The sequence below is a fragment of the Sylvia atricapilla genome, chromosome 6 (genome assembly GCF_009819655.1).
Source record: "Sylvia atricapilla isolate bSylAtr1 chromosome 6, bSylAtr1.pri, whole genome shotgun sequence".
NCBI classification, from domain to species: Eukaryota; Metazoa; Chordata; class Aves; order Passeriformes; family Sylviidae; genus Sylvia; species Sylvia atricapilla.
This window is the reverse complement of record NC_089145.1, coordinates 36,171,690-36,311,316: the sequence shown is the minus strand read 5'-3', so window position 1 is coordinate 36,311,316 and position 139,627 is coordinate 36,171,690. Positions and strand designations below refer to the sequence as shown.

At 51.6% G+C, this 139,627-nt stretch overlaps 4 protein-coding genes across 10 annotated transcripts; 2 read left to right on the top strand and 2 right to left on the bottom strand.

Moving 5' to 3' along the window:
- Nucleotides 1-19,948: 19,948 nt before the first annotated feature.
- Nucleotides 19,949-25,862, bottom strand: TMX1 (thioredoxin related transmembrane protein 1). The gene is made up of 8 exons (XM_066321507.1): nt 25,655-25,862; nt 25,450-25,565; nt 24,383-24,428; nt 23,666-23,794; nt 22,674-22,719; nt 22,493-22,594; nt 22,172-22,244; nt 19,949-21,780 (listed from the first exon to the last, which is right to left on the bottom strand). Exons 1-8 carry the CDS (start codon nt 25,831-25,833, stop codon nt 21,602-21,604), a joined length of 870 nt encoding a protein of 289 aa, XP_066177604.1. The 5' UTR covers nt 25,834-25,862; the 3' UTR covers nt 19,949-21,601.
- A 29,960-nt stretch (nt 25,863-55,822) lies between these two features.
- TRIM9 (tripartite motif containing 9) lies at nt 55,823-116,823 on the top strand. Of its 7 annotated transcripts, none has more exons than XM_066321501.1 (13): nt 55,823-56,711; nt 88,055-88,150; nt 88,503-88,625; nt 97,204-97,314; nt 98,258-98,411; nt 101,165-101,310; nt 102,634-102,772; nt 106,988-107,176; nt 109,765-109,806; nt 110,837-110,860; nt 111,900-112,203; nt 112,725-112,887; nt 115,672-116,823. In XM_066321501.1, exons 1-13 carry the CDS (start codon nt 55,896-55,898, stop codon nt 115,732-115,734), a joined length of 2,370 nt encoding a protein of 789 aa, XP_066177598.1. In that variant the 5' UTR covers nt 55,823-55,895; the 3' UTR covers nt 115,735-116,823. The 7 variants fall into 7 exon arrangements, with proteins under 7 accessions (XP_066177598.1, XP_066177597.1, XP_066177599.1 ...); XM_066321500.1 differs by having other exon boundaries at nt 101,153-101,310; XM_066321502.1 differs by lacking the exon at nt 106,988-107,176 and having other exon boundaries at nt 101,153-101,310.
- A 1,903-nt stretch (nt 116,824-118,726) lies between these two features.
- PYGL (glycogen phosphorylase L) lies at nt 118,727-131,750 on the top strand. The gene is made up of 21 exons (XM_066321498.1): nt 118,727-118,822; nt 119,709-119,961; nt 121,443-121,544; nt 122,856-122,934; nt 123,162-123,265; nt 123,803-123,934; nt 124,577-124,688; nt 124,763-124,845; nt 125,767-125,910; nt 126,046-126,138; nt 126,342-126,488; nt 127,075-127,238; nt 127,346-127,460; nt 128,115-128,216; nt 128,311-128,458; nt 128,553-128,611; nt 129,306-129,447; nt 129,580-129,787; nt 129,865-129,999; nt 131,140-131,206; nt 131,357-131,750. The coding sequence occupies exons 2-21, from the start codon at nt 119,719-119,721 to the stop codon at nt 131,543-131,545; spliced, it is 2,568 nt and encodes an 855-aa protein (XP_066177595.1). The 5' UTR covers nt 118,727-118,822; nt 119,709-119,718; the 3' UTR covers nt 131,546-131,750.
- Nucleotides 131,751-132,062: 312 nt separating this feature from the next.
- On the bottom strand, nt 132,063-137,428 carry ABHD12B (abhydrolase domain containing 12B). The gene is made up of 13 exons (XM_066321499.1): nt 137,297-137,428; nt 135,517-135,647; nt 134,995-135,097; nt 134,793-134,912; nt 134,456-134,486; nt 134,252-134,297; nt 134,032-134,161; nt 133,800-133,840; nt 133,568-133,647; nt 133,365-133,447; nt 132,787-132,865; nt 132,531-132,655; nt 132,063-132,178 (listed from the first exon to the last, which is right to left on the bottom strand). The coding sequence occupies exons 1-13, from the start codon at nt 137,386-137,388 to the stop codon at nt 132,157-132,159; spliced, it is 1,083 nt and encodes a 360-aa protein (XP_066177596.1). The 5' UTR covers nt 137,389-137,428; the 3' UTR covers nt 132,063-132,156.
- Between the last annotated feature and the right edge of the window lie 2,199 nt (nt 137,429-139,627).

Sequence of the window (139,627 nt, the reverse complement as noted above, 5' to 3'; positions counted from 1 at the left end):
ATCATGACAATTCCTGATGAAGAGTCCCTCTCCAGCTCTCCTGGAGCCCCTTTAGGCCCTGGAAGGGGCTCTGAGGCCTCCCTGGAGACTTTGCCAGGTTAACACCTCCAGCTCTCCACTGGAAATGGTGCTTCAGCCCTTGGAGCATCTCCATGGAGATCTCCTGCAGCCAAGGCTGCTCCAGCCCCTCTGTTGTGAGCCATTAAGGCTGGAGAGAGGATGTCTGTGAGAGAAAAAATATCTAAACTAGCAGAGGGTCCCCTCCTGTCCCTGATCCATCGAATCTTCTTTTCCAAGCAGTGGAAACCTGTCCTTTAAAAGCCCAGCAGGGCTGTTATTACAGTAAATGAGTTTGCAAACAAGGATGAGAAAAACAAACAAACCCAAGCACCAGCCCTCCCACTTGTCATGGAAAGAAGGAAAACAGCAGCTCACTGTGGCCTGTGGCCTCCATCCCAGCCCCCCTGGAGCCCACACCTAGCATTCCAGTAACTCCAGCTCTCCCAGACGCCTCCCTGCCATGACCCCATCCCAAAATCCTTGCTCCATGCCTGGTGTCCTGCAGGGCTGGCACAGGGTGAGCTCCAGTTCAGCAGTGAGATGGGGAAAATCCTCCATGGAAGCAGAAGAAAGATGAGGGACTTTCTCAACAGAGGAAGTTTCCAAAAACATCAACACAATCAAACCGCCACTGCCATCCAGCACAGCCAAAACATCTCACAGCCGAAATTTTGGGATAAAATGGGAAAGTTCATCCATTGAATAACGGGATTCTCCTCTAGGGAGAGACAGTCTGAGGTCTCCTCTGGCCATGGGACAGATTTGTTGTCCTCAGCACTTGGCTTTTCCCTAGTCCTAGCAGTGGACACAGCACAAGGCTGGGATGTACCCCAGGAATCCAGGAGCTGGGAAGCTACAGAGGAATCTTGTGGCCCCAGCAGGAGGGAGTGAGGGCTGGTACATTCTGAGCACACAGGAGCATCCGCCTGACCCCTCATTATCCATGTCTGAGGAGCTGGTGCATATTAAAATAATCCCTTCAAAGAGACGGGAGGAGACGAGCACTGAAGTATTGATGAGCCAAGCTGGCACAGGGATTGATCTTGATGGGTTTGTGAATTTTATTAAGAACTTTAGACAGGACACCCAGCACACAAACACATCCCCCTAGCTGGGCTCTGAGGGCTCCCCATCGCTTTGGATGAGCCAAAAGTCCCCTGGTCTGACCCCAGGCTGGTCCTGCCTCATCTGGCGCTCTCAGAGCCTTGGAAACAGAGGAACAAACAAGAGATAAGGGCAGAATTTGATGCTGCAGATAAACAGCAACTAAAATCAGAGGGGAAAAAAGAAAGCAAAGCCTCAAATGAAATTCCAGCTCTGCCTCCTCTGGGCTTTCTCATGCAACACTGTGGAAATCCCCCACATTCCCGTCTTTATGTCTCTCCTCCTCCTAAAGCCAGGACAACCTTTGCTCCAGCAGAGCATCTCAGCACCCAGGAGAGGCTCTCATACTCCAGTGGAAAAGATTCTTCCCCCAGAGGGTGCTGGGCACTGCTCAGGCTGCCCAGGGAATGGGCTTAGCTCCGAGGCTGCCAGAGTTCCAGGAGTATTTGGATCTCCCCCTCAGGGATGGCCAGGGTGGGATTGTTGGGGTGTCTGTGCAGGGCCATGAGCTGCACTGGATGATTCCTGTGGGTCCCTTCCAGGTGAGGATATTCCACATTCTATAATTCTATGATTCTATGACCCTGACCCAGTACAGCTCTGCTCTGCTCTCCTCCAGAATTCCCGTCCTGATACAGATCAGAGCATTTTCAGGACTCTGCTGTGAGGCTTGCTCTGTCTTGTTTCCAGGCTGGCATGTGTCTGCTACCCTGGCTGGGCTTCACAGAAAGATCAGATGGATAGTAGCAAGGGTTTAAAGTGACCCCCAGTCCTTCCTGCAGATAAGCCAGGGTTTGGTGGGAGGAGTGTTGCGAGTCCCTCAAATCCTGGGCACTGACATATCACTGAAGTCACTGAAAACTTCAGCACAAGCCCAAATCATCTTCATTTTAGGGGCAGAGAGGGAGCAGCTGCAGGAATCCCTCAGGAACCTGGAGTAGGATCTCCCCTCCTTGTGCTCCTGCCCTCACCATCCACTCCTCTTTCTCCAAGCAAACCCTGTCCAGGCCCATGCAACCTCATTTGGGAGAACAAGGGAGGCAAAGAAATAAAAGTCCGTTATTTTCATGATCACTTCAGTGCCTGGATTGTCCTTTTCTCACCCTGATTTTTTACAAAGTGACATATCCAACTCACTTGGTTCCTTGGGAGCAAAGCTCTTCCAGCAAAGCCATGCCTGGTTTCCATGTGGAAGCACCATAGGACACCCCACATCCCCCAGTTAATAGGTGACTCCTTCCAGCTCCTTCCCCAACCTCTGATCCCTGCCCTTCTAATCCTGGAAATACACACAGGGAGCAACTGGAATGAGGCCATCTGGGGCTGCTCTGACTCACCATGGACAGACCCAAAATATGGGAACAGCCCAAAACCACAGTGAGCAGTGATTTACAGCCTGGCTGCTTCTCACCGCCTGCTCCAAGGTGACTCTGTCTGCGGAGGGAAAAGATTTATAGGGGCAGAGCTCTTTCCTCACACATCTGAGCTGTCCTGGGGGTGACACAGAGATGTGCTCCTGGGAAGGCCAGGGCTGGAAGGGAACTTAAACACCCCCCAGTGCCACCCCTGCCATGGCAGGGACACCTCCCACTGTCTCAGGCTGCTCCAAGCCCCGTCCAGCCTGGCCTTGGGCACTGCCAGGGATCCAGGGGCAGCCACAGCTGCTCTGGGCACCCTGTGCCAGGGCCTCACCACCCTCCCAGCCAGGAATTCCTAGTTCCCAATATCCCATCGATCCCTGCCCTCTGGCAGTGGGAAGCCATTCCCTGTGTCCTGTCCCTCCATCCCTTGTCCCCAGTCCCTCTCCAGCTCTCCTGGAGCCCCTTTAGGCCCTGCAAGGGGCTCTGAGCTCTCTCTGGAGCCTTTTCTTCTCCAGGTGAACACTCACAGCTCTCCCAGCCTGGCTCCAGAGCAGAGGGGCTCCAACTCTTGGAGCAGCTCCATGGCCCTTCCTGGACTCATCCCAACAATTCCCTGCCCTTTGTAGGAAACCAGAGAGCCTGTGATGCATCACACACAGCTCATGGCCATGGTCTATCAGCTCAAAGCAGGGTGTTACATTCCCAGACGTTGTTTCCTCTCTCCATTCCATGACTCCACTACTCTTCTCCTGGGCTGCATTTGAAGCCCTCAGCCCTGGGGCCGTGGATTATGCAGTGACTTAGATCCCAGGATCAGGACTCAGAGGGAAATTTACAATTCAGAGCAGCTCCAAGACTCTGACAGTCTCAAATGGGCAACTGGGAGAGGGCAAAACGTGAGACACGGCATCGCAACTCTGAGTGTTCAGCCAGTTGGATGCAAAGCACTGACACCATCAGAGCTACAGCCCCCAGCATTCCCAACCGGAATTCACCTCCATGGGTCATGCAGGTGCCCCATGGGATGCTGCAGAGCTGGAGAGGATGTGCAAGGATGGAAAGCCTTTCCTTAGATCAACCTCCAACCCCACTGAGAATCCCATGGGGTGCTGGAGCTTTTGGGTCAGAGTCAACAGGACTTGCAGGAAAACCTTCTGGATAAAGCCAAGCTCCAGGAAGTCCATCTGGCAGCACTTCTTAGATTTACTGATGGAAGTCTGCAGGCATCCAGTGGGAAAAGATCCCCATCAAGTGCTGCTTCCTCAGCCTTGAAGAAAATAATTGCAAGAACGAGCGAGCAGCTCATTCACACAGGACAAATTAATTTGGGAGATAAAGTACAAGGGGTGAGCTCTAATGAGGTGAGGAGGAGGGTGGAAGTGTCAACTCCCTCAAGGGTAAGGGATGTGACAAATCCTGGGAGCTGAGGTGGAGTTTCCTCCAAAAAGGGGCGGTGACAAGGTGGTCATGAAGAAGAAAGGAGAAAGAAGATGGGAGGCTCCACACCCCAGAATTTCTCATGAGTTTGGGTGGTGATGTTTGTAAGGCAGATGAAGAAAAGAAAAAAAAAATCACAGAAGAAAAATCTACCCCTATCAACACATTGTTTTGTTTTGTTTCACTTTTCCAGACAGCACCACATGGGAGAGCCCTGGGATGCAGAGCAGCTCTGGGAGGTGTCAGTGTCACCCTCCAGGTGGGCAGCACAAATCTCAGCACAGTCCCAGCCCTGGAGCTCCACAGGAAACCTTGGAAAAGCAGCTGAGCCCTGGTCCTGGGGAGCATCAGAGGAGACAACAGATGGTGAACCTTCCTGTGTGATAAATATTGCAGGAGAGCCTGGATCTGCCTGTGCCTCTCCACATGCTGGGAGCAGGGATGAGGGAAGCAGTGCACATGTGGTTTGGGAATGGCCACAGCACAGAAGTGGAGAGGCTGGTGATGTCTTGGGAAAGCTCTCAAGTGATGCCTCACTGTCCCATCTGGGTCACCAGAAACTGATGCCTTGGGAAAGCTGACCTAGAACAGAGAGTGGACAGAGCTAAGAGAATAAAGCAGGTATTTATTAAAAGGCCTTTAGGATAGACTTTGGGCAGGACAAGAGCCTGGTCAGGGCTACACCCAAGGTGGACCCAAAATGGACACAAAATGGACAAATGGTCACGAGGTCTCATACTTTTATAAGTTTTGGTCCATTTGCATATTGGGGTTTAATTGTCCGGTTACAGCTTCAGGTTGTGAGGTCTCATCCTTCTTGTTCCTGCCTTCAGTCCACTGTTGTTTGTGCTTTTGGGCCTGAAAGCTGTCCTTGGTTTTCAGCAGGAAAAGGATTTGTTTTGTCTCCATGCTCTATGAAGAGACCTGATTGACACTTAATATGAGGCTCAGAACTGCACCCCTGGGCAGCACAGAATCTGAAAATATGAAAGCTAAAGCTTAAGGTATCACTGGGAACACCAGGATGAGCTCCTGGCAGAGCCCAGCCTTGAGCAGCTGGTTCTGTTGGTGATGGTGCTCCAAGGAACACAAAAAGAAATAGGGAATGAGGTTGGGGTGGGCTGATTTGTAGCTGTCCCAAGAAGAAAGGGAGAGCAGCAGCCATTAGCTCCCAATAGCTGGCACAACACAGACTCTCATGGAATTATGGAATTGTTTAAGCTGGGAAAGCACTTGAAGATTGTTGAGTTCCACCGTCTCCCAGCACTGCCAAAGCCACCACTGTCCCATGTCCCCCAATGCCACATTCACATGGCTTTCAAATCCCTCCAGGGATGGGGACTCCACCACTGCCCTGAGCAGCTGGGCCAGGGCTGGACAACTCTTTACATGATGGAATTTTTCTCAATATCCATTCTCAACCTTCCCTGGTGTAGCTTAAGACTTTTTCCTCTTGTCCTGTCCCTGTTGCCTGAGAGCAGAGCCTGACCTTGCTCCACCCTCCTGTCAAGGAGCTGCAGAGAGTGGACAGGTCCCCCCTGAGCCTCCTTTTCTCCAGACTAAACAACTCCAATGGCTTTGACCAGCCCAAGGTGACCTTGAGTAGCATTACCTGGAGGAAAATTCCTGGATGTTGTTCCAGCAGCACTTTCCTTCCCGGCAAGGTCTGCTGTCATCTGCTTTCCCAAATGCTCCCAGCACCTGCTCAGAGAGGCTGGGAAACATTTTGGGTTCCTGAGGAGCAGGGTCATGGGATCCAGGTCTGCACTGGGAACGCTCATCCCGGAACAAATACAGAAGAGACACCCGAGAGGTTTCAGCAGGAGCCACGGTTGTGCCAGTGCCTGGGAAAAGCCCTGGAAATCAGGGAACACGGATGTTTTGGCTCCAGCACCATCTGGACAAGAGCTTCCCAGTGAAGGAGGGGCTGCAGTGAAGCCAAGCCGTGGGAGGAGGGCTGGAAGCTGCCCACTCTGCCAACCTGCTGCCAAGGATTCCGGGCCAGGAGGGATTTCCTCCCCGCTGGAGCCAAGTGATCCTGATCTTCTGTTGATAAACAGCACTGGATCCAAGAGACAAAGATAATGAGCTGTCAAGAGCCAGGCTCTGTGACTCTGCAGTGCTCATTCCAACAGTGCCAAAACAGGTGTGGGATTTGGGGGGAATCAAGGCCCACCAGCAGGGACAATCCCTGCTCTGACATCCACGAGGTCTGATAATGCCACACCTACAAGTAAGGCTCTTGTGGGAAAAGGTGATGAGGAGATAAGAGACAGAGGCTGTCAGCCTCTGCTGGTTCATCATGCTGCTCAATGCTCTTAAAGGTCTTTTCCAGCTTTAATGATTCCATGATTCTCCACTTTCTTTCCGAAACAAGCAAATTTCCAAAGAGCGTGATGGCTTTGGTCCAATAAATAAAATAAATTTTAAAATAAAGCAATTCAGCACAAGTCTGGTTTAATGTATTAGCTGTACTGACAGGACTAATGACAAATGTGATTATTCCAAAGCTCCTACATATATCAGGGAAGTGAAACTGCAGAAATTGGCAACCCTTGGGCATTCTTCTTTTCCACCTGCCATTAAATCAATTTAAAGTTCCCATCTCAATCTATCAGAATTAATTATGTGTTTTCAGGCAGCAATTACTGGAAGAAGTCCTTCATTATGGGATTGTTCCATCTCCAGTGCCCACAGCAGGAGGGGGATGCAGGATCCAGGGTATTGGGGGGTGGATTTTTCATCACTGGAGAAATCTTTTGCTCTGGAGGGTCTGGAGGTGCTCCTGGACTCTGCCCAAAACCAAGGCTCTGAGCACCTCTCATCCACAGCAGAAATGGACTGGAATATTTCATTTGGAAGGCACCTATCACAGTTAACAAGTCCAACAGCTTGATCACCTCAGGGCTGACCAAAAGTTAATTATTGAGGGAATTGTGCCTCTTAAACATCTCCTGGAATTGTTCCAGGCGACACTGAATGGGGCTTGGAGATACCTGGTCTCATGGAAGGTGGAATGAGATGGTTTTTAAGGTCCCTTCCAATCCACACCATTCTGTGATTCCATGGAACACTGACAGGCTCATTAAGGACTCTTCTCCCTGCACACACTGCTCCAGCAGAAGTGGAGCCATTCCTGCCCAGAAAAAGTCCATTCCTGGTGAACTTCCAACCCATGTCATGTGCTTTGGGGTTTTTGTTGTTTGGGGTTTTTTTTTCCTCCTGCCTATTTTTTTTTTTTTAAACAACCAAGTTTGGAAAGTCGCAGGAAATAAAAACAAGAAATTGCTGACAAGTGTCCCACTGTAATTGAGTGAGAACACAGAGCTCAGCTGTATAGATTCCCAGAAATACAGTCCAGATGTGGCTCTCCACAGTGGCTCAGCCAAACCACAACCCCTGAAATGACATCCCTGGGACTAGGAAACTTCCTCAGTGCCCCTTCCAGCCACGCACCACTAAGGCTGATGCCCAGAACTCACCCAGCAATAGATTTGGGAAAACAAAGAGCTGGCAGAAAGCCTGGATGGGCCCTGTCAGTCCCCAGTGCTGAAGGTCTGCCACAGGAATCATGGAATAGTTTGGGTTGGAAAGGACCTTAAAAATCATCTCATTCCACTCCCTGCCATGGGAAGGGACACCTTCTACTATCTCAGGTTGCTCCAAGCCCTGTCCAGCCTGGCCTTGGATGCTTCCAGGGATCCAGGGGCAGCCACAGCTTCTCAGGGTACCCTGTGCCAGGGCCTCAGCTTCCTCCCAGGGAAGAATTCCTTGCAGTGCTCCTCCATGGCAGAGGGATATGTTTGGTGGCTCAGGCAGTGTCCCAGCACTAGTGCTTTGCCTCCAGCCCCACAAAAAATGTGGAGGGGGAATTGTCCCATGTCCTCTGCACCCTTCCATGGGATATCACAGCCCTTTGGTCTGTGCTGCTGCTGCTGGGGCTCATCTCACCAGGATTTAACTGAAATGTGAACTCTGCTCTTTCCAGAAGGATGAGAGATGTGTTCACTGACCATTTGAGTGGCTTTTTAAAGCAGTTAGAAATCCAGGTTTGTGGTGTTGGGGCAGCCAGAGCAGAGCTGTCCTGCTGGGGGACATTGCTGCAGTGCAGGGTGATGGTTTTGCTTCCAAGTCAAATAATGGAAGGACATCCACTGGTTTTGATAGGGTTTTTTTTTTCCTAAAGTGGTTCACTGAGCACGGCAGGTGTCTTAGTTTGCAAAGACAGGTGTCTGCCAGGGAAAGCCAGCGCTTTGTTTTGGAATGGAGAATGTAAAACCCCTCCCTCCCAATTATTATAATTTTGAAATTAAGGGGCTTTCAGGCAAAGATATGAAAATAGGAATAACAGTTCTTTACTAGGAATATTAAAAATGTAGTAGTACAAAAAGGCGAACAAAAAAGAAAGCACAGAGACAGAGTCAGAGCACGAGCTGACCCCCTGTTGGTCAGGGTGTTGGTGTCAGCCCAATCCAGTCCTCCTGCAGTGACAGATGTGGTTCTGTTGGAGCAGAGATGATCCTGGAGAAGGGTCCCGTGGTGCTGAGATGGGTCCAGTCTCCCTCTGGGAATCCAGCGCAAACAGGCTGTGCTGAATTCCAGGTTTGATCCAGGTAGGAATGCTGGGCTCCTCCCCCTGAGTGGAGCCTCTCCCAGTGGGATGCTGGAATTGTATCAGCCATGGAGTGAGCCTGGATGGCCCATGAACAGCAGATATCCCCAGGAGGGAGGATGGGTCCTGGAAGAGATAAAGAACACGGCCCCACCTGGTTTGCATAGCTGCCCATGATCATGCCCATGAATATCCTCCAGAGCTATAAGATAAACACCTTTTCAACAGATGGGAATAGAATACATTTTGCATTGCAACCCAAGACAGCAAGGAGAGGGGAAAATCCCACTACATCCCATAAGGGATGAGAGTAACGCCTTGAGGCTCTGTCACTGGAGCTCCAGATCTGCTGTGGACTGGCGTGGGGATCCTGGATGAGCAGAGGAATCTGTTGGCAGAAAACACATAGGTCAGGCAAGGCTGGGCAGATCCTGTTGGTGCAAGGACCATCTGTCCCCAAGATGTGATCTGTACCAAGCTGATGATGTTTGCAGAGCCAGCCCAGCTGTGCTGCTGGGCCATCTGCTCTGCAGCAGAGGGAACAGAGGGAATTTATCCTTCCAACCTCAGGGTTGTGTTCCTCATTTTCAGCGTCGGAGAAGAAAACAAAGGCCGTGATTTGAGGAGGCTGCATCTACCTCCCCATCTCCATATGGAGCTCCAGGGCAGAGCACAGCCTGGCTGCTGAGATTTCAGCCCCACGATGCCACTGCAACTCTCCTGAAGCGGGTCAGACACTTCTGGGTTCCACTGAAGACTTTAATTTGGAGTATTTGGCTGTAAATGACCCAACAGTGTCCAGGTGTCCCTGCTGTGCATCCTGTGCCACCCTCAGTGCCCCCAGCACAGGTGATGGATGGAGAGCTCAGCCTGGTGTAGAAGGATAACCAGGAGGTGCTGTTGGGACAAAACTTTCTGGTATGGAAAAGCTGGAAACAGACTCACTGGAGCAGGTATGGAGCTTGCTGTGCTTCTTCCCCATCCACATCCCAGTGCACCCATCCTCCCTCATGCCCATGGTTGGTGCCTGCTCCCATCCCAGATTGGAGCTGTGTCATCCCTTCCCCAGCTGTCTCCTCCTGGCGGAGGGACATGCTCCTGCCATGGAGCAGATAACATCAAAAATGATCCTCTGCAACTGATGTGATCCACTCCTCTCCACCTCCCCTGGCAGGTATTGGGATGCCTGTTTGATTCCCAGTTTCCATGACCTGTTTCTCCTGGAAGACCCACAGCTCTCAGCTAAGTAGAAGTTCCCAAATCAAGAGTGGGGTCTGTGGGTGAAATCCCCCCTCTCAGAGCCAAACCCCTTCCCTGCAGTGCTGCACACAGTTCCCAGGGGCTCCTTCCACGCTCTCCACTCAAGAAAAACCTCCTGCCACCATTATTCCCATTCTTCTCACTGAAAGACTTAACTCCCAGTACAGCAGAGAAGATTTATTCCCTATATTCCGTGGGAGAGATTATCTCCAGCTGCTATTATTCCCTTATCAATAATTCACCATGCAGTCACACTCTGGCTCATTCCTGACTGCACGAGCAGCCGGGAGCGATCCTGGCTCCTCAGATATTTGCTGATGCTCTCAGCAAAGCAGAGCACCACAAATGAGTCACATCCTCTGGAATCTTCTCCTTCCAGCCTCCCGTGGAGGGGAGCAGCTCCGCAGAAGGGCTGTGAGCCCGTGGCATTGAAATAAATAAATTAAAGGGGAGATAATGAAACTCCGTATTTCAATCTTGGAGGAGGAGCTCATTAAAAAGGGACTCTTCATCTGGAAAATCCAATACAATGAGGTGATTAAAGGAGAAAAGCAGACATGGAACTGCCTGTGAATACAGAGCACATGCTTTAGCCTTGATCAAGGCTCCCCCGCTAGAAGGACAAGCTCGTTGCCGTTCCCATTTATCTCCCACGGGATAACAACTGTGGTGCACAGAGCTGGGGACTGAAACAGCACCATTTCATTGGATTCATTTATCCCACACCATGCACAGCACAAATGGCTCCTTTCCCACCGGAGGGATGAGCATTGGGATCATCAGGACACACGATACGACCTCAGCCTCGCCAGCCTTGCACTGCTGTCAAAGCTCCACCATCAGGGAGATTTACGGCTCTGAGGACGCACAAGTGTCACCCCTGACTAAATCAGGCACCAGCTGGGAGAGGAAAGATGATCTCCCCCTTTCCAATTGCCACTGGGAAGTTCCAAAGCCACAGTTTGGCTGAGCCATCTCGGATGTCCAAGACATCTGTGCTACCATTGACTGAACCTTTCATCTTCCAGGCTGGCTTTGCTCTGGAGCATCCTGTCAGGGAGCCAAACCAAGCAGCACTGGAGTGCTCTTTGATCCAGCCAGGTGGATCTGTCTCCCAGGGATTTGTTGGTACATGGAAGAAATGCCTCCCATTTCTCTCCTTACTTGCACATTTCAGTGTATTGCATCACAAATCACAGGATCTCAGGAGTGGTTTGGGTTGGAAGGGACCTCAAAGCTCATCCCATTCCACCCTCTGCCATGGCCAGGGACAACTTCCACTAGCCTAGGTTGTGCCAAGCCCTGTCCAACCTGGTCTTGCACACTACCAGGGATCCAGGGGCAGCCACAGCCTCTCTGGGCACCCTGTGCCAGGGCCTCAGCTCCCTCCCAGCCACGAATTCCTTCCCAATATCCCATCTAACCCTGCCCTCTGACAGTGGGAAGCCATTCCCTGTGTCCCATCACTCTCTGGGACAGCAGGATGCTCTCCAGAATGGTTTGAGCAAGGCAAAGGACAAATGGCAGGAATACAGAAATTTGGAGAAGGCTAGTGCCACCGGCACACATGGGTAAAGCTGAAGAAACAAAACCCGAAATGATGGATTTCAACTCTCCTAGAAGGGGCTGTAAGAGACCTGGAGAGAGACTTTGAGCAGGGGCCTGAAGTGACAGGACAAGGGGGAAGGTCCTTAAGCCAAAGGAAGATGGATTTAACTGGATGTTAGGAAGAAACTCATAAGAAATTAAAATGCCCAGCAGGGAGTTGGCTCCAGCAGCTTATCTCAAGCCTCCATTTATTGCTGGGCTCGGCTGCGGTCGGACAGGCTAATCCAGAAGGAGATGCTGCAGTTCCCAAAGCACCGCAGGAGCTGACAGTAGTTCCAAGCTAATGGATAAGGCTAAACCCAGTGTGACCAATGGGATGAATCAATCAGAGCTGTGCAGCTTCAGGAGAAGAGAGAAAAGGAGAATAAAAATCAAGTCTTAGAGCATTTAGCCCCTGGACTGAGAGGAAAGGCAGGTCGGGGTGTCCCAACATAAAAATTAGTCCAGGAGAGGCCCTAGAGCTGCTCCAAGGGCTGGAGCCCATCTGCTCTGGAGCCAGGCTGGAAGAGCTGGGAACGTTCACTTGGAGAGGAGAAGGCTCCAGGGAGAGCTCAGAGCCCCTTGCAGGGCCCAAAGGGGCTCCAGGAGAGCTGGAGAGGGACTGGGGACAAGGGATGGAGGGACAGGACACAGTGAATGGCTTCCCACTGCCAGAGGGCAGGGATGGATGGGATATTGGGAAGGAATTCCTGGCTGGGAGGGTGGTGAGGGCACCAACCGCATGATGCTTTCAGCATTTGGGGATAGTTGAGCTTTCCTGGACGGTCACACTGTGGGGTGTGAGGGGGGACAGCAACTCTGCCACACACCAGAATGGGGGAAACCTGGAGGAAGATTCTCTGGGACTTATTTGCCCTGTGGGGAGGCAGTGAGGGAAAGACAGAGCTGGGGCAGCCCCTGGGGCTGTGCCAGGGGCTTCTCCCCGTGTGGAACTGTGCCAGGTTTTTCTGCAGGCTCTTGGCAGAGTATGGAGCCAGCACGTAGTGAGTGCTGAAGCACTCAATGCCCAATGCTGCTGTGTGCTGATTCCAGCCCAAAGCTTGGGAAATGTTTTACCTCTGGGCTTCTCCCACCTCCTCCTGCCCCTCCTGCACCCAAGGGATGCAGCTCTGTGGATGCTGGATACAGGTATGGAGTTCACCACTGACACGTGGGGATGGCAGCACCTCCAAAATCTCCAAAATGTGCCTTCAAAAATCAATATAAAAATTTTAAAAATTAGAATCGCTCATTTAAATCAACTAAGCACATACAAACCCCCGAACTGATACCACTTCAAAACAGCAACCACCTCTCCTAAGCACAGCTCTCACCCCAGGGAGGGAGAAGTGCCAGAAATCACCTCGAAATCACAGTCAATTCTCAGTGGAAGGAATTCAGCTGCTCTGCTGATAAGCAGCCACATACATCTCTAAGCTGGAGAGGTAGATCATTAGGGGGAAATGTTTAGAGAAATCAAATCTTTTTTTGCTGCTTCTTATGCTAATGGGGAAAAGCAAGCTGATTTGCAGGAGGACAACATTTAGCAAAATCAAATTCATCAACGTTCCCATCTGTTCCCCTTCTTGTGCTGACTTTGTCAAAAATCAGCTTTCCTTCAACCAACACTCACGTCACTTGGAGCCAATTCTGGGCAGATTTGTAAATAAACCACTTCTGCAAAACCAGCCAGGCAAAAAAAATCCAGGGGAAAGGCCTGATAAATAGAAATACATGTTGGGATTGAAGGGATTGAGGAGATGGCCAAGAGGGACAGGGAATGATTAATCAGCCCAGCTGGGAAAATAACCCAGAGGCCAGTGGAGGGTTAATGATACCAGAAATGGGAAATCTCCAAAACAGGATTCTGCATCTCTGCCTCAGCTGCTGTTGTTGCTCCTGGATGAAGCAGGATCTGGAAGCAGCTCCATGCTGGAGCTGCTCTGTGTGCAGGGACCAGCAAGCTCCTACTGCAGCTCATGGGGATCTGCAAAGATGTCCTAAAAATGTCACAATCACAGAAGAGAATCATGGTGTGACCTGAGTATGAAGAGACCCACAAGGATCACTGAGTCCAGCTCCATGTCCTCTTGTTTGTTATGGGAAGCAGCACTAAACTGGTTTGTGGCATTGTTCTGCCTATTCCCAGTTACTGGAGCCAACAGATAATCAATGCAGTTAATTCAGGCCAAAGACTCCATGAAGAAAGTCTTATCTCAAAACTCAGCAATGAGAGATTTCACAGAGTCATAGAACTTTTGGGATCGGAAGGGACCTTAAAGAACATCCAGTCCACCCCCTGCCATGGGCAGGGATACCTTCCACTGTCCCAGGTTGCTCCAAGCCCCATCCAGCCTGGCCTTGGACACTTCCAGGGATTCAGGGGCAGCCACAGCTCTGGGCACCCTGTGTCAGGGCCTCCCCATCCTCCCAGCCAGGAATTCCTACCCAATATCCAACCTACATCTACCCTTTTCCAGCTTAAAATCATTCTCCCTTGTCCTGTCCCTCCACACTTTGTCCCAAGTCCATCTTCAGCTCTCTTGGGGCCCCTTTAGGCACTGGAAGGGTTTTAAGTTCCTTCCCTTCTCCAGGCTGAACACCAAACTGAAGTACCAAGGAAGTACCTTCCCATATTCTCCTTCCAGGGCAGGATTATTCCATGTGCTCCCACATTCCATTTACTTACCAGTCTGACCCATTTTTTCAGCAGTGGCACTTCCAGGACCAAGGTGGGCACATCCCCACGGATCACACCTGTCACGTGGCACAGGCCAGGTGGCATCAGGTTGTTGTGTCCCCCTGCCAGGACATCCAGCAGCAGAGCCCAGCCCTGCTGGCAGCTCCGGCAGGGATCCCGCTGGGACATGCACGCCAGGCGTGGGCACCCGGCAAATTTGGCTCCCGGCGCCACAGCAAACGGAGGGGAAAAATCCCTGATGTGCTGCCCTGAGGAGAAAACTGGTTTTTTATGTTCATTCACAAGGCAGAAAATCCAGAGAGATGCAGCTGCAGCACAGGCAGAGCCCCAGGGCAGGATTGAGCTCTGCTCACCACCTGCCCATTCCTGAGCCTTTCTTCCCCTTGGAGCGCTGCACAGCCACAGAATTCCAGCAGAGCAGCCCATTTCTCCCTGGAGCCGCCAAAATGCTGCTCCTGCCCTGGAATTCTCCCACCTCCTGCCCCACAGAGCCAGCAGCAGCAGCCTGCTGCCTTCCCAAGCTCCCTTCTTTGCTGGCTGCCTCCTCCTGGTCCAACCCAATACTCAGTGGGAAAAGTTGGAAGGAGCAGAGCAGAGCTGGGCAAGGGAAATCCCAATAGGTTTTGAGGATACACCTGTGGATGACCTGCCATGGAAGACAGCATGCTCTGGACAGCATCCATGGAATCATGGAATGGTTGAGGTTGGAAAAGCCCTATAAGATCACCAAGTCACACCGTTCCCCCAGCACTGCCAAGGCCACCACTGACCTCTGTCCCCAGGTGCCACTTCCACACAGCTTTTAAATCCCTCCAGGGATGGGGACTCCACCACTGCCATGGGCAGTTCCAATGCTTGACTATCAGGATTTTAAGAGAGATGAGACCACTGTGAGACACCTTCAAACATGATTTTATTGCTCTTCTTCTACAGTCTCATGAAAGGTGAGAAGGTCTTCACTGCATACACCAGTAGTTCATGGCCAGTGGTCACAAGACCACACATTACAAGGGGTTTTTAAAGGTTTATTAGCCAATGATCTACTATCACACTGATTGTTTTAACTTTCACACCAATAGCTAATTAAACTGTATCACACTTCCTGCCACAATGTGTACTTTTTTATCCAATCATATAGTGACACATAAACTACACCTTAAAACTTCTTATTATCTTTATAATTACTTCTATATCTTAACTCTAAAATCTTAAAACTCTCTACTACTTAGCTTAATATGTTTCTATTGAAACTACAAATCCACATTCTTGCTTATGGTCTCTAAATTTGGAAGCTTTTTCCAAGGTCTCAGGTCAAACCCTGTATTCTCGGCTGTATTTGAGCCTGCATGTATGAGGTTCTGAGAATTTTTGTGCCTTGATTTCCTCCACTTGACCATCCTTTCCATGAAGAAACTCTTCCTGATGTCCAACCTGAACCTCCCCTGGCATGACTTGAGGCTGTTTCTTCTCATCCTGTCCCAGTTCCCTGGGAGCAGAGCCTGAATCCCACCTGACTGCCCCCTCCTGTCAGGGCATTGTGGAGAGCCATAAAGTCTCTCCTTAGCCTGCCAATGTCTCTTTGTTCACTCCCAGGCCTGGAAATCCAAGTGATGATCTCAATCTTCACAAACTAAATCCATCTGTGGAAAGCCCAATGCAGGAGTTGGAGATTTCCCTGTGCTGTTGTTACCTCAGCCAAACCCCATCCCACTGCCAGGTGCCTTCCCACTGCACTTCCTCTGGCTTAGCCTTAATTATTCATTTCCTGACATCCTTTGATTCAGAAGGTCTCACCAGTTCCAAAAGAAACCCTGCTTTTTCCATTTGTTTGGTCCATGGGCATCCACAGGGTCAGGTGACACAGCTGAAAATATTTACATTTCCTGCTTTTACCACCCTCTTTTAAGCCATGAATTAACTTCAGGTGTCTCTGTAGAAGTGAAAATTCCTTCAGGGAAGCACAGCAATCCAAGCAATCCTTCTGTAGCATCTCCACGTTGCCACCACGTGGTCGGATGGTTCATTTCTCTTCCTCTTCTGGCCTCACCTCTTCCATAACTCTCTGGAGTCAAGTTGGAGCAGCCCTTCAGGAAATGTGCTCCAAAACCCTTTAAAAATACTCTTAAAATATAAAAGTCTATTCAAGCACACCCAGGCTGGAGCAGATCTGTTTGGAGCAGCGTGAGGAGCATTAACTATTAGTCCTAATTATCCTAAACTCCTAATTATTCTAAACAAAAGCCAAGAGTGATGTCCCGGAGCTCCTTCCGAGGCAGGAAGAAGGAGCCCCACCTGCACATTCCCCACCCTGACCTGCAGCTAGATCCAGCCCGAATTTCCCCAAGCTCCACCCGGCTTCTCCATTTCCTGGGCGTGCAGGAGTCGAACGAGGCATTTTCAGCGACCACAAGGAGGGATTTCAATCAAGAAATCTTACAAAAACACTGATTTAAAAGGTTTCTTTCTCGTGTTGTTCTGCTGGCAGCCTCTCCCTCGCAGCGACGTCTCACTACACCACCCCACGGTGGTTAGAGTTTTAGTCCTGGCTGCGGAATTCCAGCGGAGCATCCGAACAAACAGCTCTTCCCCCGGGGCCAGCAGCTCCTGGCAGGGTTTGTTGTCGCCTGTCCTGCTTAAGAAAACAGGTGGAAAACTCCAGGGAAAGCTCAGATCCCAGGCGGAGGGGCCTTGGCGCCAGCGATCAGGAAAAGGATGGATGGGGAAAAGGACGGATCACCCTCGCGGAGGGCTCTGACAAGTGATGCATCAACTTGACAGCTCCCTCGGCCAGTTGTCACCACACCCATCAGCCTGACCGAGCTAAAAACACCAGGATCACACCCAGAGTGTCCTCCTTGAACAACAGAAATTCCAGGAATGTTTGGCTTTTATTCCTCCTCACGCAGGGATTTCACTGACCGGCTCTCGAGTTGTGTGCATGGCTGCCCACGACAGATCCTGCAGCACCTCAAAAACTTTGGGTATTCTGGAGACAGGCCCATATGCTGTCCTAAGATGGGCACATGGGGTGTGTCATTCCCGTCCCTGGGAACACACAGAGCCCACAGTAAAACCTGTAGAATACTGAGGAATTTATCTCACTTATTGTGGAAAGGGAAAGGAAAGCTGTAGAAGACCACACTTCAAATACTTCCCAAATATTTGACAAGCCGATGAGAAAATGAGGAAGAGGGAGAAATGGCTGCTTATCCTTGGAGAACCATATCTCCCAGAAACCCAGAGATCTTTACTCCAAACACATCTTTTCCTTGATACTTGATACATCCACGTGCTGAGCAACTGAAATGGAAAATTCAGAGAGAATCTTCCTGAGGAACCAGCAGTCACACAAAGGGGGAAAAAAGGGCATTGAGGTCCAGGCGCAACAAAACAGAAAGACTCTGGAAGGAAAAGCACAGCTGAGAAAAATTATCTTTAATAGTGGCCTCACATGGATGGTTTCTCATTTTGCATTTTTAAAACTCCTTGATGGAAACATAATTTAATTTAAAAAAGAAAAACTTTTTAGAGACACACAGATTCCACTGGTGCTTTTCCCCTCTCTGATGTTCACAGGGATTTCAGAACGTGCACTCACTTCAAGGACATCACTCACACATCAGCCACATCCACCTCAACCCCTCCTGCCCAGAATTCCTCCTGTTTTTTAGGGAATGCACCTGGGGCAGGCAGAATCCCATGGGCGTAAAAGCTGTCCTTTTGGATCAGCCTTGCAGTGAAAGGGAATTTCTGTAAGCAACGCTAAACAAAAGTGAAATTTGTGGCTGGGAAGTTTCAAGCAGCGAAAAGCGAAGGGAAGGGGCAGGTTCAGGCAGAACCTCTTCTAGAAAGTCACTGGGTTAATCAAGGTAGGAAGTTTGGAAGGTAAAAAAAAACATAAAAACTTGTGGGGAATCAGCCATGGAATAAACTCAGAAAAGGGCCAAAGCTGATGTTGTCCAGGTCAAACCAAGAATTCCAAGAACAAGACATCTACAGGAGATACAATTCCCCCTTCTTAAAGCACAGAAACATCAAAATTGATTGTATTTGGTGTTTCTAAACCAGTGCTGAGCACTGAAATTTCTCCTTCCCCATCAATCACTATCACAACTGAAATCACTGATTAATTAAAACCATTTTAATATCTAAAGATACTTCAGTTTGATTTTTCCCTTGGTTTTTTTTTTTTCCCTTCTGCTGTTATTACCTATTGGATGTACCACACTGAGTCGAAGAGGAGGGGAGTAAGGTTTGTATGAGCATCCCCTGAGTGGGATTCTCAATTCCTTACTCCTGTTGGGGGAGGAGCTAAGAGCATTATTGCACTTTTTCCAGAAAATTCCACTCATTCAGAGTTCCCAGCTCCTCCACAGCCATTCCCAAGGGCAGAGATGTAGGAAAGGAGCAGGCACTGGTCTGGCTGTAACACAGCAGCGCTCTGAGCATTCCTTGGTCTGGATTTGTCTCCTCTCCAAGAAGCCTCTTTCACTTCAGAGCTGCCACAAGTTGGAATTAAACTTCCCACTCCAAGATTAATCCCCCAGTGTTGATCCCTGTGGCTGCTGGGGTTGTGGGAGGGCCAGGGGAGGCGCCCATCTGCAGCTCTGATACCCCTCACACAGTTTTTGCAACAGAGAAGTCACACACACCAGAAAAAAAAAATTTAAAAATTTAAACATAATTTGTCAACTCCAGCCTGTGGTTTTTTTTGGGGGGGGATTTTTGTTGTTGTTGTTGTTGCTTTTCTACACAAAACCCCATTTTATTACCATTTCTGGCTAAGCCTGGCATGAGTGAAAGCTCCTTCCCAAACCATTGGAACCATCTACCAAAATGAGGTATTTGAACCAGTCTTGACTAAAAGTCACTCAGTGCAGCTTTACTTTGAATTATTATTCAAACCTGACTTTTCAAAAAAGCCCATTTTTTTAGCTTCAGGGTGACAATTTTTATCCATGGAAGCAGCTGTTTCATCATTAAGCAGCAAGAACCTAACCAAAAAATAAAAAATGACACAAACACAGGAATCCAAAGCTGGTGGTTATTTTTTACTTAAAGACTCTTGGAAAAAACAAAATTAATGTTACAGGTCATTAACTCTTTCTGGAATGAAACAGGCCTGGTCCAGATGATATGGAAAGGGCAGTGTGTTTTTTTTACAAAATTGATACTCAAGCAACATCAAGACACACAAAGGACAGGCTCTTACACTCAGCTTACATCGCTCAACCTCAGTAAACATCTTTGGAATAGAGATTTTTTTCTTTTTTTTTCAACAAAAAATAAATCAAGGAACTTAAATATTCACAGGACAAACCCATAATATTATGCAAAATATGAAGGGTGAGATTAGCAGAGATCAGCACAGGCTGCCTATGGATAATCCAAGCAGGAGTTACATACAGGGGCTAGATTCCAGCTGGGAACAGTCTCCCCTACGAGGCAGGTTTGGGATTTGGTTCTGTGCCTAAGGCAGGGAGAAGTGAGCAGCAGGCAGAGAAAAAAAGTGAATTAATGCTGGAATTCTTAAAGCAGGAGCCCACAAGTCCAGCACGACAAAGAAAGGGTTGGGTGGTTTTTTTTTTTAAATGGAAAGTTAGGCAGAAGTCAGCAGGGTGTCCTCTCTATACTGCACCAAGTTTGGTTGTAACTGAAAAATTAGAAACCTCTGCACTTAGAAAAGCTACATTTAAATATATCCCAAGTGGAGTGAGCAGAGTTCAGCTTTTCAAACAATTCAACAATTCTTCCTACCAGCTACAACATTTCTGTCTTCTCAAGCCCTCTCCAAACTGAAAAAAAATCACTGATCCAAGACAGTGCTACTACTTCTCCTCAGTATTTATTTATTGCTTTATTTACCAGTGACAAGGCTAATAGATGGAAACTTCTAGAGAATTTAAGGCAATTCCACAAAACCAACACCTTAAAGGCAATACTGGCACAGAGTGGTCTTCATTCCAAAACAGGAGAGGCTTTATCTTGAAAAAAAGGACAAGGACACTCAGATTTTAGCCAAAAAGACTCCTTCAAACACCAATTTATCTTTCTAACACACAGTACTGAAGTCAAGTTATTCCAGAGCACCAATAGAGAGGCAAAAAAAAAAAAAAAAAAAAAAAAAAAAAAAAAAAAAAAAAAAAGAGGGAAGAAGTCAGATGAACAATTAAAAAAAATCACTAAATAACTACAAATAAAAAACTAAACACTAAAAAGCCCCTAAATAACTACAAATAAAACCTAAAACTCCATAAAGCTAAACAAACAAACAAAAAAAATCATAAACAGGCTTGTAAAAAAACTCTAACCTTACTCAGTATTAGGCTCATCCTTCAGTTGCAAAAACTTTGGAATTTAATTAAAGGAATATGGAAAACTCTTTACAACACTGGTCCAATGGGCATGTGCATTCTTTTTATTTCACAGAGTGAAAACAAACAGCATACAGACAAGAGTAAACTATTTTTTTTTTTAAGAAAAAGAGTCAGGTTTAATGTTCCAAAATGGTTTTGTGGAGGGAAAAAAAAATGAGTTGTGTAAAAGAAATAGAAAGGAGTTATTTTAACTTCAGGCCAGGTACAGCCTACAGGGATTTGCAGCAAGATTTGACTAAGAAATGATGGATTAAAAACAAGCAGAGTCCTGCTGGCATCCAGGAGGAGGAATGGAGAGGATTTGCACAGAGAACTCTGCATGTAAACTATTCCCACGTGGAGTCACAGAGACAGACAAGACTTCAAGGTGCTGCTTGTCACTTGTTCCTAGAGAAAAAACTACTTTGCCAAGAAGCTCACAGAGTTTTCTACAGCCTTTTTGTGGAAGAAATCGATGCAAGCAGCAGGTTTCTGGTCAGCCAGAGGATCCCACTGCAGAGTGCTTGTGCTAAGTTCCATCAGCTCTTTGTAAGAAAAAAGGGTTGGGAGGGGTTTGTAGCACTCATTGTCATAGCAAAAAGCAGTTTTTGTCGTGTAAAAAGCCTAAACTAAAGGAATTTTAGTTCCATAACTAAAGGAACTTTTTCCCTCAGCATTTCTTCAGGGCACAGCTAGAGAGATTTATACTGAAGAACAGTATAACAACAGGGAAGCCTTTTGGGAGGTTCCACCAACAACCAGGTGAGTGCATTTTCCTTGCTAATGCTCCCTAATGCAAGAATGACTCTGGTTTACATTCTCTTCCAAATAATCCCTAGGGAACAAATCATTCCAGAAGCCACAGCAACTATTCCTTGGCACTTCTCTGCACACAGACAGGAGAAGTTCCAGCCATTTGCAACAGCAAGTTTTCCTTTGGAATACCTGATGCCTTTTTTTTTTTTTCTTTTTAATTTTTTTTTAATAATTATTATTCCCTCCGAATTCATGAAATGCAGCAACATTACCAAGCCAGGAGTCATTCTTCTCTTCAAGCTGAAGGATTTGACATTGATCTCCCTCTGAGTGGCTGAGCCAAGCGCTAATCCTGATGCAAATGCAGCTAAGATTTCTCCAGGGGAGCAGCACTGGGCACAGGGCGCTGCCGGACACCACTCGGTGATGAGTCTCTCTTGCTCCCCTCCTTACCCTCTGCTTCATCATCTGAGATATCTCCCTCATCTGCTTCTTGCTCTTCATACCTGTTCTTCAGCAGATGAGCTGACTCTGGACCTTGTTTCCCTCAAGGAGAAAGGAAAAATACACAAATAAATACCATTCCCAAGTAAAATTCACTTTTTTTTAACCTCACAGGCAAGCACAGCAACACTGAGATCTCCACTCAATTTTCTCTCCCTGCCCATGTGGAATTCCATGTCTTGCAGGTATGAAAATGCTCTCTTTTCTAAGAAAAAAAAAAATTTCTATCCCTAGAACCAGTTTTAAAAACACCCCAGCTTTACTAAATAGAAAATCCCAACCCACTATAAACCCTAAGGGTGAGGCATCAATCCCAAATGCAAAGTTCTACACTCCATCCCACATCCTGCAGACACCAGGATTTCTTTAATATTTTCTATAAATGAGATTTATCAAACAACTTCACTGAATGAGAAGTTTGCTGTGGGCTTACTTGACTGAGGCTGGAGCTGTGGGGGTCTTTGCCTTTTGGAGGGGCAGATGCAGTCTGCCAGGAACACCATCATCTGAAACCAAAGCAACCCAAGATGAAACTCTCAAATATTGGAATCATTTATGCTTGAAAAGATTTTTAAGACCAAGTCTAACCATTCACACCCATCCAGCCCCACACTTGGTGTGACCACTTGCCCCTGGATTATGGGGGTTCCATCCTGCTCCTCCTCCCTGTGTTCCAGCTCACGGTACCCCAAAACCGAGGTGGAGGCAGCACAAGTATAACAAAGTCACAATCAGCCCCAAGGACTTCACTTACAAGCCCCAGGACCATTCCTAAGAACAGAGTTGCCAATCCAAAAACAGCATAGGAGCCCCAGACTGGTATTCCAAGGTTTTCTGTTAAGTAGCCATGGCCATGCTGGAATAAAGGACAAGAAAATCATTTCAGCAAGAGCTGAATTTCATGCTGAGGATAAAACGGAGATGTAAGCAAATACCCTGATCCACATGGACAACTTGAACAACGCCGACATGCTGCTCATCCTGAAAAAAACCAGAGAAGAGGAACTGAGAACACTTCAAAATCACCCTCAAATCTGTGTGAAACAACCTCAGCTCATACACAGACAGCTATAAATTCCCAAATTTCTTTAACTTGCATCTGCTGACATGTGAATTTCAAGTTACTTTTCTGTTCTATATGTTCAATGGTCTGTGAGACACCAGCTGGAACTCCAATCAAGATATTAAGAAAGTAGCATCAGGAGGTTGTATTAAAATGAAAAAAAAAATTAGCTATTAAAACAAAATCAGGTTTTAAGAGCTGAGATATCTTCAGACACTTAAGCTTGGTGTTTGAATTGAGAAAATAATAGAGAACTTGTTAATGCTAATTTAATACCCAGTCTCACACATTCCTTGGTGTGGGGTAATACTTTGTAAGAGAACCACCCTCACAGCCAGGAATTACATCCATATATCAAACCTAAATTCCCTTCTGACAGTTTGAACCCCTTCCCCTTTTTCCTGTCAGTTCCTGATGGAGAATCCCTCTGTGATTTCCTTGTAGACCCCTCCAAACAGTGGAAGAAAATTCCTAGGATTTAGCTGGGCAGAACTACCTCAGTACCACAGAAACCAAACAACTTCAAGGGTCAGCAAAAAACTAAAGAGTTTTGTTTCCTAAACCTACAAGAGTTTAGGAAACAATGCAGTCACCAGCAACCTCTTCAAGCCTTAAAGTAAACCTTGCTGGGGACATCTCTGCTATTATGGTGACAATGCTCAGGTCACCTCTGCTATGGTGACAATGCTCAGGTCACCTCTGCTATGGTGACAACCCTCCCACAGCTGAGGAAGAATTAGGACACCCACCCACCCACCCACCATGTTCACACAGCTCCTGCCCACACAGAGCTGGGAACAGGGAGCAGGACACACCTCAGGACATTTGAGAACAAATTCTTACAAAAACCAACCCAAAACTTACAGGAAAGAGGAAGGACCAAACCAAGAGGACACAGGTTCAATGGATTTCCATTCCTCGTCACTGATGAAATTAATGAAGGCAGCTTTAGTCCTGGCTCCCTGGTATCTCCTGAACTCTCCATCTTTGCAGCTGTAAAACAACAACACCAACAAAATCCTTTATTTTATATGACCCAAGCACCAATCACAGCATTTTTTTCCATCCAACAAAGCCCCTCTCATCACTTGGTCTATTTTTACAAATTCACTTTTCCAGAGGTTTTTTTTTTTTAGCTGATATTGCCTCTAATAAATATTTTCCAAACACCTGGACTAACTCCAAGTTATTTCCAGAACACTGCCTCCATGAATACCTTGGCTAGCTTTAGGCTGTGATTCCATAAAAAAAAAAAAAAAAAAAAAAAAAAAAAAAAAAAAAAAAAAAAGGAAGATAATGATCTTCCTAAAGCCCTTGCCACACACCTGCACTGAAGATCAACCTAGAAACGATTGCAAAACAGAAACACCCATGAAAAGGCAGAATAAATAAGGCCTGAAGGGAAAGGAAAAGAAATCATCCAGCAGCACAAGGTCACAGAGGGTGAGACAGTGGCTGTGTCAGTGAAAAGCAGCTCCTATTCTTAAAGAGCATAATAAATCTCATTTATTTGTCCCAAAAAAAAAGAGGAAAAAATACCCATTCTCACCCCAAAAAACCACTGCTGCCCTGCATACTTACTGATAGATGGTAGGGAGGGCAGTGATGATAAATCGTCCACTCAATCCTGTAAGAAAAGTTATTTTTAGAGTATTTTTATGGAAAAAAAGAGGCAAGAAATGTTTTAACACCCCAAAATACAGCAGCCAGCAGAGGTATCAATCTTTCGATGCAATCCAGAACAACCTTGTGCATGTCAAAGCAGCACACACTAAAAAAAAAAACTAGAAGTGTCTGGACCAAGAGCAAGGAAGTTTATCCATGGGGAAAATGAGATACCCAGGGATAACTGCTCTATTGGACTGTCTTGGCTGGAGCTCTTCAGAGGGAGACGCTCTCCTTTGCACACATGATCTGCAGCCTCCAGAAACCCTGAAGAAAATAATCCAGGTGAGGCAAGTTTCAAAAGTGACTCTGGAGAAGAGATCAGCATGGCAAAGGCCACGTTTACAAATCCCACACAGACAAAAAAGTCTCAGGAGAGGGAGAGCAGACTGCTCGCACTCCCTTCTATCAACCAAAGGTGGGACTGGAATGGCAAGGCTGAATCTTTGGATTTTGCTTAAAAAGTATGGCAAAAAAATCTCCTTGAAATCATGCTCTGGAGAAAATCCTCTAATTCCTTTTATCTCTTATAGTCTATCCATTTTAATTATTCTATTTATACTATTATGTTTATTTTATCTGCTATCTGACAGTCTCCTCCTTGTGAGGAAAGCTGGAGGTTCCAGTGTGAAACCTGGCACAAGTTCCCAGAGAAGCTGTGGCTGCCCCTGGATCCCTGGAAATGTTCAAGGGCAGATTGGACAGGGCTTGGAGAAATCTGTGATAGTGGAAGTTGTCGTAGGGGTTGGAATGGGATGATCTTCAAGGTCCCTCCCAACCAAAACATTCTGGGATTCTATTAAGCAAGATTAGGGCGTTTAGTCACCCAGCAATGTGCGTTTGGTAGAGACGAATAAAACACTTTTATTACTCTCATTAATTTCCGTTTGTCTCCCGCAAGCACACGCCGGAGATGAGCATCCCCAAACCCCTCAGCTCCCCAGATCGCTGGGGGTTCAGGAGCCCTTTCCAGCCCCTCTCACCCGGCTGCTCCGTCACATCCACTTTGGCCACGTTCACCCCCAGGTCCTCTCCCCACTCGGCGAACTTCTCCCACTCGGGCTGCAGGTTCTCGCAGGCGGGACACCAGGGCGCGTAGCTGTGGGAGCAGCACAGCGCTGTCACCACACACACACCCCTCACACACATCCCCCCTCGGGCAGCCCCAACGCGCCTCTCCCCACTCACAACTCCACCATCCACTCGTCCTGCAGCAGCTCCCGCCACATGCCGTCCGACAGCACCTTCACGGGGCTCGGCCTGCCCCGGGCGGCGGCCGCCAGCGCCAGGCACAGCACAGCGCAGAGCGCGGCCCTCGGCGGCGCCGCCATCTTGGCCCGCCCCTTTCCGCCTTCCCGCCGCGTCATGGCCGGGCCCGCCCTCAGGGCAGCGCGGGGCGGCGGCGGCGGGGAGCCCTGGGAGGGATTTTAAATCCCGGCTCTTTCCGCCCCTTGCTATGGGCAAGGCGCGCCTAGAAGAGGGTTGTTCCGAGACGGGTCCAGCCTGGCTTTGGACGATTCAAGGGGTGAGGCGGCCACGGCTGGTTGGGCGAGTTGTGCAAGGGCCTCACCACCCTCACAGGAAAAGGTTTCTTCCCTATATCACAAATTTGCCTTCTTTCGATTTGCACCCATTACTGCTTAGCACAGAATCATCGAGGTTGGACAAGGTCTCTGAGGTCACTGAGTCCAAGCTGTGCCCGCTCCCCACCTTGTCACCCAGCCCAGAGCACTCAGTATCACATTCAGGCATAGGAATTCCACCATTCCCTGATCAACCCCTCCTAATGCTCGACAACCCTCCCTGTGAAGAAATTCTTCCTCATATCCAACCTAAACCCTCTCTGGCCCAGCCTGAGGCCGTTCCCTCTCCTCCTGTCCCTGTTCCCTGGGAGCAGAGCCCGACTCCCCGGCTGTCCCCTCCTGTCAGGGACTTGTGCAGAGTCACAACATCCCCCCTGAGCCTCCTTTTCTCCAGGCTCAGCCCCTTTCCCAGCTCCCTCAGCCTCTCCTGGTGCTCCAGACCCTTCTCCAGCTCTGTTCCCTTCTCTGCACACTCTCCAGCCCCTCAGTGTCCTTCTCAAATTAAGAAGTTTCTGGGCTGGGAGCACACACTGCTGGCTCATGTTGAGTTTTTCATTAACCATCACCCCTGATCTTTCTGCACAGGCTGCTCTCAGTCCTTTCTCCATCCAGCCTGTGTGTCTTGGGATAAGGGCAGCCACAGCTTGCCCTTGCTGCTGCCCAGATTGGCTGTGGCTGCCCCTGGATCCCTGGCAGTGTCCAAGGCCAGGTTGGACACTGGGGCTTGGAGCAGCCTGAGATACTGGGAATTGTCCCTGCCCATGGCAGGGGGTGGAACTGTGTGGGTCTTAGTGCCCCTTCCAACCAAAACCATTCCATGATTCTGTGATCCTTACTTATGGCAGAAAGTAACAGCACCTGAGTGCTTAATTCTCAAGCAGAAGTCAGGGAGAAGGTCAGTGTTAACAAGCAGACAAATCCCACATCAACTCACTCCTGTCTCTCACCACTTGAAGCATTTCCAGGGAAGGAACATCTTTTTCCATATGCACATACTTTCTTTTACACAAAACATTCCCCGGCTCCTGTGATAATGTCACCTTCCCTTTCCTGCCTGGATAAATCTTTGCCTGTCCCTTTGCCATTATTTCATATCCCACAGTTCAGAGCCTTGGCAGCCATTGAGCAGTGCAGGAAAAAAAAAATAAATCAGCATTTGTGTGTTTTTTTTTTTTTTTAATTTTCTCTTATTTTGCCAACTTTTCTATAGTACAATGTGTATGTTCCTCTCTGTAGGAGAACAGGCATTATTAAGGACTTGTTATTCATTGATTCAGCACTCACGAATAAATCACTGCTTGCAGTACTCTGCTGACTGCTGTTTTAGGCATAATTGAATTTTTGAAATTTGTTATTGAAAATCCATGAATATTCCATTCTGCATCAGCAATCAGGTGAAATGCAAAGAGCTGTCTCTGGGTAACAACTGGACTCAATGACCCTGAAGGTCTTTTCCAACCTAAACAGTTCTGTGATTTCTGTGATTATCCCTGATAATTTGAGATACATTGAGGAGTAAGTGCATAAAAGCATGTTGTGTAACCATGTGTAAATAAATTTACCACTGTAAATAAAAAGATTTCTTTAAAGGCACACCGAGCTCCCTATGGGAACAGCTTGAAAGACCCTGAAAATTATGACTTCATACCTCCTCTGCTTGGTTCCAGGAACTATTTCAAGTGTAATAACTACTCTGAATTACTTTTATCTCTATTTTTAGTATTACATTGACATGGTCTTGTTTCTTTGTAAAGTTTTGAGAACAAGAAAGCCTTAACCTTATCTTTGAGGCATCTCCCTCCAGCCTGTTCCCCTCAGTCCTCCCAGGCTGACAGGAGAAATAGCTGCCTCATCTTTCAAGGTTCATGGCAGGATAAAGAGAGTTAATAACCAACTGACCTTAAGAAAGAAATACATCTTTCATTCTTTTTTCCATGTTCTTTTTCAGTGCTGCCACACAGAGGCAGAGTTGAGGCTGCTTCTAAAGGGAAAGAGTGAAGGAAGAAAATCCTTTTTTCTTAGAAATTATCTGTATTTCCTGCTGGGGACACCCCATCACCTTTAAAGGCTTTTTTCCTTATCCCAGAACTCGTGGCTTAGATTGTTTTTCTAAGGTAAAGGGGATTTTCTGATCAGTTTAAACCTTCCCACCAACACACAACCACAAATTCATCAAGGCTGGGGCTACAGAAATACCACCACCAGAGAGTCTTTAAGTTTCATGAAAAGAATTATCCATTTAGAGTGCGCACTAGTGATGCACAAGAAGAAGCACAAGCCGAGATAATTGTTTGACAGAGGGAAAATTATGAAAATCTTAACCTGGTCTAGTGGAAGGTGTCCCTGCCCATGGCAAGTGGTTGGTGTGATTTTGAGATGTTTCCAACTCAAACCATTCTGGGACAAATTCTCCTGTCCACAGAACTGTTGGGTTTTGTTACAGGATGAAGGATGATGAAATAAGAGAAGCCTGTGTCATCAAGAAATCCTCTTTTCTTGATCATGTCTGTGCCTCATAAAATCAGACGCTGCAGGTAGGAGTGGAAATGGAAAGACTCAGCTCCCTTTGGGCTTTGCTTTCTTTTGAGCTGAAAATAAAAATAAAAATGCTCAAACACTCAAATGCCTCAATGTTGTTCCCAAAGCTAAAGCCACAGAGATGAATGAACAAATTCTACAAGCTCACTCTATTCTCTAAGTGCTCAAAACTGCTTTTAAAAATTGCACACAAACTGACATACTGGGTTTCTTTTTCCAGAATGTTGATTCATTTATATTTTAATTGGAACAAATTGAAGCAGTTCTGTTTTCCCTTATTTTATTTATTTATTTTTCTCTATTTTTAAGCACCTTTATACGTCCTGAGGATGAGCTGAACACCAAACCAGATGAAGGAGCTGCAGGAGCCCAGCACTTGCCCACCTGGGGCTGACCTTTTGAAGGACCACTCGAAGAGAGCAGAGGCTTGGCCTGGTGATGATTCCAAGCTCTGCAGTCCCTGGATCAGGTACAGCATCAGAGCCGTGACCTCATTTACAGCTCCTGCATTTCTGAAATGCCAAGAGATTATGCAGAGAGCTTCCCTGAGTGTGATCATGTGAGGCAGGAGACATGAAGTCATTGTCCTAAAGCCCAAGGTGAAACCAGGCTGTCCCAAAAAGTCCCAGCCAAACCTGGAGCTGCATTTTGTAGTGCTGCAGGAAGAAAAACTGATCCTGGGTAATTTTTTTCTAGGTGGTTTTGCTAAGGTGAAGGGGCTTTTGTGGTCACACCAGCACACAACCACAATTTGAGCAAGGTTGGGGTTACAAAATACCGAGTGTCTGTGGATTTCATGAATTGTCCAGGCTAGAGTGAGCTGTTCCCTGGCTTCATCCTTTTGGGAAAGTTGACATCTAGAATTCCACTCAGAGCAGTTTTCTCCGCATCAGCATTAAAAAAATAAAAGTCAAGACATATTTCTCTGTGGCTCAGGATTTCATTCCAGTAACTCTAGCCATACATTAATGCCTTTTTTTCCCCACAGTGAAATCCTGTATTTCACAGGAAATAGTTCATCCTGGACTGAAACTCCCAGAGGTGCCAGTGACTTCTCAAGAGCCACACTGGGCTTGGTGCATGTGAACATTCCCCACTGTCCATATCTGGGAAGGATTAACAGAATCTCCTCCTCCTGCTTGGAAAAATCCCTCTTGGAAAGCACATTCCGATCCAACAGCCCCATTCCTTCTGCTCCACAGCACCTGAGCTGCCTCAGCCAAGTTTCACAGGGCCCACAGTGTTCAAGGGTTCAGGTTTTTGGGAGCAGAGAGTTTCCCATCCTCAGCTCTGCCTTTACACAATCAGTTTGCTGCTTCCCATTTTGGAAAACCACTTGGAAGACCTCAGAATTATTCTCAAAATCCTCTCTGAGCTAAGAAACCTCAGTAACTGCTAATTATTCAGTAATTAAGTGTCTCTCTGAGGTTGTAATTGTGAGTGTGGCCTCTCCCCATCACTGTGTGCTCGTTAGGCAGCAGTTTCCTCAATGCCCAAACAAATTCTCTCTTTCCCATTTGATTGGATTACAAAATTGCTTTAAACTCTATGGAGATGATTAGGAAAAGTGTGGTTCTGCACAGGAGTTACCATGGGAACTAAAGTAGGGAGAGATCTTTGTAAACCAGAAGTCAAGCAGATTGTGCTTCAGACAATTAATATTGTCTCATTCATTAGCTTTAACTCTTCTGTGCTCTGTTCCAAAGTAGATTTAATCTCTTTTTCTGTATCAAATGCTGTGTCAAAGAGGTTCTGCTCCCCTGAGGATTCAACCCTTGTTCTCCTGCAAGCCCTGGTTAGCTTCAGCTTCCCCTTCTGCTTTGCCTTTTGGGGCTGGGGACATCTCTGGGGTCATCCAGGTAGGATTTGGTTTGGGATTGGGACATACATGTGGGGTCAAGACTTCCATCCTGTCACTGTAACCAGGACTGGTGGCTGAGCTGAGCAGCTCTCATTGCTTCTCCTGCATAAACCCCTCTGCTCTCTTCTCTGACACCTTGGACTCCTCAAATCTTTTCTTCTAATTCCATGTTTGGCACTTTAGGGAGGAGCAGCTGAGAACTGACCCAGTGCCAGTAGCTGTCCCTGTGGTCTCCTCTCTTTCCAAACCCTCTTTCCCCAGCCTCCATCCCATCTCCTGACTTCTCTCCCAGCATCCTGCCATCCTCTGGCTCTCCCCTCACAGCACATGCATCACACCTTAAAAATAATTAGCAAAGGGATGTCCTTATTTTCCTTCAGACCTCTGCCTGACTCTGTGAACAGGAGGAATTCCCCTCCCAAGGGAATTCAATATGAATGTATTTAAAAAGCAAGCTCCTCCTCAGCCCCCTCCCCTGTGTGCTGCTGACCTCCTTCCCCGTGCAGGATACAGAATTACTCATTTTCCCAGGGGCTGGTCCATCACTTTGTTCTTTCAACTCTTCACAAACAATTTCTGTCCCACCAGAGGCAAAAGCTGAGTTCAGCTTCATAAAACTACTTCATTTTCCAGCTGCTGTTCAGATCACAGGTCCTTAGTCCCAGTTTTCCCACCAGCCCACCTACACGCACAGTTCATCACCTTGAAAAGGCAACAGCCAAACCACCGAATTTCCAGCTTCCAATCAAAATCAAGGAAGAGTGAGACAACCTCAGAGAACCCCGGGGGAGAATTAGCATTGCATGAGGCAAACCTCCTCCTTTCCCCAGCTCCAGTCTCCAACTGCTGAACTGATTTTGGCAGAAACCTTCCAGAATATTTGTTCTGAGGCAGCCTGGAATACATCAGCAGGCAAGATTTCAGCTCGGGGAGATGAGAAGAGACTGGAAGCAGGGATTGCAGTGGGAAATGTTGGGCAGCCAGAAATTGAGGTGTTGGCATTTCCTCTGCAGATTTTGCTGCAAAATATGAACAAACCAGAGAGTGCAGAGCAAAGAACATGGGCCAGGAACTCTCACAAACCCACGTGCAGAGCCAGATCAAAATGACCATTTCCTGCCCTCCAAATCCTTCTTTGTCCAGATGTCAATGCCTTCTGACCTGCTGGTTTTACACCCGTTTGCACCAGCCTGGAAGTTGCTCTTGGTTCTGGGAGACAGCAAATACTGTGTTGATTGAAACCCATTTTGCTGTGTTTTAGTGACTAGAAACCTGGTGTCCTGAGGCCAGCACAGGAATCTGCCTGAGGGTGACCAAAGTCATGGAGGGGGAAATGATATTTAAGTTGTTTCCTTGTAAAATGTCACTTTTGAAGGAGCAAGGTCTGGGAAGGTATTTTTTGTGCTGATTTAGGAGCTCCAGCAGACCATACAAGCACAGGCCTTATTCAGACAAGGCAAAAAAAAAGCTATATTTAACTCCACAGTCCATAAAACATTCCAATTAGGTCCAGTTTCTGTCCTTAAAAATCACGAGGCAGGGGAGATGTCAGCACACCTTGCATTTCCCTGTCACCATGGAAAAGGAAGCCTGTCCAGCCTGAGAAGCTGGAAAAAGAACCTGAAAGTGTTTATTGTGGCCAGTGCTCCACATGGATGCATTCCCAGGCACCTGCAGACCAGTCCCAGCCTTGTGCAGGCAGCAAAGATCAAACCTGTGTGTTTACTGCAGTCCCTGAGGCTGGAGGGATTTTTCTGAGAAGCTGGGAAGGAAGTGATGTTGCTTTTGAAGGCAAAAATAATTCTTTCAGATGACATAATCTATAGCAGACTCTTTACTTCACCGTCTCAGCTAATGCTGATGAGAGGCAGGTCATGACCTCCTGGAAGATTCTGTTGGATTATTAGATCAGATTAGATTACATTAGTTTATCTTCCTGGATATTGAGGTCACAAGGGGAGAGAGGCATTGGCTGGTTTTCCACATATCCCCAGCCATCCAGGTACTCTTCATGGGGAGTCACTTCACTCCTCCTTTTCTTTCCATCCCTATTCAATTTACTTCTGTTGGGGGATTGATGCCAACCTCTTTCTAGCCATGTCCTCACTGCTGGGATCAAACTCAGTGCCAGGCAGTGCCACAAATAAAACCCTGGAAGCGTTTGTGCCCTCAGAAAGAGCCAGGCTGGCTGGCTGCTGGCAGAAATCCCTCTGCTGCCTCGTTTTAAAAAGGGATTTTAAATCAAATTGGTTGGTTTGTTTTTTGTGGGTTTGTTTTTTTTTTTTTTCTTTAAACAAGACAACTCAAATGGAGAGCTCAGCTTCAAAGAATCCAACAGAGCAGCACAGAAACAGCTCCAGAGCATCTAAGGAGGCAGACAGTGACACTCCTGACCCTGGTGAGGCCAGCAAGGCACACAGAGCTTCCAAAGTCGCCGGCTTTGAGCACAAGGGAACGTTTCTCCTTGTGACTCTTTTCCAGCAAAAAGAGAAGCACAGTGGTAGCATGGCAAGAGAACAAAACTGTTCTTGCAGAAGGAACCAGCATGTCCAGCCAAATATCTCCTCATTGACACTGGTGGGCTCTGAGTCAGGCTCTCAAGAGGATGAACAGCACATCATGATTTTCCATGGAAAATTCCCCCCCAATTTCTCCCTAGAAAGGCCTTCCATGAGTGGCCTCATTTCTGGCTGGTGCTGATGGATGGTTATTTGTTCTCCTGGGCTGGGATTAGGATGGCAGGAACTTGTTTGGACCCCAAAAAAAGCCTTGACATCCAAACTCACTGACACTGGAAGAATTTAGATCTCACTCTGGCCTTTATTGTTTACATTTGTTTTTCCTGGCCACATGATTTTTGCTTTTATACAGTGGGTGTGCATTTGCCACACTTGTTCTACCAGACAGCTTGTGAGGTTTGCTAAAAACTTCTTCTGCTATTTTTATAACTAATATTTCCTTTGACGCTGTGGGGATTGCAGTCCCAGGCCCCAGGGAGCTGCAAGGCACCAGCTGTGATAAGGATGGACGTTCTGGCTCACTCATAGGGGGGCTGTTTTTTGTCACACTGTCCCTTCCTCTGCTGCTGTCACTGAGGGCCCGAGGGGGTTACACTGAGCTACCTGCAGAGAGGAGCTGGCTGAGCTTTATGCTCTCTGTAAATTCAAATGGAAACCTATTTTCACTAACAAAATATGGATTTCTTCACTCCTTTGCATTAAAAACAGAGTCACTTTAATCTGCTTTCAGGGCATAATTGAGTCAGTGACTCTGTAATAAGAGCTCTGTCCCCTGTTCCTCAGAGGGGGTTCTCTCTGGCACATTTATCCACATTCCTGCTGGGAAGAGCCCTGAACAAGCTGCCCACGCTGTGACTGCTGTGTGGGTTTATGCAAAATGTTCCTTCACCCACCAGCCCTACCTGCCTCTGCCTTAAAATGTCATTGAGAAAAACCAACCCAGAATCCAGTGTTAGTGGAGAAGCTTCTCTGCCAGAAGTCTGCTCCAGCCTGGGATTGCTGACCTGGAGATGGAAATCCCAAATCTGCTGCAAAGTTTGAAAAGTGATGGGGCTGGGGGGTGGGTGGGGGGTGGCATTCAAAGGAAACACATGGGGGACATCTGGTTATTTGAAATCATAAAGTCATTGAATGGTTTGGGTGGGAAGAGACTTTACAAGTCATCTTGTCCAGCCACGGCGGGGACAACCTCCATTATCTCAGGTTGCTCCAATCCCCATCCAACCCGGCCTTGGACATTTCCAGGGATCCAGGGGCAGCCACAGCTTCTCTGGGCACCCTGTGCCAAGGCCTCCCCACCCTCACAGCCAAAAATTTCTTCCCAATATCCCATCCATCCCTGCCCTCTGGCAGAGAGAAACCATTCCCTGTGTCCTGTCCCTTCATCCCTTGTCCCCAGTCCCTCTTCAGCTCTCCTGGCCCTGCAAGGAGCTCTCCCTGGAGCCTTGTCCTCTCCAGGTGAGCACTCCCAGCTCTTCCAGCCTGTCAGAGGAGCTCCAGCCCCTGGAGCATCTCCATGGCCTCTTCTGAGCTCACTTCAACAGATCCTTGTCTTCCCTGTGCTGAGGACCCCAGAGCTGGACACGATATTTCAGCATGGTGAGCACAGGGCTCCTGCCCCACAGGAACAGAAGATACAAATGATGAGAGAATCTGAAGGTCAAACATCAAAAGGAAAAGTGGGACCCAGAGGTTTCTATCAAACATCTGAATCAGAAGCTGGACAAATTTTGATAGAATGGGTCCATAAAGGAGCAGTTTTTCCTAGCACTCAGGCTTGCCTCTCATATCCATGTATTTTTGCTTTTCCTCACATCAGCAACAACCTCATGTGCTGTTGGAATCAAACTGAACCTCCAGAGAAGCAAACAAACAGGCAATAAAATCCTCTCCAGGGGAAAGGGGTTCATTTTCTGGGTACGTAACACAAGGCAGCTATGGCAGGGATAGCAGCTGAACTCTGCTTTTTTTTTTTTTTTTTTTTTTTTTTTTTTTTTTTTTTTTTTTTTTTTTTTTTTTTTTTTTTTTAGCAAAATCCATCAGTCCCCTTCCCTCTCTGTGCCTGAGCAGCCCCAGGAATGCAGCTCTAGTGGCTCACGCTGCCTCTTGTGCTGCAGCATCTCCTCCTTGTCTGTCTGCCAGCTGCAGTGAGATAAGTCAGGTTTAATCACTCCCAAGTCTTACTCATCCAGCGTTTGTGGGGTTACAGCAGCAATTTCATGCAGATCAGTAACTCCTGAACACTTTAAAAGTGTTGGTTTCACCATGTTCATAATAGAATTACAGAATCATAAAATCATGGAACGGTTTGGGTTGGAAGGGACCTTAAAAACCCTCTCATTCCACCCCCTGCCATGGGCAGGAACATCTTCCACTGGAGCAGATTGCTCCAAACCCCATCCAGCCTGGTCTTAGACGGGTATGAGATGGCAGAGGGATGGTTTTAAGGTGGACAAGGGTAGATTTAAGTTGGATATTGGGAAGTAATTCTTCTCTGTGAGGGTAGTGAGGCCCTGGCACAGGGTGCCCAGAGAAGCTGTGGCTGCCCCTGGATTGCTGGAAGTGTCCAAGGTCAGACTGGACAGGGGTTGGAGCAGCCTGGTCCAGTGGAAGGTGTCCTCCCTGCCCATGGCAGAGGATTGAAACAAAATTACCTTTAAGGTCCCTTCCTAACCAAACCATTCCGTGATTCTATGATTCTATAATTCTATGGTTCTATGATCCTACGTTTCTATGATTCTTTGATTCTATGATTTTATGACCTTGGAACCCCTTCCAGTGCCTAAATGAACTCCAAGGGAGCTGGAGAGAAACTTGGGACAAGGGTCTGGAGTGCCAGGACAAGGAGGAATGGCTTCCCACTGCCAGAGTTCAGGGTTAGATGGATTAAAGCTGAACTTCTCTGGAATGAGAAGGGGAGAGCAGACAGCTGGGACACGGCTGTGGGAACAGCACAGGTCACAGGAAAGCTGAGAGCCCAGCGCCGTGCCCGAGGTGTGACATCCTGCTTTGTCACCTTGTCACCCTCGTCACCCTCCCATTCCCCGGGGGCTGGTGGTGCCACAGTCCCGATCCCATTGTTCCGCTCCAGGCTCCCCGCGGAGAAAATCCGCCCTAATGAAACGCTTCCCGCAGTAATTGGATTTCCACTGCAAACCAAGTCATTATGCTGATTGTTCTGGCGCTTTTGGAGATGAGACAAGTGGCAGTGAGCGGCAGCTCTGGATCCCTGTGGTGGGAAAGGCAAGTCAGGAGAGGAAGAGCTGGTGCGTGCGAGGTTCAGGAGGCCACTGGCTCCAAATGTTCTGCTTCTGCCCCAAAAAGGGGGCGGGGGAGAGGCTCTAAAGGGACAGGGGACAGCAGCATGTCCCCTGTGTGATGGCATTCCCGGGCACAGCGTGCCCTCCGTGTCCTGGCTGACTGACAGACACTTCCAGTGTGTGGCTGGAGAGCTGCTCAGGGAACACTGGCTGTGTCCAGTGCTGGGAATGCAGAGATCTCCAGCCCACAGGAATGAATGGTGGCAGAAGGAGCAGGGGAAGGATGGGACACACACACAAAGGTGTGTGTCAGCAGTACAGGTGGGATCAGAGCCGAGCTCCTCTAAGCTTCCTGATTTTGGAGATCTCGGCTGAGCTGGTGCCAAAAATCTAGTCCTGGCTGGTGGAAAAGAGGTGAAGGCAATTTTAGGACACTCTTGGAACAACCAGAATTCCAGCTGGGGCTTTGGCAGGGCTTTGTCATCGTGGTTTGATCAACAGCTCATCTCTGCCTGTGCCATCTCCTCCCTCTTTTGTTTTTCAGGTTTTTTAGTCACATAGGGAAATGTCAGGCTTTAAAAAAAAACCTCACAGAACAAAATCCAAAGTCCAAGTGAAAAGGAAAATGCAGCTGCAGTCCCGAGGTTGTCTTTCTGGTTGGTTTGTGACTGAAATCCTTCCAGCAGTGCCAGTTGGCCACACAAAGACAAGATGCCATTGGAAATGAAGGTGCCTAGTTGGATTTGGAACTGGTAAAGAGAAATACATAGCACAAGAAGAAATGGCCTCGAGATGCACCAGGGGAGGTTTTATGTTGGATATTAGGAAAAATTTCTTCATGGAAAAGGTTGTCCAGCCCAGGGGTGGTAGGAGGGATTTAAAAGCTGCATGGATGTGGCACTTGGGGACGTGGTTTAGTGGTGGCCTTGGCAGTGCTGGAATAACAGCTGGCCTCGATGGTCTCAGATCATTTTTCCAACCCAGAGCTGATCCCAGTTCCCAGGGAGGCAGCAGGGAGCTCAGTGCTGGTTCCCATCCCAGCTCTGGGATCACTCTCCCTCTTCGCTTGTGTCCCCATGGCCAGAGGCCAGCAGGAAGAGCTGAAACCCTGGACATGGCCAGCTGGCAGGAGTTTCCCAAACCTGGCGGCACCCAAGCACACAGACATTTTATTCCATGTCCAACCCAGTGCTGTGAAGAGCCATGTCCCTCTGGAGCTGGGGCAGAGCCAGGCTCACTCCTGTGGAAGCAGCACCAGTGGGAAGCAGGGCCAGCCCTGGAAAAGTGCAGCCTGGGAGATTTTAGTGCTTTAGATGAGATGTGGGGCTGTCCAAATGCAGTTTTGACATTGAGCTGTGTTCTTTTTCTGGTGCTGCAGGAGCCTGTGGGTGCCCTGACACAGGGGATACAGCCACTGTCACCCCTGGACAGCTCTCCAGTGCTGTGACAGATCCCAGTGTCCATCTCCATCCCCTCCACCTCTCCACACACCAGGATGGGCAGATGTGCTCATCCCCGTTCCATCCACTTTCCCCACCAGCAGCCAGATGGGATTGGGAAGCAGGGCTGGATTCAAGCTGCCGAGAGGCAATGCAGCAATGCCAGGAAGAGCCTTTGAGGAAATCTGGGATCCCAGCCACTGCTGGAATGCTGAACCCAGGCCACAGTGTGATGTGTGGAGTCTCTGTGTGAGGAGAGGCCATGGCTGAGACAGCTCCTCACTGGTGCACTGAGCATTCTAGAGCCTCTGGGCAATGTGGAGCAAACTGGGGAAATCCCCTCCAAAGACGTTTGGGAAAGCCAAAAGTTGGGGAGACAGGACATGGAAGGGAGAATTCTGGAGATTGTCCCAAGAGATAGACCACATACAGGTGAGAGATAAACACACAGGTGCTGGGAGAACACCCAGGGAATAAATCAAATATACTGTCCTGCTGTGACAGCATCATCTCAATCAGAGGGAAGGAGCCCCTCTCCTCTGAGGAAAGGCTGGGAGAACTGGAATTGTTCAGCCTGCAAAAGAATGGCTGAAGAGTGACCTAAACACAATCTTCAGGTACCTGAAGAGAGCTTACAAGGGAGATGGAGAGAGAATTTTCACAAGGTCTTCGAATGGCAGGACACAGTCAATGGTTTCCCACTGCCAGAGGGCAGGGATGGATGGGATATTGAGAAGGAATTCTTGGCTAGGAGAGTGGGGAGGCTCTGGCACAGGGTCTTCAGAGAAGCTGTGGCTGCTCCTGGACCTCTGGAAGTGTCCAAGGCTCCACTTGGATGGAGTGGAAGGTGTCCCTGCCATGGCAGGGGCTGGAATGAGATTGGCTTTAAAGTCCCTTCCAGCCCAAACCACTCTGGAATTCTGTGATCTGAAGCAGACATCTGGAGACAGGAACCATGTGCACCAGCATGGCCGTTCCTCTGATCTTATCCCAAGTGTGGCTGTTAGTTGAGATCTGCCTGAAAATTCAGGGGAAAAGAGACAGTTTAATATCCATATTATCCAACAATGCAGAGGCAATGCAACCCCGCCGTGCTGTTCCCAGGGGGGAGAGAGAAGTGCTGGAGACCTTTTTGATCTAATGAAAACACTGCATAATCATACCCAATGGCCAGGAGCTCGAGTCAGAGAAAAATTCGGGCTGGAAATGAGATGCACATTTTTAAGGGAAGGTGATGAATCATTGGAGCAGCGGGCCAGGGATGGGATAAATGCTCTGGCACACAGAGCCTCGCAGCCACACCTGGATCTCGGAGGGAGAGTGTGTGTGGAAACACCAGCTGTGGTCAGCCACATCAAAACTGCTGCCCTGAAATCTGGGATGTGTGTTTTCCGTGGAAAACAATCCTACAGAGCATCACAGGTTTGCGTTGGAAGGGATTGTAAAGTTCATCCTTCTACCCCCTGCCGTGGACAGGGACACCTTCCACTATCCCAGGCTGCTCCAAGCCCTGTTCAGCCTGGCCTGGGACACTTCCAGAGATCCAGGGGCAGCCACAGCTTCTCTGGGCACCCTGTGCCAGGCACTCCCCACCCTCACTGAGAGGAGTTCCCAGTTCCCAATCTCCCATCCATCCCCGCCCTCTGGCAGTGGGAAGCCATTCCCTGTGTCCTATCCCTCCATCCTTTGTCCCCAGTCCCTTTCCAGCTCTCCTGGAACCCCTTTAAGCCCTGCCAGGGGCTCTGAGCTCTCCCTGGAGCCTTCTCCTCCCCAGGTGAATGTTCCCAGCTCTCCCATACTGGTTCCAGAGCAGAGGGAGTCCAGCCCTTGGAACATCTGAGGCACAAATCTACACAACCCCTTATTTTTCCATACTCTGTTCCCCTAACACTCCTCCCGGCTCCCCGCACCAGATACCAGGATGTTCCCTCACACTGGACCTATGGATTTGAAAATAAGGGGCTGTGTCCACCCAGCTTTGGTTCAATTGATCACCAAGCCACGTCTCTGTTTGCTCAGTGACCCAAGATACCAAATTATCACATCTTAATCCAGCAGAACATGGGCCCAGGGAATACATTTGTAACACTTTCACTTAATTTATTCACACAATCAGATTAGTAAATGAATATGTGCCGAGCCCTGTCTCTGTTATTGTCCATGGATATTTCTCCCTGCATCTGGATGTCTGACAGTTTGTTTACATGATCACAGACATGAATAACTTAAATTATTTGGCTTAGCATCCTAAGCAGCCTCTATTTTAGCCGCCTGCAGTGGCAGCTCCCAGTGAATTTTAATAAGCCATTAACAATGTGTGCAGGATTTGTTGTTGTCAGTGGAAGGATGGGGGGGACAGACATTTCCTGAGGGGTACAAAACGATTCATAATTTCTTTTCCTGTATAGCTGAGCTGCTTGGCAAGGTAGGTCATCCCCAGGCCAGAGCACAGACCCTTCCCTGACTCCAGAGGGAATGGCTGCACCAGGGGAGGTTTAGGTTGGATTTCAGGGAAAAGTTCCTCCCCCAGAGAGTGCTGGGCACTTCCCAGGCTCCCCAGGGAATGAGCTCACCCTCAAGGCTGACAGAGCTCCAGGAGTGCTTGGACCGCGCTGCCAGGGATGCCCAGGGTGGGATTGTTGGGGTGTCTGTGCAGGGCCAGGAGCTGGACTCCATAATCTTTGTGGGTTCCCCCAGGATATTCCCTCAGAATATCTCAAGATATTCTGTGGTTCTGTGACCTGGCAGGGTGACAAGAACTGTGCTGTCACCTCTCAGCTTATTCTCTTCAAGGAGACTCCATTAAAAAGAAAAGAGATCATGGTCACTGCCCAGTTCTTTTCCATCCTCCTGGCAGGTTCCTCTCCAGCACTGGTTCATGTTGCCCACAGTCAGCTGTCTGGAATTCCCTGGTTTGGAGCTGAAGCATCCAAGCCATTCCATGAGTGTCACTGGGGCTCTGCCAGCAACTGCATTTCCAGGAGCTCTGAGGCTCCTCAGGGCCTTGCTGCAGCCTTGGGAAGCAGCTTTGCTCCAAACCCCTCTGTGAAGGAGGGTTTGTGGCCATGGAGAGCCACATATGGTGGTGGCTGAGTGCCCTGAGGAGTTATCTGCTCAAAAATAGAGAAAAGCAAATCCAGGTGTTCAGCCCTGGGCTGGGACAAGGTTTGTGCTGGTCCCAAATGAGGGACAGGCATCAGGAGCACATCCCTGTGCTCAGGATGGAGCAGAACTCCTCCTTCTCCTCTCTCCCAGTCTCATCCCTGTGCCAATGTCTCCTCCCAAAGGCAAAGTTCATGGAGAGCTCCCACATCCTGCAGATCCTGGGACACCCAGCAGCCCCCAGCTCTGGGGGATGAACTGGAGCCCAGCACCAATTTCAGGGAACTCCAGGTTCTTCCTGATTCCTTCTCTGCTCTGTTCTGTGTGGAGCTAAAATCAGGAGGAAAATGGGCTCAGTTCCAGTGTCCTCCCAGGGGGACACATTCACATGGTCCTGGAGGCTGGCAGGGAATACTGGCAGAGCAGGTTACTGAGGAGTGACAGAGCATGTGTGGGTGGTGGGAAGGTCTGCTTTCGGAATTTGGGTTCTTCATCCCATCTGATGGGCTCCAGGAGAGGCCACAAAAATCATCAGAGGGCCAAAGCTCCTCTGCTCTGGAGCCAGGCTGGGAGAGTTGGGAATGTTCACCTGGGGAGGAGAAGGCTCCAGGGAGAGCTCAGAGCCCCTTGCAGGGCTTAAAGGGGCTCCAGGAGAGCTGGAGAGGGACTGGGGACAAGGGATGGAGGGACAGGACACAGGGAATGGCCTCCCACTGCCAGAGGGCAGGGATGGATGGGAGATTGGGAAGGAATTCTGGCTCTGAGGGTGGGGAGTGCCTGGCACAGGGTGCCCAGAGAAGCTGTGGTTGCCCCTGGATCCCTGGAAGTGTCAGGTTGGATGAGTCTTGGAGCAGCCTGGGACAGTGAAAGATGTCCCTGCCCATGGCAGGGGGGCACTGGATGAGTTTTGAGGTCCCTTCCAACCCAAACCATTTCATGATTCTACAGGCACGAATGGCAGAATTTCTCTCATGGCCAGATCAGAAGCAGCAGACCTGGAGGACAGGATTTCAAAGAGAAAGGCACAATAAAAAAGGGATTTTATTGGAACATTTCACAAGGGAAGTTTTCACCGGAGCCAGGGGATCGTGACCAGCACGAAATGGCCCATACAAGTTTCCCCAAGCCCCGGAGCTCCTAAAAAACCTTTTACAACCAAACCCTGAACTCGAACAAAACCACATCTCAACCTCACTGTTTCCACCACCCCAGTGAGCACAAAACAACATCCCAGCGGGAAAAGCACCCACCTGGCCACAGGTGACACTCAAGGGACCACATCCATGATGACAGAGGGTGTGAGACACAACCCCCTCGTGGCTGTGCCGTGCGGGAGGAGAGGCAGGAGGCTCGGAAGGAGCAGCTAAAACGGGATTTGCGCACTCTCCTATTTTAGCAGTGCTTTAGTCAGAGCAACACGTCCTCCCCGGATATTTTTATCTGTCGCGGTTCGGGAGCTCATCTTCGGGAATGCGGCTCCTTACGCAACATCCCCGGCACGCTGATGTCCCTCAGCCCCTAGCTTCTCCCTGTCCCGGGTCCCCATGCCTGGAGGGGATGTGGGGAGCTCAGGAAGAGGCTGGAGCGTTGCATCACCTCGCTGCTCTGTGTTAGAGGAAGGAAGCACCTTCCCAGTGTTTGTGACCTTTAGAATTTGAGCTGTTTGCCCCTGCAGAGATGGTTTTGGAGGGGAGCTTGGCAGGAATCATCCTCTACATTGATGGAGAAGGAGCCGCTGCTCTCTGAGAGTTTCTCTTCTCTTATAAAATCCTCGGGAATGCTGACAAAGTCACCCGTGACTTCAGCCTGACTCTGGCTTTCCCTCCTGCCCTTCCAGAGCATCCCTGGAGGTGGCACACCCTGCTGGGCCCCTTCCCTTTCCCCATCACCACATACTTTTGAAAGCACTGTTGGGAAGAGATCAGCTGTGCTGTCTCGGAGGCAGGCTCAGGTTGGCAGCCTGTGGAAGTGCAGAAAGTGGTTTTTAAGAATTAAAACCACCACCAGTGGGGCCTCTGACTTATTCCTCTGCCTGGAGATTAAAGCTTCCTGGGGCTGCTTGAAGTTTTGCCACGAAAAGTAATTTCTCCTATAAATACAATGAGTCAGTGATGCCTGGGAATTGTTGTGTGGAAGAGCTTTCTTACCTCCAGAGTCATCCTCTTTTGAAAAGGCAAATGTCTTGTTTATTCCTTACTTGGATAAAGGTTTTTCTTTACCGTTTATTATTTCCTGTGAGTCAGTGCACCTTGTAAGGTAGTGCCATGCTCCAGCTGGTTATTTATATAAGGGGTAGATAATGACAACCATTAATTGGGAATTAAGGAATTGTATTCAGTCCTCAAACAGCTTTCTTGCTGCACAAAGGCAAAAGCACAGCTGTAATGAGCACCAGGAGAGAAGTTCCTCACCAGGGCTACTCAGGGCTAAAGGAACATCCTAAAAATTGAATTAATGGCCTGTTTTGACAGCCAGTGTAAAGGTGATTGAAGCCATTTAAGGCAGAGCTCAATGTACCATGGAGCCTTGCCAGACCTCGGAAAATATTTTCAAAATACAGACTAAATGAGGGTAACTTACAGAGTCTTTTCAAAACCATAAATCCTCTGCATGAACCAAGGCATGTAACAAACGTTGTCCAGAGAAGCTGTGGCTGCCCCTGGATCCTTGGAAGTGTCCCAGGCCAGGTTGGACAGGGCTTGGAGCAACCTGGGATAGTGGAAGGCCCCTGCCATGGCAGGGGGTAGAACCATATGGGTTTTAAGGTCCCTTCCAAACCATTTTTGGGATTCTGTGAAAGCTTTTCCATTTTTGCTCTGTTTAGATAAACAGTGAGGCTCCTCTTAGCTTGTAGGAATTTTTTTTCCATGGCCAGGCAGCATTTGCAGTGTGGGGACATCTGTCAAAAATGATTCATTCCTTCCCCTCCTCTCTCCACTGGTATTTTCCTCCCAGGCATAATAATACTCATTTTTCTCTCTTAATCTTCCTCACACTTCAGTGTTTGGGGTATTCCATCCCCCAGGAGGGGATTGGTGAGGAGAGAGACGGATCCCCATTACAGGGAGGGAGACCAAGAGCATGGCATGGGGACATGCCTGACAGCCGCCTCCTCTCCTGGAGAGCACAGAGGCATGGAATCATGGAGTGGTTTGGGCTGGAAGAGACCTTAAAGTCCATCCCACTCCATCCCCTGTCATGAGCAGGGACACCATCCACTATCCCAGGTTCCTCCAAGCTCCATCCAACCTGGCCTTGGACACTTCCCAGGGTTCCAGGGGCAGCCACAGCTTCTTTGGGCACCCTGTGACAGTGAAGTGACACAGCCAGCCTGGCACTACCTCCAGCACTGTGTGACCAGGCAGGATCTTCCCAAACCAGCACAGGACTAGCACAGACCTCCTCTGTTATTGTCACTTGGAGACATACACAAAAAGGCTCTGAGAGCTGGATTTCCTCTGCTCTGAAGCCAGGCTGGGAGAGCTGTGGGTGTCCACTTGGAGAAGAGAAGGCTCCAGGGAGAGCTCAGAGCCCCTTGTAGGGCCTAAAGGGGCTCCAGGAGAGCCGGAGAGGGACTGGGGACAAGAGATGAAGGGACAGGACACAGGGAATGATTCCCCACTGCCAGAGGGCAGGGATAGATGGTATAGGGGAGGATGGAGAGGCCCTGGCACAGGGTGCCCAGAGAAGCTGTGGCTGCCCCTGGATCCCTGAAAGTGTCCTAAGCCAAGCTGGATGGGGCTTGGAGCAGCCTGGGCTAGTGAAAGATGTCCCTGCCCATGGCAGGGGGTTGGAACAAGATGAGCTTTAAAGTCCAATCTAATCCCAAACCATTCCATAACTCTCTGATATTTAACTCCCCTCGTCCCAGCTGTGGAATCCACATCCCCAGAGCCCCTCAGCCCATGTTGGTGCCAACGTTCAGGGATGCAGCTGCTGAGCAGATAAAAATAGGGAGCTTTTGGCTCCTGTTTCCAAGTGCATAAGGCAGAGCCGGCTTTGCTCCGCTCGGGTGCTGCTAAATTTTCCCGAGCTCAGTGACAGAGAAGACAATGGAGGAGATTTCAGGCGTTGGGATCCTATTCTCTGCCTGCCTTCGCCTCGGTAATTTCGTCTGCCCACCTCCTCCTCCTCCTCCAGCAAACCCCCGCCCCCGGGCACAGATGGAGATTGGATCCAAGGAGGATTGGGAGAGAAAGGGAGCTGGGAATGCGCTTCTCCTGCCTGAACGGCCCTCTTGGAAAACAGGATGCTCTGATGGAAGGTGTTTGCAGGGAGCCTTGCGGCACAACAGAGTATGAATCTTCCTGTGCTCCTCGCCTCTCTGCTCCATCCTATTCCTTCCCCAGACCCGACCACATCCCCCCAGAGCCTCCATGGGGTTTTCAAGTATTCAGCTCAAGTCTCTGAGCCACCAGAGGTTACTTGGAGAAGGGTCACTCATTCCCTTTGTGTTCCCTGCTGGGGACACTCCCAGCCCAGTGTCCACCACCCATGGCCACTCCTGTGTTCTTAAATGGACACTGCTCCCATTCCAGAGCATCCTTCCCCAAATCCCTTCCCTTGTTCAGCCTCACATCAGCAGCTGCTGCTCCTTTTGATGCCCACTGCAGATGGGATCATTTGATCTCCAGATTTCTCAGTGCAGCCAAGTCGGAGCTTGCAATTTCCTTTCAGCTGCATTAAGTTCCTGCATAATTTTCAATTCACTCCTCCTTTGTGAGGGATGAATAGAGAAGGGTGCTCTCTGTCAAAGAAGATTTATTAAAATGCAAATAAACTTCAAGCTGAAGGTCCATTTCCACTGAAAATCCCTTACATCAACAGGGAATATTAAATTTGGTCACAAGAACTGAGAAGCAGAATAAGGAGGGGACAAAACATCTCTCCCACTAAGAGACCTTCATCTGTGGCTTAGGGCATCACCCCAAACTCCAGGCAGCCAGAGCTGGCATTTTCCATACCAGGCGTCCTACCTGTCTTCTTGGAAAAGTTCAGGCCAGGTCAGCCACTTCTGAAGAGGAAATAAAAGCTCCAGGGGAGGGTGGACAAGTCCATGTGTGGGGGCTCTTGGGAGAATTGCCAAATTCCAGCAGTGGCACCTCCCCATCCATGGCTCAAGCTGCCCAGAACTGGCACCCAACAGGCTGAGCAGGGTGAGAATGGCCATGGATTGCCTTCCATGGGAGCTGCTGGTGATGATGAGGAGGGGATGAGGGAGGAAGTCACCTGTGACTCAGAGGGGATCAGTCTGCATATTTCCAGCTTTCCTCCTCCATCCAGCTGCAGTAGCACCTCTGAACAAGGTCACATCTCACCATGGACCACCAGTGCAGCTCCTGGAGCATCCAGGAGTGCCTGGAGAGAGACTCTGGACAAGGGCCTGAAGAGAACAGGACACAGGGAATGACTTCCCACTGCCAGCGGGCTGGGATTGATGGGAGATTGGGAAGGAATTCCTGACTGTGAGAGTGGGGACACCATGGTACAGGGTCCTCAGAGAAGCTGTGGCTGCCCCTGGAACCCTGGGAAGTGTCCAAGGCCGGGTTGGACAGGGCTTGGAGCAATCTGGGCTAGTGGAAGGTGTCTCTGCCCAGGGCAGGGGATGGAACTGGATGGGATTTGAGATCATTTCCAACCCAAACCATTCCATGATTTTATGATTCTATGAATCATGGCACACAGACCCAATTCCTGCCATACCAGGCAGCAACTGCCCAAAAGAATCCCCTCCAAGCTGTCCAGCACCCAGATCCTGGAGGATCCTCAGGGAGGAGGGAGAAGGGAGCACACCCTGGGAGGGTGAGCTCTTCTCTTTGCTGGGGATCTAGCACAGTCCCTGCCTGCAGGGACAATCCCAGCTCTGCCAGACCCCAGGGAGCTTTGTCACTTGTTGATTGATGTCCCTGTGGCCATGCACAGCCAGGGAGGCCAAAGCCGTGACCAGAATCCATCCAGGTTGCCATGACAGCAGGAACAAAAAATTTAAAGAAAAAACAAAAACAAGAATGGAAAAAAACCCCAACAACAACACCCAAGTCTTAGGTATGGGAGAAGGAATCTCCAACAAAACAAAAAGCTAAGATGATCTCAGTGCCAACACAGACCTGGTGGAAGCTCCCAGGAGAAGAGGGAGGTGTATTGGCACAGGGATGGATGATGGATGGATGCAGAGCAGTCGTGGGAGGAGGAGGAGGAAGGCGGGTACAGCATCACCAGTTTTCAGGGTGGAAAAAAAGCCCTTTAGAGCCTTATGGGATGTCTGGATCAGGTGGAGGGACTGCCACAGCCCAGACAATTAAAAAAAAAAAAATCCCCTTTTTTACAGACAGAAATGCTGCAGTGTTTCCTTGTTCTCTCCCAGGTGTCTCACCCTTGGCTCTGGACACTGAGTGATTGAAAGAGCCCATCAAAGTAGATTTGTTCCTTACCTGGACTTTTCCAAGGTCTCAAAGGACTAGCCTGACTCATTTTAATTCTCTCAATTTTCTTTTTTTTAGGTTGATTAATCCAGTCCTGTGCCCTACACCTCTCTCTGCTCCCAGCAGTGCTGCACAAAGACACAAACTCGTGGAATTACAGAAAATGGTTTGGGTTGGGAGGGACCTTAAAGTCCATCTCATTCCACCCCTGCCATGGGCAGGGACACCTTCCACTATCCCAGGGTGCTCCAAGCCCCATCCAACTTGGCGTTGGACACTTTCAGGGATCCAGGGGCAGCCACAGCTTCTCTGGGCAAAGAAGTTCACAGACCTTTCATTTTCCTGGAGTTTTAGCAGCCTTTTCAAATGGAATGGTTGTGGGTGAAGTCTCCACACAAATTCTGCCCTTTTTGCTTAGCTGGCAAGAGCCTCCAGAGTTTCCTTCCAAAAAATCAAAGCCAAAAGCAGGGAGGAAGAATAAGAGTCTTCAGAAAAGTGTCTGGCAAATCCCATGGAGCACTGATGACCTGGTGCCCACATTTTCCTCTTTCCATGGTCCAGACCTTGCTTTTCCCTCATCGCCTTGAGGAGGCTCAGGCCGGAGAGCTGCCTCAGCTCCAGCACAGCAAACGCAGTGATGAAAAAAGGGGAAAGTTGTTTTTTCTTGGAGAGGGTTTGGTCCCTGCAGCAGGGGACTGCCAGGTGCCATTCCCATGGCAGAATCCCAAGGCCTGGAGGTTTGTCAGGCTGGAGCAGCACCCCAGGCAAGGAGTCACAGAGCTGTTCTCTCCTAAAATATTGCTGGATCACCAGCACAGCAAGGAGCCCGAGGGAGGGAAGTGTCAGCCTGTCACAGGGAGGGTAGAGTGTGAGGTGATCAAATAAAATGGCCTAGAGGATGTTTCCTTCCCACATTCTCTCCTCTTCACCTACTCAAACATCTACTTTCACCACGTCTGAACCAGCTGGGATGCACCTCTTCCATCCCTGACCCCAGGCTGGATGTGCTAGAGCCCCTAAATTTGCAAGGAATGTGCCCGTGGTTGGCATTAACACCCCCAAAGAAGAATTCCCCGGGTTTTTTTTTTTAATTAACCTTGCCATTGGAACAGCAGGTGTGTGAGAGCAGCAACCTTGACTATACATGGACACACACACTGGATGTTGCCTCAGGGTGTTCCCACTGCCACCTGGCATGAGATCAAATCACAAAACCACAGAATATCTCAGTTTTGCCCTTTTTATTGAGATTTAAAATGTGGCTTTGCCAGCCAGAGGTGAGTCTGCATGAGGAGTAGGCAGTCAGGAATGGGAACATGCCTGGTTTGCTTCCCTCACATCTCCTCAGTGCTTCCACCACCCCCTTGATTCATCCCAGTGTGTCACTGCATGGTAGCAGGGCTGGAGAACACCCACACCGAGGGATCTGTGATGGAACAGGGAGGGGACATGGTGGGAAGCAGAGATTCCACCTGGGAGGGGTGAGTGTGGGGTCAGGGACAGCGATCCCACCCAGGGCTGGAGCATGGGATCCACCACCCCATCCCAAACGGGCTGCTGGAGGCTTTGGGAAGAGGGTCCCTGCTGCTGTGCTTCCCTTCAGTTGAAGAGCTGTTTGCTCCATGAGGAAATCCATGTGGAAGGGTTGATCCTGACATTGCCTCTGGCACAGTCTGGCCACCACTGTGGCTTCAGAGCAGGTCAACTTTTGTCTGCCAGGACCTCATATCTGGCCATCAGACCTGGGATTTGAGGCCGAGTGACCCCGGGGAGAGGGATACCTCTCACAGCAGCTGACCAGGGCATCCCCTCCCTTCACCCTTGTTTTCTTTCTTGTGAGAATCCTCTTCCCATTCTGGAGATCCTGGGAGAGAAATCACAGTGGCATGAGCAGCAGGAAAACCAGGCCAGGGTGGATGGGGGTATGAGCAACCTGAGCTGGGGGAAGGGCAGTGAGTTGGGACTGGATGGTCTTGAAGGTTCCTTCCAGCCCAAACCATTCCAGCATCCCAGGATTCCATGAAGCTCACCATGAGGAATGGTGGTACCTTCAGCTGACCTCAGTAGGACATTCCCAGCCTCTGAAGAAGGCTCTGCCGCAGGGGGAGTGTCCTAGAGCCTGGGTATCACCTGAAGGCCACTTAGAGCAACAGAAAAACTCATCCCATAGGGATCATCCCATCCATCTCATCCCAGCTACCATCAGATGTCCACCATGAAGACACCCACACCTGGGCAAGTCTCCCAGGCTCCCTTCCCAAGCCCCTGTGTTTGATTTCAGCTCTCTGATTTAGGAAGAGGCACCACTCAGGACCTGCACACCTGGGAGGGAGCCCTTAAAACACTCTTGGGGTGTTCTCCCTCTCTGGCTAGCTCTCCAAGCTCACACAGAGCTGCCACCAGCACAGGCAGCTCTTCCAGAAGTCCAGATTTTGGATTTTAGTGGTTTAGTCCATAGTTATTTCAAGCAGATGGACACTGGCACCGCTTTCATGAGTCTCCCTTCACACGTAACTACAGCAGGTGTTAAACAGCTGCACCTCCAGCTCATTCCCAACATAAATCCCCAAGAACACAGGGAAGCAGATTGACTCCCAAAGTTATGCAAAGCCTCTAACCTGGAGATAATTTTCCCCTGTAATTACAGGAATGTTAAACACTGTTACATAATGATTACAGATTCCAGGTCAGATCCTCCATACGTCACAGAAGCATGGAGTGTTTTGACATTTGTGGGAATGCTTCTTATTTTTAGTTAGTTTGGTTGCCATGGCAGCGAGAAGAAATCTGCACCCAGACTCAGCCATACATTAGATTTGAGCCTCCCACTTGGATACATCCAAAAAAGTTTTCTGCTGCTTTCCCCCAAAGTTCTCAGGCAGAAGCTGTGAGGAGTGGAAGGAGGCTTGGAAAGAAAATATCCCACTCCATCGGTTAATGGGAAAGCTGCTCCTGAAGGCCTCTCTAACACGAGTGACTGCAGGCATTCATCAGCAGATTCAGTTTTATCATTATTAGATACTAGATATATTTAGATATGTTTTAGAGTTTAGAAATCAAAACTTTATCATTTACATTTTAAGAGATATCCATACTGCAGAGGCTAGGAGATCATTTTGAATGAGCAGCTTTCTGCTCAAAGGGAACAGAAATTGTCTGAAAATGGGAATATCAGAAAAACTCAAAATGGTTTGGGTTGGAAGGATCTTCAAGCTCAATTTATTCCAACCCCTGCCATGAGCAAGGACACCTCCCACTATCCCAGGTTGCTCCAAACCTCGTCCAGCCTGACCTTGGACACTTCCAGGGCAGGTCAAACAAGCTTTGAGTTGTTTGTGAAGCCAATAAATTTTGGTCAAAGCTTCTTTCTCAATGCTGAAGACACAGGGAATGTCCTACCTTCAGCACATCTGAACCACCAAATGTTCCAGCTGAGTCTTCGAGCAGCAGGGAAAGGAGGATGGAGACAAACTGGCTGTGGGAGGAAGGACAGATTTTTCTGGTGGGATGAGTTTAATGTTGCTGTTCTCCAAAATGAGTCACAAGCCGGAGAAGTGGGGCATTAATCCCAGAGGGGATGAGTAAGTGGGCAGGCTGGTCAAAGGAGCATCACAATTTAGACTTGAAGCTCTGCTCTTCCCATGTATTAGCAATGGTTTCTGCTCTGTTTTGACAAAAATCAGAAATTTTCCACCAGCTTCTGAGAGTAAGAAAAAATAATAACTTAAAAATAAATGATATCACCCTTGAAAGTAAGCAGTACATTGAGATTTACAGATTTTTTTTTCAGTACATCTCACTCTGAGGCATCATTTGAGTTTTAACTTCTCCTCTTCCAGTCAGACATCCCCAGATCCTGGCATCTTGCCAGCCTGGCTTGTACTTGATGGAGCAATTTTGCCACCTTATTTTCAGAAGTGATTTCCAGGAGATGTTTTTGGGAAGCGTTATCCCCTGCCAATGCCCATGGTCACAGCTGGAATTCCTCAGGGAAGAACAACCTCCTCTGACACCTGAGGGTTTATCCTTACCCTGCACTACCAGTTAAGTGCTGGATTTAATAAGCAAAGTGAGTGCTCAGCAATTGTATTTAAAGTCTGATAGAGGGAAAAATCATTAAATATTCCAATCAGTCACACAGTTCATGTTGCCATTAGTGGTTTTTTTCAGGATCCAGTCTCCCTGTGCCAGAGTGAGGAGCAGCCTTGGACACCTCCACAGGTCCTTGGGAAGGGTTGGAGCAGTTATGAACCAGGGGTTGTTTCACACTCACTCTGTGTGGGTGGTGATGAACAACTTTGCTGGTGTTGCTCATCAGCCAAACAAGCCCTGAGTGTTGTTGTTTGGGAAGAGACAGAGGGAAGCAGAGAGATGCCTGGATCATGGAATGGTTTGGGTTGGAATGGACCTCAAAGCTCATCTTTTTCCAACCCTCTGCCACGGACAGGGACACCTTCCACTATCCCAGGCTGCTCCAAGCCCCATCCAACCTGGCCTTAGACACTTCCAGGGATCCAGGGGCAGCCACAGCTTCTCTGGGCACCTCTGCCAGGGCTTCACTACCCTCCCAGCCAGGAATTCCTTCCCAATATCCCACCTAACAGTCTGTCAGTTTACATACATTCCTCCTTGTCCTGTCACTCAAGGACTTTGTCCAAAGTCCCTTCTCCAGCTCTCCTGGATGCCCTTTAGGCCCTGCAAAGGGCTCTGAATTCTCCCTGGAGCCTTCTCCTCTCCAGGTGAACATTCCCACCTCTGGCTCCAGAGGGGCTCAAGCTCTTGGAACAGCTCTGTGGCTCCTCTGGACTCACTCCAGCACCTCCACATCCTTCTTGTGCTGAGCCTCTTTATCTGCCTCCTACATAAGAGGAAAAATTCTGAGTGTATTGCCATTGGGAAGCTTTCCTTTAACTTCCATAATCCATCTCACCCCAAGAAACCTCACCACTCTCCCAGGAAGCTGAAGTTCCCTGCCAGCAGCGAGGCAGCAGAGCTGGCATCGCCTTCAGCCTGCAGCAGCTCAGAGTGACAGGAAGGAACCTGTCCTGGGTAAAGGGAAACTGATTCTGGAGAACTGGGCATCAAAAATGTTCAAAATGCTCAAAAACCGGAAGGTCTGGCTACAGGACAAAGCATTTCCTACATCCTTCATGTTTGTGACACAGAGATAAAATGAGACTTCAATCAAGTCAATCATCCACAAAAATCTGGCACTTTTCCTTGCAGGGAGACCTCAGAAACAAATGAGGAAGGGTTTCCAACTTTCTGAGTTCCTGAAATGGTGCTTGGAGCAAATGATGTCACCAGTAAGAAGCTCTGGAAGTTGCCCTGGGAGGCAGCTCCTGCCGGAGCTCTGGAACCTTTCCAGGCATGGTGCCAGCATTCCTGACAGTGGTCTTGGCACCAGAGAGGAGAGTGAGCTCAGCACCTGTTCTGCTGCCAGGAGCTGCCCTCAGGACAGGAAAATCAGGAGATGCTGAAGGCTCTGGATAACCTGAGGAAGCAGGATGAACACAGGGATGCGGATTTCAAGGTCGTGCACACAGGGACTCATAAACCAGGATTTCTCCTGCCAGCCAAGAGCTCATTTGCTCAAAATGATGGAGGAGGAGGAGGAGCAGGGTATGTTGGTTGGTGACAGGATGAATGATGAGCTGCCAATGTCTTGGAGTCCTATAAAAAGCAACTCTAAGCTCTGGCTGCATCTGCTGAGTTGTTCCCAGGGGGCACAGGAAGACTGTTCCAGCCCAATGGGCTCTACAGGAACAGCAGAGGTCCTGTGTAAGGACAAGGCACCACCTGTGGTACCTCCAGGCACAACAGGAAACACATTCCCAGAGCCTGAAGCAGGTTTCCCACATGGCAGTGGAAGATCTGCTTGCATCAAGTACCTGAAGCTCCTCCAGCAGCGTGGGACCATCTGTGAAAGGTTCTGGTGCTCCCAACCCTCTCCTCTGAGGAGCTCTGAGCCCTTGTCCACTCTCTGATTTATCTCCTCAAAGTGTTCTGAGCGTGGGATGAATAAAGAGACTGCAGAGTTGTTGTCTTGGTTCATTTCTCTCTTTTATTTATGAGCTCTAGCCCAGCTCAGATATTTATTACGATTCACCAAGAGGATCCAACAGCACTTATAGAGTCTAAATTACTTTAATTTATCTCAGCCCAGCAGTGGCTCCCACACTCTCCAGAGCAGAGACTGGTTACAATGGGAGATGCACCAACAGCAGGAGATGGAGCTGCTTCCATAGCAAGAAAATCCAGGAAAATTTTCATCATGGAAAGAATAGTCAAACATTAGAAGGGACTGCCAAGGTTGGTTTGGAGTCCCCATCCGTGGAGGTATCCAAGGAATGACTGGATGTGGCACTCAGTACTGTGGGCTGGGGACAAGGTGGGGATCAAGATTGGACTTGATGATCCCTAAGATCTTTTCCAACCTCAATGATTCCATAATTCTGTGTGAAGGTGAGGCTCCTGGTGAGAGCCACATGAGAAAAGCAGGAGCCAGCTGAGAACAAGACAATTTCTCCACCCTTTAACTGATCACAGCCACGTCAGACAAATGAATGTTGAAGCTGGGTCAAGTGATTATTGCAGGTCCAGAGCTGTGCAGCTCTGGGGACAGTGACAAGTGTGACGGTTGTAAATAAAACACAGCCAGAGTGTGAGCAGCACTCACTGCTCACTCAGGGCTCAAGCTGCAGTGCCAAGAAGAAAACAGCTCAATGTTTATGACCAAGGGTTGCTTCCAAAGGCACTGGCTGTGTTCCTCTTTCTGCCCATTTCCATGTTCAGTGGGATCACTCCAGCAGAAAAGGCAATCCTAGACCTGCCAGGGTGAAAAATGGCCACAGGAAACAAGAGGCAAACGAGAAATGATGGTTTAACTTCGGCAAAAGGGCAGCTCCAGGAGGGAGAGCAGGGAAAAAAATTACCAGCTCCGAGCAGAGACACCTACAGGGAGCAAATGAGGAATGTGCTGCAGAGTCCTGGGGAAGCCACAGTCAATACGGAGCCGGCAGTAGCCTGAGGAAGCAGAAAGAGAAAAACAAAGCACACCAGAGTGAAAAAGAGAAGCTCTCAGAAAATCCTTTTCTCCTTATGACTTGTCCTTCCTTGTCAGGCTGAGAAATGGTCGTACCTTCCTTGGGCATCTGGGCTCTTGGGCTTCCCCCCTGCCTGAATATGAGTGTGGGAGCTTGGAATTGCACCTGCTCCCTGAATCTCAGCATCTGCATGGACCCACTGGAGAGGGGAAGGAGCCTCTCAGTGTGTCCTGTCAGGTAGGGGACTCACAGCCCCAGAGTGCCCCCAGTATTTTTGCCATCTCTCCACCATGGAAAGCGGTACCGTGGGCAGGGTCACACTCCATTATCCCAGGTTGCTCAAAACCCCAGTGTCCAGTCTGGCTTGGAACACTTCCAGGGATCCAGGGGCAGCCACAGCTTCTCTGGGCATCCTTTGCCAAAGCCTCACCACCCTCACAGGAAGGATTTCTCCCTAATAGGTGCTCTAAATCTTCCCTCTTTTAGCTTAAATCCATTCCTTGTGTCCTGCCCCTCCATCCCTTGCCCCCAGTCCCTCTCCAGCTCTCCTAGAGCCCCTTTAGGCCCTACAAGGGGCTCTGAGCTCTACCTGGAGCCTTCTCTTCTCCAGGTGAACACCCCCAGCTCTCTCCCAACCTGGCTCAAGCCCTTGAAGCATCTCCATGGCCTCCTCTGGACTTGCTCCAGCAGCTCCATGGCCTTGTGACATTTGGGTCCCAGAGCTGGACACAGCCTAAAGCCATCACGGGCAGCACAGAGCATCTGCACCAACGGGCAGCCCCAAATGAGTGCACAGAGAGAGGGCAATAAGAGATAATACAGCGACATTCCAAGCAATCCCATTTTTCCATTGGCTGAACAGGACCCGCTGTGTCGCTCTGTTGCCAGGAGAGTTTGGGACCTCAGCCGACCTTCAGAGCGAGCAAGGCTGAGAGGCAAAGCCCTCGGGGCCCCTTGTCCCCGCTCTCCAGTGGCGGAGCGTGTCCCCACGGGGGCGTCCCAGGCTCAGGGACCGCTCCCCACGCAGGGCATCCCCGCACCAGCATCGCTCCGCTGCCATCCACGGAGAGACGCAGGATTACTGAGCCTGATGCGTTTATCCCACACGCGCGGCTACCCTAATAATTACAACTACACCCTCAGGACCGCATCCATCAGTAGATCCCTTGCACTGCCACAGTCACCTTGCGCGGTCAGAGGGGAAACCGCAGGAGCGTCCCTGGATCCCGGGGAGGGGATGCTGCGGGCACCGCGGGCTGTCCGCGAGGCTGTAGGGCGAGAAGCCAGGGGGCCGGGGTGCCGCTTCCCGGGAGCCGGGGAAGGGAAGAGGAGAGGAAAGAGCAGCGGGCAGCGCCGGGACAGGCGCTCTCCCCGCACCGACCCCGCAGCGCCGCCGCAGCCCCGAGCGCAGCTCCCGCAGCGGCGCCGCCGGGCGGGCGGGCTGGATTATTGACAGATCGATCAGCCAATGGCAGCTCGCAGCGAACCCCCGCGCCGGCGGGCGGGCCAATGGCGAGGCGGGGGCGGGGCCCGGCGGCGCGCGCGGCGGCGGGCGGCGGACGGGCGGCAGTCGGCGCCGAGGTGCGGTGCGGTGCGGGTCGCTCCTCGGGCTCCTGCCGCGGCCGCCGGAGCCGCGCCGCCGCCCTCTTTCCCTCCCTTATGGAAGAGATGGAAGAGGAGCTGAAATGCCCGGTGTGCGGCTCCTTTTACCGGGAGCCCATCATCCTGCCCTGCTCGCACAACCTGTGCCAGGCGTGCGCCCGCAACATCCTGGTGCAGACGCCAGACTCGGAGTCCCCGCAGAGCCGCCGCGCCTCGGGCTCGGCCGTCTCCGACTATGACTACCTGGACCTGGACAAGATGAGCCTGTACAGCGAAGCGGACAGCGGCTACGGCTCCTACGGGGGCTTCGCCAGCGCTCCCACCACGCCGTGCCAGAAGTCCCCGAACGGGGTTCGCGTGTTCCCGCCGGCCGCGCCGCCTCCCCCGGCCGCGCTGGCGCCGCCGCCGCCGCCGCGCAACGCGTGCCTGACCTGCCCGCAGTGCCACCGCAGCCTGGTGCTGGACGAGCGCGGGCTGCGGGGCTTCCCCCGCAACCGCCTGCTCGAGGGCGTCATCGACCGCTACCAGCAGGGCAGGGCGGCGGCCCTGCGGTGCCAGCTCTGCGAGAAGGCGCCCAAGGAGGCGGCCGTGATGTGCGAGCAGTGCGACGTGTTCTACTGCGACCCGTGCCGCCTGCGGTGCCACCCGCCGCGGGGACCGCTGGCCAAACACCGCCTGGTGCCGCCGGCCCAGGGCCGCGTCAGCCGCCGGCTCAGCCCCCGCAAGATCTCCACCTGCACCGACCACGAGCTGGAGAACCACAGCATGTACTGCGTGCAGTGCAAGAGCCCCGTCTGCTACCAGTGCCTGGAGGAGGGCAAGCACTCCAGCCACGAGGTCAAGGCTCTGGGAGCCATGTGGAAGCTCCACAAGGTGAGCCCCGGCTTCTGCCATCACCCCCAGCCAAAGCCACTTTGTCCCCACACGTTCCATCGTCCCCGGCTGGCAGGGTGGGAGCACCCATCCTCTCCCATTCCACGTTGCAGCCTCCCTCGACAGGAGCGTTGGCGTCGTGCAGATGATGCTCCCCGTGGATCCCCAAACCCTGCACCCCGCGAGCCGAGGTCCCACCACGGGAGCTGGCAGGGCTAGAGGGTGGATCGGGGAACATCTGCGCCGCAGAGCTGGGAAAGCAACAGGGAGCGATGGTTTGGGGAGGAGGAGGAAGGCGTGAAATCCGCCGTGGGAGCGGGGAGCCGTGGGGTGCCACCTCCAGCCGCACACGGAGTCACCGGGAGGAGGAGGCGGAGAGGAGGCAGCGGGAAGCCAGGAGCCTGTCCCTGAATACTGATCAGCTGCTCCCGAGTGTACTCGCTCCCACACGCGTCCGTGCTGGAGGCAGGGATGTGGCCATCCTCAGCTCCAGCTCCATCCATCCCTCTGCCTCCCCTCCCTCCCTCCTCGCAGCAGTGGCCGGAGGAACTGGGGCAGAAGTGACTGGGACGCGGGCGGACAGGGCACAAGGGGATGGGCGTCACTCCTCGGATGAACATCGACATAATCGGCCCCCGCTCCAACAAATCGGAGCGGGTGGGGGAGGCTGTGACCTCCCAGTGGAAGGGACTGGGCTGGATTGCTTTCCAGGAATGTCTCGGGATGCTCTGGCAGGTTGTGCAGGATGCATTCCTCTGGGCTGGAGCTCTGCACCCCGACTTGGGTCAGTGGGTGCATGCAGGAACAAGCTGTGACTTGTCATGATGCCCCAAAAAGGGGGGTTACCACGTTATGGTGTGGGGAAAAGGGTTTGGTGGTGCTTGTTGCTGATGGAAGGGTTTTTTCCTGACCCCCTTTAACTGGGAGCAGGAACAACTCTGGATTTTCAGAGCTCTTGTGGAGATGTGCCAGAGCAGTTTGGTGGCCTTGTCCCCATCCATGGGGTGCAATCCCTGATCCCAGAGCTGCTGGCAGCCAGCAGGAACATCCAGCTGCTGCAGGATGCCCAGGATCAGGATGGCACAGATAACTGGGGACCTGCTCACGGGGAGGCAGAGGATGGAGCCAGGCTCTTGTGATGTGGAGCAGGTGGGTGAGAAGCAACGGGCAGACTTTGGAGCACGGAGAATTCCACCTGTTCATGAGGGAGAACTTTACTGCTCAGGCCAGGTTGAGAAGGACTTGGAGCCTGGTCTGGTGGGAGGTGTCTGCTGCCCATGGCAGTGAGGTTGGAATCAGATGAGCTTTAGCTTTTCCTTCCAAATCCCTTTTCCCAGGGGAGAGCTTTAGCCACGCGCTGTTTCACTGATGTAGCTGACAGATGAGGAACTGTAACGTTATTTCAAGTGATGATTTTCATGCAGTTGCTCTCAGAGTTTTGGAAATCGAACAGTGAAGTCTCACCTGCCTGGAGAGAGCTGTGTTTCTGCAGGGGTTCACTGATATTACTTGGTGTTAGTTTGCTTTTTAGGGAGGGGAAGAGTCTGTGGAGTTAAATGTGGCATTAAGGAATAATTGAAGGAGTGATTTCAGGTCCAGAACTCAGATTGCTCCTTGAGATGCCATCAACAAAATCAGGGGGAAAGCCTATTTACCTTGATTTTTGTTACCAAAAAATAATAAGATAAAATAAAAAATAATTTAAAAATTAAAATATAAAATCAGTGCCCATGATTTCCAAGCTTGATCCTGGTTGGGACCAGGCATTAAGAACCAAACCACCTGTGGATTGGCGTGGTGATCCACTTGCAGAAGTGTCTGGTGGTGTCATTTTTTGAGAGCAAAGGCACTTGGTGGTGGGACAGATTTGCTGAAAGTGTGACTGTCCCTTTTTGCCTGATCTTTCCTCTGTGATGAGCAGCATAATGATACCTACAGCTCACAGGAGGGAATCATGGAATGGTTTGGAAGGGCCTTAAATCTCATCCAGTTCCACCTCCTGCCATTCACCGGGACACCTTCCACTATCCCAGGCTGCGCCAAGCCCCGTCCAACCTGCCCTTGGACACTTCCAGGGATCCAGGGCCAGCCACAGCTTCTCTGGGCACCCTGTGCCAGTCCCCTCACAGCTATGAATTCCTTCCCAATATCCCATCTAAATCAACACACGTTTTTAATTTACACCTGTCAGCCGGCCCCTGAATTCTCCTGCACCATTCCAGCACCTCTTGGTGTGAATATTCTTTGGGATGCTCTTGTCTCCTGACCCAGGGAGGCTGCGATTGTCCCCACAGCCTGTGCTGACCCCGGGGAGCCTGGATGAGCTGTTGTTCCTGAAAGCAGCAGCGTTCACGCCTCAGTAGGTGATTGCCAGGCCCAGGGCAATCAATCCCTGTTAAGTGCTCCCCTTGGAACCAAATCCAAAGGGCTTTTCACAGACCTCTTCGGGAACTGCCCCAATTTTCCCTTTCTGTCCCTGAGGTTCTCCGGGATGATGGTTGAAAATAATCGGTGCTGAGGCACAATTGATTGTCATTCAGGGAGCTGGGATTTCCAGGCTGGACACAGATTGTGGCAAATCCTTTCAGTTGTTTGGAGCGGGGTAAATATTCAGAGGAACGTGGAGGGGAAATGAGTTTTTAATCTGAATTGTCCCAGTTTTGCACAGATATTGCAGCTGTCTGGGCTTTTTATCCTGACAAGCTGGAATGCTGCTTGGCATGCCAGAAGCAGGAGCACAAGATGGAGCTGAATCATTTATTCCTCACACATCCGAGCCCCTCTTGTTTTCTGCTGGAAATGTGTGGAGAGTGCAGGCTCAGCAGCTTGGTGATGTGTTCTTATGGATAGATGAATGCATAGATGGATGGATGGATGAGTGTGGGCAAATACAAATGGGCTGGGAGGGGTCTCCAGGGGCTCTGCTGTCTCCCACAGCCCTGAAATCCCATCCCAGACACGATCTTAAAATCGTTTTACTGTTGCTGGCACAGGTTAAAAAGGTCTCCCAGAAGTTTGTGGATTCTGATTTAAAAATTTTAAAATTTATAAAGAAAATCTTAAAAAATTAAGATTTTAAGCAGGTTTGAAAGTGTTCTGGGTTGGGAAATGGAGAGATGCAGAGCAGTTATTCCTGTCTGTCTCTCAAACGGTGAGTTCTTACCCATCACTCTTGTAGCTGACTCTGCTCTTGGGTCCCTGACACTTGTCAGCTTATGGCTGGACACCTCCCTGGGGGTGGGACATGCCTGCCAGAGGCTGCTTTTGTCTTTGCCACCATCCAAATCCCAACTGCAGCAAAGGTGAGCCTGGATTTGCCATGCACTGAAAAGAAGCTGAAGAGGTCCAGGGGTCCCAAGCTGTGAAGAACTTCTGCTGTTTTTGGGCAGTGGAGGAAGAAGCTTTTCTCTCCTTTGGGCTGGCATCGTGGGGCTTTGCCTCGTCTCTCCACTCTGATTCTCACATTCCTTTTGTTCTCTGCATCCAAGGAAGGGCGGCAGAGCTGGTGAAGGCTCTGGAGCACAAGTCCTGTGAGGAATGAAGTGGAGTTCCCATACTTGGAGGGGTTTAAAAGCCACGTGAATGTGGCACCAGGGATCACTGGTGGCCTTGGCAGCGCTGGGGGAAGGGTGGGACTCAGTGGTCTTAAAGGGCTTTTCCAACTTAAATGGTTCCAAGATTCTAAAGCAGGACTCTTGAATTGGGACCACTTGAGGAGGTCAGGCAGCATGTCCATGTCCTCTTGGAGAGAAGCAGAAACAAATCTTGACTTTAGTGGAAGGAAAACAGTGCTCTCCGTTTTAATCTTCTGTGGGATTTAACTGCCCAGGATGAGATTGCCCGGGCTGAAGACACAAACTGTCCTCGGATTGCAAATCCCTGGAGATTGCAGCAGAGCTCAGCCCTGGGAATTTCCATGCCACACCGTGTGATGGTCAGCAGGCAGAGGTGACACCTCATTAGCACAGGTGTCACCTGCAGCTCAGCTCCTCCTGTCCCAGCACTGATGGCGTGAGGGATGCAGATGATTCCTATTAGGAATTAAAAATTCACACACTGGGCCTTTATTCCAGCTGGTTTGGATATCTGGGGAGAACCAGGGATGGGAAACACTGCAAGGGCCTCTCAGTTTGTGTCCAGAACCAAGACAGGGATGAGCAGAGAGGATTTTTCCTTAGCTCACTTGACTTACGGGCTCTGTGTTGACTGCCAGAGGAACTTTGGAGGGGAGGTTGGGACACTGGGAATGTGCTGCTCTTGTGTCCGTGGGAATTCCTGTAGCCCACAGGGCTTGGGGAAGTATCCAGGGAGTTGCTGTATGACCAAGATCTGTTTGCATTTGCAAAGTAAAATATTTGCTGTTTAAAGGGAAGCAGGGAGAATCCTTAATATTCCTCTCTGCTGTTTCCCAAGCCTTGGTGTGAAGGCCTTCCTGAATCCCACCACCCTTTTTCCCTCTGCAGCAGCAGGATCCATCCTCTCCTTCTCCAGCAATGCCCAGCAGACTTCCCACCTCCTCCATTCCTCTGTGGCCGAATCCAGAGGGTGGCAAACAGGCTGAGAGGCTTTGAAGTGGGGGGAAAAAAAAAAAAAAAAAAAAAAAAAAGTCAGGATCTGGAGCAAAAATCTGATAAGGAGTGGCTGAGTGAGCTGGGAAAGGGGCTCAGCCTGGAGAAAAGGAGGCTCAGGGGGGACCTTGTGGCTCTGCACAAGTCCCTGACAGGAGGGGACAGCCGGGGGGGATTGGGCTCTGCTCCCAGGGAACAGGAGCAGGACAAGGGGATACCATCTCCGGCTGGTCCAGGAGAGGTTCGGGTTGGATATTTGAGACAATTTCTTCATGGAAAGGGTAGTTAGGCATTGGAAAAAGCTTCCCAGGAGAGTGCTGGAGTCTCCATCCCTGGAGGGATTTACAAGCTGTGTAGGTGTGGCACTTGGGGACATGAGGACTTAATGATTTAAAAGTCTTTTTCCAGCCTAAATGATATTGTGATTCACACCAGACTGTGCCTGCCCAGGATGCAGAGGTGATGCTGCCTTCTCCTGTTAATTTATTTGGATAAAAGCTTTCTGTCAGGTGGCTCTTTGCCTTGCACTCACTGCAGTTGATGGAGTAGGGAGCAACCCCAGTTATCCTGTTAATCAAAGGTAATGTGGTACAGCAAGTTCTCCCAGGGGTTCTTGGAGCCCAGGAGGCAGGAGGTGACCCCTGCATTATTTGCAAATGGAGATGGCCCCAGAGTCATCTCAGAGTGAGTGTAAATCACTGCAGCTTTTATTCCGTTCCAGTTGGAAGCTTAGATTAGATACGAGGAAAAAAATTCCTGGGTGTGAGGGTGAGGAGGCCCTGGCACAGGGTGCCCAGAGAAGCTGTGGCTGCCCCTGGATCCCTGGAAGTGTCCAAGGCCAGGTTGGACAGGGCTTGGAGCAGCCTGGGATAGTGGAAGGTGTCTCTGCCCATGGCAGGGGGGTGGAATGAGATGATGCTGAAGGTTCCTTCCGACCCAAACCACTCCATAATTCTGTGCCCCAAAATACACGGATCTGACAGTGCAATGCTGTGCTGCACCATCTGCCTCAGGCTCTGGAGCCCCTCAACAAGCAGATTGAGCTCTGCTGGGCTCCATCTTCATCCACAAGTTTCCTGCACTCGGTGAATACCAAACCTTTCCCATTCTCTCACATCTTGTTTTTTTTTTCCTGGCTACTTGATGAATGAAGGACCAACCCCCTGGCTGGATCTTGCTGTGTTTGCTGTGGTGCAAATTCAGAAGCACCCCAGCTGAGATGGGAGGAAATCATCTCAGGGATTGATTCTTGTCTGTCTTTCAAGGAAATTCCAGCAGTTTCCATACCCAGAGATTCCCCTGTCACCACACCCCTAGCCTGGGAAACAAAAAAAAAAAAAAAAAAAGGGAAAAAAGGAGAATTAGGAAGCAGAGCAAACACTGCACATGGTGTTAAATAAATTACTTGAGAGTGAGGAAAGGCTTTGCTGTTTATTAACCAGGTTTCACAGGATGCTTTCCAAGAGCTGACGTTGGTGCAGGGTGGATCTTTGTTGGGAAAATGTTCTCAAGAGACTTTGGGGCTACTCTGCATTGCTCCTTCCTGCTCTTCTAAATAATCCAGCACCTAGAAGTTTAGGCTTTTAAAGAAAAAACTGTGCTTGGTGTCACAGAATCCCAAAATGGGTTGGGTTGGAATGGACCTTCTGGATCATCTCATTCCACCCCCTGCCGTGGACAGGGAGGGACACCTTCCACTAGCCCAGGATGCTCCAAACCCCATCCAGCCTGGCCTTGGACACTTCCAGGGATCTAGGGGCAGCCACAGCTTTTCTGGGCACCCTGTGCTAGGGCCTCCCCACACTCACAGCCAAGAATTTTTTCCCAATATCCCATCTAAGTACTCTCTGTTTTCTCCTCTTGCCACAACCTCTTTCCATATGACCACAAATTCCTTTTTGGAGTCCTGCTGTACACTTTCTAGCAATCTAACACATTCCACTGGGAGATATTTCCCTTCCCTTTCCTGAACTTGGAAGGAACTTTCAGCAGCCTTTGATTAACTAGTGTTACTCACACATATTCATTTAGTTCAGAATGCCTTCAAATTGCATTGCTCTTCCCAGCTGTATAAAAGAATAATTAAAGAAAAACATGGCTAGGACATAATGACTCTCAAAGCTGCTCTTTTGTCAGCCTTGGCCCTTGTTTTGTTTGTTCTTCGGACAAGGCATTTTACCTGTTAAATTGGCTTATAAATAAGCCAGCTCATTCCCTGTCCATTCAGCTCATTCTGCTGGGATGAATTGGATAAATTTCTATTTAGAGCAAGCACATAAGGCAGGGAGAGCTGGGGGTATAAATCTCTGGTGACCCTGGCTCAGGTAATGCTCTGGAAGGAGAGACAGAGGTTGGTGTGGAATTACTGGGAGGAGTAAAAGCTCTCAGGGTGAGTTTCTCAAATCCCCACAGACCATCCAGTTGTAGCTGGAAAGAGCAGGATGGTTTGGGGTCTGGGATCACCGCTGAGGGGTGAGTGAGGGTCCTACCAAGGGATCATAAATAGGAAATGTATTAAACTCTTTAACAGGGAGGCAGAAATAAATAGAAATGAAGTCCAGCTCTCACCCATTCCAGTGGCTCCTCCGTGATTAATGCAGGAAGGAGACCAGCGCTGAGAACAGCAGGTCAGAGAATTCACCTTTCCTATTGAAAGGAAAATGCTGTTTGCAGTCTGAACCAGCTCATATTTTGTCTTCAGAATTGGATGGAGCTTTGAGGACAGCCTGACCTGGAGCTGGCTGGAAAAGCTCAGCAGAGGCTCTGATCAGTGCAGAATTTCTGGGTAGAAAATATAAGACCCAAGTTCAGTTTGAAATTTTTCCTGAGCAGCAGGGGAGGGCAGAGGGGTCACTGTGAGGGTGATGCCAACCTCAAACACTGCAAGCACAGCATGGACTGGGGTTTGGGCCACGTTTTTGTATTTAATTAGCCATTAAATTCCCCTTGTCACAGAAATAGAGGGGTGTTAATAGGAGCCCTCTCAGTTCCGTAGCAGCAGAAATTGCCCTGGGAGGGATCTGGCAATGGAGGGATTTCCCATCAGCGTTAATTACCCTTTCCCCTTTACTAACCTTATAGGAGTTGATTGGTTTAAAAAAGGCAGAAGCATAAAAAGCTAGGAATTGGATGTTAATAAGGCATGCATGGATATTGCCTGGAGTGCTGAGAGCTGGAGCCACAGTTGCCATTCCCGGGAGGAGCAGGTCGGATCCACAGCTGGGATGAGAGCTCAGCTCCCTGGAAGCAGATGCAGCAGCACAGAGCCACTGGAGTGGAAGATCACGTCTGTGCCTTCCAATGCCTGCTGGAAATCCCAGGAGATCTTCTGTGGAGATCCTGGCTGCCCCACACTGGGGCTGCTGCTTCCTCTGTGGTGTAAAGCTAAAATACCTGGGAAATAGCAGTTAAATTATTTGAACCCTGAAAATGTGGAGCCTCTTTCCACCAATAATCCTTTTTTTTTTTTTAATTTTTTTTTATATACTTTTTGAGCTTTGGACCCTTGCATTAAATCCTGTGGTTTTTTCCCTTGCTCCTGGCCTATCTGGATTTGCATGGTCAGTTCCCTTCTTGTTGCTATTCCCTGTGGCAGGATTGGGGTATGTGTGAATTAATGATGGGTTGTGGCCTTGCCTTCAGCTCGAGGGTCCACAGCATCACTCCTGACAGCCTGTGCTGTGCAACTGCTTCCCACCTGCAGCTCTTGGGGCTTTCTCTGGTGAAATCCCTCTGTTTTCCTAGGTAACCAGTGCCCCTTGAGTCAAGATGTATTCATTCACTGGTTCTGTTAACTTCACCTTTTTTTCTCCCTGCTTCCTTTGCCTGGGAGGGTTCCAGGCCAGGTTGGATGGGGCTTGGAGCAGCCTGCTCTAGGGGAAGATGTCCTTGCCCATGGCAGGAGGTGGAACAAGATGGGATTTAAGGCCCCTTCCAACCCAAACTATCTTGGAATTCTGTGATTCCCAGGGTCTCTGACCTGGGGGCTTTGCTGTGCCTGTGGGGTTCCTGCTTGGGAAGGACCTTTCTGTCTGCAGAGGCCAACTGAGAGGTCTGATTTTGATCCCCCATTCAAAGCAGGTTTCTCTGATTCTATGCTATGGTCTTTCTGTCAGAGTCTGTAAAGCTGGAAGAGGGGGGAGTTGTGTCAAGCTGTGAAATGGATTATTCCTAACAAGGCACATTTATTGATTTCAAGACACAGACTGCTTTGGGGGCAGAGCCTCTGTTCCCTTCCTGGCAGGGCTGTTTCACCCACAGCACTCAGGGATCCAGGCTGGAGCAGGGGAGGGGTGGGAAGATGCTGGCAGGTGCAGCCCCGGCTGTTTATCCTTGAGCAGGGGAGGGAATTGTGGCAGCATTTCCCTGAGGATGCTGGAAAGGGAAGGGGTGGGCTGGAGATCAGCCCTCCCTGCCAAGTATTTGCTTTGTCCTCCTGGGCAAATAATTGCACAACCCCCCTGTCTGTCCTCTCCCAGGAAATGTGTGTTTAGCACCAGTGCCCTTCGTCCAGCCCAGCAACAATTATGAGGGGAATTCATAAGGGAGCACGTGGAGATGAACTGGGGATTTCAAAAAACAACGTGGAGGGGCTGAGAGGGCTGGGTGAAATCCCATCAAGGACACAAGGGGAGCATCAGAAGACATCAGCTTCCCTCCCTCTCTCCCTCCCTGGGAAAGCACTTCCATCCTTGCTCAGAATCAGATTGAAGTCACAGAGATTTGAGGGCATGACTTGAATGCTTTCTCACGTTGGGACGTCTGGGATGATGAACTGGGGAGAGCCCTTGATGTGCAGGCAGAGCTGGATTAACAAGGTGCTGGCTGAGGGCTGGTGGCATCCCTTGGCTCCGTGACAAATGCCACCATTCCCTGGGAACACAGCATTCATTCTTTGGCAGGGTACAAGGCAGAAATGTAAAACAAGCTTCATCTTCCATGGCAAACACTCTGAAGCCTCAGCTCTGCTGTCTGGGGGAGCAGTCACAACTCTGATTGTCCCCACGTTGTTCCTTGGTGCTCCTTTGTAGTTCAGGCAGCTCCCTCTTTCTTGTGCCATTCCTGCTCCCCAGCCAGCTCTCTGTGAGGCTGTTCCCTCAGAGGAGCAGCACTGGTGGCTCATGTCACGCTGTCACACGGAGCCCACACAGCCCAGGCGTGGCTGAGTCTGTGCTGGATCCATCCTGCACCAACACCTCTTCCATCCTGACATTTTGTTCCCAGGAAATGAGAACCTTCAGAGGGCATTTGCTGAGGTCTGTGCCACCAGCAGCCCACACCTTGGTGAATCAGAGCGAGAGCTTAGACACAGTTTCTCACCTCTGAGACAATTTCTCACCTCCCCCGGAGCACAGCAGTTAAAAATTTATGAATATAGGATTTTAAAATTTTTTTAAATTATTATTTTACGTTTTAAATATTGCCCTCTGGCAGTGGATGCTGCGCCTTCCCCCTGCCCTGCTAAGGAGAGATGACAGCCCAGACTGAGGGGCAGGGAGGTCACTTGCTGGGATGGGCAGTGGGAGCCGTGCTGTGCTCCTGGAGCTGTGGCCAGATGAGCGAGCACTCCATCCATCTGTGGCTTGGGCTCTCCACTGATTTCCTGCCCTGGTGCCAGGCTGTCAGATGGGGAAGGACAGGCCACAGGCAGCTCCAGGGAGGATCTTTTTTTCCATTCCTGGCTTTGCCCATGTCTCTGCCAAGTTGCCAGCTGACCACTGCCTGTTACCATGCTGTGCTATTTGATTTTGCCAGGTGTGGCTGTTTGGCCTGGGATGTGATTCCTGGATGAGCTGGGAGGGAGGTGCCAGAGGAGAAAAGGAGGTTCAGGGGGTAGCCAGTGACTGTGCACAAGTCCCTGACAGGAGGGGACAGCCGGGGGGCTCAGGCTCTGCTCCCAGGGAACAGGGACAGGAGGAGAGGGAACGGCCTCGGGGTGGGCAGCAGCAGGAATTTCTCCATGGAAAGGGTGCTCAGGCCTTGGAAGGGGCTGCCCAGAGAGGTTTGGATTGCCCATCCCTGGGAATGAATTCTTGGATGTGGCACTCAGTGCTCTGGGCTGGGGACAAGGTGGGGATTGGGCACTGCTTGGACTCAGTGACCTTGGAGATCTTTTCCATCTTCAGTGATTCTGGAATTCTCTGGGATGTCACATCATGGGGAGCCTGAAGGAATGTGCTACAAGGTGAAAAGGTGTGAGAAGGAAAGGGGAAAGAAAGTGGGATCCTGCCCACTCTCAGCATTCTCCATCCTCACTTTGCAGGGCTCCAGGACCTGGAGAGGCTTCAGGGACAGAGATATTTTGTTCAGTTTGTTCCAAACTGGGTTGAACAGGGCTTGGAGCAACCTGGTCTAGTGGAAGGTGGCCTCAAACATGAGCTCTGAGCTGGGGGAACACCTCCTGCAGTTGTGGGGGGAAAAGTGGCATGCTTTTCTGGGGCTCTTGCAATTCCTGCAGCTTGGCAGAGGCAGTGACAGGAGGGTGATGCTGCTGCACAAGGTCATTTGTGGCAATTAGCACAGATTGTCTCCCAGGGACCTTGTGCACTCAGCATTTGGCACCTCAGTTCATCTTGTGAGGCATCCAAAGGAAAGTCAAGGAATAATTTATGTCACTTCTGCAGCAGGCTGTGTGTGGTGGGATCAAAGCCCTTCCTGCCATATGCCAAGGGTTTGGCTTCAGCAGAGCTGGGAATTGTCACATGCTCATGAATCACCTCAGGTCCCAGAGCCTTGGGTTTCACAAACCTGACAGTGACCCTGGGAGGGAGGGACAGACTTGGTACCAGGGCCTGTTGTGATGGATTTTAACTAAAAGAGGATTGATTCAACCTGGATTTAAGGAAGAAATTGTTTATTGTGAGGGTGTTGAGGCACTGGAGGAGAGAAGCTGTGGCTGCCCCTGGATCCCTGGAAATGTTCCATGCCAGGTTGGATGGGGCTTGGAGCAACCTTGGATAGTGGAAGGTGTCCCTGAACATGGCAGGGGGTGGAATGGGATGAGCTCCAAGGCCCATTCCAACCCAAACCATTCCATGATTCTGTGATTTATTCAGAGTTAACATCAGGTAGGTCATGACTCAGTTCCCTCCCAACGAATGTGTTACAAACAAAAAAATAAATGTAACTTAAAACCTACCACTGGGGTTTGTATTTATGCAGCCCTTCCTGAAGGGGTCACATCCCAGCAGGGCTCCTGAACCCAGGAAAAATCCACTTTCCTTCTACCTACCCCAAACTACAGCTGATTTAAATTAAATACAGCAAAACTTATGGGGCCAACACCATCAGCTGGTGAGAGCTGCGTGTGGAGTTCAGGGGGGCTGTGCCGATTCAGCCTGATTCAAGCTCCACCGTAAAACATGATCTGTGCCTAAATGTGCTTCACAAGGATCCTGAGCAGAGTTTTGTGTCTCATCTCCATCCCTGGTAAAAGCTTTTAACCTTGGCAAAACGTTGATGAAATAATTATTTATTTTATTGCAGCCATTTGTTTTAAACAGTTTACATGGTTTGGGAGTCTTCAATTTGATTTGCAGATACAGGATACAGTTTGAAGGAGCCAGGAGATCTCTGAGCACAAGTAATGTCACAAATGTGTGTCCAGCCTGGGATTTAAGGCCTGATTCTGCCTCCTTCATTTCTCCTGGATGTCAGGAATATCTGTGATAACTTGAAGTGATTGATTCCTTCAGCATGAGGTTGGTGGAGCCTGACTCTGAACATTTCTGTGCACTTGGTAGGTAATTTATGTAACACTTTATGTAACAACTTGCTGCCTTCACCACTTTGCATGTGCATAAATACATCAACCAACCTCTTCCTGAGGGAGAATGTTTTAAAAGCAGGTGGTCTTGGTGGCTGCAGGGCTCTGCAGCAAAAAAAAGGTGTTTATTCTGAGGCAGGGCTGATGTAGAGATGATTATTTTTTGATCCCTGTGTTCTGAGTGGCAGATATTATTGTCTGGAATGAAATACATGAGACATCCCTGGCCCTAGATGGGATATGGAGTTTATCCAGGGGCTGGAGCCAGGCTGGGAGAGTTGGGAATGTTCCCCTGGAGAGGAGAAGGCTCCAGGGAGAGCTCAGAGCCCCTTGCAGGGCCTAAAGGGGCTCCAGGAGAGCTGGAGAGGGACTGGGGACAAGGGACGGAGGGACAGGACACAGGGAATGGCTTCCCACTGTCAGAGGGCAGGGACGGATGGGAGATTGGGAATGAATTCCTTGCTGTGAGGGTGGGCAGGCACAGGGTGCCCAGAGAAGCTGTGGCTGCCCCTGGAGTGTCCAAGACCTTTTCAGAGCACACAGGCTCCTCCTTGGATGGTTTTCCACATTGGGAATGCTGGTGACGGCTCAGAACCCAGGGATCTGTTGGCTCCTGGTGCGGTTCTATGTGCAGGGAATGTTTTTGTTGCTTTGCTGGGAGCCCCTTCCCTGGGCTTGAGAGAAAGGTGGGAAGGACAGGCCTGGGCAAGCTTTGCTTAATGAGCTGCTTTTCCTTTCTGTATTCAAAGCTGGTTGTGAGTTTAACTGGAAACATTTAAATAAAGCAAGGCCTTGAAGGGAAAGGAGCAGGCCCTGGCACTCCTGTGACTCATCCCTCGCCTTGGAAAAGCCAAGGAAAAAAGGAAAAAGCCACCGGAAAAAGCCCAAATTTCACATTTTAGGGTTGTGTTAAAAGCCCTGGTTCTCTGTGACATTTGTGTGCAGACTCTGTGTCCTTGATTCCCTTGTGAGGAGCCACCTGAGTCTCCTGGTGTGGGTATTTTATCTTCTTTTCTGTTCCGAAATGGGAGTCTAAGTCTAAAATTCTCAGTACCCAGGGTTCCAACAACCTGTCAGTGCCAGTGCTCCCAGGCTGGAGGTGAAGGCACAAGGGCTAGGTGGGACAGACAGGACAAAGGGCATCCATGGGACAAATCCAGGCTTGCCTGTGCCTCTGGATTGTCAATCCAATGGGTCCTGGCAGGGACGCTCAGGCTGACCACCTGGGAGCTAATTAAAAATCTGGGCTAATGAGCTCAAGCTCACTGGGCTAATCCGGCTGGGCCAGGTCTGCTGTGCATCCAGCTCTGTGGGGTGGACATCCCACAGATGGGACAAGAGGAAATGGCCTCAAGTTGCACCAGGAGAGGTTTAGGCTGGATAGCAGGAGAATTTTTTTTTTCCCAAAAAGTCACAGCACAGCTGCCCAGGGCAGTGGTGGAGTCCCCATCCTTGGACGGATTTAAAAGTCTTGTGGATGTGGCACTTAGGGACATGGCTCAGTGGTGGCCTTGGCATCTTCAGCACCAGGTTGTTTTAGATCTGTATCTGTGGTTCCTTTCCTCCTTAGCATGGGTGGGGTTTTTTTTCCTTTTTTTTTTTTTTTTTTTTTTTCTTGAAAACACTTTCCCCTAAAAAAAAACTCCAAACCTATTACTGAAGTAAATGTGAATTATCCCCCTGCTCCCATCCCCTGGTATTTCCTGGATTTTTACTTCTCCATAAATAATCATGAATGATTCAGTGAGTCCATCAGTGGCTTCCCTGGTGACACCAGGATGTATTGCTCTGCTCCAGTGGCTCAGGTTCCCTCCAGTTATGGGGACAAAACCCCTCACTCCTCGTTCTCTGTAGAAACACTGACAAGTTCTTCATTACTTCCTAATTAGCCAGACGTCCCTTCTTATTAAAGATTAATTTTTTTTTTAAAGGCAGTCATTATCTCGGCTCTTCCAAGGGTTATTGATTTATTCTTCTTCCTTTTTTATTAATGGATCTACAACCTTCTCATAATCCATCCAGTACAGTGGTTCCCCTGCTTCTCATCCTCCTTTCCCTACATCATTCCCAGTCTCCTGCTGCCTTCACTGCTTTTATCACTCAGTGCCTCTCTCTGGAGTTTATTTTCTGTGGGAATCTTAGTGTGGGGCTCCCAAGAGACCACTTCCGAACGTCTTCTGAGCTTGAGGGAGTGGGATTTCCAGGGAGAGTTGGGTTTGTTTTCCTGGTGGCCACTTCCAGCCCCCAGCCAGAGGAGGAGAAGGAGCCTGGGAAATTCCTCCTGTGCTCAGTCTGCTCCCTGTCTCAGGTAGGGCTTGTGTTTGTTCTCAGTCTGGGACTGAGATGCTTTCCCATCTCTGTAAGTCCAGCTCTCTCCATGTTTTGGAGTCTCTGTAATCTAGGCTGGCTTTTTGGGTATTTGCAGCACCAAATGCGATGTGGTTGCTGTCACATTTTGGGATTAATCCCAAATCTAGCCATTTCCAACCTGGCAGGTTTGCATCCAGCTGTGGGGGCTCAGAGCCCAGTGCCTGGGAGAAGGAGTTAACAGAGAAGAAAAGCTGAATTACTGTGTTTTTCCTGTGATTTCCTGTGTTTGAGGTGAGATCTGAGCTTCCTAGGTGTGCTTTCCTGGCAGCATCCACCCGGCTGTGCTAAGTGGTGCATTCCCAGTGCTCCTGTCTCCATGGTGATGGGAAGGATTTCTAAAGCACTGCTTTGAAGGAAATGTGAAATCCTGGTCCTTGGACCTTCTCTTTGGTCTCTTGCAGAGAGCTCCAAGGGCAGAGCAGGGGTGTGTGAAGCCCAAGGGTCTGGCTCTGCTTTCTCCCCACAATGAAACCACAGTGGGTGACAAGGTGGGAGCAGCTCTACTGAGGAAAAGATCTTCCTGGCAGGAAAAAAGCTTTTTTTTCAGTCACACAGCATTGATCATAAAAAACTTCAGATTAGGAGGGACCTCTGAGAGCTCACGTGCAGCCTTCTACTAAGGAGCAGCAGCAGTAACTGAAGGAGAGTTTTCCAGAGTGCTCTGGGTCAGAAGTGACCTCAAATCCCATCCAGTGCCACCCCTGCCATGGGCAGGGACACTTCCACTTCCCAGGGTGCTCCAAGTCCTGTCCAGTCTGACCTTGGACACTTCCAGGGATCCAGAGGCAGCCACAGCTTCTCTGTGGGCCTCCTCATCCTCCCAGCCAGGAATTCCTTCCCAATATCCCAGCCATATGTGCCCTCTGGCAGTGAGAAGCCATTCCTTGTGTCCTGAGAGCTCCACATCTTTCAGGCTGCCTGGAATCTTCCAGAGGCTCCTGGCTGAAAGCACAGATCCGAAGTGATGCTCTCCAGGGAGCATTTCCCATCCTGTTGGAGGGGGTAGAAATGAAGCAGAAAGAAAGACCAGGTGATCCATATTTTCCTCCTTCTTCCTCCTCCTTCCTGCTGCTGTGTGAATCCAGCAATCTTATTCAAAGCAGAAAGCATAAAATTAGTGATAATTAGATGTTGTCCTGTTGCTGGTGAACAGAGCAGAGATATTGCAGTGGCTGTGCTGAGCGGGTGGGTAAGTCAGATGGGCAGAGCTGCTGTTTCCTGGAGATGTGAGGGAGAGAGAGAGAGCTCAGGGAATGCTCAGGTCCCTGAAATGTGTTTTGCTGATGGCTCTGGGCATCCTCCTTACACAGAACATCTCGGGAGGTTTAACGTGTCACTTTCATGCTCGTCAGGTGCTCACCGCGGAACACGAGCTTGAAAGCTCTGGCCAAGAGCAACGCCGAGTGAAACACCAAAGAGAATGGTTTAGGAGAACCCACATCCTCCTAAAAACATGTCAGACAAGCAGAGAGGAGGGGCTTGCTGTGTACTTGGAGGTCTGGTCGGTGGAGATGGATTTTCCTGAAGAGATGATGGTGATGGCGTGCAGGGATTTATTTGGTCAAGTCGACAGGAGGGTTCAAAGGAGAACACAAAAACCACCCCAAAATGGTGCTGTGAGCTGTCCTGAATGTTGGGAGAATTTATGCCAGCCCAGCCTGAGCTGGAGGGTGGTGGTGGTGTGAGGCACCCAGGGATGGAGCAATTGCAAACCGTGGTGGAGAGTGGCTGGAAAATGAGACCTCAGGAAAAAGCAGCAAGCCAGGCACACACTGAGAGGAGGAGAGGAGGTTGGAGAGGAGATTGGGATGGTCTTCAAGCCTCAGGCAGGCCGATGGAGGCTTTGTGTTTCCATAGGTGCAGCAAGAAGTTTGGCACTTCCGTCCTAGCAGTGGAAATGTGGTTGAATTGGCCTTTTGCCCACTTTAGGATTGAGAATTCTGGCATGTGGGCAATGGCCACAATGGCCTGAATGAGTGCTAATGACCTCAAATACCATCTCCTTCAACAGGGATTAGCCAGTATCCCATCAAGAATGGGAAAGATGGCCTGAGGCTGATTTGATTTAGATTTGAGCCAAGGATGGAAATGACCAAATGCAGGCTGTAATCATAAAATCATGGAATGGTTTGGGTTAGAAGTGAGCTTAAAAGTCATCTACTCCAACCCCTTCCATGCTAATGCTGTTTCACTTGACCCCCCAAGCTGCTTTTCACAGTGGCAGATGGTTAAGAGAAGTAGCCCAAAGGAACACAAACAGAAATCCACATTTTGTACTTTTGTAGGACTTTGGATGTGTCCAAGGTAAGATTTGAGTGGGAGAGGAGAGACCTTTTGTTTGGCTCCTTCCCTTGGGAAAGGCAGACAAGCTTTTGGGTACAGCACCCCATCCTTGGAGGCTGCAGCACTGAAGATTCACTAGGAAATGCTAGGAGATGAGTACAAAGCCACTTTGTGGGGATGCTAGAGGATATTTGTGCTCCTTCCTGTCCAAGGGAAGTTCTGTGTGTCCACAGCCAAAGGGAATGAGATGCCATCTCCCATCTGTGCCTTTGCAAGCCTCCCCTGAGCTAAATCCATGAGTAAATTGTGTAAAATCCCAGTTTTGGGCAGCAGCCAAAGAGGCAGAGAGCTGTGAAATGAGGAACTGCCCCTCAGGGACTGGGCTGGGATCTTGCAGAGCCATGGTTTAGATGGCCAGGGACATCCTGCACAGGGCTGTTGTGGCTGTGGGACCTGCCGGGTGACAGCCAGGACATCAGGCTCCTGCTCCTGCTGCCTGGAAGGTGGACAAAGGACTTCGGCTTTGTGAGAAGCACATGAGGCCTCCTGCCCATCCCAGTGCCCCAGAGCTGGCACTGGGAGAGGTGCCCAGTGTCACCTTGGTCACCTGCGGCAGAGCAGGGGTGGGTTCCAGACCTCCTGGGTGCCACATCAGGGACAGGTTTAGGAGGAAGGGGCTTCCCTGAGTTGCCCTCTGTGGTGGGACTTTGTAGGATCATGGAATCCCAGAACGTTTGGGTTGGAAGGAACCTTAAAGCTCATCTCATCCCACCTCCTGCCATGGCAGGGACACCTTCCACTATCCCAGGCTGCTCCAAGCCCTGTCCAGCCTGGCCTTGGGCACTTCCAGGGATCCAGGGGCAGCCACGGCTTCTCTGGGCACCCTGTGCCAGGGCCTCTCCACCCTCACAGAGAAAAATTCCTTCAATATAGCGAACCTAAATCTCTCCTCTTTCAGCTGAAATCCATCCCCCCTTGTCATGTCCTCCATCCTTTGTCCCAAAGCCCTCTCCAGCTCTTTTGGAGCTGCTTTTGGCCCTGGAAGGGTCTGTGAGCTCTTCCTGGAGCCTTCTCCAGCCTGGACACTCCAGGTCTCCCTACCTTCATGGTCACCACCCAGCCACTCACAGCCATAGGATGTGTTCTGTTCCCCTGTTGCTTCAGTGACTGCTCAGAACTGGAGAATCCAATACAATTTGCATTTCTAGGCAATTAAATGTCAAAGCAAAGTCAAGATGCTGGCGAGCTGTCAAGGCTGTTTATGACTGAGCCTGGCTCCAGCAGCCAGATGGTAATTAAAGGCTGTAGGACAAGACAAAAAGGTGGTCAATACACTCCCTGCAGGAGGAGAAATTGCCTCACAGGGCTCTCAACTCTGGGTTAGGGCCAGGACTGGGGAAAAAAAATCATTGTTTATGCAGTTAATCAGGTTTAAATTTAACTCCAAACAATGTAATCAGATTTAAGGGCTTAATGCAATAATGTGATGGGAGAGCTGAAGTGTGAGTAACCACTGGAGTGGGGAGGCACTAATGGGATTGGAAGCAGATGGAGCGGAATTTTGAGGCAAAAGCACCATATCTGCAGTGTGCACATTCCTGGGTGTTGAGCAGTGCCTGGACCACAAGCACTGCCTGGATGGAGATGGAGGAGAAGGTGCTTGGTGCTCACATGCAGTGGTGACATCATGTGGGTATTCCTGTGCTAATTCTACCCCAAAAACTGGTTGTGCTCATCACCTGACAGCTTCATGGCCTTGTTTTATCCACAGCACCTTTATTTTCTACAAGACACAGATCTTGACCCATGAGATCATGACCTGAGTCTTTGTTTCCATGTTTTTTCATCCACCATGGAGAAGAACTGTGTGTAAGGAGACAGAGTTTGCCTGCTGGGGCTTCCCTCGCCACTTGCAGGAACATCGTCCAGATTTTTTGAGTAAAAAGATGCAGCAGTGATTTGTGTCCTCCAAACGCACCAGGACTGTCTTGGTTTGGGAAGACAGGTGTTTGCCAGGGAAAGCCAGAGCTTCCCTTGGAGTGGAGAATGTAAAACCCCTCCCTCCCAATTATTATAATTTTGAAATTAAGGGGCTCTTAGGGAAAGATATGGGAATAGGAATAACAGTTCTTTACTAGGAATATTAAAAATAAAAATGTAGTAGTGTAAAAAAAGCAAACAAAAAAGCACTGACAGAGTCAGAGCATGAGCTGGCACCCTGTTGGTCAGGGTGTTGATGTCAGCCCAATCCAGTCCTCCTGCAGTGACAGATGTGGCTCTGTTGGAGCAGAGATGATCCTGGAGAAGGGTCCAGTGGGGCTGAGATGCATCCAGTCTCCCTCTGGGAATCCAGTGCAAACAGGCTGTGCTGGTGTTCTGAATGCCAGGTTTGATCCAGGCAGGAATGCTGGGCTCTTGCCCCTGGCTGGAGCCTCTCCCAATGGGATGCTGGAATTGTATCAGCCATGGAGTGAGCCTGGATGGCCCATGAACAGCAGATATCCCCTGGAGGGAGGGTGGGTCCTGGAAGGGATAAAGAAAACATCTCCCCAACCGGTTCCAACAGATGGGAATAGAATTTTGGTTACATCTTGCATTGCAACCCAAGACAGGGACCCACCCCCTTCCCTAGCACTGACCTGATTGGAAGTGGTTTAGGTTGGAAGGGGTTTAAAGCTCCTTGACCTTTTCTGGCAGTTGTTCCCCCAGTGCTCGTTTGTTCTGCATAAACAGGAGCATTTCACAGCAATCCCCGAGGAGCTCATTTTCTTCTGGATGAACTCAAATCATCTGGCATTCCTCAGGCCCGAGGCAGAAGAGAGGTCAAGTGGAGCAGTGGTTTTTTAGGGAGATGGCAGTAGTTTGCTAAGAAACAGAGAGGGGTTTGCTGCCTCCAGGATATAATTAAGGATGGCCATGACACCATCAGTGTTTCACATCCTGCTTTTCATGTTGTGGGAATCCTTGGGAAGAGCTGAGATACTTGACCATGGCTCAGTGTTCCCTGAGCATCGTGTGAAAGTCTGCTTTGGTGTTTGTCATGGAGAGAGGCTGCTCTGTCTAATTTTTGTTTGTTTGTTTGTTTCTAAATTCTAAAACTGGTGGGAATTCATAGCAAGAAGCACAGAATGGTTTGGGTAGGAAGGAATCTTCAAGCCCATCTCATTCCAACCTTCTCCTCATGGCAGGGATACCTTCCACCATCCCAAGCTCCTCCAAGCCCTGTCCAAGGAATGGAGGGACAGGACGCAGGGAATGGCTTCCCACTGCCAGAGGGCAGGGATGTATGGGATATTAGGAAGGAATTCTTGGCTGGGAGGGTGGGGAGGGCCTGGCACAGGTTCCCAGAGAATCTATGGATGCCCCAGGATCCCTGGAAGTGTTAAAGGCCAGGTTGCACAAGGCTTGGAGAAGCTTGGGATAATGGAATGTGTCCCTGCCCATGTCAGGGTTGGAACTGGATGAGTTTTAAGGTTCCTTCCTACCCAAGCCATTCTGGAATTCTGACATCATTGGGGCTGCATGCTGCAGTCGGGCACATCCAGGCAGATTTCCTTTCCCTGGGGATGGTGAAGGGCAGGACTCATTGCAGACAAACATCCAGGACAAAATACTCAGAAGAAAAGTCTGTGCTGAAGGGAACCTGCAGAAATTTGGCTTCCTGCTACCCTGGAAAGTGAGATCCACCTTACCCAGAGCTGCTGTCCTTTTGCTCCCCTTGCCAACATAAAACCAGCCCTGAACAAGCTTCCAGGAGAAATCCAGGGAGGTGGATTGTGGAGTTCTCCACTGGACTGCTGCACCACTGTTGAGGAAGGCAGTGCATAGCAAATATCAAGAATAATATTGCTCATTAGTGCAAAGTAATGAAGGCAATGGATCCAGTTATAAGCAGCCTCAGGAAGCAGAGTTTAGCTTCTGGAGGAGGTCAGAAGGAACTGGCTCATCAAGGACGATCTCCCCCATCTCAGGCAGCCACAGAAAGAGCATTCCGTTGTTCTTAAGAAGCAACAAATTCATTAAGGGTCTTAATTGGAGAGAAAGGCCCTTAATGGAGCCAGAGCTGCCTTTCCTGAGCAGGCTGCTTAGCAGCTAATCCCCCCCACAGCTGATCCCTGCTCCTTGTGGCATTTTCCCTTCACTGCTAAGCCTCAGAGCCCTGGATTCCCCTCACCACGGTGCAGCAGACAGAAGGGAATAGGTATTAAAGACTCAATTGCTGTCCTGAGCTCCAGGGTCAGCTCCAAGGGTTCCTTTTGTTTACCCAGCACTGCCCTATCTCCCACTAGGTCATCCTGCCGGGGTCCAGTGGTCACCTCTGGCTCAGGTAGCCACTGGGCCAGTGGAGTGGCTCACAAAAAAAAATCCCAGTCAGTCATCTCCAGGGACATCTCAGGGCACAGCAGAAGAGTTCCCTCTGCAGGAGGTTTGGAATTAAATAAGGGGCAGTGGAAGAGGCTGAACGGGAAAACTGGATCAGAAGGATGTGGAGCTGCTGGAGTGAGTCCAGAGGAGGCGTGGAAATGCTCCAGTGGCTGGAGCCCCTCTGCTCTGGAGCCGGGCTGGGAGAGCTGGGGGTGCTCACCTGGAGAGGAGAAGGCTCCAGGGAGAGCTCAGAGCCCCTTGAGGGCCTAAAGGGGCTCCAGGAGAGCTGGAGAGGGACTGGGGACAAGGGATGGAGGGACAGGATACAGGGAATGGCTTCCCACTGCCAGATGGATGGGAGGATGGGGAGCCCTGGCACAGGGTGCCCAGAGAAGCTGTGGCTGCCCCTGGATCCCTGGAAGTGTCCTGCCCCTGCAGGATCCCAGGACACAAGGACCAGCCGTTAGCAAAGTTGGAGGTCTTCTTGCTGGAGCTCAGATCCCCAAAAAAGCCAGACTCATCATGGATTTGGAATTCTCTTGTCCTGATTTTCCACCCTTGATGTCTGTGTGCAGAGCTGCAGCACTACCTCTCAGGGACACAACCGAACTGTCTCTCCTACAACGTGGAGAGTGAACCTCATCACCAGCTCACTCAACAATTTGATATTTGGAGTTTTTACTTTCTGTCCTTACTTACCTTGTTTGCCCCTCTCTGTGCCTGTGGGAGAGCAGCAGCTCCTGGTTGAGTTTTTCTCAGCATCCCTGTAATAGATCCTGCAGTTCGGTCTGTGCTTTCAAAGGGACCCATGTCAGCTGTTGGCAGGGAAAAGCTAAGATCATTTTCTGTTGATCATTAATGAAGCAAAACCAGGAATTAATTGGACAAAATCAAAGGGCTGTTGCAAGGTGTTTACATTTCTTCTCCCTAAAAATCAAAGCTAGGACTAGATCCTATATCAAAGCAAGGACAGAGAATCTTTTAATACATCCACACAGTCAGGAGCAGCCCAGGACATTCCATCACTCTGGTATTTGTTCAGTCCAAATGCTAGGGACAGCCAAGAGAGTCACATCAGTGACCCACACTGAGTGTCCCTGAGGTCAAAACTGGCCTTGGTCAGCTTCAGCCAACCTGGAAGGTTGGACTGGATGGTCTTGGAGGTCTCTTCCAACCTTTAATGATTCTAGGATTTATCAGGTTGCAAAGAATCATCCTAGAGCAGCCCTTTTCCAGGGGGATAAGCTAAACCAAGGTTGATCCCACTGCAGTGCTTGAGGTGTGGAAGGTCACTGCAGCTTTGATGTAATCTGGTAACTTCATCTGGTGCCTCCATGTATTTGGAAGGCTGTTATCTCTCAGGTCACTTGCGTTTGTGTCTTCTGCTGGGGAAGTTTTGCATATCTGGTTTGCCCCTCAAAGAAATGGGATCAAAGAGCAGGGATGCTGGAATTTGGGGGTTCTCCTCACCCAGGTTTCTCCCAAATCCTGCTGAGGAGTCACTGCAGGCTGCAGGGCACCAGCTGGCCTGGCCTGAGAGCCAAGGAATGCCAGGTTCAAGTGAGCACAAGGATTCACAGCAGGAGCAAAACACTTTGCTGTTCCATTTCAGCACAGCAAAAGCAGCGTGTGACCTGTCCCCACAGCATCCCAGGCATTCCAGCTAAGCCCTCATCCACACGGCTCCTAGCAGGAGGTCTGGAGGCCAGACTTGTTCTTTCACAGCTCTGACATAACTATTATGTGCTTTAGAATCCATGCCAAGAGAAGAATTGCTGGTTTTTTACCCTAAACCTCGTGCTTCCAGCAGCGTCCCCAGTGCAGGGCTTGACAACCAAATAACTTTAAAAACATTTTAAGTCTCCTTTCAGAGAGCACCCCCAAACCTGGGGGCTGATCAGGGTGTAGGGTGAGGGGCTCTGGGCAGCCAGCTGGTCCTAGGCAAGTACAGTTGAATGACAAGCATTGCCACTGCTGCAGGTTTGTCACTGGGACCAGGCTGAATAAAACACTAAATCCAGCAAGAATCCAGCATGGCCTGAAGCAAAGCTGGGAGCAGGCAGAGACCATGCCTGCCCAGGGCCAGGGGATCCCACATGGAAGCAGGGAAAGGGTTTTAGTAAGGTCATGGTTGAAAAGAATCTATCCTTGTTCTATTCCCAGGCTGAAGCTTTTGAATCAGTTCTGCCTGCTGAGGGAATACAGTGCCCTTGTGTCTGCCTGAACAAAGCCAGGCTGGGGCCATCTGTGCACCCCAGTGACAGAGCATCGGGGCTGGGACTTCAGCTCTGGCTGGGTATTGCCAGCAGCACCTCACAGGGAGTTTAGGCCCCCCTAAGGAAGCAAAAAAATCCTACACACACAGGGCTTGAGCCCAGAAACGTGTTACAGCAGCCCTCTTGTTAGAGGGTAAAAATAAGCTGAAGTACAGACTTCTTAAACAAAGCATAAAAAGGGTCCTGGTTTATTCCTCTTCATAGCTTAGTTATCTTAACTCCACCTATTCACTGACTCTGGCTGCAGCAAGCTCCTGCTGTGGGTTTCCCTTGCAGCCTCTGGCTGCTGGTTATTTCGTGCTAAACTCTGACTGCAGGTATTAGTGTGCAGCCTGTGACTGCAGGCTTTTACCCAGTTAGACTGTGACTGCAGGGATTGGTGTGCAGACTGTGACTGCAGCTTTTACCAGCTAGACTGTGACTGCAGGTTCCAACAGCAGGCTCTAACTGCAGACCCAGACTAACCTCACAGAAGTGATTCTCTTTCCCCAGGATCCTGCTTCATGATGCTGTCCTTCATGCTGATCCTTCCCTTACCAGCTAACCCACTCTCTTTTATCTCACTCATCCTTATTGTGAGACAGAAGTTTGAAAATTCTAAGATCTTTATAGTAAATTTCAGAGCATACCCTGTATTTTAAAATGTATTTCAAATAGTGCTTAGGAATGTATTTTAAACTACATTTTAGAAACCAATATCGAAAATATCGAACACTATCTGTCCAATACCCTTTACATATTATAAGACGGTAAAAGCATCTAAGACCCCTCAGTAATAAAAAAAGACTAAGCACAACAAAATAACTTTTTGTCCTGTGGACAAAAGCTAAAAATACAAATAAAAAATCCCTATGAACTCTTAACCAACAAAAACTAATTTCTTGCCTTTAAAAAGTGCTGAAAGAGCCAAAGCACACACAAGAGAAATAAAAGTAAAAAGTTCACTAAAGATGACTTCATTTCCTTCATCTTCTAAAGACCTTTAAAGACCACCACAACAAACTAAGCATACCCAAAATAGCATAAAATTAATTACCATACAAAACAAAGACAGGCAAAGCCAGAAAATAAATATGTATAAAACAAATTGTGCTATGCCATACATATGTAAAACCTCAAAAAATAATAAAAGAAGCAAGCTCTCTAGTGTTCATACGTAGCTTTAATAAAATTATTCCCCACACATCGCGATATCAGTTAAAATACATACCACTCCAACAACTATTACTAAAGTTCTTTTCCACCTCGTTTCAATTGGATATAGCTGTTACTCATCAGGGGTGAGGTTGTATTGGTTAATTAACAAAGCTGTAACTTATTGGAGTGGGGTCATCTGTATTCCCTTCTCCTACAGAAATGGACACAGATTTAGTCACATGTGGAAGGGGTCGCTCAGGCTGGCCATCCTGGTCCCATTCAGGCTCCTGTGGGACAGGCAGCTGTCCAGAGCTCTCTCTCCTCTTCATAGGGACATTCCAGGGGCAGTTTTTGAGGATCTGGCCATGCCCAGCTCTCCCCAAATCCAACCAAACACCCACAACTCCTCACTGCAGGGGAGAATGGATGCATGTCCACATGCAAGATTTCACCTCAACAAAGAATACCTGGGGTGGGAATAAATAAAAACCACCTGAGCTGAGCTGATGAAGCCTCCAAACTCTGAGGGATTGGCAGTGGTTTCTGCTCCTTGCTGTTGTGTTATCAACACTATCAAAGAAATAAGCGGCTTTTAAAAAATCCTGGCAGCTGGCAGGCAGCACTTTGGGTTTGGGATTTGGCATGGGGCAAACCCCACTGCACAGCCTCCTCCAGCTCTGCCTGGCAGAGGGGATTGGAGGTTTTCTCCCTGCTAAATTACCATCCTGGCTTGATCCCCAGTCCCTTCTGGAGCAGGATTTCCCACTGCCAGCTTTGGAATGCAAGTTTGCTGAACACAGGGACAGGGGAAAGGGTGGGAAGTAGAAAAGAGGAAAATTCCTGTGGACAAAACACAGTCTGTGTCCCCAGTGGTGCCCTCAGCACTGCAGAAGGGTGAGGGCTGATGCTCTGCACCTATCCTGCATCCCAAACCCACCCCATCCCTCCATTGGCACGGGAAAGGATGGGCTTGGAGTCCTTGCGGTGTCACCACCATGGAGGTGACACGTCCCAAAGTGTCCCCACCTGGGGTGTTCTCCCTCCTCAGGTTCTATCTGGGGTTTTCCCAGTGTTGCATTAGCAAAGGGCTGCATCTTTTCTCCAGGAGGACCCACCAGGTTCTAGGATTACCGGGAGTGGATGTAGTGGCATCCCACTTTTCCAGAGGTGCAGGAACCCCTCTGCATATCCACACCCTGGAACTAATTCCAGTGGCAATAATGTTGCCCCCAGGATAATCCCCTGTGCAGATGCTTACCCCAGAGATCCAGGTCGTGTGGAGGATCATCTTGGCACATCCCAGCTGCTGTTTAGACTGTGGCAGGGACAGAAGAAGCATTCAGTCCCAAGGCACGCTTCCCTCATGGAGCTGCTGTTTCAAGGGGCTGTTCTACCTCAGGATTTACATTTCATCTTCCTCCTGCACACCCCAGATTCCCTGGCATAACTGCACTGAAGGAGTAGAACCAAGTCCCCTGTTGAGTGCAGTGGGATCCATTCCTAACAATCCCTTTCTCTCCTACAGTTTGCACCCAGGAGCTCTGCTCACAAACCTGGCTCTCTGTGTGTCCTCCTGATGACAGGCATGGGTTCTTCCCTCTGTTGCTTGATTTGCAACTTCCTGGCAGGCTGGGAGCACATTTTCACGTGGAAAACCAGGAAAGCCTGAGCTGGAGCCGTGTCAAATGCTCAGCAGCAGAAGGGTGCAGTGTTGGAAGAAAGATAATTCAGACCCATGGCCTCTTCCTGTCATCTGCTTTGCCTCAGAGTTACAGATATTTGCAGCTGAGATTGCAGAATCACAGAATCAAGGAATGATTTGGGGTGGATGTTCAAGATCATCTCATTCTGTCCCACCTTCCACCTTGGTTGCTCCAAGCCCCATCCAACCTGGCCTTGAGCTGGAGAGGGACTTGGGACAAGGAATGGAGGGACAGGACACAGGGAATGGCTTCCCACTGCCAGAGGGCAGGGATGGATGAGAGATTGGGAAGGAATTCCTGGCTGGGAGGGTGGGGAGGCCCTGGCACAGGATGCCCAGAGAAGTTGTGGCTGCACCTGGATCCCTGGAAGTGTCCAAGGCCAGGCCCCTGCAGGATCCCAAGACACAAGGACCAGCCCCTGCAGGATACCAGGACGTGGCGCTGCCTGGCCCCTCACGTCTCAGGCTGCAGCTCCTGGTTTCTTTCCAGAGGCAGCCTTGAATCCAAAAGTCAGGCATTCATGACTGGAGCCAAAAGACAATTAGCAGCAGTTTAGCTTCATCAACTTCCTGACTGAATGCAAGTTTTAATTAAACATCCCATTTTAATTAGTCAGGCATCACGTACTAAGGGCTGGCCTCAAGATTCAAAGGCTGCAGGTCCTGTGCTTTAATTAAAAGAAAGACTTGCATGAGTTGAGCTCCAGCATCTGAGACAGCTCCTCATCCTTTGGAGGGCAGGAGCAGAACAGCTGGGAACAGCTCCTCTCCCTGCCATGGCCTTCCTCTCCTCTTTTACTTCCATATGGATGCTCCAGTGGAAGAACTGGTGGAAAAGTGACTTGGTTGGAAGGAGAGAAGAGACACGGGCTGGTGGCAATGCTTGGGGTGCCAGAGCAGGTGCTGGGCTCTTGGTGTGATGCCAGGAGTTCTTTTGGCTTGAGTTTTGGTGAGTTTGGTATTGGTTGATAGCAGCTGAACATGAGCCCAGGTGGGCAAAGAGGCCAAAGGCACCTGGCTTGTACCAGCCATGGTGTGGCCACAGGAGCAGGGCAGAGATTGTCCCCTGTCCTGGCTCTGCTGAGGCACCTCCAGCCCTGGGGACAGTTCTGGGCGCCTCATGGAAAGGACACTGAGGGGCTGGAATGTGTCCAGGGAAGGCAACAGAGCTGGGAAGGGTCTGGAGCACCAGGAGAGGCTGAGGGAGCTGGGAAAGGGGCTCAGCCTGGAGAAAAGGAGGCTCAGGGGGGACCTTGTGGCTCTGCACAACTCCCTGACAGGAGGGGACAGCCGGGGGGATCGGGCTCTGCTCCCAGGGAACAGGGACAGGAAGAGAGGGAACAGGCTCAGGATGGGCTAGGGGAGGTTTAGACTGGATATCAGGGAAAAATTCTTCGTGAAAGATTGTCCAGCCCTGGCACAGCTGGAGTCCCCATCCCTGGAAGGATTTAAAAGCCACATGGATGGGGCACTTGGTGACATGGCTCAGTGGTGGCCTTGCTGGAGAACAGTTGAACTCCATCTCAGATAGCTTTTCCAACTCGAACAATTCTGTGATTTTATGATCCTGCCTGGTGCCAGAGCCTGAAAACAAGCTGGGGTTTGAAATGGGACCAACTCCCTCACCCCTGCTGGTGTCCAACACCAGTGAACTTGAGGCTTTTCCTGGTGTTCCAGATGGAGCTGTCACACCCATCCAGCACTCAGTGCCCCCGAAAATAACAAGCCCAGCTCCTTCCTCACCTCAAAGTCACGTGGATGAGCTCCATCACTGGCAGCGGGGCTGTACAGGAAGAAAACCAGAGCAGTTCTGACGATGCAGAGTTAAGATGCTGCTTTTCTCTGTTTCTTGGAGCCTGCTCAGCTCTCCTGAGCCCTTCTGCACCGGCTGCTCTCATCCCTGTGCTGGGACAAGGGAGAATCAGAGAGTGACAGAAATCTCTTTGTCAGCCGTGCCTGGGAAGGAGGAGGGTTATGGAGCTATTAGCGAGCACAAAGAGAGGACAGATTCTCTCCTAAGTGCTCTGGGGACGGAGAGATTTAAATGCTTAGCTCCCATTAATGCTAATGTGAATCACAGAGGTCTCTTCTTACTGCCTTGGAACAAGAGCGCTGAAAAAAGAGGGCAGCTTTCCGCAAAGAACAAATTCCCTTGATTTTAAGGCACCGGTAAATGGGATTTTTCTTCATTTCACACTCATTAATTTCCCTGCCCGTGCTAGTTGAGGGCTGAGCTCAGCTCCACTCCAGCACATGGGATCTGCCAGGCCCGCTGGATGATCCCGTGGATGGTGTCCCCGGAGCAGGGTTCCCGACCCCAAAAAGCCACAACGATTTTGTTGTCACATAGAGATGCAGAGTGCAGCATTCCAGGTTGCTGCTGCAGAGAGGGGAAATCCTTCCAGCGTGTGTCAGAAATATTAACAGCTCTTGTGGTGGACTCCAGTGCCTAAAGGAGCTCTGAGAGAGCTGGAGAGGGACCTGGGACAAGGGATGAAGTGACAGGACACAGGGAAAGACTTCCATTCTGGGAAAGCCTCAGCACGAGGGGTGTGATGGTTCTGGCTTCCTTTTTCACTGCCGAGGTCAGGATTAGTAAACGAGAAATGAAAATTTCGTGTTTGGACTTGGATATTTATTATTTCTTACCTATTTACAGCCTCATGAGCCACGAACTCTTAACTAGCAAGGTAGAGAAATGAGGTAAAATGGAGAGCTGCTAACTCATTCCAAGGTTATTTAAGTGCTAATTACCCAATAAGGAGGTGACACCTATCTGGTTAAACTTTTGACCCAATAATGACCACCCGAAGCCTACAAGAGGAAGAAGGACTTGGACAATACCCAAAATCCTCCATATTGCTTCACATGTATTACTATGTACTAAAACCCCAAATTCTCAGTTTCCAGGATTCCAACAGAGGAGGACCCATCCTGGAGCTGGGAACGAAGCTCCTGCAGGTGAAAAGCCAAACCTTGGAGCTCCTGTGTCCAGGGAGCAACCTGTGCCCACCCGTATGAAGGAACTGGCCTTAAAATCATGGGAAAATTACACTTCTCAGACCAGCTAATGCCCCTCACTCGCTTGCACTGGAGGCAGCAGGAATATCTGGAGCAGAGGGAAGGGCTGAGCTGAGAAAGGGGTGCAGTGATACCACAGGCAGGGATGCTCTGAGCTGATGGACCATCTTTTTGTGGGGGCTTCAATCTTGCTGCACCACGGGAGTCTGGGGTGGGGGTGTCTGAGGTGAAGGAACTTCCATGGACAACACACACGGGCACCACAGAGCTCTTTGGAAATTTTAAGCCCACGTTTAAAAAGCTTTCCCATCAGGAAAGCCTCAAAGAATTACATTGATCTAAAGATACCCTTTATGAAATCATGTTAATGGGGAGGGAAAAAAAAAAAAAAAGCCTTCTAAAGACTTTAAAGGAGGAAAAAAAAAACCAACCCAACATGCTGCAATTTTAATGAGGAGCTTGTAAACACAACCAACCCCTGCTGATTTTTTTCCATTAATTGCTTGTGTTATCAGGGACCGGGGCCCTGCAGCAACACAGCTCTCGCCAGCAAAACACCTTGTTGGGCTTGGGGCATCTTCCCGAATCCAGGAGGGCTGAGGAGAGTGATGGAAGAGGCAGGACTGGGTTGTCCCTGCAGGGCTCTGACCTTGGCTGAGGGGGGAGGAATGAGGGGACCTGCTGAGCTGACTTAGCAATCCCATTTTTATTAGAGATGCATTTGCTGATTAGCTCCACATCCTGATGACTCGGGCACTGATAAATTACAGAGGAAATGCAAGAACCACTTGGGTGAGATTAACATCTCCTGGGGAAAGCAGCAGCCAGGTCATTTTCTGGGCCATTATTTTCTGGGCTATTAAAGGGTTGCCACGGCTCTCCTCCTTGGTAGCAGTGTTGGGTTTTGTTCTTGATTTTCAGCCCAGCACCACTTTAGCAGAGCCTGCTCCCCCTTTCCCATCTCACTTCCCGTCTCCCACACTGGCATCTGCTGGGAAGCCCAGTGCTCACATCCTAATCCCTGGCAGGATGGACACAGCAGATTTTGGGATATCTGGGGACATCAACCACCTTCCCAGCTCCCTTCTGTGTCTGCCTCAAAGAAAGATCACTCCCCAAAAAAAACCTTCAAAACCCACAGGATTGTTTGCAGCCAATTTGCAGCCCACAAAAAGAGGCAAAATCTCTCCCAGAAGAAAATTGCTGAGGGTGATTTGCCAGGCTCTCGAGATAATCCACAGGCTGCTGGAATCACAGCAGAAGGGGGAGATGGGGAAGATTCCTGAGTGAGTGTTCCGAAAGTGCCACGGAAATGAAAAAGCATTTGATGAACATAATGATTATTACCACGTTCTGCTGCTCAGCCCAGCACAGGCCAGGGCTGTGGGAATGTTCCCACTCCAAAGGGAGAAGGAGCAGTCAGTATTTTGCAGGAAGACCTTTCCCTTCACTTTCAGGAGGGTTTGGGGGATTTTCCGTCTTACTCGGGTGGCCTGACCTGCATTCCCAGCAGACGTGGGTCAGATGCTGCAGAACTTTTGGTGATTCCCTGGAGCACACAGATCCAGGGGAGGGAGCAAATGGCTCACTGGGAGAGCCAGAGTGGATGTGGCTTGTGCCTGATCACCCAGGGAAGCCTGTGGAGGAGGTGGACACTGAATATCTACTTCCCAAAGCCAGGCTATCCGAGCTGATGGTTCACCCTCCTGTTCCTGTCCTTGCACTCGGGCACACCTTGGTGTGATGCTGGAGGCAGTGCTGGGCTGCAGCCCATCCCCAGTCCAAACCCCACACAATCCAGTGGTTTGGATGAGTCCTGGACGTGGAAATGACCTTGCTCTTTGCTTCCCTTGCAGAGCCAGCTTTCCCAGGCCCTGAATGGTTTGTCAGACAGAGCCAAGGAGGCGAAGGAATTCCTGGTCCAGCTCCGCAACATGGTGCAGCAAATCCAGGTACGGAGTCTCCAGGCTGAGAAACTGTGCTCTCCCAAAGGAGACCACACCTCACTTTCCATATTACCCCCCTGTCCCCTCCCTAAAACTGCTGGTGGAGGGAACAGCAGAGTCCTGAGCCCTTCCCATCTCTGCCATGGGTGGATCCAAACCTGTTCCTCACCTGCCACCACCACATTTTCCACGATCCAAGGCCCTAAGGATCCCACATCCACTGCTATGGACTCATGGGTGGCAGTGGTGCAGCTGCACATGCCAAAACAACCCATGTGGCACCATTAAAAAGGAAAATCCAGTTTTCCAGCTGGATTGGGGGCATTCCCAGGGCTGTGACCCCCTCTGTGCCCCACAGGAGAACAGTGTGGAGTTCGAGGCCTGCCTGGTGGCCCAGTGTGACGCCCTCATCGATGCCCTCAACAGGAGGAAAGCCCAGCTGCTGTCCCGGGTCAACAAGGAGCATGAGCACAAGCTGAAGGTGAGCCTGGGTGGTCAGAGAGCTTCCAGCAGGGTTGGCACTGGGTGGGAAGGAGGATTGGGATGTTGTTTTTTTAGGGAGGTCACTGGAAAACCATTCCTCCACATGAATTCCAACTTGCTGCAGATGCCCAACCCACTCCCAGCATGTCCCTGACAAAGTGCTGCTTCCTCCTGGTGGTTCCCACTGAACTACTGGGTTCATTTCTAGTCCTTAGGTCAGCAGAACCATGTGTACAGCATGGGAAATGACTTTGTTCCTGTCCCATGTTGTTGCCAAGCTTCTGGAATGACCCTGCAGGATGCTGAGTGCTTGTAACTTCTGCTGAAGTCCTGAGCCACTTGGTGTCACGAGTTGTCACCAGGAGCAGGACTGGGTCCGATTTCTCTGCTTTCCTGGCCTCCGTATGATGGTGGCACTGACATTTTTGGTTCTGGGGAGCAGAGGTGCAGCTCAGTGGGAGGGAGCTGTGGGAACAGGCTCCTGGTTTGTGTCATTCCCACTGTCACCACACCATGTCTTTCCAGCTCATGTGGGGCTGAGGAGGGAAGCAAAGGACCAGATTTCCCCTGGGAGCAGTGGAACAGGTGCAGCCATGCCCAGAACTGTTGGACAAGGCCATCAGTGATGCAGTCCAGCTGAGGGATGTCCCACCCACATTTAGGATCCCAAGGTCCCTCTCTCAAGGTCATTTTAGTGTTCTGCCTTCTGGGTCTCCTGACCTTGCTTTGGGCCACCCAGGAGGCTGCCAGAGGAATTCCTGGACCTGCCTAAAATGAGGGTGAAGGCCACCAGACCTCCCTGCCTGCAGACCATGGCCAGCACAAGGGCATTTCCACGGGGAGAGAGACAATGGCAGCTCTGTGGGACTGAGCCCACCCTCAGTGCTCACTGCCAGCAACAAAGCACAACCCCAAACAGCCACAGCACAGAGGGGACCCCCAGTGCCTGGTGGGCTCCCTTTCCCTCGTCCCCTTCAGGCCATGGTTAATTAAACTCTCACAAAGCCAGGCAGCACAAAGCAATTTCCGTGCTCAGCACAACCCACAGAGGCCTTTGGCTGGAGGAATGGATCTGCATCCCACTGCTTGTTCCTGTCCCATCCGTGGGTCTGCATCCCACTGCTTGTTCCTGTCCTATTGCTACCATCCCACCCCTCATTATCAGCTGAGCTTTGTCATCAGCCAGGTCGGGTCCTTAAAACAAGAAACAGTCCCTGGGTTTTTGGCTGGACTCTTAAATTATCCCTGGAGCCTCCCTCCCTGAAGCTCTTGCAGCTCTACGTGCTGTGGGAGGGCAGGAAGGGCTCTGTGGTACCCTGGAAGAAATGGCACCTGAGCCTCATCATCCAGTTAGAATCACAATCATGGAATGGTTTGGCTTGGGAAAGACCTTAAATCCCATCCAGTGCTGCCCCTGCCGTGGCAGGGACACCTTCCACTATCCCAGGCTGCTCCAAGCCCTGTCCAGCCTGGCCTTGGACACATCCAGAGATCCAGAGACAGCTGCAGCTTCTCTGGGCACCCTGTGCCAGGGCCTCCCACCCTCCCAGCTGAGAATTCCTTCCTCATAGCTCATCTAAACTTCTCACTGGAGTGGGTGAAGCTGCAGTGATTTACACCCACTCTGAGATGACCCTGGACCCATTTCCATCTGCAAATAAGCAAAAGGTCACCTCCTGGCCTGTGCTTTCTGTGGAATTGTGACCAGGGTGAGTCTTGCAGTGATGCCTTGGGAAGGCTGTTCTGGAACAGACTGGACAGAGCTGGAGAATAAAGTAGATATTTATTAAAAGGCCTTTAGGACACACCTTGGGCAGGACAAGAGCCTGGACAGGGCTACACCCAAGATGGACCCAAAATGGTCACAAAATGGATGGCTGGGCACGAGGTCTCACACTTTTGTAAGTTTTGGTCCATTTGCATATTGGGGTTGAATTGTCCAATTCCAGCTGCAGGTGATGCAGTCCCATCCTTCTTGTTTTCTCCCTCCAGCCCACCCTTGTTGGTGCTTTGGGGCCTGAAAACTTGTCCCAGTTGTCTTTGGTGTGCAGCAGGAGAAGGATTTGTTTTGTGTCCCTGCTGTGTGCAGAGCTGAGTGACACTGACTGTGAGCTCAGAGCTGCAGCCCTGGGCAGCACAGAACCTGGAATACATGAAAGTTACAACTTAAGGAATCAGCGTGACTGTGGGGCTTGTCATGGGTAATGTTCCCATCAGCACAGGATACTTTTGGCTGCTGACTTGTGTTGGTAACTTCCCCCTTTCCCTCAGGAGGCCTGTCCTGTTGTCCACTTGTTACTGCCCCATCCGGGAGCATGTCACCCTTGGGGATGAGTGGTCACAGTGAGCCTTGGCAGTGCCAGGGAGCCCTTTCAGATCCCAGCTGGTGGCTCCAGCAGCCACAGTGTCCTGGCTCCTGTCCTGTGTCCCGTGTCTCTGAGGGCTGCTGCTCCTGCCCAGTGGGATCTTGGCCATCCTGGCAGGATGGGAGGGAGAGAGGGACAGTGAGACAGAGCCAACCCCTGGCACAGGGCCACAGGCACCTCTGAGGACACAGCCCAAGTTCCTAGCCCGAGTTCCCATCTCCCGTGCTGTTGGAGCCTGGATTTGGGGCTGGCTTGGCTTTGGGACTGCCCCACTTTGTCCTGACACACATTCCCTGGAGGCAGGCACAAGTCCAGCCTGACTCTGGGCCAGCACTAATTACTCCAGAGTGGGGAGAGGCTTGTGAGGACACCGGCTCTTGGAAGGAACATCTCCCTGCCCTTCTCCAGCCTGCCTCTACAGCCAGATTCAGGACTGGCAACCTGGGCTTTAAAAAACAACATCTGGTCGATGTTTGGGGCCAGGTGCCTGCTCCACCTGCAGGACAAAGCTCCTTGTCTGTCCCTCTCATTGCTGGTCCTGGTTTTCAAAGGAGCAGTGGGGTCTTTCCCAAGGGATGATGTCCTCCAGCATGGGCAGGTTTGTGCAGGGGACACAGAGTGTCCCTGGAGTGTTGTCCCAGGAAGAAATATCTCCTGTGGGTGCACCTCCTGAAGCTCTCAGCAGCATTCTAGTCCTTAACCAGCCTTCAGGCCATGGGATGCCTTTGTTCCATGATTTCTCCAGGCTGCTTTGACTGCTTAGGCAGATAGCATTTGCCACGTTTCCCAGGAGAGCAAATTACACAGGAAAACACTCACCAAGGGTTTCTGTCCATGGCACTGCATCTCCAGAGGTGAAATGCTGCTCCTTCTTCAAGGCTGCAGCCAGGATTTTTCGGTGGAACTCAGTGTTCCCCATTGAATAAGGTTCCTGGTGCTGCCAGCACAGCAGCTCTGCTTTTCCCAGCTCCATCCTGAGCTTCCTCTCCCAGGTCACCATGGAAACACCCACCTGGAAAAAGCTCTGGCTGTGGGATTCAGCACACTCAAGGCTTGCCAGGGTCTGTCCTGGCAAGTTTTCCATCTGGGATTTTTCCCATCTGGGTGTGCAGCTCCGTGGTGAAGCACAGGACAACACCTTCCATCCCCAGGGCCCTGCAGGTGACCCAGGGTGAGGAGGATCCGTGTCCTCCATGTGACATTCCCAGCAGGACTCATCCCAGGTACTGGGAAAGTTGAGTGCCTTGAAATCTTTTATCCACCCAAGTACTAAAAAAAGAGAGGAAGACACTTAAGTAGAGCTGAGTGGAGATGTTATTGCCTTCTAGGAGCTGTATTAAAATTAAAATGTAAATTATAGTTAATGTCATCTCAGGGAAGAAAAGCTCTTGAAAGAGCTGTCCTATTTTAAGGTCATGGTGAACTGCTGTGAGTGCACAAAAACCCCTTTTTATAGGCTGGAATTAGCAGCCAGGTTCTGGCTGTTACCTTATTTAGCACTTAAAGGGTGGAAAAAATGGTATTTGGTTAAAGATGACCACAAACAAAATGTATGGAGCTTCCCAAATCCCCTCAAAATCTGAGCCACTGAAGAGCCAGGCCTCTTGGTCTCTTCTCTGAGGTAACGGACAAAGGGAAACAGCCTCAAGTTGTTTCAGGGGAGATTTTGATTGGATTTGAGGGGAAATTTCTTCATGGAAAGGGTTGTCCAGGCCAGCAGTGGGATCACCATCCCTGGCTGTGTTCAAAACCCATGTGGATGTGTCAGGTTTTCCTAGGAATCTGGTGACTGCTGTGAGTCCTTCGTGGCCTCCCAAGGCTGCCCCTCAGCCCAGCACAGGCTCATGCACAAGTCCAAGGCTTGAGGAACTCCCAGATTTCCCTTCCAGCTCTCTCCATCAACAAACCCTGCATTACTGGGGTAACAGGGGCTCCCAGGGAGCTGAAATCCCTCATGCATGAGGAGAATCCCAGGATTCTGTGGCTTAAGAATCACAGGATTCAAGTGGCTCAAGGCCACGAGGAAAATATTTTGGCTTTACTGACCTCACTGGGTTTAGACCAGGCCTTCAAATGTGAGAGATGTTTATGTCTTACTTCTAAAACCTTTCATTTTACTAATCAAAGTGATTGATGGCATCTTTCTGTCCTCTGTGCATCCCATTTCTCCTTCAAAGCCACAAAGCCCCACTAGATCCCAACCAAAAATCTCTCTTTTTGCCTTAAAAGCAGTTTCATGCTGGTGAAGGCAACGTGGAGTTGTACTGTTGGCTTTCTTGCTGTAGAGATGCTGAAATTAAAATTCTGTTTTATGCCCTGGTTCTCCAGATGGATGATGCTGGATCCCTGAGGGGATCAGAGTTAGAGAAGGGACAGAGCTGCAACTTTGGACTCCCCTGGAACTCACTCCCTGTGAGTTTGTAGTTTCTCTAATGCTGGAGACTCCACAGCCTCTTTTTCTTCTGGTCTTTGACCCCCTTTATAGAAAATGAGAAAAACTTCTATTATGTCTTCACCCAGCAAATGCTGTTTCCTGCAGCTGGTGCCTGGCTGGAGGGAGCAGATGGCAATTCTGCTGGAAATACTTGGGAAGTGTCAGCTCTGGCAGGGAGAGCTTCACAAATTCATTATCCTGGGCAAACCAGACAGAGATTTAAGGCTGCAAAGAAGATAAGGAGATTGTTGTAGCAATACCATCTTTGCTGCCTTCCCATGGCACATGCATTTCCCCACAGAGGGGTCTGACGTGAGGAAGGGACTTGGCTTTTCCAGGCGTTCCCAGTGGGATCCAATCTGCAGCCCAGCAGGCAGGGAATGCAAAACCTGCCTCTAGCTTGGTTGAGTACAGTCAGGATGTGCTTTAACAGCAGGGTTGGACCCCAGAGGGTGGTTTGATCTCATGGTCTGCAGCTGGGAGATCCAACATCCACACAGGCAAAAATCCCTTTTAGGAGCAGAGAGCTCCTGAGCTCTCTCTCTGAGCAGGAGGGGTCACACGAAGCCAAAAGGCGGCTGTGCACCCCCAGTGCACCTTCTGGATCCTGCCCTGAAGGACTGAGAATCCCTGCTGAGAAAGGAAATTCAGGGGCTTGCCCTCTTTCAGGAAGGTCAGTGTAGGAGTGGGATCTCCAGGACCAGCTGTTGGCTCTGCTTTATCCTTACAGGACCTGAAGGGGCTCCAGGAGAGCTGGAGAGGGACTTCAGACAAGGAATGAAGTGCCAGGAAAAAGGGCAAATGGCTTTGAACTGCCAGAGGGCAGGGTTAGATGGGATATTGGGAAGGAATTTCTGGCTGGGAGGGTGGGCAGGCCCTGGCACAGGTGCCCAGAGAAGCTGTGGCCCCTGGATCTCTGGAAGTGTCCAAGGCCAGGCTGGACAGGGCTTGGAGCAACCTGGGATAGTGGAAGGTGTCTCTGCCCATGGCAGGGGGTGGAACTGAATGGCTTTTAAAGATCCCTTTCAACCCAAACCATCCTGGAATTCTGTGATTCGCTCCAGCAGAGCTGTTCCAGTGCACTCAAGTGTTAGAAACTGGCATTCAATGAACTCCCCACTCCAACAACAACAGTGTTTGAGGCCAAAACCAGCATGTGTAGGTCTTGCTGCAGAAAAGCTCCATTTCAGAGCCATTCAACATCTCCACAAGCCTCTGGACAATGTCCTGGTCCAGAGGAGCAATATGGGAGCTCCCTCTGCTGCCTTGTCCACCCTGCACACGGGGTGCACTGCCTGCACCCCCTCCCCAGCTCCTGGGCTTGCTCCAGCCTCCCTCTGCCACAGCCTGGAAACACCAGGCTGGGATTGCTGAAAGCAGCAAGGAATGGCTGCTCCCTAAAAATCTGGAGCTGTTTTGGAGAAGTATTTAATGGCATTTCACACAAGCGGTGATGTTGTCTCCAAGTCTCCCAGGGAACAAGGGATGGGATGAAAGGAAACAGCCTCAAGATACATCAGGGAAGATTGGATATGAGGGAACATTTCTTCATGGAAAGGGGTGTCCAGCCTTGGCACAGGCTGCTCAGGAGTCTCCATGCCTGGAGGGATTTAAAATCCATGTGGATGTGGCACCTGGGGACATGGGTCAGTGGTGGCTTTGGGAGAACAGTTAGCCTGAGTGGTCTTAGAGAGCTTTTCCCAACCTGAATGAATCTGTGCTCCTAAGCTGCAAGACTGGTAATTCTTTTCTTCCTGCTAGGTGATTAAGTAGAGGTGATTAAATTTTAATTAACCAACATATGATGGCATTGATTGCCCTGCAGGAGTCACCTTCCCCCCCCTCCCCCCTTTAAAGCCCAGGTTCCTTCACCGCAGGATCCTGACTGCTTCCTTTCCCCTGCCCACCCCTCAGACAGGAATGCTGGAGGGATGCTGGCAGGAGGAGGTGCTCTCCAGCTCAGAGTGAGCATCCCAGCACTGCTGAGCCTGTGGAGCAGCAGGCACTGAGCTCCCAGGAATGTTCATCCCTGATAATTGCAGCTTTTCCCATCCTGCTGCAGCTCATCCTCACAGCTCATCCTCGCTGTAACACTCCACGGAGCTGCACAGCTTTGTTCAGTGCTAGTGGAGCGCTTTACACAGCTTTTTAAAGCTCTTCCAGGAGTAGAAAATACAAAATCTTCCATGAGTGCTTGAGCACGTTCGTCTAAGAATAAAATCTCTCTTCCTGAGCTGCTTTCCCAGTGTCTCCCAGCAGAAATTCTGGACCTGCAGGATTCAGTGTGAAAGACCAGCCAGCTTTCAAATAAATCCTTGTGGCATCCAGCCTGAACTCTCCTCCTTGCTGTGCTTCAGGGAAGGTCAGCAGAGCCTCCAGGCACCAGTAAACCACACACTGGTGCTTCTCTGCAGGGACGCTGGAATGTGATGACTTGGGAAAGGAGCTGTGAGTGCAAGAGGTGCCTTAATGTGGAGCCTGGGCAGCCCAAGGCAGAGCTTGGATTTTATTTCTTTATCTCCTCTCCCTGGAACTTCCCTCCCTCAGAGCTTAGTGGAGAAAACAAGGGAATTCTGCAGCATGGTCAATTCAGCTGATGAGCATCTCAAACAGATCCTCAGGGATGAGGCTGGGGGAGGTGGTGTGTTCATTCCTCTAGGAAAGAGCAGCTGCCAGGATCACTCCTCATCCAGGACTGTTGAGTGTAGCTGCCCCAGAGCCAACCCCATAACCTGGCTGCCTTCCAAGGGTGGATAGGGCAGCTGTGGATCTATGGAAGTTGGCATTTGCTTTGCATGGAGCTCACAAGCTGCCATTTGGAAGCTGGCTTAATTAAAGGCAGGGCATGGAGCTGCCCTCCTGCTTTGAATAATTATGTGTGTTAACGATTTTGGGCTAAACAAAACTGGTTAGAACAGGTTGCCCAGAGAGACTGTGGACTCCCTATCCCTGCAAGTGTCCAAGGCCAGGTTGGATGGAGCTGGGAGCAGCCTGAGAGAGTAAAAGGTGGGGAGTAGGAGGTACCTGAGTAGGGAGTTGTGGGGTTTTTATCTTCCTTTCTTCTGTTAGAGCCTGGAATAATGTTTGGGAAATGCAGTTTTCATGTTTGGACTCAGATGTTTATTAATTCTTATCTGTAGTACAGTCTCACAAACTGTGAGTTCCAGCTAACAAAGTAGAAAATGGCTCTGTCTCTATCTTTTTCCAAGGCCTTTTAAGCACAAACTGTCCAATTATGAGATGACACCTAAATTATTTTTACTTTTAACCCAATAACCAACCACCCATGGCCCGCAATGCAGGCCTTTTTACCCAGTTACAAAACACCACCCAAACCCGTGAAGAAGAAAGCGAAAGAAGAACTTAGCCTACACCCTAAATCCTCCATCTTGCTTTATGTCTATTACTATAGTCTAAAGCCTTAAATTGTAAACTTTCCACCATGTGATATTACACGATTCTGTTCGAACTACACACCCATAATCCCAGTGCTATCATTCAATTTTGGAAGCCTGTTCCATGGCCTGAGGTCAAATGCAGTGTTTGCTTGAGGGCAGAGCCTGTCAGCACAGAAAGCCCAAAATTCTCAGCTTCCAGGGTTACAACAGGGAGTGGAACAAGATTAGCTTGGGTTAGAAGGGACCTTTAAAACTTTCTGGGATTCTGTGTTGTTGTTCACCAGAAAGACCTGGAGGTTCAGTGGGTGAGTCTTGGCCAGCCCTGCCTCTCCCTGTTCCCTGGAGTCCCTGTGACCCTGCTGTCCTTGTCCCCTGCAGGTGGTGAGGGACCAGATCTCTCACTGCACGGTGAAGCTGCGCCAGACTACGGGGCTGATGGAATATTGCCTGGAGGTCATCAAGGAGAACGACCCCAGCGGCTTCCTGCAGGTGAGCCTGGGGGACTGCAGCAGAGCTGGGGGCTCCTCCAGAGAGGATGGCCCCAGAAAATCAAGGATCTGCCTCTGATCACCTCTGATCAGGGCAGGAACAGGGTGAGGGCAGGGACGTTTCTGGAGCAGAGGGTTGCAGCAGGGAGTGGATGGTGCATCTCTGGAGCAGGGATCACAACATGCTCATGGCTCTCCACTGAGAGACCAACAGACATCCCTTGGGAGATGAATCCCACCAGTCCTTCATTCCTGGGCTCTCTTTGGCACTAAATCTTGCCATTAAATAGCACCCAGTACTCCAGGGTTCTCTCTTCCAGCTGAGCCTGCAGTGAGGAGTAGAAACCATGTGTGACATCCCAGCCTTTGGCAGCTGGCCTGGGAGGCAGAGGTGATGCCTTGGGAAGGCTGACCTGGAACAGAGACTGGACAGTGCTGGAGAACAAAGTAGATATTTATTAAAAGGCCTTTAGGATACACCTTGGGCAGCACAAGACACTGACCAGGGCTGCACCCAAGGTGGACCCAAAATGGTCCCAAAATGGACACAAAAGGGTCAAAAATGGAGAATCAGTCATGAAGTCTCACACTTTTATAAATTTTGGTCCATTTGCATATTGGGGTTGAATTGTCCAATTCCAGCTGCAGGTGATGCAGTCCCATCCTTCTTGTTTTCTCCCTTCAGCCCACCCTTGTTGGTGCTTTTGGGCCTGAAAGTTGTCCCAGTTTGTCCTTGGTGTGCAGCAGGAGAAGGATTTGTTTTGTGTCCCTGCTGTGTGCAGAGCTGAGTGACACTGACTGAGCTCAGAGCTGCACCCCTGGGCAGCACAGAACCTGAAATACATGAAAGTAACAACTTAAGGCACCAGAAAGAGGGGGAGAGCAGGGTGGGGACAAGGCATGGGACACTTCCAACAGCAGCTGAGGCTGCTCCATCCCTGCAGATCTCAGATGCTCTCATCAGGAGGGTGCACATGACCGAGGATCAGTGGGGGAAGGGGACACTCACCCCCCGCATGACCACGGACTTCGACCTAAACCTGGACAATGCCCCTCTGCTGCAGTCCATCCACCAGCTCGACTTCGTCCAGATGAAAGGTAAGGATCTTTCCAGTGCCTTTCCAGAGCTCAGCTCTGCTCCTGCTGGGAGTTTCCATGCAGCTCATCCCAGGGAAAGGGCAGAAAAGGAGACTTTCTTATCTCCCAGCAAGACTGGGCAATGCAGACCCAGAGTTGTGCCCATTTCTGTGTGTTTTGCATTCCTAGGCCAACCATCTGCCTCCCTATCTTGGATCCCTGGGCATCTGTGTGCCAGAGCAGGGTGCCAGGAGCTTGGCTTTGCCTGGAAAAGCACTCCTACTGCATTAAAAAGTTATTAGTGCATTAAAAGTGCTCTGACAATGTTATTAGTGCATTGAAAAGTGCACTGCAGGTTGGGACGTGCCTTTTGAGAGCAGCACAAGGGTTTTCCCAAACCTCTCCTCACACCCCCACACTCGTTCAGTGCTCAGCAGCATCTGTCATAGACCAGATGTCCCTCCAAACAGAGAGCCAGGTCACTCAGCTTGGTCTCTGCCCTCCCTCTCTCCACCCTGATGTTGGTTTAGATCATCATTTTGGCTTTAATTTTGTCCCTGTTCCCCATTCCCTCTGTGCTCCTTCTCCTGTCCCTCCAAGGGCTGCTACAGCCCATGAGAAATTTGGGATTTGTCAAGCCCAGGGAATCTGACAGAGGTGCAAAGGGGCTGTGACCCAGGGAGGCTCAAGAGGACATTGAACGTGGACTGTACCTTCAGCTGTCTGGAGGAAGAGCCACCAGCCCCAGGTCTGGCACTGCTCTTCATTCCCATCACAGCTGGAGTTCCTGCCCCAGGAGCTGTCTGCACACACCAGGGTGTCTCAGTGGCCAGGGACAGGAAGGATGTTGGCCACATTCTTCCTCTGTGTCTTGGTTCGGAAAGACAGATGTTTGCCAGGGAAAGCCAGAGCTTCCCTTGGAGTGGAGAATGTAAAACCCCTCCCCCCCAGTTATTATAATTTTGAAATTAAGGGGCTTTCAGGCAAAGATATGGGAATAGGAATAACAGTTCTTTACTAGGAATATTAAAAATAAAAATGTAGTAGTGTAAAAAAAGCAAACAAACGAAAGAAAGAAAACCCTGATGGGGTCAGAACACGAATTGGTCAGGGTGTTGGTGTCAGCCCAATCCAGTCCTCCTGCAGTGACAGATGTGGTTCTGTTGGAGCAGAGATGATCCTGGAGAAGGGTCCAGTGGTGCTGAGATGGGTCCGGTCTCCCTCTGGGAATCCAGTGCAAACAGGCTGTGCTGGTGTTCTGAATGCCAGGTTTGATCCAGGCAGGAATGCTGGGCTCCTCCCCCTGGCTGGAGCCTCTCCCAATGGGATGCTGGAATTGTATGAGCCATGGAGTGAGCCTGGATGGCCCATGAACAGCAGATATCCCCTGGAGGGAGGGTGGGTCCTGGAAGGGATTAAGAACACGGCCCCACCTGGTTTAACAGCTGCCATTAACAGAAGGCACCCACCCCTTCCCCCCTGGAGTTATGAGGGATGGGTCATAGAAGAGATGAAGAAAAACACCAGTTTCAACAGATGATAATAGAATACACACTTTTGGTTACATCTCGCACTGCAACCCAAGACATTCTGTCCCCACAAGGAGCATCCTCAGCTGATGGCCGCGCTGGTGCTTGCAGCAGTGAGGAGCTGCCCGCACTTGCTTTTCCTTAGCCAGGCTGTTAATTTGAAATGTCAGGAATATTTCTGGATAGCAAACCCAGGGAGGGCTGTAGGGCTGTTTCACGTTCCTGTCTTCCTGCCCTCCCTTCTGCAATTTAGCCCAGAGGATTATTTTTAATAAATAAGAGCAAATCTGTTGCTGGTTCAACCGCCCACCCTCCTCTTACCAAATCCCTCCTCTTCCTCTTCCCAGCTCGCCCTCACTATGGAAATCAGTTGCTGGTTTTGTAGACTTGCAGGAGGTTTGGTTTGGGTCCGAAATCTGTGTCACAGCACCAGGGGAGAGAGGGCAGCACCTGAGGCCTCAGTAAAGAGCAGTGAGCAATAGGTACAAGGCATCCCACCCCCACTGCCAGCCTGGAGCATCCAGCCCAGCAGGTGGAGGAGTCACAGAGGGTGAATGCTAAGCCTCTGCCAGCAAGTCCAGCTTTTTCCAAGGCATCCATAGCTCCTTCCTATCTTGTCTGGGTTCTCCATGCCTATTTCCACTGGCTCTTCTCACTTTGGACGAGCAGCTCTTTTGAGAGATGTGTCAGGGGACATCTCCCTGTCAGGTTGTCACTCTTCCTGTGCTTTTCACAGCAGGACTGGGCTGTGGGACGAATGTGGAGATGCCCAAACACAGCAGAAAAAAAAACCCTGTCAGTCCTTTCTGTCCCTTGTGCAGCTGATGGGAGCCAAAGGGGGTGCTCAGTCCCCCAGTTTTGTTGCAGTGAGTTCATTAAACGGAAGAGCGGAGCTGTAGATAAGTCCAGAGCCAGGGTTCTACAGAACCAGTGGGAGAATGTCCCAGCTTTGGGACTGACTGCATGAAAGGTTCAGGCAGCTCAAAACAGATGCATTGTGCTGCCATAATTCTCCAAAATGAATCAGAAAATGGGAATAAAGCAGAAAAGCTTGACCAGGCTGGAGGGGGGGGGGGGGGGGGCAGCACGAGCGGTGGGTAAGAACTTGATAGAGCTTGGTAGGAGAACAATCTTTTCTGCTTCCTCCCCTACCCTTGAGCTGCCTTCCCACCGAGGCAGTAAATGCACCCTGCATCCCCCAGGGTTGCACTAATTGCACTAATTGGTGATTAGTCTCCTCCCCAGTGCCGGCCCCACCGATCCTGCAGCTGGAGGAGTGCTGCACCCACAACAACAGTGCCACCCTGTCCTGGAAGCAGCCCCCTCTGTCCACGGTGCAGGTGGAAGGATACATCCTGGAGCTGGATGATGGCAACGGCGGCCAATTCAGGGTAGGTGCTTGGAGCCAGCCCTGTGGGAAGGGGATGTTCTGCCTCCAGTGATTCCAGGTGACCACAGAATTTGGTGGTCATACATACCAGCATACGTACTTTTTTTTTTTTTTTTTTCCCAAATCTTCCCTGCTGGAGTGCTCAGGGAGCAGATAGTGCAGGCAAGTTGTGGGGTTTTGGGGTACAGGTGAGGGGTACAAATTCCCTTTCCAGTGGCCAAGTTGGCTTGGAAACTCAAAGAACAAGTTTGAAGCTATTGTTACCCAGAGAATCTGTGGCTACCCCTGGATCCCTGGAACTGTCCAAGGCCAGGTTGGATGGGGCTTGGAGCAGCCTGGGATAGTGGAAGGTGTCCCTGCCCATAGCAGGGGGTTGAAGTAAATGGTCTTTAGGGTCCCTTCCAATGCAAACCATTCCATGATTCCATGAAGCTCCATACTTTTGGGTTGCTGAATATTTCATGCAAGGTATACTAATTCCCATGAAAGCCTCATGGTTTGCCCAGCTGCCAGCAAGCAGAGGTGTTTAAGGCCTGAGGGCTTTTAAATTGCTGTAATTACACAATTAAAATATGATTTTTCTCTGATTTGACATGCCGATAATTATCCTGGCATGTTCACATCCACTGAGAGCCCATTGCACTCTGAATTTATCCACAAGGAGCTCAGGCAGGCAGGAGCCAGAGCAGAGTTGAGGCAAAGGAGAGATGATGTGAGTGGGACCTGGAGAGAAGGGAGCAGGAGGCTGAGTGTGGGGAGAGCGAGGTCAGTGCTTGCTGCTGATAATATTCCTTCCCAATATCCCATCTCTCCCTGCCCTCTGGCAGTGGGAAGCCATTCCCTGTGTCCTGTCTCTCCATGCCTTGTCCCCAGTCCCTCTCCGGCTCTCCTGGAACCCCTTTAGGCCCTGTAAAGGGGCTCTGAGCTCTCCCTGGAGCCTAGTCCTCTCCAGGTGAACACCCCCAGCATCTCCCAGCTCCAGAGCAGAGGAGCTCCAGCCCTTGGAGCAGCTCCAGGGCCTCCTCTGGACTTGTTCCAGCAGCTCCACATTCTCCTGATGTTGGAGCCCCTGAGCTGGGGAAAGAACTCCAGGTGGGATCTCAGCTGAGCAGAGCAGAGGGGCAGAAGCCCCCTCACCTCCTGCTGATGCTGCAGCCCAAGGACTAAATCCCATTTTCTCAGCCTTAGCCCTTTTCCAGCACTGCCCCAGGGAGCAGAGCCGGGTGGAATCCTGTGCATGATGAACCCCTGGAGCTGAGTTCCAGCCCTGGCATTGATGTTTTCCAGCTCTGGGGGTGGCACTGACAGAGGTGTTGCCTTGCAGGAGGTGTATGTGGGCAAGGAGACCATGTGCACGGTGGATGGGCTGCATTTCAACAGCACCTACAGCGCCCGGGTCAAGGCCTTCAACAAGTCAGGAGTCAGTCCCTACAGCAAGACCCTGGTCCTCCAGACTTCTGAGGGTAAGGAATTGCAGCAGCTCCAGCCCAGAGCCCTCAGACATGGCTCAGGACACCCTGAGCAACCCCTGCAGGTACACCAGCACTGACCAAAGGGGGAAAGTTGTGTCAGGAGTCTCCAACAGTGCCAGAATTTCCCTCTCTCTCTCCCTTTTCCTTTGTAGAGGATGTTCTTTGGGGAGGCACAGGGAGAGGTGTTTAAATTTGGAGTGATGCGACATAAAAAGGGAAGTTCTGATGTTTTCACTGGTCTCATTTAAAGCAAAAAAACTGCCAGCATTGCTCTTGAGGGCTGTGCTTGACTGCCATAACCACAGGGCTGAGCCCTGGCAGGGCAGGACAGGGAGCAGAGGGACTATGGAGCAGTGGAGGTGTCCTTCCAGAGCCAAGGATGTGCAGGAGCCCCCTCTGTGGCATCGTCTGCATCGCCCCCACACCCACAGGCACTCAAAATATAAACACTCCCTTGAAGGCTGCAGGGGATCTCCCTGCCTGGCTTTAAGTACATTAGTCACACCAGGCACTTAATCCATTGTGGAAAATTGGTTTATTCCTGACATGCAGGTGGAGAGTGGTAGGGCTGGCTCTGAGGGTGGGAGTTGGGAGCTGCAGCTGTGGAGGAAGGGATCAGCCCCCACAGGCATGTCTGCTGCTCCACAGCCAGGCACAAAACCCTTCGTGGGGAGCTTTCCACGCTTGCTGGAATCCCTTTTCCTTGCTCTCAGATGAAAATCTTTCTTTTCCAAGCCGTGTGAGGACTTTTTCACAAAAGCATCCAGGTGGCTGGCAGCTGGGATCAGAAGGGAACACACACAGCTCGTGGGGCTGCTGGTGGGGTGGAAGGAAGGTGAGAGCTTCCCTGCCACAGAGCAACCCTGGGGGCTTGGATCAAGGAGAAAAAATGGGATTTTTGCTGGAAAAAAAAATAGAAGACAAAAGCAGAGCAAGGCTATGCAGAGTGTTTCTCTTGCTGCCTGCAGGAGATCAGCACTCCAGTTTGGAAAGGGCAGGTTTGGAAGCCTGGGCAGGTCAGCAAGGAATGGGATTCATTCAGAAGTAGAGCAGACAGCTAAAGTGTGACAAACTTCTCACAAGAGAGGCAGGGAGGTCACAGCACAGCACAGAGGCTTTTGGCACATCTGTCAGAGACACATCGGTGCCTCTTTGCAAAATGAGCACCGGCAGCAAAGAAGCTGCAGAAATTTCTCTGGAGATCCAAGGATGGGACAAGCTGGATCCAACCCCATGCCAGGTTGGGCACGACTGCTCCCAAAACTTGCAGGTCAACAGCTCCCACTCCAGCCTTAGCAGGAGATAGCAGAACTTTGTCTTCTCATCTCATTTGTGCCTCACATGACACATTTGACACATAATTTCCTCATCAAAACCAGTTGGGCTTTAAGTTGTCCCAGCCAGGAGTTCGCAGGGTCTCCACTATAATCTTCCCAGCTTTGATTTCGTCTCAGAGGTGTTCTCACCTTGAGCCAAGCTCAAGCCCAGCTCCAAAATACGAAGGAGTCTGGGAGAAGGGAGCTGCTTGTGGTCCCAGCAGGGCCGTACTTGGGGCTGGTGCTTGATCTGTGCCACCAAGGAGAAGTTCCACGCTCCTTGGCTGCATTCATTCAGCCTTTTCACTTGAATGAGCTTCTGCATTTGTTATTCCAGCACGAAAGAAAGAGGGAGAAAAAGTCAAATGGGCCTGGAGCATTTTGTGCTCTTAGAGGCTGCCTGAGCTCTTTTGGATTCAAAGAGAAATAAATCACATCTGTGTGTGCAGCTTCCGGATATCCGAGTGACTTGTTGAATGGAGCTGCCTAGCACATCACAGCCCTTGGTTAGGCTTTTATTCCTGCCTTTTACAGCAGCATCAGGCCTTTTTAAAGCTATTTTGTCTGAAGTAGGCTTAGCTTTTTCCCTTCAGCCGAGCTCTGCAGCTTCCTGCAAAGTGGTTGTGTGGGAAGAGAGGACAAAAGAAAGGGACCAGGCTGGATGTGAAAAGAACAGCTCTCTGAATGTGGCTGTCCTGCTGTAAGTGGTTGTGAGGAATTCTGGTATTTAAGAGCTAGTTTGTAGTTCTGGCCCATGAGATCTTCATCTGCTGCCTGTGGAAGGGAACTGAAGCCCTTCTTCTTTCCCTGTGGAAGGGAACTGAAGCTTTCTGTGAACAGAGGGTAGTGGGGAGCAAAAGGTCTTGCGGGGCCTCAGCATCTGAAGAGAACAAGGATGAGAAGAAGGGAATGTGCCTGGGGCTCTCTGGTCCTGCCCAGCCAAACAGCCACAGGGAGCCAGGCAGCACTGGTGGAAAATCCCATGGGAAGGCAGCACACACACAGCAGGAAGAGCTTGTGGTGAGAGGCACCTTCTGCTCATCCCAAAGGAAACTATGGCAGGTCGTTCTCCAAAGCTGGTTCTTGGTGCCACCAGCAGGACAAGGTAGTTCCTGACTGGGAGAAGGTCTGTGCTCCAGGGCCCTTCCCACGTGCTGGGGCTTCCCAGGGATGAAGATCTCTGCCACCACCACAGCCAAGGGGCAGCAAGGGTTGAAGGTGATGTCCTTCCCTTGAACTGTGTCCCCTGCTGAGCTGATTTTTGGCTGTTCCACACAGTGGAATCCCTGGGAGTGTCTCTTGCTCTGTCACAGCTTAGCCAAAGGCTCCAAGGCTCTGCCTTAACCTCTGTTTCTTCAGCATCTGAACAAAGCTCAGCTGTGGGCTGGGAATTGAGCCTGGAGGAAAGTTTCCAAGGTGACCCAGGGCACAGACGTGTCCCAAAGCTTGGCTGGTGGCTGCCCTGCTTGACTGTCCTGACCCCTGCAAGACCTGGGGTCTCTCCCAGTCTTCTTCTCCTCCCTAAGCTGGGCAGCCCCTGCTCTCTTGGTTTTCCCTCATCCAGCAGATTTCCCAGCCTCTGGCCAGTCTCCTGCTGACTTCTCTCCATGTTCTGTCCAGCAAGCTGGATGTCAGTGTGAAGGACCAACTCATTCCAGGTGGAGATGGAGAAATGGAGCTCAGCAGTGCCTCCCAGGCTTCTCCTCAGGCACAGAGCTTCCACCTCCCTTCCCCAGCCAAGCCAAGCACCAGAATCTTTTCTTTCAAACCCAGCTCCTCATCTGGAGCCCACCTTTAAATTCCTGCCCATCCATGGAGTGACCCTGAGCAGCAACCAGAACTTTTTAACCAGCAGCTTTTGGAAAGGGTGAACAACCCAAGGGGGAACAGCCTGCAAGGAGCTACAGGGACATGAGGGGCTAATGAGAGAGAGTCATGAGCACAGTTACTTGTGGTAGTAGTTTCTCTCACTCCTGGTAGGGTTAGAAGCTGTTCCTCCCTTATTTTGAGCTCTGTTTATTGACTGTTGTGCAATAATTTATCTCCTCTGACCCCACTGACGCCCTTTGCTTCCACAGCCTCGGCCACAGCAGCAGCGAGTTGCAGAAGTCACAACCCACCATGCAAAGAAATGTTCCCTTTTTATCTGCTTTAACACAATTCCCAGCTCAATTCATACTCACAGCAGAACTGGGAAGTCTGGAAGATATGGTGTGAGTGTGTGGATGGTGGATTCTGCATTTTCACATTAACATAATCCTAGAAAAGGTTAGGGAAGAAATTGCAGGAGGTGGCTATGGTGGCAGGGAACAGAAACCAATGACCCAAGAGGTTCCTTCTGCTCTGATATTTTTGCTGTGTATCCCACAAGTTAAATTCCTGCTGTAAGGTTCAGATGTGTTTTGACAGGTACAAAGGGATACCAAGAACACAACCTCCTGAACAACCCTTGAGTAAGGTGGGTGCTTGGTGGTTCTTAGGGTGATAGAGCTTAGCAAAGCCCTGCAAAATGTCACCAGCTGGGTTTTCAACCCCTGATAATTGCGCACAAAAAGGTTTGGGATGTGTTAAAGCACGATGGGACGTGTGCATGGTAACCTGTGAATTTTTTTAGGTGCCTGACTGTGAAGAGGTGCAGGATCCCCCCCCTTTACAGACAATCAAGTTGAATTTGTCACGCTGACACGGGGGCACTTTGGAAGATGAACATGTTTTCTTGCTGTCAGGCTGCCCTGAAGGGTCTCTCTGGGCTGCCCAGCACCAGACATTCCTGCCCTGCCACGGGAGCGGGGTCCATGCCCTGCTCCGGGATCCGGCTCGGGCTTGGGAGCGGCATCGCCCAGCAGAGACCCCATTTCTGATCTGTAGTTTGCATTGATCTTACGTTTAGACACGCAGTCAGAAGAACAGACCCTCCCTTTTCCAGTGCCTTTGGAAAGATCGCAGCTTCGTAGAATGAGTCCTTTCTCCTCCACCCTTAATCTACAACCCAGCTTCTCGGGGAGATCCTACTTTGAGCTAAGATCTTCGGCCCACCAGCTGAGCTTGCATTCTTCCTTACAGTCCCTGAATTCAGCCGGTGAGCTGAGCACCTCTGGCGTTGCCTCTTGGTCTGTGCTTCTGGGCATCTCCAAACTCTCTGTTCGTTCTGTTCCGTTGTGTTTGTTTTTTCCCATGACATGCGGATGGCAGCGGGAATTCTTTCTGTTTGTCAGTGGCCTGCTCCTGCCGCCCAGAGGGGTTAGTGTGGCGTGGTTCTCCTGGGGTGTTTCAGCTGTGCCAGTTTGAGGTGTGGGGTGATGGAGCAGCACAGTAATTCCTTACCTGGGTGCTGCTCTTGGCAAGGCTGAACCCTTTGGTGATCATGAATCCCTGAATGGTTTGGGTTAAAAAGGACCTTAAAGCTTACCCACTTCCAACCTCCTGGTACGGGCAGGGACACTTTCCTCTAGAAGATTCCTCTTTTCTAGTTTGTGTTGAGCTCATGTCAAGGGATAATCAGAGAAGACATTCCCTGGGTGAAACCTCTGGGAATATCCCCATGCTTTCCTTTCCTAATACAACCAGGAAATGCAGCCTCTGCTGGGAGATTTGGACTGTGAAATTAGTTTGGTTGATTAAATCTAGACCAATCTAGTTTTAAATCTAGAAACCAAATCTAGTTTGGTTTCTTAAATCTTAAGAATAAAGCAAATCTGGATCCAGGCAAAGTCTGGCTTGTTGCCCAGAGGACTGTGGACTCCATATTCTTGGAAGTGTCCCAGGGCAGGTTGGACAGGGCTTGGAACAGCCTGGGATAGTGGAAGGTGTCCCTGAGGTGGTTTATGTCCCCTCCAACCCAAACCAGTTTGGGATTCTGATTCCAGCTCACAGCCCGACTTAGGGCCTGGAGACATGGGCTCTCTTCTGCTCAGCTTTGAGCACTGGGCTCAGCTTTTCCAAACCCAGATGTGATCATCCCTAAACCATGTTTCCTGCAGAGCAGAGGACACCACTCCTGTGATGCCTCACTTGTCCGGCAGCCCCACACAAGCCCTTCGTTTGGATCCGTGTGCCTGGAATCACAGGCTGTGGTGGGATGTAGGCAGGTCAAGCAGAGTGAGAGGGATGGATTTGGGCAGCCAGCCAGGAGCCACAGGCACAGGGATTTCTCAGAGCTGTTTTCTAACCAGTCTTTGCACATCTTCTGTTGCTAAAGATCCTGGGCCCTGATTCTTCCACCGCTCTGGATTTTCACCACTCCAAAGGCGTTAATTCCCGGCTTTCTCCGGTGTAAGCCCTGGAAGAATGGGGGCCCCCGATTGTTTGACTTCCATCCCATAACACGGAATGAGGAATGCTGCAGCATGACCCTTGCCAGAATAACTGGGGCGGGGGGACCCTGCAAACTTTCTTTTCTTTGTGCTTTTTATGTTTGATTTCTCATCATGCTGCTGTGAGCTGATGGCTTCCAACGCTGTTTTGTTACGGACGTTACTTCCTTTGTGTCCGGTGTTCTGGGACCTTTCCGTGCTGGCCGTGAGCGATTCCCGTGTGTGCACTTGGATCTTCTGCAATCCCACTCTGGGGTGGGGAGACAGGGAAAAATGGGATCCTGAACACCAAAACAAGGTCTGTGTGTCCCTCATGAGAGCTTGGAGCACAGCCATGCACAGCAGAGACCTGGAAAAGCGGTGTTGGAGTCGGGACATGGGGCAGGATTCATTAAAGCAGCCTCAGGAGGAGCCTCTTGGCACAGCATGGAGCACAACCACAGCCAGGGGCTTTCCTACCAACAGCCAGGGCAGGAGGGGGACAACCAGGCTCAGAGCTGGACAGGGGTGGCCCTGAAATCCAGCACCCTGTGTGAGCACTGTCCTACGCAGTGCCAACACAGGGCTTTGTGTTGGTGTCTCCTCCTGGTCAGGACAAACCCTTAAGTCAGGAAGACTCCTGGATTTGGACAAGCTCCTGGATCAGGACAAGCTCCTGGATTATGACAAGCTTCTAGGTCAGGAAAAACTCCTGAATCAGGACAAGTTCCTGGATCAGAACAAGCCCCTAGGTCAGGACAAACTCCTGGACCAGGATGCCCCTGGATCAGAACAAGCCCCTAGGCCAGAAAAAGCTCCTGGATCAGGACAAGCTCCTAGGTCAGGACAAGCTCCTGGATCAGTCCCTGGCTCCCATGAGCTGCTGGGAGCCAGCAATCAGGCACAGGAGCATGAAGGACACCCTGACACGTCCTGCCCATGCAGCTGATCAAGCTAAAGCTCTTTGGGGCTAGCAGAGGTCTGAGGCAGGTGTCAGCCCCCAGGGGTCCCCTTTCCAGCTCCACTCACACCCATCAGGAGCTGCCTTTTCCTCAATCTCTGTCTTTCAAGGAGTGGATTTTCAGTCAGTTTAGAGAATCTTTACCAAGCAGCCAAGATACTCCACCACCAAACTTCCTGCCTCTTTACTGGAGAAAAGCAGAATAATTTGGCATCCTGAGCAGTCAGACTTTATACAGTCCACACTCAAACTCCCAGGCTGTGTTTGTCACCCCTCTCCGTGCCCTCTGGCTTTTAATGAATCAGGCCTCCCGTGGCTGCTGGATGCTTAATTAACAATTAAAAGCTCACGAGTGTTTGTCAGAAGGTTGTTGTTCCTTAGCTGTGATGTGTGAAATGTAGTATCTCTTTATAGGATGCAGTTTTGACACACAAGGATCGCCTTACTCCCAATTAGGCAAGTATCTTAATTACAATTAACTGGCACCTACTGTGTGTTGCTTCGTTCTTTTTTGCTTTTTTATCTTTTCTTTGGCGACTGAGCAGTGTTTCTTGCACGTATCCTGCTTGCAGAGCACTCTGGGATGTGACAGAATCATGGAATTGTTGAGGTTGGAAAAGCCCTCTAAGGTCATGGAGTCCAACCATGGAGTTCCCTATCACTGACCCGTGTCCCCAAGTGCCACATCCACACAGCTTTTAAATCTCTCCAGGGATGGGGATTCCACCACTGCCCTGAGGAGGAGGCAAATTTGAAGAAGTTATTGCTGGGTGATGTAAAGGCATTTTGGTTTTACCCCATATGGTTTTAAAGAGAAGCCTGAGGTCAGTGCTCTAGAGGTGGCCCTGTAATTAAGAACTGATCATTCTGCTCTCCTCCTTTTTTAAACTAAAAGAGGGCAGGGTTGGGTTGGATATTAGGAAAGAATTCTGGCTGTTAGGCTGGTGAGGCCCTGGCACAGGTTGCCCAGAGAAGCTGTGGCTGCCCCTGGATCCCTGGGTGTGTTCCAGGCCAGCTTGGAGCAACCTGGATAGTGGAAGGTGTCTCTTCCCATGGCAGTGGGTGGAACAGGATGAGCTTTACAGTCCCATCCAACCCAAACCATTCCATGATTCTCAGTAATATCCCTGCTCATTAAGGCACTTGAAAGTGGGCCAAATGCCATGAATGCAATTAGCTCCTTTGCAGCTAATTAAAACAAGGTGGCTCTGCTTGCCTGTCCTCTTCAGACTGTCTGCAGGGCCAATCCTGCTCATTCCCCTGGGAGAAGGAGCCTGCAGCCCTGTGGGATTTCCTCCTCGCCCTGCACCCTTCTCGCAGCCCCAGCCCATCTTCGTGCCTCTCGCTCCACCTTGATCCAAAATGCCGACAGATCCTTGCTCTGGCTGGAGTCACAGACAAGCAGGAATGGTTTCTCCTTCTTTTCCCTACCCAACCTGACGTGCTGTTTTCTCTCCCGCATGCCTTTCCCTGGGAATGACCACAGTTGACATTAAAAAAATGGTGGCAGGTACGGCATCCCCGTGTGCGGCGCGGGGAGCGCGGGGCGGCCGCGTGCATGGGAGAGCTGTCTTGTGAAATGTTCCAATAAACCACTGAATCAGTCTCACCCGAGTGTTTTTTTGTTTGTTTTTCTTTTATTTTTCAAGCCGTCAGAGTGTTTTGTGGATGTGTCAGTTCACATTTTTCAGCTGGAGGAAACCACCTGGGGAACTGGGCTGGTGGCTTGTGAATGAATCCCCGTCCCTCTGTCTTGTCGAGGACGTGACACTGTGTCTGTCAGATTTGCAGTAACCAAGTCCTGTGTATTTAAATCAGCAGCCCTACGGAATTGTGGAGGTTTTGGGGCATTTTTCAGCCTTCCCAGGAGTTCTTGTCTTAGGTGTGGCACGTTGCTTGGCAGGGAGGTTTCTTGGTGTGATGTAGCATCTGTGTAAATGAAGACGTTTGTGTGTGCTTTTGGTTCCCAAAAACAGTCCTTAAAATACACAGAGTTTATCTGCTGATCCTCAGTCCCCTTCCCACACTGACCTGACTCTGCAAACTAAGTAACACTTGGTCCTGAGAGTAAGTTACATTCCAGGCCAGGCTGGACAGGGCTTGGAGCAACCTGGGATAGTGGAAGGTGTCCCTGCCATGGCAAGGGTTGGAACAAGATGGGCTTTAAGATCCCTTCCAACCCAAACAACTACATGATTCCACAATTCTGTTAAACTTGGAGACATGGTGAGGATCACATCTCCTACAAGGGCGAAATTTTAGGAGGCCTTGAGGATCCTGCAGGCTCACGAGCCAAGACATTGGGAGCCATGGAGCAGCAAGAGCGAAACTCCTCCAAGTCCAGGCCATAAAACCTCAGGCACACTTGGCAGCTGCAGCCACAGGAGCTCAGAGCATCCCTCCGTGGTGGACATTGTCCCTCGGTGGTGGAAGTTGTCCCTCGGTGGTGGAGGCTCCGTGTCCTGCATGCAGCATGCCCTGTCCGTGTGGCTCCGCGCGGCTCCGGCGCGTCCCCACCGCGCTGACCCCGTGTCCTTTGTGTGTTCCAGTCGCTTGGTTCTCTTTTGACCCTGCCTCTGCCCACGCCGACATCATCTTCTCCAATGACAACCTGACCGTCACCTGCAACAGCTACGACGACAGGGTGGTGCTGGGGAAGACGGGCTTTTCCAAAGGGCTGCACTACTGGGAGCTGTCCATTGATCGCTACGACAACCACCCCGACCCAGCCTTCGGCGTGGCCCGCATTGACGTCCTCAAGGACGCCATGCTGGGCAAGGACGACAAGGCTTGGGCCATGTACGTGGACAACAACCGCAGCTGGTTCATGCACAACAACTCCCACACCAACAGGTAGGTTTGCTGGGACAGGGGCTTCCTTCCTGGACACCACAGCCTGTGGTTTTGACAGTGGCACCTACAGGTGTCCATGGGGAGGGTGACATCGATCCTGGTCACCTCTGTTGGAGGATATGCTCTTCCCCGAGTGGGGATCAGGCCTTGTGGGCCTGAGAGATTTTAGCCTGCTTGCAGCTGCTAACTTTTTCCCAAGGAAAAACTTCTCAAGAAAGTTTCTTCTCAAAGCAATCTTGGCAAACATCCCTCCTTTCTCAAAACAGCCTTTCCCTAGTAGGGTAGTAATTAAGATTCGGCACTCTCACCGCTGTGACTTGGGTTCAATTCCCAGACAGAAAACCAGCAAAACACCAAAACACCACCTAGAGAAAGGCTGTTTGAGAAAGGGAATGAAATCTTGCCATTTCAATGAGGATTAATTGGGCAAACTTTGGTCCATTTCCCCGCACTTTTTGTCATCCTGTTCACATTTATTGTTTTCAGTGGTTTCAGAATTTCCCTCATTTTTTTCCCCACAGAACTGAGGGTGGGATCACAAAAGGTGCCACGGTGGGAGTGCTGCTGGATCTGACCAGGAGGACTCTGACATTCTCCATCAACGAGGACCAGCAAGGGCCTGTTGCCTTTGAGAACCTCGAGGGCCTCTTCTTCCCTGCCGTCAGCCTCAACAGAAACGTGCAGGTACGGCCTTGGTCAGGCTCTCTGGAGCAGGGTGTGGCATTCCCAGCAGTGGGAAGGGGTGGCCTTGCTGTCATACTCCCCCTCCATGGGTTTCTTACCTTCTTTTCTTCTGTTAGAGCCAGGATTAAAGCTCAGGAGATGCAGTTTTTGTGTTCAGACTCAGATGTTTATTAATTCTTATCTGTAGTACAATCTCATGAGTTGTGAGTTCTGGCTAACAAAGTAGAAAATGGCTCTGTTTCTGACTCTTTCCAAGGTCTTTTAAGCACAAATTATCCAGTTGTGAGATGACACCTAAATTATTTTTACTTTAACCCAATAACCAACCATCTGTGATCCACAATGCGGAGTTTTCTACCCAATTACAAAACACCCCCCAAACCTATGCAGAAGAAGGTGAAAGAAGGACTTAGCCTACACCCTAAATCCTCCATCTTGCCTTATATATATTACTATACATGAAACCCTTAAATTCTAGGTTTTGCACCCTGTGATATCACACACTTCTATTCAAACTACACACCCATAACCCCAGTGCTGTCACTCAGTTTTGGAACCTTTTCCACAGCCTCAGGTAAAATGTAGTGTTCTCTTGAGAGTCAGTGCCTGTGAGCACAGAAATCCTAAAATTTTCAGCTTCCAGGGTTCCAACACCCCTCATGCTGCTGTCACTGAAGCACAGTAGTTGCTGCTCAGTAGCAGGAAGAGGAGGGTTCTTGTGCAACAAGGAAGGAGCTAAACTTGCACCCTAAACTACCTGTGAGTCTCCAGAATCAGGACAGGCCTCCCTTGTAGCCTTGCTCCAGGTTCCTCCCTCAGGGCTGCTGAAGCCCCAGGGTTCTCCAGCCCTCCTTGGGATGGGCTTTGATAACTGTGTTTTGTGATGCTCCTTCACAAGAGCCTCACCAGCTCCTACAGCTCTCCCAGGTCCTGGATGGGAGCATCACCAGGGAGAAGGGCACCTTTCACAGCCTGTTTTCAACTGGGACATTTCAAACCCCTCTTCTCTCCCAAGCTCTCAGCTCTCCTGAACTTTCCCAGGTGGTGACACCCTGAGCCAATCTGGTATTTCCATCTTTCATTTCTCTTCTCACTGATCACATCCCTGCTATCCTCTGTCCCAGGGAATCCTCCACACCCTGGCTTTGACACATTCCCCCCTGCCACTGCCTGCACCTCCAACCCCACACAAGTGCCCAGGCACATCCAAGGGTATGGTCTGTTGCACATAATGGATCATTTTGGGGTGTCGAGCATTTTGGCAGGGTGTTCTACAGTGGCTGTCAAAGCTGGAGAGGGATTTTGGAACAGAGCCTGGAGTGACAGGATAAGGGCGGAATGGCTTCCCACTGCCAGAGGGCAAAAAGAGATGGGATATTGAGAAGATGTTCTTCCCTGTGAGGGTGGGGAGACCCTGGCACAGGGTGCCCAAAGAAACTGTGGCTGCCCCTGTGTCCTTGGAAGTGTCCAAGGCCAGGTTGGACAGGGCTTGGAGCAACCTGGGCTAGTGGAAGTTGTCCCAGCCCGTGGCAGGGGTGGGGTGAGATGGTTTTTGAGGTCACTTCCAACCCAAACCATTCTAGGATTTCATGAGCTCTGTGAAGGGCAGAGGCACCAAGTGGCCTCTTTAAACGAGGGATCAATGGATTAGAACATGTTCTGCTGTGTCCATCAAGATCTGGGGCTTACTGCACTGTCACCAAGGCAGCGACAATTTTCCAGCAGCACTGGGACAAAGGTGTGTTGGTACCATCCCAAACTTTGAGAGCATCCTTGGCAGAGTGTCCCACCCCAAGGGTCTGCCTGGCTTAGAGAAGAGCTGGAAAATGTTTAATTAGGAAACACTAATGAAACTCCAGTTGTCTATGTTTGGTTTAGAGGTGCTGTATTAATTTGGTGTGGTAAAAACATCCTGCCGAGTGCTGGGTTTAACTCCTACCTCAGTTCTCTACACAGCCATGAGGGACAAGGCATTTCTGGAGCCCCTTGGCTTTGTGAGTTCCCTGGGCAAGGCAGAGCCTAAATCCCCTGACAGCACAGAGATCCCATGGGATGCTGATAAAAGGCTGCTAATTAAGCCAAGCCATTTATTATGCTTCTTCAGAAGTATATTCTTGATTGAAAACAACTCTAATTAGGAGGGAAATCACTGTATTTTAGACAGTTTTCTTTAAATCTGTATCTGAAGGGGAAAATGCTGCCGCTGCAATAAAAGGAGGAATTGTGCTCTCCTCCCAAACAAAAGCATTTGTGGAGAGAACTGAATTTCACCACTGCCTGTGTGAGCATGGCCCTGTCCCAACATCCTGATGCTGCTCAGCTTCCCCACCACAAAGCTCCTTCCTGCCACCAGCAATCAGCCACATCCCCTCCACTGTCCTTGTCCCCTCTGTCCCCATCCCCACTCAGCTCAGGGGCTTCTCCAGGATCTCCAGCAATGTCTTCACTGTCCTTCAGGCCCCCCTATCCCCTCTTGTCCATCTCACTTGCACAAAGACCCAACTCCTGCCATGTCCCACCTCACTGGCAGCCAACTGTGGGATTTCTACACAGACAGCTGTGAATATCTGGGGCTTGGTGCCAGCAGTCCCAGTTCACTCCAGCAGCATGGAAAAGTGAGGAACAAGGCAGATGCAGCCACTGCCACAATTCTGGGGACACCTACATCTCCGGTCACATCCTGCCTGTCCTCTGTGCTGCTCCTGCCCTCTCTGGGGACAATGTGCCAGCTGCTATGCCACAGACACACTGGGACGCAGCTGAGACCCTTGTCTCTCCTTGCAGGTGACACTGCACACCGGGCTGCCCGTGCCCGAGTTCTATGCTTCGCGCTCAGCCATGCCCTGAGGATGCTCCTGGAGCCGGCTGCCTCTTCTCGGGATGAGAGGAGCCAGCCCGTTCCCTCCCGCAGGACAAGGCCGGCCTGCCCAGCTGCCAGGTCCGTGCTGGGCCGCCAGGTCCCTGCTCAGCCTCTGGCCAGAGATGGGGAAGCAAATCAGGAAGATCCTGGCTTTCGGCTGCCTCCGCTCTCCGGCCTCCGTGCTGTCCTGTGTGTGTGCGCTTTGCTCTTTAGCTCTCTTTGGCTGATGAAGTACCTAGGTAGCCTGAGCTGTTCTCCTCTGTCTGCTTTTAGGTTTGGTTTTCCTGATTTGAGTTGGGTTTTGTTTTTTTTGGGGGGCGGGGGGCAGTTCTGTCCAGCTTTCCCCTCCCGTGGGGCCAGCCGGAGGGACCCCACCACAGGAACGCTTCCGCCCACGCCAGCCTGGTTACTTTGCAGGATTATTTCTTTCCCCTGTGGCCTTTCTTGCAGAGCACCCTCGGTCATGTGTAGAGGTGGATCCTGGATTACCAGTCAGTCTCCATGTCCTTACCAAAACACCCCTCTCTGTCCCATGTCCCCCTGGGGCATCTCTGCAGGGCAGGAGGTGGCCGTCCTGTCCCCAGGTGCTCCAGGCACTGGCAGACCCTTGGTCATGGGCTGAATGCCCACAGGGGGCTCTCCAGGGGCCCCCCACCCCTCGGTGCCAGCACATGCGCCACAGCCATAGACCAGAGAGCCCTTGCCTGGCTCTTTGGAGATTAGTGTTTATTTTTTTATAGTTGCCATATAAAGCCTAGCCTTAAATTCAACTGATAGTGTCCTTCCAATCACCGGAGAATTCATTCTGCAGTCAGGGTCTGACAAGAGAGCCCAGGGGTGGGGATGGGATGGGGAGGAAGGAGAGCTGGCCACAGCCCTGCCATGCACTCAGGAATCCGCGCCTGCTGCCGGCAGCAGTTCCCATCGGCCTCCATCCCCTGCTTGACTTTCTGGTAATTCAGAGGCGGGAGAGGAACGGTGCCAGCCCCGTCGCCGAGCCAAGAGAACCTGCATGGCCGTGTCCCCTCGCTTCGCTTCACGATCCCTGCAGAGCCGGGATGGGCAGCGGGATCGTTCCCAGCCCAGACAGAGTGCTGCGGCTCTGGCTGGGATGCGACGGGAGCACCAGCCCAGCAGAAAGACAAGTGTAAATAGCCCATTCCCTCCCAGCGTGCCCTCCTCTAGGACAGTCCTGTTCATTCCCTTGTTGCTCTAGCATTAAGTTTTCCTAATTTATTGGATGGGTGCTATCTCGTTGACTCCCACCGAGGAGTTCCTCCTAGCTGCCGGAGAGCCGTGTTGCGGGACAACGCCGGGCAGCTCCTTGGTGGATTCCTGAGGAGCCCCCGTGGCCGGCTCACCCGGGGCTCCTCTCTCAGCCGTCATCCCCCGTTCTTTAGGGTGTTCATGGTGCTTCTTAGAGTCCCAGTGATTGTAAGACGTCGTCCCCCCGTTGCGCGATGGTAGCTGCACACAGCCGCTGTACTGACGAGAAGTGTCATGTTTGCCGTTCTAATAAAGGACTTTTACGAGAGAATGGCAGAGCTTCCAGAGCATGTCTGTGCTTCACTTCCCATCTCATCCCCCCTGGTGCACATCCCTCACTGGCCTTGTCCAGAGACAGCAGCAGAGAACAGACAGAACTCAGTGGGAGAGAGGGGGCCATGGAAGCCACGTGAAGAGGGAATTCTTGGCTGTGAGGGTGGGGAGGCCCTGGCACAGAGAAGCTGTGGCTGCCCCTGGATCCCTGGATGGGGGGAGGAAGACCAAGGCTGGATACAGAGCACTGTCTCCCCAGGGAGATGAAATAGAGGCAGAATGCTGAGAGGTCAGTGGAGGGGGTGCCATTTCCAAGGGAACAGCATGGACAGTTCTAGGGCCGTGAGAAGGACTCACTGCTGGGATATCAGTGCCTGCTCTGTTTCCTCAGAGTAACTCAGGAGAGGTTCTCAATGTGCAGCCTCTGAGCTCATCATGGGCTCCAGTCCAGGGCTAAAGAAGAAAATGCTAATGCATGAAGTGCATCTCAGAAGGATGCTTGTTCTTCCAGAGTGGGAATGTGCCCAGAACACCGCAGATACAGGAAACTGCATCTTCCCTGCAGCATGTTAAACCAGCCTGTAAGACATGTAGAGCACAGGGAACAGCCCAGGGCCAGAGCATCTGTGGCAATGGGACAAGGGGCAATGATTTTACACTGACAGAGAGGAGATTTAAATGAGGTATTGGGAAGAAATTCCTCCCTGTGAGGGTGGTGAGGCCCTGGCACAGGTTGCCCTGTGGCTGCCCCATTCCTGGAAGTGTCCAAGGCCAGGCTGGACAGGGCTTAGAGCAACCTGGGATAGTGGAAGGTGTTCCTGCCCGTGGCAGGGGGTGGAACTGGATGATCTTTAGGCTCCTTTCCAACCCAAATCATGCCATGATTCCGTGATTCTGTTCCTCTCCGGGTGGAAGCCTGTGCATGGATCTAATCTAACGTAACCTTGACCTCTGGAACTGGGGAGCCATTAACCCATCGTGTCACTCCAGATCTTTGTCCCAAGTCTCCCTCCAGCTCTCTTGGAGGCCCTTTAAACCCTGGAAGGGGCTCTAAGGTCTCCCTGGAGCCTTCTCTCTGCCAGGTGAACACTCCCAGCCTAGGCTCCAGAGCAGAAGGGCTCCAGCTCTTGGAGCATCACCATGGCTTCCTCTGGACTCACTCCAGCAGCTCCACATCCTTCTGATGTTGGACCCCAGGGCTCGATGCAGCTTTGCAGGTAGGGTCTCACCTGAGCAGGGCAAAGGGGCAGAATCCCATTTCCTTGCCTTGCTGCCCACCCTGCTGGGGATGAGCCAAAGACAGGGAAAACACAGCCTAGAAAGCCTGCAGGGCCATGGCTGAAGGAGGAGGAGGGGGAGGAGAAAGAGTTGCGTTGGAAGCTCATATCGGATATTTTTGCCCTTGGGAGGAACCGGAGGCAGGGCAGGGCAGGGTTCTGCGGGCAGGGCAGGGCACTGCGGACAGCAACGGTGCGGGAGGCAGCTGGGAAGAGATCCCACGCCATTTCCAGAGGGATTGCCGGCAGGCAGAGCACAGTGAGGAGCCGGGGGGGGACGAAAAGGGAGGAGGGCCGGGAAATGCTGCGGGAGAGGGCGGGGGGCAGGCGGGCAGAGAAGGGCCTTGACAAGAGGAGAGAACCGGAACACAGGGATGAGACCGTGACACGGGGGGGAGGCCGTGACACGAGGATGGATCGTGACACGGGGGGGACACATCAGGACACTTTCCCGGTTCTCCCTCGGGTCCCCGGCGGGAAGCACCTTCCTCGTACGTGCTCCAAGAGAGGCAGCCCCGCGGGCGGGGCCCCGCCTGGGGCGGTCCCTGCCAGGGGCGGTCGCTGCCTGGGTAAGCGCAGGGTGGCGGCGGCCGCTCCCGTTCCGCTCCGCCCGCTGCGCCCGCGGGGTTCCGGCTCTGCCCCGGCCCCGCGCCCCCTCCTCTGCACTGCCCGGAGCTCCCCCTTTGCACAGCCCTACGTGCCCCCCGCGGTCCCCCTTTTGTACATCCCTCTGTGACCCCCAGGATCCCCCCACCCCCTTTGCAGACCCCTCTGTGCCCCTGCGAGTTCTGCCCGTGTTTTGCACACCTCTCCGTCCCTACCCGGGGTACCCCTCCCTTCGCACGCTCCTCTTATGACCGTCGCGGTCCTCCCTTTGCACACCCCTCTGAGACCCAGCCAAGGGGCAGTCCCCGGCATCACTTTCCTGAAGTCCCCCCTTTGCACGTCCCTCCGTCCATCCTCGGGGTCCCCCCCTTTTCCCCCCGGTGGTGGCCGCCGCTCCCGCCCCACTCGTGGGCGGCCCTTTGCGGGGCCCGTCCCCATCCCCGTCCCCTCCCGGGGCGGTGCCAGCGCGGGGCGGAGGCGGAACGCGGCGCCGGAGCCCAGCCCGTGTGTCCGTGTCCCCCCTCCCCGTGTCCCCGCAGCCCCGCCGCGATGTCGCGGCCGCTGTCGGACCAGGAGCGGCGGAAGCAGATCAGCATCCGCGGGATCGTGGGCGCGGAGAGCGTGGCCGAGCTGAAGCGGGGCTTCAACCGGCACCTGCACTTCACCCTGGTCAAGGACCGCAATGTGGCCACCCCACGCGATTACTACTTCGCCCTGGCCCACACCGTACGGGACCACCTGGTGGGGCGCTGGATCCGCACCCAGCAGTACTACTACGAGAAGGATCCCAAGGTGGGAGCGGTGGGATATGGGGGGAATCACCCCCGTGCAGGGCGGGGTGCTGGGAACCCCCCACGGCGGGTCCTGGGTTGTGGCTGGGGTGAAAGCATGGGAACCCCGTGGATGTAAACCCTCCCTCCGCGCTGGAATAGAGGAATTGGCGGGGCTCGGTTTTTCACGGATTTAGAGCTGCTCCGGTAACTTTTCCGAGAGGAGGGACTGGACTTTACCAAGCGAGGCCACTGTCCTTTGCTTTGCAAAACAAACAGAGAGCGGCTTGGCCGGCAGCGGGGTGCAGGGCATGGGAACGCCGTTTGTTGTCCCGCGGCGCCGGCGTGGGTGCCGTCTACCAAAACCAACTCCAAAGCCTTCCCGGGGAAATTATTGGAAAGGCTTAAAGGCACCCGAAGCCAACCGCAAACAAGTCTTGTTTTAACACAAGTGATGCCAAGCGTGAGAGATCCGGTTTGTGCAGGAGTTGCTGTGCTGCTGCTCGTCCCGCTGGCTTGCTCCGGGCTCTGCCGTGGGGGGATTAAGCCCTAATCTCCCTCCTGACACCTGGATGTCCCTGTCGGCATCAATTTCCTCCCTGCAACACCTCGCTGGGACCGTGCCAGCCGCGGTAGCTCAGCACTCCGCCGTGTTGTGTAGGGTTGAGAAAAAGGAGCCTCTTGCAGGGTTTGGAGTTGGGATTCTCCCGTCCAGCCGAGGCGAGCTGGGTGCTGCCTGCCTGGAGTCGTTGCTCCCAGCTCTGCTGCAGTCAAACCAGTAAATCCCAATGGATCCTGCCCAGCACACCCTGCCCGTGGCGGGAGGGTTGGAACGAGACGATCTTTGTGGTCCCTTCCAACCCAAACCATTTTAGGGCTCCAAGAATTCTATCCCACCTCCATTCCCGGCCCGACCCCGCGCAGGTCCTGGGGAAACCTGTCGAGTCAGCGACTTCCCGCAGCCTAAATCCTTCCTTAAAACCTGCCGGTGCTGACGCCGGGGCTCGGCTTACACAAGGCCGGACTGGCCGCATCCTGCGCCCGCGGTGTCAGCGGGAGTGTCCCCTGCTGCCAGGGGACAGCAGAGGAAGCCCCATGTCCCCACAGCCACCGCCTGGCCCCGGCAGTCCGCTCGGTTTTCCGGTGGCTTTACAGCCTGGAGCGACATCAGGAAACTGCTCCTTTTTAAAGTTTAACTTAGAGCTGCCACCGGCGTGCGTGAGGTTACCATCCTGGAGCTGTCCCCACCTTGGCACAGGGCAACGGGGCTTGTCCAAATCAACTTCTTCCCGGTTTGGGAAAGAGCAGGAGAGCAGGGCAGGGGCTGCAGGGCCACCCAGGAGCCACAACCCTGAAATTCCTGATGCAAACCACCCTGGCTCTGTTGAGAGCTGCTTTTTTCCCCGTTTGTTCTTGAGATGCCACCCAATTGCAGCTTCTGGAGTCCAGGGGAGTCTCCTCCAGCCCCTAGGAAAGTGACCACGGGGTGGTTTTCTCTTCCAGAGGATTTATTACCTCTCTCTGGAATTCTACATGGGGCGGACGCTGCAGAATACGATGATTAACCTGGGGCTGCAGAACGCCTGTGACGAGGCTGTTTACCAGGTGAGCATCCCACGAGGGGTGAAGACTGCACTGGGAGGAATCCAAGTTTTCCAGCTCCTGGGAATGTCGATGTTTTGCCACATAGGCTGCAGGCTGCTCCCTGAGTCCCAGGGGATGACTTGGGGGATAAAGGCTGCTCCAGAAAGGCCTGGAGCTGCCCAGCCTGGGTGCTGTGTTCTGGGGAATGCAGCAGGATCCCATGTCCTGGAAGGAAACTGGTGGTTCTGTGGATGAGGCTGTTCATGATCAGTGGCAGGGAGGAATAAAACCTTGAATTAAGCCCAGCTGCGTGCTGGCACCAGGTGGCACTGGGGTTATCGAAGGGTTTTGGGTGGCTCCTTTTGTCCCCACCCTGTCACCTATTGTGTTCAACGTCATCAGATGTGGCCAGAGGGGTTGCACAAGAGAAGGAACAGTTTTTGTGCAAACACTTCAAGGGAAAGGAACTTAATTTTTTTTTTTTTTTTGGGGGGGGGGTGTGTTAAATTTTTTAACCCCACTTGCTGTCACCAGGGGGACACCAGGGCAAGGCAATGGACCAAAGGTCTCTGCCTGAGCTCCCCAGGGAGTTTTGCATAGGCAAAACCACTTCCTCCTACAGCATCCTGGGCTGGAAAATTTAAATTTCCCTGGGAAAAGGGGTATAGTTGCTCCTCACCCTAAAGGGTGATGCCTGCAGTTGGGAGGAAGGGCACCTGGGTTCCCGTTCCAGAGGATGAAGTTGCTGAGGGAGCAGGAACACAGCATTTGGATCCTGTCCCCAAGGGATTGGGGTGCTGGGGGAGTAGGAAGATGGCACCTAGGTGCCTTCCCCAAGGGAATAGGGGGTGCTGGGGGTGCTGGAATATTCCACCTGGGATAGAGGATGCTGGGAGAACAGGAACCTGGTGCCTGCCCCTGCAGGACTGCAGCCATGAAGAGAGGGAGCAGGCCTGGGAATAAGTTCTCAGAGCCCTTGGAAGTGTCTGGAGCCCCAAGGGCAGCACCCTGGTTATAGTTTGGTGCCTCCTACCCCAAGATCTTGCCCATGACGAGGTCAAGGATGTGAATGTCCATTGTAAAGCCTGGTAGAGTGACTCTAAACATGGGAGATGGCCCCTGCCATGGCACAGAGACACAGCTGAGGGGGAGAGCAGCTGCTTTGGGTTCAAATCACAGGGTCCCACCTGCAGAGATGGGTCTTGTGGAATTGGGTGCCTTTCCAGCCCTCCTGGAGCTCCACCTGCAAGGGAGTGTGTGCCAACAATGTCTCCCCTGTCAGGGCTGGGCACCCTGACAGTCTCCAGCCCCTCTCCTTTTTCTCATCTGTAGCTCGGGCTGGACATGGAAGAGCTGGAGGAAATCGAGGAGGATGCTGGGCTGGGCAATGGGGGTCTGGGCAGGCTGGCAGGTGAGTTAGCCCCCCAGGTGGTGAGCATATCCCTGAGAGCTTTACATCCACTATGGGAAGTACCTAATCCTGGGGGGGTTATTGCTCCAGCCTTTCCAGCAAGGTGCTGGGTGGCTGCTGGTCCCGGCTCCTGTCCCTGTGGGGCTTGTGACTGTCCCAGGGAGAAGGCTCCATCTCCCAGGGCTCCAGGGAGGGCCCAGCTCACAGCTCTCCTCTCTCCTGGGCAGCCTGCTTCCTGGACTCCATGGCCACACTGGGGCTGGCAGCCTATGGCTACGGCATCCGCTACGAGTACGGCATCTTCAACCAGAAGATCCGGGATGGGTGGCAGGTATGGATGGAGATGTGTGGCCCTCGCTGTCCCCTAGCACAGCTGGAACCCCCACATTCACCTCCTCCCCCTTGGACTGGGGTGTACAGACACTTCCCCTCAGCTTAGGGACTGCTGCTGCTGTGATATTTAACATTTAGCAGATATTTCTGTGAACAGATTTAACTTCTTAAACCATTGCAAGCTCACAGCATCCATCCCTTGTCCCTGTCCTCAGGGTCACCCTAAGAGCTGTTCCATGGCTGCCTGGAGTGGGTGAGAATGGAGTAGTTGTGTCCCTGCTCCATGAGGAAGAGGCTTGTTTGGAAATACAGCATTAGCACTGCACTCAGAGAAACCTTGGGTTTGTCCCCAGCAAGGCACAGACACCCCAGAGTTCAGGATGGTGCCTCCAGGCTCACCTAATCTCACAGGATTAGGACAGACACATTTAGAGCATCCTCCCCTTTGCCACAAGAGCCTTTCCCAGCCCATCCTGCAGGTGGGGAGATGCCCAGGGCTGGGTGAGCCTGTCACTGTTCTGGGTCCCTCTGGCAGGTGGAAGAAGCCGATGACTGGCTCCGGCACGGCAATCCCTGGGAGAAGGCCCGGCCTGAGTACATGCTGCCTGTGCACTTCTATGGCCGGGTGGAGCACTCTGCCTCTGGGGCCAAGTGGATTGATACCCAGGTAAGGGCTGGGGACAGGAGAGTCCCTTGCATGGCTTGTCCTGTCCTTTAGGGAGCTCTCCCTGGATGGCTGCGCCCCAGGGATGAGGCATGCAGAATCTCTGCCAGGAAGATTGGGCTGGGATGGAAAAGGCAGTGGGAGGAGATGGACGCAGGGATGAGGACAGATTTGGCTGCTGCACAACTGCAGCCAAGTTCTCCATCTCTGGAAGTGTTCAGGGCTAGGTTGAATAGAGCTTAGAGGAATCTGGTCTAGTGGGAAGTGTCCCTCCCCATTGCAGCGGGTTGGAACAAGATGGACTTTAAAGTCCCTCCCAACCCAAACCATTCTGGGCTTCTACAAAATACTAAAAGCAGCTCCAGCAGGTCTGTTTGCTATGTGGAGCCCTAAATTAAACCTAAAGTGAGCTGCCCTTTACAAGCCCTTCTCCATGCCCTGAGCACTTCTGGCAAACACCAGCCAGCGGGCAGAGCCAGAGAGGTGTCCCCGTGCAGGGTCACCAGGATGGCCCCACCCATCCAAACCCTGTGCAGGGACACCCTGAGTTCAGCCCCGAACAGGAGGCTCTGTGGGATGGGAAGGCTCCAGAGGAAGCATGGGGGGGATCCCAGCCCAATTCCAGCTGCTCTGGGGATGTCACAGGTGGTGCTGGCGCTGCCCTACGACACGCCCGTGCCCGGGTACATGAACAACACCGTCAACACCATGCGCCTGTGGTCGGCCCGTGCCCCCAACGACTTCAACCTGCGCGACTGTAAGTGGGAGCTGGGCGGGCTGGGGAGAGCTCAGGGGGTCCCACGCCCACCTCATCCCTCTGCTCCTCCCCAGTCAATGTCGGTGACTACATCCAGGCTGTGCTGGACAGGAACCTGGCAGAGAACATCTCCCGGGTGCTCTACCCCAACGACAACGTGAGTCGTGGTGTTCTAGGGAGTCTCTGGTTTAGGGATGGATAGAGCGTGCCCAGATAGAGGGGGTAGGGGAGCAGCCTCTCACTCCAGGATGCTGCAGAGATGTTTTCAGTTGTGTTTCAAGCTGCCTGCAGTGCTGCCTCTCACCAGCATGAGTCTGTTCCTCTGAGCTTTGCCTGGAGCAAGGGGGAATGAGCAGGCCCTGCTGCAGGAACGTTCCTTGAGTCTCATAATGTAACAGGAGGGCAAACTGCTGAACTCTGCTGGTGTTACCCTTTGCAACCCTGGGACCAGAGGTCGTGCCTCAAATTGCCCTTTGCACCCCAGCTCTCTTGCTCTGGGAGTTCTTGCCAAGCTGGTACAGAGGCGTGGGACACAGAACCCTTCCCTAGCCACAAACGAAGCTGTGGAGCAGGAAAAAAGAAAGGGAAGCTCTCCTTGCTCTTCAGCTTGTTTGAGTCAGGTCCTAAGGCAGGTGGTGTTTTTCCCATTTAATCCTCCTCCAACCTTCCCAGCTGGTGAGGAGAGCTGGGGCCAGTGCACCTCCTGTAGTGAGTTTGTCTCCAGCGGCTTTTCCTTTGCAGACAAGCAGGTTGACGATTTTTGCTACATGAATGCTGGTTAAATCCTTGTCTTGGAAATAGCTCCTATGGCTTCCCTTCCCATTGTCCTGGTACCTTTCCTTGCAGCCAAAAAGTTCAAACCACGGAGAGCAGGTTTTGACAATGCTCAGCTGGGATTTAAGCTGTTTGTACCAGCACATCCCCAACCCTTTTGCTGGAATCTGGAAAGCAAGAAAAGTTTGGGATTGCAGCTGATGCTGGGGGAAGCACGGAGGGGTTACACCCTGGGAAAACCTTCCCCTGGGAAGTGCAGTGGATTCTGTGGAAATCCTGCAGTTCCCTGCTCCTCTGCCCACAGTTCTTTGAAGGAAAAGAGCTGAGGCTGAAGCAGGAATACTTCGTTGTGGCTGCCACCCTCCAGGACATCATCCGCCGCTTCAAAGCATCCAAATTCGGGAGCACGGACAGTGTCCGGACCGTGTTTGATTCCTTCCCGGACCAGGTACGAGCCAGGGCTGCTCTGACCTCTGCCCTGGAGATTGTTTCAACACCTCCCAGATGACGCAGATGTTTGTGGGCTCTCCATGGAGTTTCCAGTGTCTCCTCTGTGTCCTCACATGCCACCCTGCTCTCCCAGGTTGCCATCCAGCTGAATGACACACACCCCGCCATGGCCATCCCTGAGCTAATGAGGATTTTCGTGGACATCGAGAAGCTGCCATGGGATAAGGTAGGGACACCCCAACTGGTCTCCCCCACTTGCACCCACCTGTCCATGATGGGGGAGCCAATTTTGTGGCTGCTGGGAATGACGTGGAGCAGTCAGGCTGGGTTTAGCTGGTGTGGCTGGGCTGTGCTGCTGGGTGTGATGGGAGAACCGTGGTGGGTTCTGGCACTTTGAGGTGTGACTGAGCACTGACTCTTCCCTGCCAGGCGTGGGACATCACCAAAAGGACCTTTGCCTACACCAACCACACGGTGCTTCCTGAGGCCCTGGAGCGCTGGCCTGTGGACCTGGTGGAGAAGCTGCTCCCCAGGCACCTGCAGATCATCTACGAGATCAACCAGAGACACCTGGATGTGAGTACCTGGGAGCTTGCTCCAGAGAGGGAACAGGGATGTATTGTCAGGATGAGGGGCATGCACAAAGTGATGATGTTGGGTGTGTGGCTGGGGGATCCCAGCTGCTATTTTGGGAAGCTGATGTGTAGGGAAGCCCTCTCCCACCTGCACGTTGCCATCCTGCAGTTAGTGACTCTTGAGAGGATTCACCCGTTGCTTCGGGGACTTGAGAGTTGGCATTTCTTTGCTTCCTAAAAGCTGAATTTATCCTGGGAAAGATGATGCTGGGAATGCAGAGGAGATGGTGGTTTGACCTCTTGGTCTGGCAGCATAAGGTTTTTTCCAAAATGGCCTCACTGGCCAAGTGTGTGTCCCCAGACCCCTCTGTGTGGCAGCTTGGAGGGGTCCTTCTATCCAGAGACATTCGTGCTGGTAAAGGGCACCCTTTGGAAGGAGTTTGCACCACCACAACAGAGTAAAAGCTGCCGCTCCAGCTGGTGTCAAATGCACTGGGGACATTGCCGTGGTCCCCTCCTCATGAGCCATGGGGTGGGACATCCCTCAGTGCCACCCCCTCTCACCACCTCTGTGGCTCCACCGGCAGCACATCGCTTCCCTGTTCCCTAATGACGTGGACCGGCTGCGGAGGATGTCCCTGATCGAGGAGGGGGACACCAAGAGGATCAACATGGCCCATCTCTGCATCGTGGGCTCCCACGCCGTCAACGGCGTGGCCAAGATCCACTCCGAGATCGTCAAGACTCAAGTGTGAGTGAGGGCAGGGAGGTGGTGGCGGGTCACCCTCGCCTGGGAAGGGGTGCTGGTGCCAGGTGGGCAGAGCTGGAGCTGTGCCATCCTCACTTTTGTCTCTGCAGATTCGAGGACTTTGCGGAGCTGGAGCCGGAGAAGTTCCAGAACAAGACCAACGGGATCACCCCGCGGCGCTGGCTCCTGCTCTGCAACCCAGGGCTGGCAGAGCTCATCGCAGAGGTACCAGCACTGGGGGAGCACAGTGCAGCCACTGCCCCTGCCCTGCTGAGCCCAGGGTGCCAGGAGAACCTCAACCATTTACATCTTCTGCATGGTTGAGGAGCTGAGGGTCAAGGGAGGGGATTCTGCTCTGCTCAGGTGAGACCTCACCTGCAGAGCTGCCTTCAGCCCTGGCGTCTCCAACATCGGGAGGATGTTGAGCTGCTGGAGGGAGTCCAGAGGAGACCATGGAGATGCTCCAAGGGCTAGAGCCCTTCTGCTCTGGAGCCAAGCTAGGACTGTTCAGCCTGGAGAAGGCTCCAGGGAGACCTCAGAGCCCCTTCCAGTGCCTAAAGAGGCTCCAAGAAAGCTGGAGAGGGACTTGGGATAAGGTATGGAGGGACAGGATGAGGAGGAATGGATGTAAACTGACAGAGGACAGAGTTAGGTGTATTGGGAAGAAATTCTTCTCTGTGAGGGTGGAGAGGCCCTGGCAAATTCTTCTCTGTGAGGGTGGCTGCTCCATCCCTTGAAGTGTTCCAGGCCAGGCTGGATGGGGTTTGGGGCAATCAGGTCTAGTGGAAGGTGTCCTTGCCCATGGCAGGGGGTTGGAACTGGATGATGTTCAACATCTCTTCCAACCACCATCAGCATGTGCCCTTACTCCTGTTGCAGAAAATTGGGGAAGACTACGTGCGGGACCTGAGCCAGCTGACCAAGCTGCATGAGTTTGTGGACGACGACCTCTTCATCCGGGAGGTGGCCAAAGTGAAGCAGGTGAGGGGCGTGGGCAGGGCGGATGTGGGCAGGAGGAGCAAAGAGCGAGGGCTGATGTTGCCTGGGGGCTGACGTGATCCCTGCCCTGGCCCAGGAGAACAAGGTGAAGTTTGCCCTGTACCTGGAGAAGGAGTACAAGGTGAAGATCAACCCTTCCTCCATGTTCGACGTGCATGTCAAGAGGATCCATGAGTATAAGCGGCAGCTGATGAACTGCCTGCACATCATCACCATGTACAACCGTAAGCCACTGTGTCCAGAGGGGACAGGGTGCCCCAGGGCTGCACCAGCACCCCTGTGCTCTGTGTCCCACAGTAACACTGCTCTTTTGTCCAGGAATCAGGAGGGATCCTGCAAAGCTGTTTGTGCCGAGGACAGTGATCATTGGAGGCAAAGTAAGTTTGGTCAGGACTTCCAGAGATTTTGGAGGAAGTGTCCTGGGGGATGTGGGTGCAGATGTCTCATGGGGCCACATCTCTACAATTCCCTGACTGGAGAGTGCAGCTGGCAGGGGTCGGTCAGGGAATAAGGAACATGACAGAGGAAATGGCCTCTGTCAAGGCCTCAAATGGCCTCAAACTGTGCCAAGGGATATTTAGATGGGATATTAAAAAAATTTCTTCATAAAATTGATAGTCGGGCATTGGAACAGCTGCCCAGGGCAGTGATAGAGTCCTCATCCCTGGAGGAACTTAAAAGCCATATGGATGTGGCACTTGGGGACATGGGTCAGTGATGACCTTGACAGTGCAGGGGGAACGGTTGGATTTGATGATCTTGGAGGGCTTTTCCAACTTAAACAGTTCCATGATTCCATGGTGTTAAGTCCATGAAGTTGTCCTAGAAGAACTGGAGTAGCACCGGTGCTTCAACCCAAGCAAGTCTGGAAAACCCAAACAAGTTTGGGCTTGGACAACCATCTACTGTCTGTGGCCATGGAAGTCCCCAAAAATGTTGTGGTGTAACACGTGTTGGATTAGGTGATGGGAGCAGGGATGAACAGGTTGTTCCCTGGACACATGGGAGCTGGATGTGCCTCACCTGTCCCTGGCACCAGCCCTCCTGGCTCACCTGTGGCTTTTCTTCCAGGCTGCCCCGGGATACCACATGGCTAAAATGATCATCAAGCTCATTAACGCCGTGGCTCAGGTGGTGAACAATGACCCCATAGTGGGCAGCAAGCTGAAGGTCATCTTCCTGGAGAACTACAGGGTGTCCCTGGCAGAGAAAGGTACCCTGGGTGGGACACACTGTGGGGAATGGGTGTCCCTCCATCCCATGGCTCCCACCATGGTCCTTCAGCAGGAAACAAACCCAAAGCTGGTCAGCACGAGCCGCTTGTGTCTGTGTGTTTTGTTGGCAGTAATTCCTGCAACTGACCTGTCAGAGCAGATCTCCACGGCAGGCACCGAGGCCTCGGGGACAGGCAACATGAAGTTCATGCTGAACGGGGCTCTGACCATCGGCACCATGGATGGAGCCAATGTGGAGATGGCTGAGGAGGCTGGAGAGGAAAACCTGTTCATTTTCGGCATGAGGGTAGAGGATGTCACAGAGCTGGACAAGAAAGGGTGAGGGCTGGAGATGCCACAGGGCTGTCACCTCGGGTGGCTGGGGCAGCACCATTTTACAGCCTCCTTCCCTCCAGGTACAACGCCCAGCTCTACTATGACCGGCTCCCTGAGCTGAAACAGGCTGTTGACCAGATTAAAAGTGGCTTCTTCTCCCCAAAAGACCCCAACCTCTTCAGCGACGTGGTCAACATGCTCTTCCACCACGACAGGTGAGGTACCAGGATACCATCCATGGTCTGGGCTCAGTCTCTCCCATGGCCACATCAGGGGCTGGGACCATGTTGCACATGGATGGTGCTCCTCAGGCATGGTACTCTCCATGGACAGCTGTTGTTGTGTTAATGCCTTTGGGCACGCAGCCCTTCCAGATGATTGGAGGCATCTCAAGGGCTTTGCTAGCCAGAGCACTGATCTGGTCAGCCACGGGCACAGATCAGAGAAATGCTTTCCTTGTATTTCCCCTCCCGGGCCATCCAGGGTTCTCTACAAGCAAGGTTTGGGAAGGGGAAATTTGACGGAAGGCTGTGTGTTGGAGGACGCCTGTCAGAGACCGGATTAGAACGATGTCTTGAGCTGGTTTTAGGGTTCCTGGGACGCCTTTGTGTGTGGGGGGTTGGGGTCAGGCCTGGCTTTCTGCTCAGACCGCTCAGCTTGATAGAGCTGTCAGTCATGGCACCTTTGTGCTAAGCGAGCCTCTTATTGGCCGATCTGCCAATCAATCACAGGGGACAGCATAAACCAGGCTTTGATTGGTCAAGCAGCCCGAAGCCCTGCATAGGGGCGGGCCCATGAAGGGCTACAGGTATTAAATGGGCCGACGGCTTTATAGCCATTGTCCTGCCCTGACATCTTCCTCTGGAGTTCCTACCTCGCCCACACTGGAACCCAGGACTTGGTAGCTGTGTGGTTTTTCTGTACCTTTTCCATCTTTCCCTCTCTCTCTTCTTCTCTTAATCCTTTCATGGAGCTTTATGAGTAACATAACACCTTAAGGTTTTAAAAGTTTCCCAGTTAAATGGGCTAAGCAAATGCTAAATAAATTCTAAGTAAATGCTTAATATTAAATTAATGCTAAGTAATGCTATGATAAGTGGCTTTACATTGAATTCAATGTTGCATTTACTCCTTTTGTCAAAGTTCCCTTAATTTGCTCTATTTTTGCAAGCAAACTTCTGTGTGATTTTCACCTCTTCAGAGTATCTAGTGGGCATTTCTCCTTTGCACCAAAACAGAGTAAAGGAACCTTAAGTTGAACCCCTGGATTTAAGGGTCCAGAGTGTAACCATGGGCCAGGCAGCCTTCATTCCTATTTCTCCTGCTCTTGACTCCTCCTCTCTTTGCTGCTACAGGTTTAAAGTCTTTGCAGACTACGAGGCCTATGTCAAGTGCCAGGAGAAGGTCAGCGAGCTGTACCTGGTGAGTGCCAGCCCGGGGACAGGGCAGGGAACTGGACACAGCATCCCATCCCAGAGAAGGGACACGCTCAGAGACAGGGTCTTGTGCTGCTGCAGGGGATCCCTGGCCGGGATCCAGCCTCGGGGCCAACCCCACCCCTTCTCCTTGCAGAACTCCAAGGCCTGGACCAAGATGGTCATCAGGAACATCGCGGCGGCCGGCAAGTTCTCCAGCGATCGCACCATCAAGGAGTACGCCCGGGACATCTGGCACGTGGAGCCCTCGGACCTGAAGATCCCCCCTCCCAACGAGCCCCGGGATGCGGGGCAGGACAAGACCCCCAATGGCACCGCGGCGTAGGGGCCAGAGCGGCGCCGGCCGGAGCCAGGGGACGCGAGCACATGCGCTGTAAAATTCTCTGCTGTCTGAGTCTGTGTTGCTGCTGCTGCTGCTGCTGCTGGCTTTCCCTAGGGGTGGGCAGAGGGGGAGGAGGGGTTTTTATAACGTGAGTGTCCTGTGGAAAGCGAAACCACGTCGCCCTGTTGCTTGCATTAGGTGCTAAAAATAAAATAAAAGTGCCATCGGAGTCCGAAGGTGGCTGTTTGCTGATGCCTAAAGTTAGGGCTGGGCTTGCTTTTTACCAATGCTCACTGCAGGAGGAGGGCTGGTCAGGGGTGAGGGTGGGCACCACAGCTGGAAACAGCTGGCTAGGCCCTCACAGGTGCTGCTGAAACAAGATAGAGGGGTGCCAGGCCCATGTACCCCCACCAGTGTCCTGTGGGATGCTCCCAGTCATGGCTCTGGTGGCCCAAACCACATCACTCAAGTAATCTGCAGCATCCTGGAGGCAGAGGGTGGCTTAAAAGTTTCTTAGTAGTTTTTATTACTTACAGCAGTAAGTTCAGTGCCATGGAGGGGGGTCCTGGAGTGTATTTGAGGGAGCATGGGATCAGTGCAGGCAGCAGCTGGCATCACTTGATGTTTAAGAAGTCTCTGCAACAAGATTTAATAAATCTTACTATGTCACTGACTCTCCTGTGCTGCGTCAGAGCCTGATTTGTGATCTCTGCATGCGGGGCTGAGCTGGGCTTGGAGCATCTCTGCACCTGGGACAAAGAGGAGCTGGTGTTCCTGAACCACCTCCCCAAGCTACCCAGGCTGAGGACAGGCTCGGGGCAGGGGGGAGCGACTGAAGTTTAGAAAGTGATGCCAGCAAACACCGTGGGGAGGGGAAGGAGCAGGGGGCAGGCAGCTCTGAGCTTGCAGCAGGAGAGGACACACCAGTGGAAGGGGAGGCCAAGGCTCATCCTGTGCCCCTCCCTCATCTCTGTGGAGCAGCACTTACTTCACCAGGGCAGGCAGCTCCGGGTTGAAGGAGATGTAGTCGTGGCCCAGGCCCAGCTTTTCAGGAAAGGTAATAAACTTCACCTTGGATTTATCCTTGTAGGCTTCCCGTGCTGTCTCATAGAGCTGCCACAGGGTGGGAGCATGGTCACTGCACAAACAGGGGACCCCAAACCTCTCCTGGTCCGTGGCCATCCCCTCCCTGGCTGCTTCAGCCCTCCAAAGCCAGGCCCAAAGCCCAGCTGGCAGGTGCCCACCTTGCGTCCCAGCTTTGGAGGCAGGACTCCATCATCTTCTGCGTGTAGGATCAGGAGGGGGCAGCTCAGCACCTTCACGCTGCAGGCAGCAAGCACAGCCCTGAGGACTCTCCCTAGAGCCAATAGACTCCCAAGAGCCTCCCCAGTCCCTGTTAAAATTCCCACAGCACCCTGACCTCCCAGCACTGCGCCTCAGAGCCATCCTCATGCCCACCTGGGTGATGCCCATGCTGCTTGCCCTGGCATGGCAGCACCAAGCACCCTAATCACCTTAATCCTCAATTATAAGGTCAGCAGGTTTCCAAAGCACCCATAAATCAAATGAATTTTGGGCAGGCTCTGTGTGCTACAAGGAACAGGAGTGCCAAATAAAGAATGGTGGCTTGTGGACTTTGCTCAGTAATCAAACTGATACTTGACATTAGGCAAATAAAAAGTCACTTTTGAAATATGAGTAAGCTGGGTAAATACTGGAGTGCAAGAATTTCAATGACTGACACCTCTCCTCAGCCAGGTGGTCCTGGCATCATTCCCACAGCCCCTGGGTTCTGCTGTGCCCCTTCCCACCAGGGACTCACTTCTCATCACTGGAGAAGAACATTCCTGCCCGAGCCATGGAGTCCAGGATGAGGTACTCAAAACCCGGGAACTGCCGGTAGATCTGGCAGGGAGAGAGTTGGGGATGCTAAGCCACGGCTTCAATTCAACTGCGAAAGGGGAGGCCCAGGAAGCTGGGGCTGACACTGCTGGGGGACTCCACAGGCAGAGCCCCCAGACTCACCTTGGTGATGGGGATGTTGGCGCCTGCATCTCGGATGTTGGTGTAGGGAGACTCCAGGACCACGGCATCAACCTGGACCCCTGAGGGCAGAGTGGGGCCAAAATGTCCCCAATGCCAGTAGGGAGGACAGGGAGGGCTCCTAATCTCCTCTGCGGCCCCAAAATCAGGCCAGGGCAGTGCAGAGCCTCAGGGTGACACTGCATGGGGACATCTCATCCATGCTGGCCCTTACCTCGCTCCTCCTGCAGTTTCCTCGCTGCGTTGGTGGCAATCCTGTAACAGAAGAGGTGACAGTGAGGAGGCGCAGCAAAGCTCCCTCAGATTCCCCTTGCTGGCTGAGTTTGGCATTGCAGGGCCCTCTACCAAGGAGCTGCTCCAAGTCCTTGGTGCATCCCCAGCTGGTAGCAGTGTCACAGGGCACAGGGTGGGCTCTGATCTGCCTGCATCTCACCCTCTGCACCTACCCTGTCCCCAAGGAATGCCCCCAGAAGAGGATGCTGCTGTTCCCACTCCGTGCTTTCGCCCAGTCATAGAGTGCCAGGACATCTGTGGTGAAGCCACTCTCTGAGGGGTGTCCAGTGGAGTCCCCATAGCCTGTGGGGGACACAGCTCAGTGTCACAACCCTGGTGGGGACAGGCCCCAAGAGGAGGATCACCCAGCAAGAGGCAGGGGAACAACTTTACCTCTGTAGTCAAGAGCCAGGATGTGGAAGTCAGCAGCCCCCATCGTCTGTCAGAGCAGCACTGAGTTATGTCTTGCTGGGGAATGCACCCCAGGACCCCCAGCACAGCCTGCTCACTCTGCACAGGGTCCCTCTGGGGTCTCCAGGGCCAGCAGGAGCCTCACTCCCAGCAGGTCCCAGTGTCCCCACCAAGGTCACCACTTACCTTCAAGAACTGGACACGATGACTTGCAGCCCTGATGGAGAAAATGGGGTTAAAGAGCTCGGGAAGACTCCAAAGGACCCTCCCCTGCAGCACCAGTGCAGGTGAGGAACCAGGGTGACCTTATCTCAGGAGAAAAGAGCTGGATGCTGTAGGGTGGGTGAATTTTGATTTTTCCCTTTATTTTATAGGGATTTTCCTTGACTGCTGGGGTCAGAGACCACTGCAGCAGCCCCGGCCCCACAGCACTGCTGGCTGCTGCATCGAGTTTGCTGTTTCTCATCTCAGAGCAGCCATCCTGCCCTGGTCCTGGCCCTGCAGCAGCAGCTCAGGAGCTCACCTGGTGCCCCCATTGCCGTGAAGGTAGATGATCACGGGGTGAGCATCAGCAAGAGCCTCCTCGTACCAGCGCTGGTCCTTGCCCTGTGCCTCGGCCCCTCTGCTGCCCGGCACCGTGTGCCTGTGGGGACAGCAGGGTCACCCCGGGGGGCTCCACCAGGGCCCTGCTGTCCCCTGTGGAATGCTGAGGACATCCTGCTCACCAGATGCCGACTGTGATGCCTGGCTCCGTGGTGAGGTACAGGCTGATGGTGTTGTTCACCAGCAGCTCCGGCCGCCGAAAGTCCACAAAGAAGGGGAAGGCCACTGATGGAGAAATCACAGCCATCATCCAGAATCCTCCTACCCAGTCACTTTTATACAATTCTCTCTAAATCAGCCGGTTATTTGCTTGAAATTATCAAGGGCCATGCTGAGGCAGGCAAGCTCAGCCCTCTGCCACCTCCTCCCAGCCTAATTTGCAGCCCCGCTGATGCTGAGCGTGCCCGGGCGTGTTGTGACTCCAGGCAGTAAACAGGGTCGGCAGCACCACGTTATTAGAGCTTGCAACACATCGGGAGAGATCCCTCCATGCCTCCTCTGCAAGCCCACGGCACAGCACGAGTGGGATAAGCGCTGTCCTGGTACCACCCTGGCACAGTCCCACCCATGTTTTGGGGGGTCTGCAGCAGGCAGCTGAATCCCTGTGCGGGTTCTCCTGGTTGGCACAGCCCTGGGATACTCACGGAAGTTCAGGTAGACAAATTTGGTGAGCAGGCTGGGGAAGAGGCGGATGAGGAAGGGCACGGAGACGTAGGCGAGGAGCGGGGCCAGCAGGAGGGTGCGCAGCAGCCACGGGAGCCAGGAGTGCCGGGCCCTGCAAGGAAGGCACTTGTCAGCACATCCCCTCCCACCCCAAGGGATCTGGGGTGCAGCAGAGCAGGCTCCCCATTCCCAATCCCAGCCGGCAGGGTTGGATACAGCTTTCTCCTACAAGGGCCTTGTAAGAAAAATCCCAATCCCTCTGGGTGTGGAACTGGATCCTCACACCGGTGTTGTGCTTGGCTTTTGGACACCGAATCAAGGTATCAGAGCAGCTCCATGGTGACACAGAAGCCCTGATTTGGTCCCCCCACGCCCTCCCACGGAGCGCCGGGAGGCAGGAAGGGCAGGGAACGTGCCAGGGCTGGGAGCTGCAAGTCAAACCGGCAATCAGGAGACACCGATACTCTGTGACAACACCCCCAGTCCTGGCTGGAAAGGCACAGTCACAAACGTGGCCCCAAGCCTGGCATTAGGAGCTTCTGCAATACTCCAGGGACAAGGAGGAAGGTGGGGAAAGGGGTTTGGGGTGATGTCCCCCAGTGCCACCAGCACCCACACCCACAGTGCCCTGCTCTGAAGGGCTGGGGGCCACATCCAGCTGCTCTCTGCAGCAGCCAGACACAGCTCCAGCCTCCAGGGGGGAAAGGAAAGCCAAGAGCTGCAGCTTTCCTAGCATCAACACCCCTCGTGGGCTAACAGTGATGGGGAAACCAGTCTGGGCATGGGGGATTGAGGGCAGAGGTTTGTGATGGGAGCCAGGCACAGCTCAGTCCCTGCCAGCACATGAGCAGGGTCAGCATCCCTCCCGCAGAAAGCACCCGGTGCATTCCCTGCCCTGGGAATGCCGCAAGACCCTAAGGAAGGATTGATTGCACAAGGGGTGTCAGGGCGTGATGGCACCGGTCCCCAAGGAACGGGCACCTTTCCTGGGGCAGTGTGGGATGGCAGGAGCTGTGCTGGTGGCACGGGCAGCTCCTGAAATCCCAGTTATCGCCCAGGCCATCGGTCTGAGCGGTCCCGCTGCGCACGGGCAGCAATGGAATGCGCTGGAGAGGCTGCAGGGAATTGTCAGGTGCTGCTCTTGGTCTGCTCAAGTGCCGCTCACCCCGGCACTTGCACAACACCTGCAGCAGGTGAGCAGGTCCCGACCGGGGGGACAGGCCACCCAGGGCACCTCTGACAGCTGGCACGGTGGCCAGCAGGGTGGTACGGCAGGGTGACAAGCCACAGCACGGCATCGGGGTGGGGTGGGACGCAGCCACAGGACAGGATCGTGACCACGGCAGGGTGACATAGGAACATGGGCACTGCACGGGGTCACGGTGGTGGCAGGGTGACATAGGGACATGGCCACTGCACGGGGTCACGGTAGTGGAAGGGTGACACGGGGACATGGCCGTAGTATTCGAGTCACCGTTATGGCAAGGTGATCCGGGGACACGGCCACAGGATGGGCTCGTGCCAGTGACAGGGTTGCACGGCCACGGCAGCGGGGACAGACACGGGGTCACGGCCCCAGCAGAGTGACCAGGCCACGGCGTGGGGACACAGGAGCACGGGGTGACAGCCCCAGCAGGGCAGCACGGCCACGGCAAGGCGGACAGCGCATGAGACGCGACAGGGGACACGGCCGGGGACACGCGGCTCGGGGGAGCGCGGCGATGTCCCCGCGGCGATGTCCCCACGGCGGCGGGTACTCACCGCCCCTGCCGGGCCGCGCCGGCCTTGCCCTCCGCCCGGCCAGTGTCGCCGCCGCTGCCGCCGCTGTCACCGTCCCCGCCGCGACGCCGCATCGCTACGCGCCCGACAGCCGCGACAGGACGCGCCCACCTCCGGGGACACGCCCACGTCACGGGGCCGATGTCACCAGGCCACGCCCATGCCACCAGGCCACGCCCAGGCACTGCCCGTCTGTCGCTTGTCACCAAGCCACGCCCCCGGCACGCCCATCCGCGCCTCGGGGACGGCGACAGCGACACCCGCGGTGTCACCCCGCCGGGCTGCAGCCTCTGTCCCCAGAGCTGGGTGGGAGCCCGGGGGTCTCTGGCAGCGCTGCATCCCCTTGTCCCCCAGGGCTGGCCGCCTCGAGGGACGCCATCAGGGTGGCAGTCCCCTGTCCCCCAGGGAGCCCGGGAGATCTGTAACCCTTTGTCCCCCCACGGACAGGCAGGCTTAAGGGGGACGCCAAAAATTCTGCGCCCCTCCCCCGTCCCCCAGGGACCCCAGAAGATCTTCAGCCTCCTGTGACCCAAGGCTGGGTGGGTTTAGAGGGGACCCTAAAAAGTCCGCAGTCTCCTGTCCCCCAAAAGAGGCCAGGGGGAGCATGGGGCCAGCAATAAGATGACACACCAGGGAAAACAGAGGAAAAGCTTCCGGGTTAAAAAATAAAAATCATTTTTAAAGTGGTTTAACACTAAACGGGGTGTCCCTAGGATTCTGCAGGAAGGGTGGAAACCTGCTGCTGCCTCTCCTCCCACCTGCAGCTCTGTCAGCATGAGTCAGCTGGACCTTTTCAGGATGAAACTTCCCACCGCGAAAGGAAGATCCCTGTTTCAGCGGAATTCCCTGTGAAAGCCTCCAGGTGCTGGAGGATGTGGTGCTGGAAGGCAGCCACAGCTGGGCCATCCCTTGCATCACCTCACCTGTCAGTGGGGCCCACAGCAGGGATCCCACAAATCAACTGTGGGAGGTCTGGGGTCTCTTTTCCCAGAGGAGCAGCCACCCAGGCTGGCATTTGGAGCTGCTTTTATCCATCTGCCCTCCAAAGTAAGACCTGGGGCTGCTTTTCCTGAGTTGGAATCATGGAATCCCAGAATGGTTTGGGTTGAAGGGGCCTTGAAGACCATCCCATTCCACACCCTGCCATGGGCAAGGACACCTTCCACTATCTCAGGCTGCTCCAAGCCCCATCCAGCCTGGCCTTGGGCACTTCCAACGGATCCAGGGGCAGCCACAGCTGCTCTGGGTACCCTGTGCCAGGGCCTCCCCACCCTCCCAGGGAAGAATTCTTTCCCAATATCTAATCTAATCCTACCTCACCAGCAAAATGCAAATCCAAAGACAAACAGGTCCAGTCAAACCGGGGCTGAAGGGCTGGCGTCTGCCCCATCAGCAGCTGTTGCAATAAGGTGGCACAAGCCAGCCCAGAGCTGCTCTTCCCGTGCCTCAGGGGTAGTGCAATGGGGGAAATGACCAACAGACCCAGCTGGTTTCCCAGGCCAGAGCTTCTCCTTCCACCCCCAATTTTCCCCTGTTCCCTATGAGTGGCTGGGGCTGCAGCTTGGCAGTGAATTCTCATGAAGATGATGGGAGAGGTGATCCCCAGTAACCCCAGTTTGGTGCCCACAGGGATGGGAAAGGTCCCAAGACGGGTCTGGAGCTCCTGAGGGCTGGAAGGGGCTGGCACAGAGCTCAGTAAATGCAGAGCGCCCACCAAGATGGAGCAACCACCCAAATATTTCTTGTCGTGAGGAACAAGCACAGCAAACACGGCAAGCACGAGCATTTCCTGGGCTGAAGGGGGAATCCTACAAGGGAATGAGGCAGGATCAGGCCTTGGAGGCGGCGCTGGGAACGCGATGATGCTGTGGGAGCTGGACGTGGGATGGCAGCAGCGAGCCGCGGCCGAGGAGCGGCGATACCACTGCGGCTTAGCAGGGCTCGCCTTTGTTTTGTGCAAAAAATAGCAAAGTTTGGGCTTATGTCATTCCAAACTTCTCCTAGCACTAGCTGGGAGATGGGGAAGTTTCCTCCAGCTGGTGGGGTTTGCTTGGGTTTTTTGGGTTGTTTGGTTTTTTGGGGGGCTGGGGGGGGGTGGTGTTGTTTTGGGTTTTTTTTCTTGCTTTCTTTCTTACAGCGTCTTTTCCATTTTCCCTTTGTTTATATTTTGCCCATAGCTTCTTTTTCTGATTTTTTTTTTCTATTTTATGCCCTCTTCCGCCTGTCCTGGCCGGGGTGAGGGTTCCTGTGCCCAGCACGGCACAGCTGGAAGGACCCCAGGAATGCAGGAGCAGCTCCCAGCTCTCCCCGCCT

Coding starts and splice junctions, on each gene's coding strand:
- TMX1 (XM_066321507.1), bottom strand. CDS start 25,833: ATGACGCGGCGGGAAGGCGGAAAGGGGCGGGCCAAGATGGCGGCGCCG. Junction 25,566..25,654: donor GACGAGTGGATGGTGGAGTT/GTGAGTGGGGAG, acceptor CTGCTCCCACAG/CTACGCGCCCTGGTGTCCCG. Junction 21,781..22,171: donor ACAGCTCCAGCCTCAGTCAA/GTAAGCCCACAG, acceptor TTTCTCCTTGAG/GGAAACAAGGTCCAGAGTCA.
- TRIM9 (XM_066321500.1), top strand. CDS start 55,896: ATGGAAGAGATGGAAGAGGAGCTGAAATGCCCGGTGTGCGGCTCCTTT. Junction 88,626..97,203: donor AGCATGAGCACAAGCTGAAG/GTGAGCCTGGGT, acceptor TGTCCCCTGCAG/GTGGTGAGGGACCAGATCTC. Junction 110,861..111,899: donor CATTAAAAAAATGGTGGCAG/GTACGGCATCCC, acceptor TGTGTGTTCCAG/TCGCTTGGTTCTCTTTTGAC.
- PYGL (XM_066321498.1), top strand. CDS start 119,719: ATGTCGCGGCCGCTGTCGGACCAGGAGCGGCGGAAGCAGATCAGCATC. Junction 127,461..128,114: donor TGGCAGAGCTCATCGCAGAG/GTACCAGCACTG, acceptor CTCCTGTTGCAG/AAAATTGGGGAAGACTACGT. Junction 129,448..129,579: donor GGTGTCCCTGGCAGAGAAAG/GTACCCTGGGTG, acceptor TTTTGTTGGCAG/TAATTCCTGCAACTGACCTG.
- ABHD12B (XM_066321499.1), bottom strand. CDS start 137,388: ATGCGGCGTCGCGGCGGGGACGGTGACAGCGGCGGCAGCGGCGGCGAC. Junction 134,487..134,792: donor CACGGCAATGGGGGCACCAG/GTGAGCTCCTGA, acceptor TTTCTCCATCAG/GGCTGCAAGTCATCGTGTCC. Junction 133,648..133,799: donor GAAACTGCAGGAGGAGCGAG/GTAAGGGCCAGC, acceptor CTCTGCCCTCAG/GGGTCCAGGTTGATGCCGTG.